The sequence below is a fragment of the Rhinoraja longicauda genome, chromosome 34, assembly GCF_053455715.1.
Source record: "Rhinoraja longicauda isolate Sanriku21f chromosome 34, sRhiLon1.1, whole genome shotgun sequence".
Classification (NCBI taxonomy): domain Eukaryota; kingdom Metazoa; phylum Chordata; class Chondrichthyes; order Rajiformes; family Arhynchobatidae; genus Rhinoraja; species Rhinoraja longicauda.
The window spans coordinates 16,207,182-16,349,144 of record NC_135986.1 but is presented as its reverse complement, the minus strand read 5'-3'; the positions used below and the strand labels follow the sequence as shown (position 1 = coordinate 16,349,144).

Here is a 141,963-nt window from a genome sequence, read left to right as displayed (position 1 = left end):
CCCCTTCCCAGTTCTCGTACTAGTTTTCGTGTCTCCGTCTACATCCTATCTTTGTCCCGCCCCCTCCCCTGACATCAGTCTGAAGAAGGGTCTCACCCGAAATGTCACCCATTCCTTCTCTCCTGAGATGCTGCCTGACACGCTGAGTTACCCCAGCATTTTGTGTCTACCTTCGATTTAGACCAGCATCTGTAGTGTTTTTCCTACACTTGACCTGGAGTGCTGGGGGCGACGGTGCGCGCCGGGTTTGACAGTAACCCCACTTCATGAAGCACCCATCCGGAAGATCATCAGCTGAAGTGACCCTTACATGTTCCGGTGGAATCGTCAGCGGAGTGCGTGGTTATTCTCCAGGACCTCGGGTTTCCCCCTCACTCCGAACAAGACCTCGAGGTTTGCAGCTTAATTAACTTCGGGAATAATTGTAAATTGTCCCTGGTGTGCAGGGTATTGCTAGTGTACGGAGATAACTAGTCAGTTATGATCTCTCGATGTATGTGAGCACATTCTCCACGGCGTTATGGATCGTCATAGCAAACCTTAACTGAATTGTGAATTGTCTCAGCTTAAGGCGAATGTCTTCGCCCTCTGTGAAAATGAGCGTTATCCTGGGAATCATAACAATGTCACTTTTGAATGTTGATTTTTGCAACGATCAGATTCACGTGTACCTGTTCCACGATCATCCTCGTTCCATTGCGTAGACTTGGGAGTTCCATGTTTCTCATTAAAATGATTGGAGATCCTTTTTGCAACTCAAATTTGTGTGGTGATAAACCAGAGATCTCGACTGAATCGAGGAATTCTGTCGGGAAGTGAGTAGCATCGGTTCCCTCAGTCACAGCATTGAAAGAAAAGTATTAATTCATAGTTCCAGGGAAGCGTCTGATATATCTAGAATTGAGCGGAACCAAGATACAATTATCAGAGAAATAATCGGCAGGATTATCGAAGGCGGGATGTATAAAATCAATGCAATCCTCCAGTGATCTTGCTGATAAAACCATGTCTTCTGGGATTTCAATTTCATCATCATCATTTTTTGAAATCCTGTCTTCTCTGACTTTCAAGAAAAATTGAGAATAGTTGTCTTCTCCGTCTCTCAAACGCATATTCCTCGTCAATTGAAACTTGATGAAAGTAGGATTTCTTGAAGCAGGAATTTTCAACGTCAGCATCATTTCCCCTTTTCACAACAGGAAGTTGTCGAAAATCGCCACAACAAATGGTAAAAATGCCGCCAAAAGGCTCATCGTTCTTTTCGCAAAGATCTCGAAGAGTGCTGTCACCCGCTTCAAAGCTCTCCTTGCTAATCATCGGGAACTCATCCCAAACAATCAATCTCACTCACCAGATCAAATCTGCGGTGTTGGAGTTCTTCTCAATGTTGCACATTGTATTATCGTTCACTTCGACGGGTATCTTTAATCGAGAATGTGCAGTTCTTCCACCAGGCATCAATGTAGCTGCTATGCCAGAAGAAAACATATTTCTTTATTTTACAACGTATTTTCCTTCATGGTATTAGTTGGCCGGGCTTCCCAGCTGCTCAAATGCAACCAGGGTAGGATGTTAGCTTTTCACATCTTGCTTAATTGTTGTCGAACCTGTGGAGATGTAACAGGTGAGTGGTACTGACCTTTCGGTATAAGCGTAAATGTTTTCCCCATTTCTTGTACACTGGCTGCACATCATTGCTAACGGGCTTGACTGCTCTGGGAATTAAATCACAGCAGGTGCATGGACACTTTCACCTTCACTGCAGTTTCGTCTTTCCTTGCTGAAGTTTTCCAAATTAGGCTTTAGTTCTTCTTTCAAGCACGAGTTAGATTTAGCTCTTAGGGCTAATGGAATCAAGAGATATGAGGAAAAAACAGGAACGGGGTACTGATTGTGGATGATCAGCCATGATCATATTGGTTTTTGTTGTTGTTGTTGTTTTTTAAATTATTTTTTATTTTTATAATTCTATTTTATTTTGATTTTCCAGTTCCATACATTCCGCAATGATACACATTCTCATTCACCTTAAACCCTCCGTAGTTAACAAATACTGCATATCCCAAAATAAATCATACCACAGGTATTTGAAGCACTACAAGGATGGGTAATGTCTTACTGGACATTTGATCATATCCAAAACTTAACTACACACAAAAACAAAAACAAAAACAACTAAAACCAACATTTGGGGTATACCTCTATAATATTTCATCACTACTTCTGGAGCGGTATGAAATCAAGGAAAATGAGATAGGACACGGAAGTAGGATACAAAGATCCGCTTTAAACAAATGATGGCCGTACGGGCATGATGTACAACATCCATTTTTCCCACCTTTTCAAAAATATTCCCTGTTGCAATCTTAAAGCAAAAGTTATCCTTTCCATTATAAAAATATCATATACAATGTTAATCCAGTCATCCACATTAGGTTTTCCAGGTTTCAACCACTTCCTAGTAATAGCTTTCCTGCTGGCAGCACTTAAGATCTGGAAAAGATACTTATCTTTAATAGAAGCATTTTGTACTGGTAAGGCACCAAAATATAAAAACTCAAATTTAAATGGAATACCCATATAAAAAACTTTTTGTAAAACTTTATGAATCTCCTGCCAAAATGGGATCACTGATACACAAGACCAAAATATGTAAAAATGGTTTGCCTCAAGGCACCCACATTGTCGCCAGCATGAAGAAGAATTTGTGTAATGCCTTTTTTGAACTGGTGTAATAAAAAACCCAATAAGGGTTTCCCGCCAAACATTTGAACTTGAAGTTTTCCATTGTATCTCACATAAGCTCTCCCAGGTTTCTTCTTTTAGAACCAGATTACCTTCCCTTTCCCATTTCTGTTTTACATACAGTGAGTTGCCTTTTCCCTGCCGTAAACCCTTGTATAATTTTGAGATGGTTTTCTGTTTTGAGCCTCCATGGTAAGCAAAATATTATCCCATTTTACTTCTGCACATTCCTTTTGTATTTGATCTATATAATGGCGAATTTAAAGGTATCTATAGAAATCATCATTATTCAAACCAAATTGCCTCTTCAGATTCTCCCCTTATGTAAAAATGTGCAATATGATGTCAAACCTTGAGAACTCCATCTTTTAAAACTAGTGTCCTGTCTTTTTGGTACAAAATCTGGATCAAACGTGCACCATCTCAAAACCTTCACAGCATCCCTCAGATGATTTTGGGTAACGACCTTATTCCATACCTTAAGTGATAATCGAATCCATGAGCTTCCCAAATTAATTAACTTATTTGTTAACACCTTATCTCCGATTGCAGCCTGAATCGGAAATTCCTCTGTTATAGCAATCTCAATCTCCTTCCATCTAGCACAATAGTCGGGGTTGCACCAATAAATTAATGTTCTCAGCTGAGCAGCTGCATAATAGTCTTTCAAGCACGGGAGTGCAACCCCACCTTTATTTTTGGTCAGTTGTAACCCCTGGTATCTGATTATTGGTCTTTGTCCCTGCCAAATATACCTCGAGATTTGTTTATCCCATTCTTGAAATTGTTGGTCTGATATATCTAGTGGAAGTGATTGAAAGAGATACAACAGCCTCGGTAACATAACCATTTTGACCGATTCAATACGAGATCCAAAATTAAGATAAGGTATTAGGTCCCACCTCCTAATGTCTTCCCTGATCTTATTGTTCAATGGGAGGTAGTTAAGCAAGTGCAGTTTAGTCAGATCTATTGGAATGTTTATTCCCAGATATCTCATGGTTTCAGCATCCCACCTCAAATTAAACTTTTCCCTTACTTTTACTGAGGGGCTATATTTGAAACTAAGAATTTGTGTTTTTATAACATTTAACTTATATCCAGAGAAGGATCCATATCGTTCCAAAACATAAAATAACTGTAACAAAGACTGTTCAGGGTCTGACAAATACACCAATACGTCATCGGCAAATAAAGAAATCTTTTGTTCCCCTCCTTTCATTACTATTCCTTTGATATTATTATTCTGGTTCGATAAAAACCGCAAATAAAAGGGGGCTGATTGGACATCCCTGTCTTGTTCCTCTTTCTAGCAAAAATGGTTTTGAAACTACTCCGTTAATTTTAATTCTTGCACTTGGGCTATCATAAAGAGCTTGTATTGTTTTAATAAAAGTATTGTGAAATCCAAATCTATCTAAAGCTCTAAGCAAAAAAGACCAATTTACACAATCAAAAGCTTTTTCAGCATCTAACCCAACTAGGACTGCTTCTAAGTTAAATTTTGTTATGTGGTCAATTATGTGCAATGTCCTTCTAATGTTGTCTTGGGTTTGTCTCCCTCGAACAAACCCTGTCTGATCCAGGCTAATAATTTGTGGTAGCAAACACTCTAATTGTTTGGCTAGTATGTGAGTAAAAATTTTGTAATCCTGGTTGAGTACGCTCACTGGCCTAAAATTACTGCATACAGATTTATCTTTTCCATCTTTCGGAATCAATGAGATTACTGCCTCCTTCCAGGAGGGGGGTATTACGTTCTCTTTGAGAACCCAATTGAAAGTGCGTTGTAACGTAGGGACCAATGAGTCCACCATTACCCGGTACCATTCTGAAGGGAACCCGTCTGGGCCCGGGGCCTTATTTGGTTTAAGATGTACTATAGCAGACCTAACTTCTTTCTCTGTTATTTCAGCTACAAGGGACTTACTCTGTTCACTGGTCAATTTTGGCAAATGAATCTCATTAAAGAAATCCTCCATTTCTCCCCACTGGTTTGAGGTTGTAAATATAATCTTTTGAAATATATATCAAAACAATTTTGTATTTCCTTCAATTTATAGTGTGTAAAATTAGTTACAGGGTGTTTTATTTTATGAATTGTATTCTCTGCCTGTTGTTTTTTTAGTTTATAGGCTAATAATTTACTGGCTTTTCCTCCCCCATCATAATATTTCTGTTTTACAAAAATCAACTTTTTTTCTATATCTTTTGTATAAATATCATTTATTTCATTCTTCTTCTTCACAAGTAGTTCTCGGATTTTTTGATCATTTGTATCCTTATGGTTTTGTTCCAGTTGTTTCAGTTCCACTTGCAGCCGATCTAACTTTTCATGTCTAGCTTTCTTTATGTGAGCACTGTATCCTATTATCTTGCCCCGAAGCACCGCTTTACATGCATCCCACAGTATCAGAGGTGAAACTTCGTCATTGTCATTTAGTTCCAGATACTCTGTAATATCGTTCTTAATCAGTTCTTTCATATGAGTCAGTACATATGTATTTAATCTCCATAAAGTGTCTCTTTGATACCGATCAAGAAGTAGTTTTAAATACACAGGACTATGATCTGAAAGGTCCATGCTCCCCACCTCGCAGTTTACAACCCTATGAAGGTCTTTTCCAAAGGTAAGAAAATAATCAATCCGAGAATATGCCAAATGTGGATTAGAAAAATATGTGTAGTCTCGTTTTGACAAATTTAGTTCTCTCCATACATCAATTAATCCAATATCCTTTATTGCCAAATTAATTTTTTTATTTATCAATTTCGGCTGAGCTATATGAACATTTGAAGAGTCCAGTTTAGGATTTAATCTAACATTAAGATCCCCCCACAGATTAATACTCCCTGGGTTTCAGATATTATCAAATCAAACACTTGTTTAAAAAAATTCCAATCCGAGTTGGGAGGAGCGTAAATATTTAACAGAATAACCAATGAGCCGCCTAAATTACCTCTCATGAAGATATATCTCCCCTCTGGATCTCTCTTTTCAAAGGTGGGATCAAAACTTATATTGCTAGAGATTAATATTGCCACCCCCTCCTATGACCAGCACTATATGATGATGAGTACTGATGTTTAAAGCCCAGTCGTTTTAGTTTGGCATGCTCTGTTTCAGACAGGTGTGTTTCTTGTAGAAAGGCCACCTCGACTCTATCTCTCTTTATTTTGGTTAATATCTTGCTTCTCTTAATAGGATTGATAAGGCCATTCACATTATAAGTTACTATTTTAACTGCTTGCATTTAGTGTCCAATAAGTAGAAGAAATAAAAGTATATAAACCATACCAGCTCCAGTATCCATGCACGAAACAGCCTCCAAAAAACAACTACAGAACAAAAACACAATAATAACACTAAAGTAAATAAACGGACTTCCAACTGTGGGGTCCTGATTTTTACCCTTTTAAAGCCCTGATGGTGAGAGGGCTTTGAGGTGTTGCCTCTCCCCCTGACAGGTGGGAGAGGGCCGTCTTCTAACGGTGGCTCTTCCGTTCCAAAGCTGTCCATCTATCCGGCTACCCGGTTAGAAGAGTCCACCCGACATATACGTAATATCCGTGTTCATAGCCTATACCATGCTCGTTTAATGTAACGAGTAAAAACAAGGCCTTAAAGTCTGTCCTCCGATGGGAGACGGGTCCTGAAACTCCCCAACATCAAAACTCGACTCACCCGCTTCCTTTGGTCACCTCTGCCGTTCGAACCTTTCGGTTCAGTGATTATCCCGAGTCCTGACGTCTAAAAGCCGGTAGCATTTCCTTGAAATCCACTTTCCTGACCGTTCTCTCCCGGTTCCCCGGTCTCCCGGCACTACGCCAATTGAGATGCTGGATCCGCTCCAAAAGGGACTCCGGGTGTTTGATGACCGACACCGGGAGTCCACTCTTCGCCATATCCTCCGTCGCTTCCTCCGCCGATCCATATACCACTGTTCCCTCCTGGTAGAAAACTCTTAACTTGGCCGGAAATGGAGTTTGAAATCTGATTTTCTTCTCCTTCAGGATTCTTTTCGCTTCAGAGTATTCCCTCCGTTTTTTAACACATCTGGCGCATAATCGTGATCCAGGTTAACTCTCTTCTCGAGGTATTGAAATCCTCTATTCTGCCAGGCCAGTCTAAGCAGCTCCTCTTTCATCCTGTAACTTGACAACTTGGCCACCATGGACCTCGGTCGGGCATCCCCGGGCGGCTTCGACATCAGAGCTCGGTGCGCTCTCTCTACCCGTAGTTTAAAGGCGGCCGGGAGCCCCAGTCCTTCCCGCAACAAACTTTCCACAAAATCCACCATTGACGGGGAGTTCTCCTCTGCTCCCTCTTTAACTCCATGAATTCGGATATTTTCACGTCTGGAGCGGCTCTCTATATCCGTCAATTTGGCATCTAGGTATATTTGGAGTTGCAGCAGTTCCGTCACCACGTCCTCTGCCACCTGTAGCCTGTTTTCAGCCGCGTCAATCCTCTCTTCCGCCTCCCCGATTCTGGTGTTCGTCTTAGTAATTTCTTCCCGAATTCCGTTCAGCTGCTCACTATTGTCCTTTCTAAACTCTCTCAACTCTTTCAATATGAGGCTGAGGTCCGCTCTCTCTCGTTCCTTATCTGGGTGCATTTGCTTATCATCGTCCTCCCTTGCACTGCTAGCTGAGGAGGCTCGGCTAGCCCCTTCCCCCTCACCATCGAAAAACTCCATCTGCGTCGACTTTTTACTCTTTCCTCTAGGCATAATCCTGACCCACAATATTTACGAAACTGCAACAAAGTTTTGGAAATATTCGAGTTGTAGTGGGTAAATATTAACTCAAAATGTCGGGAGCTCTTACCCTAATCTGCCATCTCGTGGCTCGTTCAACCGGAAGTCAGCCATGATCATATTGAATGGCGGGACGGTACTATGTTGAAAGACTGGAGCGGCTCGGCTTGTACACACTGGAATTTAGAAGGATGAGAGAGGATCTTATCGAAACACATAAGATTATTATGGGGTTGGACACGTTAGAGGCAGGAAATATGTTCCCAATGTTGGGGGAGTCCAGAACCAGGGGCCACAGTTTAAAAATAAGGGCTACGTCATTTAGAACGGAGATGAGGAAAACCTTTTCAGTCAGAGAGTTGTAAGTCTGTGGAATTCTCTGCCTCAGAAGGCAGTGGAGGCCAATTCTCTGAATGCATTCAAGAGAGAGCTTGATGGAGCTCTTAGGGACAGCGGAGTCGGGCGGTGTGGGGAGAGGGCGGGAACGGGGTGCTGATTGAGAGTGATCAGCCATGATCACATTGAATGGTGGTGCTAGCTCGAGGGGCCGAATGGTCTACTCCTGCACATATTGTTTATTGTCTATTGTCTATGCTACAGCAACCTTGACCTAGAACTTTGGAGAGGATGAAATTAGTGAGAAATGTCTTGCCCGTTCCTGCTGGTGAATCAATATAAAACATTGAAGGAAGATTCATTTCGTACACAGGATCATACATTGCTCTTTGCTTAGCATTCAGCAGAGGCTCTTTCCCTTCAACGAATGGCTGTTTTTCAGGTCTATTGTACTGCAATTCACGCAGCAATTCTGGATTGTCATCATCAAGGTCCTTCCTTCCATGTCATGGTGGTGGCAAATGAAAGTATCCCAGTATCTTGTTGTAATTCGCAAGCTTGTCTTGAATATACAATAGAAACTGATCATGATGTTTCTCATCAATCATGATATTTGGTGCACCAATTGTTCTCTGTTCTCTATGAAGGTAATCTTCAGACATTGAATTCTTGAAGCGATCCCATAATTGTCGAGGAGTGTTGATCTCAGCACTCCTCAGCAAAACAACAAACAAATCTCTTATTGCACAGGGGAGTCTTGTCCTCTCATAATCTTCCATCGTCGTTGCCAATGGTCTTCAGTTTGCAACAAAACTCTTTCTATAGTCACATCTGTGGAGTCATTTGCGTTCATTGGAACCATCATCTCCAGGGACCTTAAATGTGGGTCCATCATCTACCCAACAGTCAAAAAGGCCTAAAAGAAGTTGTACTTCCTGCGGCAATTGAGGAAACATAATTTGCCACAGGCAATGATGGTCCAATTCTATACTGCTATCATTGAGTTCGTCCTCATCTTCTCCATCATGGTCTGGATTGGCTCAGCCACCAAGCACGACATCCGGAGGCTACAACGGATCGTTCGCCAAGCTGAGAAGGTTGTTGGTTCAATCTTCCCCCCATTCACGGATTGTACACTGCAAGGGCCAGGAAACGAGCGGGCAAGATCATCTCTGACCGCTCTCACCCTGGCCACAAACTCTTGCAGTACCTCCCTCTAGAAGACGACTCCGGACTGTCAAAGCAACCACAGCCAGGCATAATTATTTTCCCCATGAGTGGTAGTTCTAGTCAATAACCAAAGTCTGTAGTTTCTTTTTTTGCTCTGGTTTATTTTCACCCATGTGTTTAGACCATAATGTTGTATCCTTATTGTTTTGATGTGTTTATGCTTTATTCTTAATTGTTAACTGTACGTTTGTGTTGTCATTTGTGAGCGGCACAGCAAGGCACATTCCTTGTATACGCACATACTGGGCCATTAAACTTATTCATTCATTCATTCGTTCATTCATTCATTCATTCATTCATTCATTCATTCATTCATTCATTCATTCATTCATTCATTCATTCATTCATTCATTCATTCATTCATTTATTCATTCATTCATTCATTCATACTATGCAGACGTCTTTGAGGGAAGGAAGAATATGTCCGCATTGTATCCTCACTGAATCGAATGACACTGGCCTTTTTACGTGATGGAGAATCAGTCTCAAGTAGAAGAGGTCACCACATCTTGGAGAAACGGTATACACTCGTCCCAGAACGATGGCTTCAAAAATACCTGGAAGATCTTCCACTATCTTCCCAAACTTCCTTCTTTGCCATTTCCTATTGTCCCACGTGTAAAATCGGGGTACATCAGCATAGTACCGTGTTCTTGCAAATTGATCTCGAGAACACAATTCCATGAATTCAGTTCAAGTCGTTCGCGCGATATCCTTATTTCTCACCTGCCGAACAGCATCGACTCCGATAACTGTTCGTTATTCTTGTGGTAGATGTATCTGGAGTCGAATGACTGCCCGACTGCCTCAGAGCTGTGGAACTGCCTTGTCAGCACATGGACACACTATCAAGGCGTAATAGATAGGATCAGAATTAGGCCATTTGGCCCATCAGGCCTACTCTGCCATTTAATCATGTCTGATCAGTCTCTCCCCCCTAACCCCATTCTGCCTTCTCGCCATAAACCCTGACACAAGGACTAATCACGAACCTGTCTTAAAAATATCAATTGACATGGCCTCCACAGGCTTCTGTGGCAATCAAGTCCACAGTTTTACCACCCAGTGACTAAAGACATTCATCCTCATCTGAAAGGAGTCATTGACATTGACTACAGGCCCAGTGCCATCATATGCTCCTGACATGTTAACCATCTCATTGCTGGGATCATTCATGTAAACCTCTTCGGAGCCCTCTCTGGAGACAGCACATTCTTCATATCATATCATATCATATATTTCCAGCCGGAAACAGGCCTTTTCGGCCCACCAAGTCCGTGCCGCCCAGCGATCCCCGTACATTAACACTATCCTACACCCACCAGGGACAATTTTTACATTTACCCAGCCAATTAACCTACATACCTGTACGTCTTTGGAGTACGTCTTCCTCAGACATCACGCCCCAAATTGCTCACAGTACACGAAAAGTGGCCTGATCAACGCCTTATAAAGTCTCAGCCTTCTTCCCGGTGTGCCTCCCGCAGGCGACTTTGGTAAACGACGCACGAGGCCAGATCCCAGGTACCTCTCTTCTCCTACCAGGGTCGCTCCTCGCCAGTTTCGTCCGTTTTTGTCACCGGGTACATCATCCCGGTCTCTATTCTACTGGGGGGGGACGAGCATGGGATGGGTTGGGGGACTCCCCCTTCCATGTTCAGTTCGGTATCTGGCACAGGGTAAGAAATACAACTATCGTCATTATGGTATGAACGTCGACTTCTCCAACCAGATAGCTCCTCTGTCCCTCCCTTCCCCTCCTCCTTCCCAGATCTCCCTCTATCTTCCTGTCTCCACCTATATCCTTCCTTTGTACCACCCCCGACTTCAGTCTGAAGAAGGGTCTCGACCCGAAACGTCACCCATTCCTTCTCTCCCGAGATGCTGCCTGACCTGCTGAGTTACTCCAGCATTTTGTGAATAAATCGTCATTATGTTGTCTCTGTATCTGAGTTAATCGCCTGGTCTCATTGTTAATCTTGCACTCCTGGTCGGAATGTTCCCTCTTCGTTTCCTTCTCTCCAATGTAGTTATCATTAGCAGTTGTTAGTTTATCTCTATGACTGTTTCTCCCCTGTCTTTCAGATCTGAGGATCGATTTCCGTATCTCGCAGGCAGAACGGAATGCACGAGGCCACGCGCAGAGAGCGAAATATGTGCGTGCTGTTAAAACCGGTCGTCTTGCTTCAGTGGGAGTCGCTTCTTTTTCCCACAGAATTACTTTGCGGTGTTAACGTTACCGGAAAGGCTCAGCGAGATCAGTGTTCAGTTGTGTGAGAACGTGTGTAATTGGAGGCGTTGGGGTCGTAAGTGTCTTGTGACGAACAGCGAACTTGCAAAGTTAAATGTGTATGGGTGTGTTCGAACCTGCCCGTGCATCTCTTGCCGAAGGTTTCTGTAGTGTCGGTATACATAAAATACTGGAGCAACTCAGTGGGACAGGCAGCATCTCTGGAGAGAAGGAATGGGTGACATTTCGGGTCCAGGCAGTGAGTCTAAAGAGGTGTCTCGACCCGAAATTTCACGCATTCGTTCTCTCCAGAGATGCTGCCTGTCCCGCTGAGTTACTCCAGCATTTTGTGTCTGCCTTCGATTTAAACCAACATCTGCAGTTCTTACCTACGCGGTTTCTGTAGTGTAGTGGTTATCACGTTCGCCTAACACGCGAAAGGTCCCTGGTTCGAAACCAGGCAGAAACATTCCGTTTTTCGTTGTGTGGACCTAAAGTGAAATAACAGTAAGAAAACGACAAACAACCTCTGCACAAGCCACACGACATAATTTTTCTGTTGCCTTCTCATTCTATGATTCACTCTATACTTCGAAGAGTACAATGCTTCCTCTGCTGCAGCTGCACCTACACGCACTGCAATCATGTGGTTATCCTCTGTTGGCCTTTCATTAACGTTGGGACCGGATTGAATAGATGTAATGAGAACGTGAAAAAGATGCAGCGAGGAGAACTACGGACAGTGACCTGGAAGACACAACATCCTTCCTGAGACATCATGCCCAAAATTGCTCACAGTACACGAAAAGCAGGCTGATTTTCCTTCTCTCCAATGTAGTTATCATTAACAGTTGTTAATTTCTCTCTATGACTGTTTCGCTCCTATCTTTCAGATCTGAAGATCGAGTTTCCTGTCTCTCGGGCAGAAGGGAATGCGCGAGGCCACACGCAGAGTGCAGAGAACGTGCATACGTTTAGACGATGGAGTCGTCAGTGTCCTGTGATTATCAGCAAAATTGCAAACTGAAATGTATATGGCCATGTTGAAATCTGTCCATGCATGAGGATTTCTGCGGTGTAGTGGTTATCACGTTCGCCAAACACAAAGGCAGAAGCATTCCAAACTTTTCGTTTTGTTGACCTGATGTTGTGTAACAGGAACAGAACCAACGAGAGAGCAGGTTATTCTAGACTGGGTATTGAGTAATGAGGAAGGGTTAGTTAGCAGTCTTGATGTGCGTGGCCCCTTGGGCAAGAGTGACCATAATATGGTTGAGTTCTTCATTAGGATGGAGAGTGACATAGTTAATTCAGAAACAACGGTTCTGAACTTAAAGAAAGTTAACTTTGAGGGTATGAGACGTGAATTGGCCAAGATAGACTGGCAATTGATTCTTAAAGGGTTGACGGTGGATATGCAATGGAAGGCATTGAAAGACCGCATGGATGAACTACAACAATTGTTCATCCCAGTTTGGCAAAAGAATAAATCAGGGAAGGTAGTGTATCCGTGGCTAACAAGGGAAATTAGGGATAGTATCAAAACAAAAGATGAAGCAAACAAATTAGCAAGAAAAAGCAGCCTACCAGAGGACTGGGAGAAATTCAGAGTCCAGCAGAGGAGTACAAAGGGCTTAATTAGGAGAGGAAAAATAGATTATGGAAGAAAACTGGCAGGCAGAAACAGGTGAATTGATCATGGGGAACAAGGACATGGCAGGCCAATTGAATAACTACTTTGGTTCTGTCTTCACTAAGGAAGACATAAATAATCTGCCGGAAATAGCAGGGGAGCGGGGGTCAAATGAGATGGAGGAACTGAGTGAAATCCAGGTTAGTCGGGAAGTGGTGTTAGGTAAATTGAATGGATTAAAGGCCGGTAAATCCCCAGGGCCAGATAGGCTGCATCCCAGAGTGCTTAAGGAGGCAGCCCCAGAAATAGTGGATGCATTAGTGATAATTTTTCAAAACTCGTTAGGTTCTGGAGTAGTTCCTGAGGATTGGAGGGTAGCTAATGTAACCCCACTTTTCAAAAAGGGAGGGAGAGAGAAAACGGGGAATTACGGACCAGTTAGTCTAACATCGGTAACGGGGAAAATGCTAGAGTCAGTTATTAAAGATGGGATAGCAGCACATTTGGCAAGTGGAGAAATCATTGGACAAAGTCGGTATGGATTTATGAAAGGTAAATCATGTCTGACGAATCATAAATTTTTTCGAAGATGTAACTAGTAGAGTTGATAAGGGAGAACCAGTGGATATGTTATATCTGGACTTCCAGAAGGCTATCGACAAGGTCCCACATAAGAGATTAGTATGTAAACTTAAAGCATACGGTATTGTGGGTTCAATATTGATGTGGATAGAGAACTGGCTGGCAGACAGGAAGCAAAGGGTAGCAATAAACGGGTCCTTTTCAGAATGGCAGGCAGTGACTTGTGGGGTACCGCAAGGCTCAGTGCTGGGTCCCCAGCTATTTACAATATATATTTATGATTTGGACGAGGGAATTGAATGCAACATCTCCAAGTTTGCGGATGACACGAAGTTGGGGGGGCAGTGTTTGCTGTGAGGAGGATGCTAGGAGGCTGCAAGATGACTTGGATAGGTTAGGTGAGTGGGCAAATGCGTTGCAGATGCAGTATAATGTGGATAAATGTGAGGTTATCCACTTTGGTGGCAAGAACAGGAAAACAGACTATTATCTGAATGGTGGCCGATTAGGAAAAGGGGAGATGCAACGAGACCTGGGTGTCGTGGTACACCAGTCATTGAAAGTGGGTATGTAGGTGCAGCAGGCAGTAAAGAAAGCGAACGGTATGTTAGCATTCATAGCAAAATGATTTGAGTATAGGAGCAGGGAGGTTCTACTGCAGATATACAGGGCATTGGTGAGACCACACCTGGAGTAGTGCGTACAGTTTTGGTCTCCTAATCTGAGGAAAGACATTCTTGCCATAGAGGGAGTACAAAGAAGGTTCACCAGATTGATTCCTGGGATGGCAGGACTTTCATATGAAGAAAGACTGGATAGACTCGGCTTGTACTGGCTGGAATTTAGAAGATTGAGGGGGGATCTTATAGAAACTTACAAAATTCTTAAGGGGTTGGACAGGCTGGATGCGGGAAGATTGTTCCCGATGTTGGGGAAGTCCAGAACAAGGGGTCACAGTTTAAGGATAAGGGGGGAGTCTTTTAGGACCGAGGTGAGAAAGTTTTTTGTCACACAGATAGTGGTGAATCTGTGGCATTCTCTGCAACAGAAGGTAGTTGAGGCCAGTTCATTGGCTATATTTAAGAGGGAGTTAGATGTGGCCCGTGTGGCTAAAGGGATGGAGAGAAGGCAGGAACGGGATACTGAGTTGGATGATCAGCCATGATCATATTGAATGGCGGTGCAGGCTCGAAAGCCCGAATGGCCTACTCCTGCACCTATTTTCTATGTATCTGTGAACCAAACGTTTATTTAACTAAACGTAGGGGTTGATCCGTCCACAACCGCCAGACCTCCCTGCCTTTTTTTCGGCTATTGCGCTGCACGCATTCCGCACCATCTCTGTATCCATGTTACGTTGATCTTCATTCTGCTTCCAATAATCGTTCGATAGAAGAAGGGTAATTCCGGAGATGCCGCTGTCATGTGGAGATTAATAAACATTCCTGCTTAGATATTTCCTCACCAAACAGCGAGGTATAACCATAGGGTATAACTTTGCGAAAATAGATCAACAAATGTTCGGTATGCCAAAGGTTTAGAAATCAAGTAGAGGTGACCGAGAGCGTAAATTGAAGTAAAGTGTAAAATATCGAATTGAAAACATGGAACTCGAGAGAAAGACAATGTAGTTTGTAAAAGTGGTCCCGAATCTTAAGAACGGACGAGGTAGCCGAGCGGTTAAGGCGATGGGCTACTAATTCAATAGACAATAGACAATAGGCAATAGGTGCAGGAGTAGGCCATTCTGCCCTTCGAGCCAGCATCGCCATTCACTGTGATCATGGCTGATCATCCACAATCAGTACCCCGTTACTACCTTCACCCCATATCCCTTGACTACGCTATCATTAAGAGCTATATCTAACTCTCTATTGAAAGCATCCAGAGAATTGGCCTCCACTGTCATATAACATATATAACATATAACATATAACAACTACAGCATGGAAACAGGCCTGTCCGGCCCTACCAGTCCACGCCGACCATTCTCCCTGACCTAGTGTCATCTAACTGCACTCAGACCATAACCCTCCAATCCCCTCCTATCCATATACCTATCCAATTTACTCTTAAATAATAAAATCGAGCCAGCCTCCACCACTTCCACCGGAAGTCCATTCCATACAGCCACAACCCTCTGAGTAAAGAAGTTCCCCCTCATGTTACCCCTAAACCTTTGTCCCTCAATTCTGAAGCTATGTCCCCTTGTTGGAATCTTCCCCACTCTCAAAGGGAAAAGCCTACCCACGTCAACTCTGTCCGTCCCTCTCAAAATTTTAAAAACCTCTATCAAGTCCCCCCTCAACCTTCTACGCTCCAAAGAATAAAGACCCAACCTGTTCAACCTCTCTCTATAGCCTAAGTGCTGAAACCCAGGCAACATTCTAGTAAATCTCCTCTGTACCCTCTCCATTTTGTCGACATCCTTCCTATAATTTGGCGACCAGAACTGCACACCATACTCCAGATTCGGCCTCACCAATGCCCTGTACAATTTCAACATTACATCCCAACTTCTATACTCGATGCTCTGATTTATAAAGGCAAGCATACCAAACGCCTTCTTCACCACCCTATCCACATGAGATTCCACCTTCAGGGAACAATGCACAGTTATTCCCAGATCCCTCTGTTCCACTGCATTCCTCAATTCCCTACCATTTACCCTGTACGTCCTATTTTGATTTGTCCTACCAAAATGCAGCACCTCACACTTATCAGCATTAAACTCCATCTGCCATCTTTCAGCCCACCCTTCCAAAAGGCCCAAGTCTCTCTGTAGACTTTGAAAATCTACCTCACTATCAACTACTCCACCTATCTTAGTATCATCTGCATATTTACTAATCCAATTTGCCACACCATCATCCAGATCATTAATGTAAATGACAAACAACAGTGGACCCAACACAGATCCTTGGGGCACTCCACTAGACACTGGCCTCCAACCTGACATACAATTGTCAACCGTTACCCTCTGGTATCTCCCATTCAGCCATTGTTGAATCCATCTTGCAACCTCACTATTAATACCCAACGATTTAACCTTCTTAATCAACCTTCCATGTGGAACCTTGTCAAATGCCTTACTGAAGTCCATATAGACAACATCCACAGCCTTGCCCTTATCAATTTCCCTGGTAACCTCTTCAAAAAATTCAAGAAGATTAGTCAAACATGACCTTCCAGGCACAAATCCATGTTGACTGTTTCTAATCAGGCCTTGATTATCCAAATAATTATATATATTGTCCCTAAGTATCTTTTCCATTAATTTTCCCACCACAGACGTCAAACTAATAGGTCTATAATTGCTAGGTTTACTTTTAGAACCTTTTTTAAACAACGGCACAACATGCGCAATGCGCCAATCTTCCGGCACCATCCCTGTTTCTAATGACGTTTGAAATATTTCCGTCATAGCCCCTGCTATTTCTGCACTAACTTCCCTCAATGTCCTAGGGAATATCCTATCAGGACCTGGAGACTTATCCACTTTTATATTCTTCAAAAGTGTCCGTACCTCCTCTTCTTTAATCCTCCTAATTTCCATCACTACTCTAATTGTTTCGCTTACCTCACATAATTCAATATCCTTCTCCTCGGTAAATACCGAAGAAAAGAAATTGTTTAATATCTCCCCCATTTCTTCCGGCTCAGCACATAGCTGTCCACTCTGACTCTCTATTGGACCAATTTTATCCCTCACTATCCTTTTGCTATTGACATATCTGTAGAACCCCTTGGGGTTTACTTTTACATTACTTGCCAAAGCAGCCTCATATCTTTTTTTCGCTTTTCTAATTTCCTTCTTAAGATTCCTTTTACATTCTTTATATTCCTCAAGAACCTCATTTACTCCCTGCCGCTTATATTTATTGTATATCTCCCTCTTTTTCCGAACCAAGTGTCCAATTTCCCTGGAAAACCACGGCTCTTTCAAATTATTATTCTTTCCTTTCCACCGAACAGGGACATAAAGACTCTGTACTCTCAAAATTTCACCTTTAAATATCCTCCATTTCTCTATTATATCCTTTTCATAAAACAACAATTTCCATTTCACTCCTTTTAAATCCTTTCTCATCTCCTCAAAATTAGCCTTTCTCCAATCCAAAATCTCAACCCTTGGTCCAGATTGGACCTTCTCCATAATGATATTGAAACTAATGGCATTATGATCACTAGACCCAAAGTGCTCCTCAACACATACCTCCGTCACCTGACCCATCTCATTTCCTAACAGGAGGTCCAACACTGCCCCTTCTCTGGTAGGCACCTCTACGTATTGCTGCAAAAAACTATCCTGCACACATTTTACAAACTCCAAACCATCCAGCCCTTTAACAGAATGTGATTCCCAGTCTATATACGGAAAATTGAAATCACCCACAATCACCACTCTGTGCTTACTACTAATATCTGCTATCTCCTTACATATTTGCTCTTCCAATTCTCGTTCCCTATTTGGCGGTCTATAATACACCCCTATAAGTGTTGCTAAACCTTTCTCATTTCTGAGTTCCACCCAAACAGCCTCCTTAATCGAGCCTTCTAGTCTGTCCTGCCAAAGCACTGCTGTGATATCCTCCCTGACAAGCAATGCAACACCCCCACCTCTTGCCCCTCCGATTCTATCACATCTGAAACAATGAAATCCTGGAATATTTAATTGCCAATCACAACCCTCCTGCAACCATGTTTCACTGATCGCCACAACATCATACTTCCAGATGTCAATCCAGGCTCTAAGCTCATCCACCTTTCTTACAATGCTCCTAGCATTAAAATATACACATTTAAGGGACCCATCATTTCTTATTCTCAGTTTATTTCTTTTCCCTTCTTTCTCTCCTACATATTGGGTCTGAGTGTTTCCCTTTTCTGCCTCCTGCCTCACACACTGCCTATTAGCTATCTGTGTTTGAGTCCCTCCCCCCAACCGTACTAGTTTAAAGTCTCCGCAGTTATTTTAGCAAATCTCCCCGCCAGGATATTGGTTCCCCTCGGGTTCAGATGCAACCCGTCCTTTTTGTACAGGTCATACTTCCCCCAGAAGAGGTCCCAATGATCCAGAAACTTGAAACCCTGCTCCCTGCACCAGTTCCTCAGCCACGTATTTATCCTCCACCTCACTCCATTCCTATTCTCACTATCGCGTGGCACAGGCAGTAAGCCTGAGATTATTACTTTGGAAGTCCTTTTTTTAAACTCTCTTCCTAGCGCCCTGAATTCTCCTTTCAGGACCTCTTCCCTTATCCTACCTATATTGTTGGTACCTATATGTACCACGACCTCTGGCTCCTCTCCCTCCCCTTTCAGGATATCCTGGACACGCTCAGACACATCCCGGACACCGGCACCAGGGAGGCAAACCACCATCCGGGTCTCCCGACTGCGTCCACAGAAACGCCTATCTGACCCCCTCACTATAGAGTCCCCTATTACTACTGCTCTCCTCTTCCTTTCCCTACCCTTCTGAGCAACAGGGCCGGACTCCTTGCCAGAGGCCCGGGCACCGTCGTTGCCCCCAGGTAGGCTGTCCCCCCCAACAGTACTTAAACAGGAGTACTTATTTCCAAGGGGTACAGCCACCGGGGTACTCCCTAGTCCCTGCCTCTGTTCCTTGCCCCCCCCTAACAGTGACCCACTTGTCTACCTCCCGTGGTCTAGGAGTGACCACCTCCCTGTAACTCCTATCTATAACCTCCTCACTCTCCCTGATCAGACGGAGGTCATCAATCTGCCGCTCCAGGTTCCTAATACGGTCCCTTAGGAGCCCCATCTCGTCACACCTGGCACAGATGTGGATGTCTGGAAGACTATCAGACTCCCAGATTCCCCACATCTGACACCCAGAACAAAAAACTGCCCTGGCAGTCATACTCTCCAAACAAAGCCCCGCGCTCGGTTACTAAACCTACCGCCCGGCCGCTACTCCAACCGCTCCAACCGCCCACCCAAAAGAACTGAGTGATCTCCTGGGAGAGGCGAAAAACCGGATAAAAAACCCAGGCCAATTTGGGAAAAAATCCGGGAAATTCCTCTCCGACCCCAAGCTAGGCGATCGAAACTAGTCCGGGAGATCACACAGGTCTTACTCCTTACTATCCCCACACAATCCCCACACACTACTTCCCAAGCAACACAGCTTGGTGCTGCTTGCTGCTACTGCTGCTTGCTGCTGCTGCTACTGCAGTCTTGTCTTCTGAGGCAGAGACTTCCACAGCTTCGTAACTCTCTGAGTGAAAACGTTTTTCCACATCTCCTTTCTAAATGGCCTACCCCTTATTCTCAAACTATGGCCCCTGCTTCGGGACTCCCCCAACATCGGGAACATGTTTCCTGCCTCTAGCGTGTCCAATCCCTTAATAATCTTACATGTTTCAAAAAGATCCCCTCTCATCGTTCTAAATTCCAGAGTATACAAGCCCAATCGCTCCATTCTTTCAACGTACGACAGTCCCGCCATTCCGGGAATTAACCTCGTGAACCTCCGCTGCACTTCCTCAATAGCAAGTTTGGAGACCAGAACTGTACACACTACTCCAGGTGTGGTCTTACTAGGGTCCCGTACAACTGCAGAAGGACCTCTTTGCTCCTATACTCAACTCCTCTTGTTATGAAGGCCAAAATTCCATTAGCTTTCTTCATTGCCTGCTGCACCTGCATGCTTTCTTTCAGTGACTGTTGAAGTAGGACACCCAGATCTCGTTGTACGTCCCCTTTTCCTAACTTGACACCATTCAGATCATAATCTGCCTTCCTGTTCTTACTACCAAAGTGGATAACCTCACATTTATCCACATTAAACTGCATTGGCCATGCATCTGCCCACTCACACAACCTGTCCAAGTCTCTTCCTCGCTGTCCAAGTAGCATCTTCCTTACTGTTCACCCTGCGACCCAGCATTGTGTCATCTACAAATATGCTAATGTTACTTTTAATCCCTTCATCCAAGTCATTGATGTATATTGTAAATAGCTGCGGCCCCAGCACCGATCCTTGCGGTACCCCACTAGTCACTGGCTGCCTTACTGAAAGGGACCCATTTAGCCTTACTCTTTATTTCCTGCCTGCCAACCAATTTTCTGTCCATTTCAGTACCCTATCCCCAATACCATGTGCTCTAATTTTGCCCACTTATCACCAACGGGGATGATACAAACTATAGAGCGGAGGTGCAGAACCTGACGGACTGGTGCTCGGATAACAACCTGTCCCTAAATACCACCAAGACCAAGGAGCTGATCATCAACTTCCGTAGGTCACATAACGGGGAATATGCCCCGATCTCTATCAACGGGGACAGTGTGGAGAGAGTGTCCAGCTTCAAGTTTCTGGGCACTCACATTTTGGAGGACCTAACATTGTCCAATAACACTGCTGCGCTGGTAAAGAAGGCACAACAAAGACTGATCTACCTAAGAACAATGGAACAAGTCTGGTCTACCCCAACAGCTGCTGACGACCTTCTACCGCTGCACCATAGAGAGCATCCTAACGCATGGCATCCCTGTGTGGTACCTCAGCTGCACGGAGGCAGAATGGAAAGCTCTATGGCGGGTAGTCCATAGAGCTCAGAGGGCCATCGGAACACGGCTACCAGACTTGGAGGGCATCTACAACACACGATGCCTCAGAAAAGCCACCAGCATCCACAAAGACTCTTCACACCCCTGCAACAGTCTGTTCGAACTCCTTCCATCGGGCAGACGATACAAGACCTTCTACGCCCGCACCTCCATACTCAGGAACAGCTTCATCCCCAGGGCCATAGCTGCTATGAACCGGTCCTGCTGAGCCGGATGGTCACAACGCATAGATCAACTTGCACTTTACCCTGTCTAAAACTGTTACAATTGTTTCGTTGGGTTGCTGTTGTCTAAATTACTTAAATTATTGCATCGTATGGGAGGCGCATTCCCAATCTCGTTGTATCCCTGGGTACAATGACAATAAAGATATATTGTATTGTATTGTATTGTATTGTTAGGTAATCGGAACCATTTTGCCAAGGTGGAAGCATTAATGGGAAACAAATGTTCATAAAACAATATTCATCACCAGTTCGAGAGAGAGTATTCAAAGTCAGAATTCGCAGCGGAAACCGCACTGGTGATATATTGCAAAAGTCATCGCCTGCTGTTAGAGATATGTTAAAAACCTCTGACGTGTCTACATAGGATTATCGACAGTCAGGTTAATGTTCCCATCGCCGGTATTTCTTGAACAAAAGCGACTGAGTTGGTTGTGGTGGAAGGACAGACAATAACGTTTATGCGAGTGGGATCACAGCGCTTGTATTAAAAAGTAGTACTCAGTCCAAATATAGATCTAAATGACATCCTGTAATATTCGTGTAATGTCTGGCTGGATTCAAGATCAGTGATTGTCATGCGCGAAACGAATATTAATCTGTAAAATATGGCTGAAATTTTTACGAACCATGATCAAATAATATGACGGTAATGATAAAAATATGATAGGTAACAGGGTATTTGTGCCAGAAATGCGCGAAACACCGTTGCGATTGTTCTCCACCATTACCTATAATCAACGAGCTAATCAACTATGCTTTGAATGTTCCCCGCGGATCGCATGGGCACTCATAGGGAAACGGCGCCATTCTTGTTTACTAAACGTAACGAACCCTTATTGTGTAACTATGTTTCCCCCGCCGGGAAACAGGCAGCTGTATAAAAGGCAGCGATCTCAGACCCCACGGGCACGCCACGGTTTGGCACAGTACGTGCGTTGCGCTGAACAATGGTTCTACCAACAATCCGACTTGCAAGGAACATTTTCTACCCGGCTCTCGCAATTTTTGGAGTTCCGGGTAAGTCGCTGTATCTTGTCCGCTGTAACTGTCCAAATGTTGGGGGACAGAGACTGATTATGTGCTGTGTGTTTTGCTATATCACTGCCTGGCGAAACCCCCAACAAAATTTGCTGGCACGCAGGCCCGGCAAAACATTGATAGCGGAAACCCAGCTCTGCTATATACACGAACGAATGCTGACACTCACCGCTGAGGCCCAGATACCCAGATGCTCACAGATTGCAACAAATTGTCCATATAAGTGATTACTTTGCCGCTGCGGTTGGTCGCTGCCCATTTATACTTGGTGACTTTGCGGACTGTTGGCATCTTCAACCAACAAGGTGTTTTGAAATTTAGTGTGCTTTTCATTTGCTCGTAATACTGGCCGTTCCACTAGATACCAACGGGAACACCTTGGCGCCTGTGATTATTATGCTCATATCGTTAAATGTTCTTTCGAGCAAGCGGAGGTTCCGCTTGATTTCCAGTTGCCCTCGTGAATTGCTTTGGATTTCACCCTACCTATCTATCTATCTCTCTATTTGCCTGTGCATCTTAATTTATCTCTCCATTTAACTCTCTATCTTTATCGCGGTGGCTCTCTCTCCATTGGTTATAGGGTGATGGAGTCATAGAGTGATCCAGTGTGGAAACAGACCCTTCGGCCGACCTTGCACACACCGGCCAACATGTCCCAGGTGCACTAGTTTCACCTGCTTGCACTTGGTCCACATCCCTCAAACAATGTCCACACCATGTACCTGCCGAACTGTTCTCCCTCTATATAATCGTAATGGCAACGGCTAATCTCCAGGTGATGATCGTCTGTGTAATTGGATATCATATCGTGATGAACCAATGTTCTGGGAGAAGTGGTTGCTCTGAAACATGCATCTGGCAACTTTCTGTTCTGGCATTGGGGGAGCAATGCTGGAGAGTGATCGATAATACAGCCCCTCTTGGTTACAATTTCCGAAGTGAGCCTGTAAAACTCAGCGCTGCGGCCTCGCCAATGCCGGTGTCAAAGTGTCGCCTGGACCGAGGCTCACTTCAGTGGCTGAGGAAGAAGTTCGTTCATTTGCACAATTGTCCCTGCTAATTACAGACAATGTCTGGGGCAGTACTTCCACCTCATCCTTGCATTCGATTCCGTTACTCACACTCTGTTTATTTTTCAACAGCGAACCTGCTCACAGTGGTCGTCCTACTTCGAGGGAAATGCGGGCTTTCCAAATGTATCTCCCTCTATATGGTCGTAATGGCAACGGCTGATCTCCTGGTGATGATCTTCTGTGTAATTGGGTATCATATCGTGATGTACCAATTCCCTGCGTCCTTCCTGTCCTACACATCCGCCTGTAAGATCGTTCTATATTTCATGTCAACCAGTTTGCATATCGCGGTCTGGTACACAGTCTTGTTCACGGCCGACCGATTTGTCGCGATATGTTGTCACAAGTTTAAGGCGGTGTATTGTACAGTGAGGACCGCTGTTGCTGGCATTACAACCGTGTCGTTGCTTCTGCATTTACAGAGCGTCCCCTATATATTTGAATATAAACATGTTCGTATAGTTAAAGGTGTTCACTGGGGCTGCCAACCCACCGTATGGTTCATTACATCACCCCTGGGCGCCGCCTTCTCATTTCTGCAGAGCATTTTAACCGTAATTATACCTTTTTCTCTGATATCTTTGTTTAACTGTTTGACGGTCAGGCGTATTATAATGGCCAGTAAAGTGCGTAAGAGACTGCGGGCGCAGGGCAGTCAGTTGCAGAAGGATCCGGAGATGGAAGGCCGGAAGAAGTCCATCATATTACTCTTCAGTGTTTCGGGCAGTTTTATCCTCTTGTGGGTGACGGTGGCCGTGAGCTTTCTGACCACTAGACTGGCAGGAACCGCGCATTATACCGGCGATTACTCCGAGCCTGGCTACATCGCCACTGAAGCCGGGTACATGCTCATGTATCTGAGCTCCTGCACTAATACGTGCGTTTATGCAGCTACTCAGACTAAATTCAGATTGGAGCTGGTAACAGTGTTAATATATCCATGGACATTCCTATTAACATTTGTTAAGAAAAAGAACACCGTCGTCTTAAATGTCGAAAGCCGATGAGTGACGGATACCTCCCAACCTTTGCCTTTAGATGACGTTGTATGTGTTTTAGGCTGTGTGTATAAGTACCATGGGGTTCTCGATTAAATGGACGCTGAATAAAATTATGTTTTTTGATGCAAGAGCCTTCTTAAAATCCGTGACCATATCAACAGCGAAAGCATCTCATAAAGTCGTACAGTCAAACAGCAAGGAAATCAGTCTGAATGGTCGCGATGGGAATTATCACCTATGCACATCCTCTGCAAATGCAGCCCGGCCGGATAAACTCCTCCAACACTTTGTGTTAATTTTGCCCGAGCTGGCCCTTCAGCCCCACACTTACATGCCGATCAAGTTTCCCCACCCAAGGTGGACTCAAGTGCCAGCATTTGGTCCATATCCCACCAAATATTTGTTATCCATGTACTTGTCCAAGTGTCTTCCAAATGTTGTCGACGCCCTAGCCCTCGACAACTTTCTTGGTTGCTTCTTCAAACACTCAATAAAATTACTGAGGCACGTTCTCCCTCGTACAAAGCTGTGTTGACTTTCCCAGCTTAGCCACTGTCTATAGACGTGCGCACTAATTTCGGGTCTCAGAATCGTCTTCAGTAAGTTCCACACCGCAGATGTTAGACTCACTGGTCCATAGCTCCCAAACTTTTCCTTGCCGCCCTGCTCAAATAGAGGCACAATATTCACCAGGGGCATTCAGGATGTAGTCAGACTGTTCTTTAGTGTTCTGTTCATGCGCTCCACCATTCTAGAAGTCTATGGATGGTTTTAGATTTAGATTTCGATTTTGAGATACAGCGCAGAAACAGGCCCTTCGGCCCACCGGGTCCGCGCCGCCCAGCGATCCCCGCACACTAACACTATCCTGCACCCCACTAGGGACAATTTCTACATTTGCCCAGCCAACTAACCTACATACCTGTATGTCTTTGGTGTGTGGAGGAAACCGAAGATCTCGCAGAAAACACACGCAGGTCACGGGGAGAAGGTACACACTTCGTACAGACGGCGCCCGTAGTCAGGATCGAACCTGTGTCTCCGGCGCTGCATTCGCTATAAGGCAGCAACTCTACCGCTGCGCCACCGTGCCGCCGTGACATGGTCAAGTCAAGTCAAGTCAATTTTATTTGTATAGCACATTTAAAAACAACCCACGTTGACCAAAGTGCTGTACATCTGATTAGGTACTAAGGACGCAAACAGTTCACAGCGCCTCCTCAATGAGCCTCAAACGCTAGGGAGTAGAAATAGGTTTTGAGCCTGGACTTAAAGGAGTCGATGGAGGGGGCAGTTCTGATGAGGAGAGGGATGCTGTTCCACAGGCTAGGAGCTGCATCCGCAAAAGCGCGGTCACCCCTGAGCTTAAGCCTAGACCGCGGGATAGTGAGTAGCCCCAAGTCGGCCGGCCTGAGGGACCTGGAGTTAGAGAGGGGGGTTAGAAGATTTTTGATGTGGGGGGGGGGGGGAATGTCCATTTAGGGCTTTATACGTGAATAGGAGGAGCTTGAAGTTGATTCTGTACCGTACAGGGAGCCAGTTGAGAGAGGCCAGAATCGGGGTGATGTGGTCCCTTTTACGGGTACCCGTCAGGAGTCTCGCTGCGGCGTTTTGGACCAGTTGCAGGCGGGACAGGGAAGATTGGCTGATCCCAGTGTATAGGGAGTTGCAGTAGTCTAGGCGGGACGAAATGAAAGCGTGAATGATTTTTTCTGTGTCGTCGAATTGGAGGAAAGGTTTGATTTTAGCTATGGTTCGAAGTTGGAAGAAGCTGGCTTTTACCACAGCGTTGACTTGCTTATCAAATTTTAATGCAGAGTCAAATATCATGCCGAGGTTTTTGACATGCGGTTTGACTAGGCAGGATAGACTTCCAAGACTGCCTGTTATTGATTTGATGGAGTCGGGGGGGGGGGGGGGGGGCGAATAGGATGACCTCAGACTTGCTCTCATTTAATTGGAGGAAGTTCTGTGCCATCCAACATTTTATGTCCTCAAGGCAGTGTAAGAGGCTGTTTAAATTTGACTGGTTGTTGGGTTTCAGGGGGAGGTAAAGCTGAGGGTCATCGGCATAGCAGTGGAAAGAAATGCCGTGCCTTTGAATGATTTGGCCAAGGGGAGCATGTATAGAGAGAAGAGAATGGGGCCTAGGATGGAGCCTTGTGGAACTCCGCAGGAGAGGCTAGCTGGAGCAGAGGAATAACTGCCTATGTTAATGGCGAAACTCCTATCTTTGAGGTACGAAGCGAACCAGCTCAGGGCAGTGCCATCAATGCCAACCGCGTACCGGAGACCGTCAATAAGGATGGTGTGGTCCACTGTATCGAACGCTGCGCTGAGGTCGAGAAGGAGCAGGATTGCACAGTCGCCGGTGTCGATGGCGAGAAGCAGGTCGTTGTGTACCTTCAACAAGGCAGACTCTGTGCTGTGGTGGGCTCTGAAACCTGACTGGAAACTTTCCAGGATGGTGTATTGGTGCAGGTAGGGCACTACATGGTTTAGAATGGCCTTTTCAAGGACTTTTGACAGGAATGGCAGTTTGGAAATGGGTCTGTAGTTGCTAGGCAAGGTGGGGTCTAGGTTAGGTTTTTTAGTAAGGGCTGGACCACCGCGTGCTTGAAACTGGTTGGAACAGTGCCAGTGGCCAGAGAACTGTTGATAATAGGGAGGATGCTGGGACCGGCTATTGCAATGACATCCTTCAGAAAGGCAGTGGGGGCAGGATCAAGGGGCAGGTTGCAGGTTTCATAGCGGAGACAAGCTTTGCAAGAGAGGATAGAGTGACGGGTTGGAAGCAGTCCAATTTAGATGAACAGACTAGTAAGACAGCTAGGTCACGGGTGGGAGGGGAAATGTTCATTCTAATGTTCTCAACTTTGTTGGTGAAAAATTTAGCGAATTCTTCGTACTTAGCAGGGGACCCAACTAAGCTGGTACTGGGGGCGGGACATATGACAGAGGCAATTGTTCTAAATAGGACCTTGGAGTTATGAGAGTTTTTGGAAATAAGGTCGGAGAAGTATTGTGCTGTAGCAGACTTTACTGCTTCCTGGTATTTGAGAAGATTGTTTCTCAGAATTTCGAAGGAAATTTGAAGCTTGTCACATTTCCACATCCTTTCTGATTTTCTGCACTCCCTTCTTAGGGCTTCGGTGGTGTCATTGAGCCACGGTCGACCTTTGGGCTTAGGCTTTTTCATTTTAAGGGGAGCGATAGAATCCAGGATGGAAGAGCAAGTGATATTAAATAAAGAGGCGAGATCTTCAGTGCTGAGATGGGGGGGAGAGGCCTCAATAGTGCAGATGTTGGGGCAGCTGTGAGAGCCTCGGAGAATTTACTGGCAGTCAATGAATTTATGTCGCGGGAGTAGCGAACAGGGAGATGAGATTTTGCGGGAGATAAAGGCAGAGATGCGTCAAAAATGATAGCGCTGTGGTCCGATAGACAGGCTTCAGTAGTTTCAATGTTGTTGATTGGGAATCCGGACGATAACACTAGGTCGAGAGTATGGCCTAACGTGTGAGTGGGTCCCGTGGTGTGAAGAGTCAGATTGAAGGACTCAACCAGGTGCATAGATTCACTCACAAGAGGCTTAGTGGGACAGCAAACATGAATATTAAAGTCACCAAGAATCATGATCTGGTCAAATTTTGGCAAAATGCTAGAAATCAGATCAGCAAATTGGGTGATGAAGTCCTTATGCATTTTTGGTGGGCGATACACAAGAACAATTAAGAGGGGATAGGCTAGGCCTACTTTAATTAGTTGCACCTCGAAACTGGAGAAATGATCAGCGTTCAGGAGGCGGCAGTTGAAATGTTTCTTAAACACAGTGGCTAAGCCCCCACCGCGTCCGGAGAGCCTAGACGAGGTGAAGAAGTTACAGTCATCAAGACAGAGTTCCACGAGTGGAGCAAGCTCACCAGGGTTAAGCCAGGATTCTGTGAGCAGTAAGAAGTCCAATCCACGGGTGGTGAAGAAGTCGTTGAGGATGAAGAGCTTGTTCTGTAGGGATCTTGCGTTGATCAGGGCCACTTTAGCAGGGACAGCAGGGACAGCAGGTGACCTTCTGTCTGGTAGCGGCTCCCACGCCAGCGGGCGGAGGTTCAGGGAGACCACGCCGCTGCGCTTCACAGATGGCCTTGCTGGGAGCCCACGGGCCGGCAGTCCAGGGACCGGGATGATCGGTCGAAGAGCGGCATACCTGAGCTCGAGGGAGCGCCGGTGGATGGAGCAGTAAGGTCGATCAGGTCCGACTTCGCAGCGCTGGGCGAGGTAGGCCGCTGTTGGATGAGCGCTTGCGAGGTTTTTTAAATTTCGAATGTTCCCGCGCGTTTACCCCGCCTCCTAGCGCGGTGCGTACGGCGGTGGATGTAAGGCTGGGTCCGCAAATCTACCGGGAGTTGATCGAGGAGCGATCGCTGGAAGAAACTTTGTCCGGGACATGGACTGAAGAAGTCGACGACGGAGGGTCGGATCAACAGGAGGGTTCGGCGGTCGTAAACCAAAGTGGCTCGAAGAACACTACGATCTCCAGGTGAGCGACGACAGGCAGCCAAACACAACGGCGCGGCCATCATGGTGACAATAGACAATATACAATAGGTGCAGGAGTAGGCCATTCGGCCCATCGAGTCAGCACCGCCATTGAATGTGATCATGGCTGCTCATTCACAATCAGTACCCCGTTCCTGCCTTCTCCCCATGCCCCCTGACTCCGCTATCCTTAAGAGCTCTATCTAGCTCTCTCTTGAATGCATTCAGAGAATTGGTCTCCACTGCCTTCTCAGGCAGAGAATTCCACAGATTCACAACTCTCTGACTGAAAAAGTTTTTCCTCATCTCAGTTCTAAATGGCCTACCCCTTACATTGGGAACATGTCCAATCCCTAAATAATCTTATATGTTTCAATAAGATCCCCTCTCATCATTCTAAATTCCACTGTATACATGCCTAGTCGCTCCAGTCCTTCGACATACGACAGTCCCGCCATTCCGGGAATTAACCTAGTAAAGCTACACTGCATTCCCTCAATAGCAAGAATGTCCTTCCTCAAATTTAGAGACCAAAACAGCACACAGTACTGCAGGTGCGGTCTCACTAGGGCTCTGTACAACTGCAAAAAGACCCCTTTGCTCCTATAGTCAACTCCTCTTGTCATAAAGGCCAACATGCCATTAGCTTTCTTCACTGCCTGCTGTACCTGCATGATAACTTTAAGTGACTGATGAATAAGGAAACCCAGATCTGTTTGTACTTTCTCATTTCCTAACTTGACACCATTCAGATAATAATTTGCCTTCCTTTCCTTACCACCAAAGTGGATAATCTCACATTTATCCACATTAAACTGCATCTGCCGTGCATCTGCCCACTCACACAACCTGTCCAAGTCACCCTGCATCCTCACAGCACCCCCCCCCCCCCACAGTTCGCACAACCACCCAGCTTTGTGTCATCCGCAAATTTGCTAATGTTACTTTTAATCCCTTCATCTAAGTCACTAATGTATATTGTAAACAGCAGCGGTCCCAGCACCGAGCCTTGCCTTTACCCCACTAGTCGCTGACTGCCATTCTGAAAGGGACCCATTAATCCCTATTCTGTTTCCTCTCTGCCAACCAATTTCCTATCCATGCCAGCATCCTACCCCCAATACCATGTGCTCTAGCTCTAAAGGCTTTCCGAAAGTCCTGGTACACGACATCCACTGGTTCTCCCTTGTCCATTTCCCTAGTTACATCCTCAAAACATTCCAGAAGATTAGTCAAGCATGATTTCCCCTTCGTAAATTCATGCTGACTCGGAACGATCCTGTTACCGCTATCCAAATGTTCCGCAATTTTTTTCTTTTATAATTGACTCCAGCATCTTCCCCGCCACTAATGTGAGGCTAACTGGTCTATAATTTCCCGTTTTCTCTCTCCCTCCTTTCTTAAAAAGTGGGATAACATTAGCTGCCCACCAATTCACAGGAACTGACCCTGGATCTATAGATTGGAAAATTATCACCAATGCGTCTACGATTTCTTGACCCACTTCCTTAGGTACCCTGGGATGCAGATCATCAGGCCCTAGGGAGTTATCAGCCTTCAGTCCCATCAGTCTACCCAACAACATTTCCTGTCTAGTGTGAATTTCCTTCAGTTCCCCCGTTACCTCTGTCCACTAGTACATCTGGGAGATTGTTTGTCTTCCTTAGTGAAGACAGATCAAAAGTACCTGTTCAACTCGTCTGCCATTTCCTTGTTCCCCATAATAAATTCACCTGCTTTTGTCTTCAAGGGACCTACATTTGTCGTAACTATTTTCTTCCTTTTCACATACCTAAAGAAGCTTTTACTATCCTCCTTTATATTTTTGGCTAGCTTACCTTCGTACCTCATCTTTTCTCCCCGTATTGCTTTTTTTTCGTTATCTTCTATTGCTCTTTAAAAGAGTCTCAATCCCATGGCTTCCCGCTCATCTTTGTTATGTTATTCTTGTCTTATTTTTATACTGTCCTTCGCGTCCCATGTCAGCCACGGTCTTCTCTTACTCCCCACGGAATCTTTCTTCCTCTTTGGAATGAACTGATCCTGCCCCTTCTGTATTATTCCCAGAAATACCTGACATTGTTGTTCCACAGTCATCCTGCTAGGGCCTCTTTCCAGTCAACTACGGCCAGCTCCTTTCTCATGCCTCCAAAGTCCCCCTTGCCCAACTGCAATACTGACATTTCCCATTTTCCCTTCTCCCTCTCAAATTGTAGATTAAAACTGATCATATTATGATCACCATCTCCTAATGGCTCCTATACCTTGAGTTCCCTTATCGAATCGAGTTCATTACACAGCACTAAATCCAGAATTGCGTTCTCCCCGGTAGTCTCCAGTACCAGCTGCTCTAAAAATCTATCTCGGAGGCACTCCACACACTGCCTTTCTTGGGGTCCATTACTAAGCTGATTTCCCCAGTCTAACTGCAGGTTGAAATCTCCCATAAACACTGTAGCATTACCATTGCGACATGCCAAAAATAACTCGTGATCCACGTTGCACCTGTTTGGGGCCCTGTACATAACTTCCTTTAGGGTCTTTTTACCCTTATAATTCCACAGTTCTGCCCATACTGATTCTACATCTCCTGTTTCTATGTCACCCTATGCAGAGGACTGAATATCATTCCTTACCAACAGAGCGAGTCCACCCCCTCTACCCACCTGCATGTCTTTTCGATAGGTCGTATACCCCTGAATGTTCCGTTCCCAGCCCTGCTCCTCTTGCAGCCATGTCTCTGTAATTCCCACAACATCATACTTGCCAATATCTAACTGAGCCTCATGCTCATCCACTTTACTTTTTGTACTTCGCGCATTCAAATACAACACTTTAACTTCGGTATTCACCTCCCCTCTCACACCGGTCGCTATTGGCCCGAACTTATTCTCTTATCCTTTCTCGAAAAATTCTTCCCTTTAATTCGGGAGTTGTTTGCAACTTTTTCTGTAATGACTTCCCCTTTAACTCCACCTTTATATTCCCCATTTGTCAAAACCTCCCCCCCCCCCCACAATTTAGTTTAAACCGACACGTGCAGCACTGGCAAACCTGCCTGCCAGAATGGTGGTCCCGCTTCATTTAAGGTGTAACCCGTCCCTTTTCTGCAGGTCACCCCTACCCCAGTGGGGCGAGATCCGCCGGTGCCCCTTTGTGACCAGACCTGATTGCGAGAGTATTCAATCTCAAAATAAAACTATTCATTGAATACCTCACTGGATCAGATGGCCTCTTTGGAAACTGCATAGCTTTTATCTCGAATGTGGAATATTGGAAGACGGGCCTGCCTCGTTTGCACTCTCTGCTGTGGCGTGACGTAGCGACTAAGCCACGACCACGTGATGTTGACAGATTTGTGCAAGCTGAAATACCAGACCCCCAAGTAGATCCCGAGCTGCATGGATTGGTACTGAAGCACATGATTCATGGACCATAGTGCGACCACACTTCTCCATGTTGGAAGAATGGAAGATGCAGTAAGAGATTCCAGAAGCATTGGGAACATATTTCCTGCCTCTAACGTGTCCAACCCCTTAATAATCTTATATGTTTCGATAAGATCCTCTCTCATCCTTCTTGATTCTAGTGTGTACAAGCCGAGCCGATCCAGTCTTTCAACATAGTACAGTTCCGCCATTCAATATGATCATGGCTAATCATCCACAATCCCCGTTCCTGTTTTTTCCTCATATCTCTTGATTCCATTAGCCCTAAGAGCTAAATCTAACTCGCGCTTGAAAGAAGAATTAAAGCCTAAGTTGGAAAACTTCAGCAAGGAAAGACGAAACTGCAGTGAAGGTGAAAGTGTCCATGCACCTGCTCTCATTTCATTCCCAGAGCAGTCAAGCCCGTTAGCAGTGTTGTTCAGCCAGTGTACAAGAAATGGGAAAAACATTCATGCTTATACCGAAAGGTCAGTAACACTCACTTGTTACATCTCCAAAGGTTCGACAACAATTAAGCAAGGTGTGAAAAGCTAACATCCTACTCTGGTTACATTTGAGCAGCTGGGAAACCTGGCCAACTAATACCATGAAGGAAAATACGTTTTAAAATAAAGAAATATGATTTCCTGGCATAGCAGCTACATTGATGCCTGGTGGAAGAACTGTACATTCTCGATTCAAGATACCCATCGAAGTGATCGATAATACAATGTGCAACATTGAGAAGAAGTCCAACACGGCAGATTTGATCAGGAGAGTGAGATTGATTGTTTGGGATGAGTTTCCAATGATCAGCAGGGAGAGCTTTGAAGCGGGGCACAGCACTCTTCGAGATCTTTGCGAAAAGAACGATGAGCCTCTTGGCGGCATTTTTACCATTTGTTGTGGCGATTTTCGACAACTTCCTGTGGTGAAAAGGGGAAATGATGCTGATGTTGAAAATTCCTGCTTCAAGAAATCCTACTTTCATCAAGTTTCAATTGACGAGGAATATGCGATTGAGAGAAGGAGAAGACAACTATTCTCAATTTTTCTTGAAAGTCAGAGAAGACATGATTTCAAAAAATGATGACGATGAAATTGAAATCCCTGAAGACATGGTTTTTTCAGCAAGATCACTGGAGGATTGCATTGATTTTATACATCCCGCCTTCGATAATCCTGCCGATTATTTCTCTGACAATTGTATCTTGGTTCCGCTCAATACTAGATATATCAGACGCTTCCCTGGAGCCATGAAGGAATACATTTCTTTCAAAACTGTGACTGAGGGAACCGATGCTACTCACTTCCCCACAGAATTCCTCGATTCAGTCGAGATCTCTGGTTTACCACCACACAAATTTGAGTTGAAAAAAGTATCTCCAATCATTTTAATAAGAAATTTGGAACCCCCCAAGTCTACGCAACGGAACGAGGATGATCGTGGAACAGCTACACGATAATCTGATCGTTTCAAAAATCAACATTGGAGCCTTCAAAAGTGACATTGTTATGATTCCCAGGATAACGCTCACTTGTAACATACAGGGGATATTCCGCAGGACGTGCAGCGCTCGTGGGAAGAGAGGTGCGGTGTAAGGTTAATCCCATTTGACTGCAGACGGAACATCAGTCCCGCCAACCGGGACTAGTCTGTTCTGGGTGAGGAGCGGGTACTGGAGGAAGAAAATCCGCCGGCCGCAACGGCTGCAGTCCACACCGATGTGGCTGCCTGGGAATCGATCGCCCTTTGATGCGTCGAAGCAAGCCACTCACATCGATCAGAAATGAGGAAGCAAATCAAACCGGCCCGCTCGCTCAGCCCGGGGCGCCCTGCAGATGTCTCCATCGCCACCACTGACTGGGCTCCGCGTCAGAACCCGAGATCCCACATTCAGTCCCCAATCGCCGCTTCCCATCACAATACAATACAATACAATACAATACAATATATCTTTATTGTCACATGGTGAGTAGCGGTCCTGGAGTCATCTTGTCCAACGGCAGTAACCCACACCTCCACTGTTGATTCTCACATTCATAGATTGAGAGTAACATGTAAAGTCTGTGCTGCTGGGGTGTTGGGGTGAGTAACCTGTCCCGCTCTGAGTGAGAGTCCATCCGTGCAATTGCCCGCATGAAGTTTAGGGTGAAATAACATCGACCTGAACTTAAACGTTGTTTCTCTCTCCGCAGGCGCTGCATGACCTGGTGACATTTAAATTTACTTTTGAGGAACAGTCCCGTTTTTCTCACTCCAGTGTCATCCCTGTCTGTCCTGGGATAATAATCGCCTAAAGTAAAAAGTTGGAAAATTATTGTTGCGACCGCAGTAGTCGTGGCCGAGTGGTTAAGGCGATGGACTAGAAATCCATTGGGGTCTCCCGCGCAGGTTCGAATCCTGTCGACTACGGTTGCAGTACGTCTGCCCGCAATCACCGACGTGTTTCGGCAGCTTTTGATGCACTGCTGATTGTCTGTGTGTGACTCCAAATGTCACTCATTCCCTCCCCAGTGATGCCGCCAGTTCCTCCAGCATTTTGAATCGATCCTAATTTCTTTCCTGCGGTTCCGATGGGACCAGGCTGCTTCACCTTTCCTCACAGGGCAATCCTGGCGAACCTTTTGCGGCGCTCCCCGCGTTCACGGGTACTGGCTTTCTCAGGTAGAGCCCCGACCTGTGCACACGAGAGAGTGAATATTGGAACCCACGGCCTCAAAGGGCAGTGGAAGCAGAATATATTAATATTTTACAGGCAGAAGTACCTAAAAGACTATATTGCAAGGTGCGAAAGGTCACCGAGGTGTTTGGAATGCAATGTGGAGGGGGCAATTAGATCATATAGTTTTGTTTCGTTGTTTATTGACAAGTGTACCGAGGCACAGTGAAACGTTTTTTTGTTGCGTGCTGTCATGTCAACGAAAAGACGCGATTACAATTGGTCAATGCTTCGGTGGTTTCTTTATTGTCACGTAACAGGCCCAGCTAAATACATTTCTTGCATACCAACCAGCAAGGCTCTCCCCCTTACGTAAGCACAATCACTCCCCGGTCAGTAAAGAATGTAAAGAACAGCCCTCTGTGCCCATATGCATGAGCCGCCTTTTTGGCGCCATAATTCCCAGCTGCAGCTTGTTGCAAAGACCCTTTACAGCCGTCGGCTCCATTTTGGTCGTCCCGCGAATCGATATCCAACCCCTTTCCAATTCCATATCACGGGCGAGCAGGGTCCGGGTTTGGCGGTCTTTCATATCGAAAGGATTCGGGCCTGTGGTTAGGATACAACTTCATATGACGTCCTTTTTTTACTTGATACCCATCAGTAGAGTGGCGCAGCGGGAGCGTGCTGGGCCCATACCCCAGAGGTTGATAGATTGAAACTATCCTTTGCTGTTTGCCTCATTATTTATTTTCAATCCACGCATTTCCAACGGTAATTTCCAACTGGATTTCTCCGCGGCAACGCAGAAGGCATCGAGACCGCAGTGCGTCGATAAAGGCCTCGGGCCGCGTTCCCAGTCCCCAGTCGCGGCTCGGCGGGAGGCATTCTGGCAGCGTAGTTCGGCGTGAAGTCTTCTGCCCGGGACATTTTGCTCGATATCGCTGCGGATGACAGGGAGAGTTGATAGAGTTGATAGGAGAAAATCCATCACACATCGTGCCGTGGTTTCCAAAAGGCACTTGCCAAGGTATCGGATGGGAAGCTGGTGGGCAAATTGCCATAGAAGGAGGATGGGCAGGCTATGACTTTATTCATAGAAACACAAGAGCCTGAGAGGTGATATTATAGATGTGTATAAAATCATGGGAGGGATTGATCAGGTGAATGCACGGAGTATTTTAGCCAAGGTATGGGAATAAATAACCAGATCACGTGGGTTTAGGGTGAGAGGGGAACGATTTAATAGAATCCTGACGGGCACTGTGTTCACTCGGAGGGTGATGGGTACATGAAACTAACTGCCAGGGGAATTGTTGAGGCAGGTACAGCACAACGTTTAATGGACGCATCGGCAGATATATAGATGTGAAAGGTTGAGAGAGTTATGGACTAAATACGGGCAAATGCGGGCAAATAGGTGGGATATCTTGTTCGGCATTTGTAAGTGAGGCTGATGGATCGGTTTCCGTACTGCCTGACTCTATGACGCGATGATTTGCGCACATATAGATAACGTAGCTGGGAAGTCATATGGAATGTTCACCTCTTGATTCAACATGCTGGACACAGTTACAATAACAATATAACAATATAACAACTACAGCATGGAAACAGGCCTGACCGGCCCTACCAGTCCACGCCGACCATTCTCCCTGACCTAGTCTCATCTACCTGCACTCAGACCATAACCCTCCAATCCCCTCCTATCCATATACCTATCCAATTTACTCTTAAATAATAATGAACTTAGTTGACGGGGGGGGGGGGTAACTTCAGGTAATTAAACAAATAAAAGAATGCTGACTGCTTCAGGAATTCAACGGGTGTCCACATAAGGTCGACACATGCAGTTTCAAGACACAAATTCATTTTGAATGGTGACGTATTTTCGTGAATTCAACGAGATATATATTTTCCTACAGAAGATTCTTGAGCAGAATAGAAAGGGGTTGTCAAATTTACAAGATTACTATAATACCAGTATAATCTGAACTATATTATGCTCAACTATATCCACTCGCAAACATCGACACACCGCCCAACAGCTGAACTTATCCATCACTCAATAACGTAACGGATGATCGGGCTGTGTGCTTAACTCCATCAGTTCCCAACCTATAATACATCTCCCTGTCTTTTAGTACTTAGTACTTACTACCTACCTGCTTAGCATAGTCCCTAACACATATTTCCTGAACAATAACAACGCCGAGGACACTCTGAGAGTGGGAACGCATCTCTTTCCGTGTTGAGCGAACGACTTAATAATTTCAGACATTGAGATAGATGAGTCGATCCCTCAACATACGGTGAGGCCATTAATCACTCAAACGTCAGGTTGTTTTTGAGTGGTAGCAAAATACCGACTCTGGTGGGACTCGAACCCACAACCTTTGAATTACTTGGTATGCATCAGTAGAAGTCCAACACGCTGTCCTTTGCGCCACAGAGCCGTCACGCGCCAATGCGAGACTACATATGTAAAATTACTGCACAACAAAAAGTGTATTGTCCAACTCAAATCCTTGTCGTGCGCTTTCGTTTGTCCTCTGAATAACCGACGAAAGTAGACCACTCGCTCCCATTCTATTGCAGCACTGAAATCCTCAATGACGTTTGCGAGCAATTGAATGGCATGAATTCTTGATGAAGCACGCAGCTTGTTCGATCTTGTCAACGAGACTCGCACCCGCTTCTCCATTAGTAAAGGACGACGCGCTGAAAGCCTTTTCCCACAGCCGCCTTCCGTGAATGGTCCGCGAGTAGCTGTCCGCTGTCAGCACATTGCTGTGGCGGAAAATACGCGAATTCATTGAAATGCTGCAAGGGGGTCAACAGAAGTCAGGGTAGAACCCAGAACCTACCTAAATGTAATTTCTCGATGCGAAGCCGTGATATCCGTGGGTAACGATCAACGACTCCTCGTTCAATTTTCCATCTCCAACACCAGACTTGCCCACTGCGCAGCAGCAAGGGTTTGGCCTTTCTCTACAGCGTCTCTGTTGCACACATTCACAATGCGCACTAATGTGCTGTTGTGTCTGGAGCAACCTCTGGGAAAACAGCGGAACACTGTTGAAGAGTGTGACATATAAGGCACCCCGCAGAAAAATGACATTCCTATAGTAATGAAGCTCTATCGATACCGAGAAGGCCTCAAAGTTGTCTTCTGTTAGGCAGTCCGTCCGTCCGTATTGTTAAATGACAGAGCGAGTAAATGTAGGCCAGGGATATGAACCCCGTCGCCTTGTTTGTTGAACGAAGGAGAACGTTTCCATTTCGAATAGGTCAGCTACCAACTGTGAACGAGCGCAGACTCAGTCGTTTGAAGTCGTTTGAAGGGGGTTTCACTCAACGTTTAACCAAGGTGAAATGATTAAAAACAACAATAGCTTCGCAACATCAGTCGTGTCAACAAGCTCAAATGTCACGCTGTGTATGTTGCCCGGACTCCGACTGACTTCTCTCGTTTTGTCTCTTCCAATTAAACGACAGTCTGGACCTATTTTTTGGGAGAGTTCTCAAATTTCCCATTAAAGGGGCATTCTGGTGCCACGTTACCGGAGGGGGGGGGGGGGGGTGAGATTGAAAATCTAATGAAGTCAAGAACTGAGAATAACATTCTGTGTAATGGATGGAAATACCGGACTACCGCACAGTAATTTAAACAGACTTGAAGGAAGCAGCATGTTACGTTTTGCTGCTAACGGGTGTGTGAATCGGGATGAGAAAACATGACGTTGATAAAAGAAGAGCAGGTGTTACAAGGGAACATGTTCAAGGATCTGACTAGTAGAACAGAAAAAGTCTCATTCGTTTGTTCAGTTACAGATCAGTTTTATTGGCAAGAGAGAACAAAAACAATGCTTGTCTTGGTATGCGCGGGGTCCGTTTTACAGCAGCACACCCATCTCTCTCTCTCTCTCTGCCTCCGTCCGCGGCGCTGATCGCGACTCAGCCAGTCGGTGAACCCCCCTCGTGCATAAAACGAGCTGATGGCTTCCTGGCGCCAGGTAGGAAATCAGCTGTTGAAATAACAGTCTGGCCAATAGCTCTGCTTGTAAATTTAAACTTTTACCAATGGCAGGCGACTGCATCCGAGCGACCCCCCCCCCCCCTTTGGGAAACAACCCGCTCTCAGCCGCAGTCTGACTGGTAAAGCAATACACACAGCGCTGCAGACTTGGCGCCTGAAGGTAATACACACAGCGCTGCCGATATGGCGCGCAAAGGTTTAACCAGATGTCTGTCGGCGTAGCGCGTGGGATTTTAAACAAAGAGCTGTCGGCTTCAGCGCTCTGGGTTCTAAATATAGCGCTACCGGCCGCAGGGCAATGGGCTTTAAACATAGCGCTATGGGCTCTAAACACTGCGCGATGGCCACAGCGCTGGGAGTCACAGACTGTTCGAGCAAAATTCTCGTATAATAGCAGGGGGAAAGACGGACGATTTGTTCAGCCCTGAGGGAGAAAATCGTTGAAACCTAAGAGGTCGAAGAAATGTTACCAAAGCTCAAGTTTGATGGAGCATTCTCGGACCGCCTGTTTCACTTTCTCGCTACTATGGGATTTTGATCGGTGATTATAATGTGCATCCCTTGGGTCGGCCCGCTGCGGACCGTCCGGCGCGGCTTGCAACCACAACAACCTGACCGCGGGAGAAGACGGCAGGGGAAGGGAAAAGACATTGTGGCCTTCCATCACAGTGAGGAGAGGACTGGAGGAGACTCACTGTGATGGATGTTTCTTTTTTTGTGTGTTTTGGGGTTGTGTAATTTGCCTATTTTAATGCTTTTATTGTGTAATCTGCCTATTTTAATGCTTTTATTGTTGGACTGTGGGTGACTGAATTTCGTCCAAAAAACTTGTTTTTTGGATGACAAATAAAGATATCTTGAATCTTGAATCTTGAATCTTGAATGTGTCAGAGCTTTGCAACACTCGTGACGTAGTTTGGTTCCAAATTAACTGGGCATTATTAGAAATCCACCAGGCTGTCCATTGAGTTGCGGTGTCCCGAATTTGAAGACATTGGTTTAATATTGACCTCTGGTACTATCTGTGTTGTGCTTGCAGTTTCTTCCTCAGACGATCTGGGTTTGTTGTGCGTTCTCCAAGTTCGTCCCGCATCCCAGAGACGTGCGCGTTGATGGTTTAATTGCCTCTATAGTGGGAGTAAAAGCTTTTTTAGGTATGTGAAGAGGAAAAGAATAGTTAAGGCAAATGTGGGTCCCTTGAAGACAGAAGCAGGGGAATTTATTATGGGGAACAAGGAAATGGCAGACGAGTTAGGCCGGTACTTTGCATCTGTTTTCTCTGAGGAAGATACAAACAATCTCCCAGGTGTTCTGGTGGCCAGAGATCCTAGCTTGACGGATGAACCGAAGGAAGTCCATATTAGGCAGGAAATGGTGTTGGGTAGACTGATGGGACTGAAGGCTGATAAATCCCCTGGGCCTGATGGTCTGCATCCCAGGGTACTTCAGGAGGTGGCTCTAGAAATCGTGGACGCGTTGGTGATCAATTTCCAATGTTCTATAGATTCAGGATCAGTTCCTGTGGATTGGAGAGTAGCTAATGTTATCCCACTTTTTAAGAAAGGAGCGAGAGAGAAAACAGGAAATTATAGACCAGTTAGTCTGACATCACTGGTGGGTAAGATGCTGGAGTCAATTATAAAAGTCGAAATTGCAGAGCATTTGCATAGCAGTAACAGGGTCGTTCCGAGTAAGCATGGATTTACGAAGGGGAAATCATACTTGACTACTCTTCTGGAACTTTTTTTGAGGATGTAACTAAGAAAATTGACAGGGGAGAACCGGTGGATGTAGTGTACCTTGACTTTCAGAAAGCCTTTGTCAAGGTCCTACATAGGAGATTAGTGGGCAAAATTAGAGCGCATGGTATTGGGGGTAGGGTACTGACATGAATATAAAATTGGTTAGCAGACAGAAAGCAAAGAGTGGGGATAAATGGGTCCCTTTCAAAATGGCAGGCAGTGGCTAGTGGGGTACCGCAAGGCTCCGCGCTGCGACCGCAATATGCATTAATGACTTGGATGAAGGGAGTAAATGTAACATTAGCAAATTTGCAGATGATACAAAGCTGGGTGGCAGTGTGAACTGTGAGGAAGATGCTATGAGGTTGCAGTGTGACTTGGACAGGTTGTGTTAGTGGGCGGATGCATGGCAGATGCAGTTTAATGTGGATAAGTGTGAGGTTATCCACTTTGGTGGTAAGAATAGGAAGGCAGATTATTATCTCAATGGTGTCAAGTTACGAAAAGGGGAAATACAACGAGGTCTGGGTGTCTTGTTATTGAGGGAGTGCAGCGTAGGTTTACTAGGTTAATTCCCGGAATGGCGGGACTGTCATATGTTGAAAGACTGGAGCTACTAGGCTTGTCTACACTGGAATTTAGAAGGATGGGAGTGGATCTTATTGAAACATAAAAGATTATTAAGGGGTTGGACACGTTAGAGGCAGGAAACATGTTCCCAATGTTGGGGAAGTCCAGAACCAGGGGCCACATTTTAAGAATAAGAGGTAGGCCATTTAGAATGGAGATAAGGAAAAACTTTTTCAGTCAGAGAGTTGTAAATCTGTGGAATTCTCTGCCTCAGAAGGCAGTGGAGGCCATTTCTCTGAATGCATTCAATAGAGAGCTAGATAGAGCTCTTAAGGGTAGCGGAGTCAGTGGGTATGGGGAGAAGGCAGGAACGGGGTACTGATTGAGAATGATCAGCCATGATCACATTGAATGGTGGTGCTGGCTCGAAGGGCCGAATGGCCTACTCCTGCGCTTATTGTCTATTGTCTATAAAGATAAATGACCGGTAATCAAAACAAAAAAGTGCGCGAGGAACTCTGGGTCATGCTGCATCTATATACATATATATGATTGTGTGTGTGTGTGTGTGTGTGTGTGTGTGTGTGTGTGTGTGTGTGTGTGTGTGTGTGTGTGTGTGTGTGTGTGCGTGTGTGTGTTTGAGTGTGTATGCGTGTGGGTGTGTGTGATGATTGTTATATACACTGAACTTTTTAATTTTATGTTTCGTTTATTAAATTGTTTGCAGAGTACTATGTTTACAGAATGTCTGAAGAAGGGTTTCAACCCACAATGTCACCCATTCCTTCTCTCCAGAGATGCTGCTTGTCCCGCTGAGTTACAGCAGCATTTTGTGTCTACTATGTTTACATTATCTGTTTTGCTGTTGCAAGTAAAAAAATCGTTGTTCTATTTAATATTTCACCTACACACACCCACACACACACATACCAACACACACGCGCGCGCGCGCACGCGCGCACACACACACACACACACACACACACACACACACACACACACACACACACACACACACACACACACACATACACTCACAAATAAACTATCAAACAATAATAGTGCAAAACGCCAAAAAGAATGCCTTCAATTGTATGTAGTTCCGAGCTTATTTTGAGGTGGTAGTGTTTAATAATTCGATGGCTGTAGGAAAGATGCTGTTCCTGAACCTTGATATTTCCATTTTCTGACTCGTATGTCTTCTTTCCGATGGCAGGAGTTAAATGAGTGTGTGGCCACGCTGGTGTGGATCTCTGATGATGCTGGTTGCCTCTTCGTCATAGAATATTGCCAGGTAAGGAGAGGTGAGGAGGACTAAAGCCGGAGTTCACAACATGGTTCCTATGGGACAGGAATAGAGAGGTATTAGTCTGTGCGATCGTGGTCTAGCGTGCAGGTACGGGAATATTTTTGAGAGTTGACGAATGTGACCCGTATGTGACCAGTCTGCCCCATTACAACGGCACCTAACTTGCCAACAGGTGTGATGACAATATTGAGATTTATATTAAATGATTGGGGGATTGCGAGTTCGAAGCGGTGAGTTCATATCATATCATATATATATAGCCGGAAACAGGCCTTTTCGGCCCACCAAGTCCGTGCCGCCCAGTGATCCCCGCACATTAACACTATCCTACACCCACTAGGGACAATTTTTACATTTACCCAGCCAATTAACCTACATACCTGTACGTCTTTGGAGTGTGGGAGGAAACCGAAGATCTCGGAGAAAACCCACGCAGGTCACGGGGAGAACGTACAAACTCCTTACAGTGCAGCACCCGTAGTCAGGATCGAACCTGAGTCTCCGGCGCTGCATTCGCTGTAAAGCAGCAACTCTACCGCTGCGCTACCGTGCCGCCCAGTTAGAATGGGCAGGGCGCGTGGAGAGGTCAAGATGGATGATGTCGCGCTAGCAGTTGGAGGCCCATGGGAGAAGGTCGTGCTGCGTGATATGGGAGTGGGGAATATGAGATATGGGGTGGTTAGCATAATGCAAAGGGAGCAGGAAATCGCGGTGTTAATGTTAATGTCCCCGATTTGGAAGTGACCCGGGGAATAGAAGGACCCAGGTGGATCAAATAAGGGGACGATTTTGGAGTTGGTTGTGACGACGCCCCAACATGGGAGCAGTGGGTTGCCGTCGAATCCGGCTACATCGGACCTGCGGGCTGCCGGGTAGGAGGCGAGATCCAGCGCGATCGATGGTTCTGGCCATCGATATTGAAAGATTTTGATATATATTGATGCTCTAGTAAGGAAGAAGGGGATATGCGGTCGGGCCTAAGCATCTAAGTTCAAAAGGCAGCAGATTGAGGTAGGAACTGGATAACGACGGATGGAAATTACTTGGCAGTTCTGGTCAGTGAACACTTCAAGCTGACCAGCCTCCGGCCCAGTGTTCAAAGGAGAGATATGGTGGGCGTGCGTGTATAAACAACACGGGCCAGGGCGACAGACCGGGAGACAGCGCTGTGGCAGGGACTCATAAATCCGCTAATCCGCACAGTAAGACAACGTTCACAGATCACATGTGGTTGGCCGGTCGGTCGGTCTGCACTCAGCAAATAGACAGCGGCAGAATTAGACAGACGTTGGGCGAGACGGACCAACCGGGTACATCAACACAAGAGTATGATTCTGGTGATGTCAGGTCTTCGTAAACAGACATAATGCGATTCCAGTTACCCTGATCTGTGACTGAGAATTCCCTCCCTACTTTGCCGATCTTTGATCACATGCACCCTCATTGATATCCAGTTGCGTCCAGTCCAACCTAAGTCGATTTACATTCCACGGGACTAAACGCTTTATATCAGCGTAATTGAGCAACAGAACGGGATATTAATCGGAAGATACTGATAAATAATAACACCCGGCATTCACTCCGCGAAACTAAGTATAACAGAGCGAGTACGTGAAGAAGCAGGTTCCGAGTGGATGCAACCCCGACGTTGTCTGTTCATGAAGGTCGTCAGCGGCAGCCGGCTCTCGGGGCTCCCCGCCGGCAGCGGTAGGTTCAGAGAGCGGAGATTCGACGTCGTTACCGAGGCATCCCTCTGATTTCGTCTCTTCTACCCGAGCAAACGAAAATTCCCTCGCGTCTGCCGAGATTGTTCGTATCGAAATTCGCCAACTGGTTTCATGTATATTTGCGGGAGAGGGAATGTGTCCGGGAAAAAGTAGGCGACGGGGGAGGAAACTCAAGACTGGCAGTGGCCGAAATTTCAATAAAAGGAGGGAGTTCAGTTCCGCAGAGCAGCTGAACGATAAATCTATGGCCTGCCGTGACTCGGATTCGAACCGAGGTTGCTGCGGCCACAACGCAGAGTACTGACCACTATACGATCACGGCCACACAAATCAGCTGTGCGCTAACTGCACCGCCAACAACTCCGATACTCCTGTAACTCACACACTGACGCTGTGGGGACCAGCATTAAACCAGCGGCTCGCGCTGCCCGGCCACGCTTGCACAGTGAGCCGCCTCCACGTTTGAATCTCTGACCTGACTGTCTCTCTATGGAGCAGGGCAGTGAAAGCAACAGAACAAGGCGCCGTTCATGTTAACTGTGACCGCGAGAGATGAGATTGCATACTTTAGGCACTGACCGCTTTTTAAAATCGCGCCGTGAAGGAAGCTGTCAATGCAACCACTGTTGCAACATTCTCCCTCTCTACTGTTACCTTAGAAGCGCCTTCAACACTGGTGAAAACAGAATCAAATCACGTCTTTCTTACATTATCCATATTCTCCAACGATGCTGCCCAACCCATTGGGTTGCTGCAGCTTATTCTGTTTATCTTTGGCATAAATCAGCATCTACAGTTCCTTTTTATTACGTTCCTTCTTACCTCAACTGCGCCCCAGTGTCGCTGTGCAAGTTCTAACTGTGATTTCTGGACCTCGCTTACCCGAAGAATTAACTATCTGGTACTTATATGGTGCAACCACGTTCATGTTCCCAATTTTCGTGACAATATTCTTATTGAACGTGCATTTCCTCTTAGTTTAATCTTCGTTTCCACTTTGATTCCTGTTCAATGATTTTGATGACCAGAAGAGGAGCTGGGAAACTAAATGTCTTTCCCCAGCTCTCATTTCACCTGTTCCTGCACCTTAACACCAGACTCGGTAGTTCAGAGTGCACTGAGTGAAGACACGGTACATGAAGCCAATGAATAAACAAAGACAGAAATAGATGGACAGGACAATTCCATTTACATAGAACATATAGAACACAGGAAAGTAGAGCAAGAAACAGGACCCTCGGCCTACATTTCCTATGCCGAACATGACACCAAGACCGACTTACATCTGCCTGCACATCATTCAAATCTCTCCATTCCCTGCATACCATGTGCCTATCCAAAAGTCTCTGAAATGTCGTATCTGCTCCAGCATCACCATCGGCAGCGCTTTGCAGGATTCAACCCCCTCTGCGTAAAATGTTGTTCCGCACATCACATTTAGACGTTGTCCCTCTCACCTTAAACCTATGCGACTTTGTCTTTAATATTTCCATCCCAGGAAATGGGTCTTGACTGTCTACCCATCTATGCCTCTCATAACGTTCTGTAATTCTATCAGTTCTCCCCTCAACCTCCAGGAAAACAACCCGTCGGTCCATCCACTCTCCTTGTCTAGGGAGAGGCTGCCTCGTGTACGGCAGGGAGTGTTTTCTGTTTGTGATCAGAAATAGTGGATCAACGGATTCCCTTGTAGCACAGGTGGTGTTTCCAAAGGTCTCGCCACCAGCAGTGTAGGAGAAACTGAAGTGCTCTCTTTCAAGGGGAGTAGGCCAGGCATGTTTTCAGCTCCTGAAGTGGGGAAAGACATACAGATTGTCGGGAAGGGTGACAGGTAAACAATGAAATTAACCGGACGATCCATGAGGATGTGAAAATGATGGGGTGCTTAATGTTCGAACGATGATGATGCAAAGCAAATCTGATCAGCAGTAGTCGAAACCATTTGTTCCAGTGCTTGCCGTTAAAGAACGGAACGCTGGGAGTTGGATAACAATCATAATTTAACAGTAACGCGGTGACAGTATTTTTAACTGAGGTAAACCCCAAAAGATTGCAAAGAGACATAGAGAGGCGGCAGAGCGGTCACTGAAGTGAATGTTTAGAAGAGCGGCATGTTGCACTTAAGCACACGGGCCAAGGTAAAGCAAATTGCCTGGCACCCAAGCAATCTTTGACCGCTAGTTACTTGACAATGTTTCTTGGAACGTGGAGTAGAGATGTCCGCTGGACTGAAGGCTTCAATGACAGGAGAAAGATGGTTGAGTTCAACATTGATTGCAAACGAGGCAAAGAAAACTATTCAAAAAGCGATGCTGCGCTTGTGAAACCACAGTAAATCATATAAAAATAGAAATGTCATTGAGTTTATACCTATATTTTACATTGTACTTCCAAAGCAAAAGTGCAGAGCGAAATGTATTCAAACCATAACGTCTTGGAGTAACTGTAGAACAGACTAAATCGATTAAAATGCGTACAACTTTGAGAGAATAGATCAAAAAACCCAGGGGTGGTAAACGTTTATAATTCTAGAAACGTGAATAGAAATCAAATGTAGAATATGAAAATGAACACACGGGACAATGAAAGCCGTAAACAATGAATACTGTAAAACAAGTCACAGGAGTTAAGAATAGACGTATTGGTCGAGGGTTTAAGGCGATGAACTTCTAAGCCAGAGTGCTTTCCACACGTGGGTTCGAACCCATCCTTGTCCAGAGCAATTGGTTTGGATAACGGAGTGTTGTCAGCGATTTTTCATAACTAATTCAAAAACTCCACCTTCTATCTTTGTCACGCAAGCCCGAAGTCCTTTGTATTTAATAAAAAGGTATATTTTGTCGCTAAATGTGGTGGAGGGAGCGTGGAATAAACTAGGAATACGATGGGATGACGCGCTTTTAACTTCCCTCTCTTTAGAAAACACCGAACGGACGTGGCACATGAAAATCTCTAGAGTGAGCGAGGCCGCATTGGGGGGCAGGAAGGAAAATTGAAATCTCCTTGTAGAGCTGATGTAACGGATGAGGGCGAGGGGCGCAGTGACAGATGAATGTGCGAGGCCAACGACATTGGACCTAAAATGGAGCAATCCTAGAATACCACTCTCATGAGATATCGGGGACTGTGAAAATGCGGAGCAGTAACGGACCAATGATCAGAAATGAACAAACGATGCAGATAGGCACAAAATTAACATGGAAAACTCCGTCTGCAGAAATGTTCTGCCCACTTCATTACTGATGTGTGCGACATTCATCAAACTGACCGTTCTCGTGTTTATTTCTTCAGTAGTCATCTACAAGATCGAGTCCTTACCCTCTCTTTCAGTCCGTTAATATATTGGGATTCCTGGTGGTCTGGTTGCATTTCGTCAGCAAGTTATTTTGCATACTTCGTCGTGGGAATGTGTATTTCATTGTGAAGTGATGATCACAACACACATAAAAATAGGAGGAGGAGTCGGCCACTAGGACACTGTGCGCCCATCGGTGTGATATGGGCTGGTCAACATTAACCTAAAAACTTATCCTGTACCGGTTCCCCTTCACGCTGGATTTTTCGATCTTTCAAATATTTATTGATCTATACTTTCAAAGCATATAATGATTTGGCCTCTTCAACCACCGTGAATAGACAATTGAAGAGATTTACTAAGTTTTCATTTATTGTAATTTTCAAACTGTATCGACAGTTCGATGAAATCCTCACAATGGGTAACAGTTCTCGCCATCTCCTCCGCATCAGCCTAAACACGTCAACATGTCTCTGAACAATCGTTTCACGGGTTCAACCCACCTCCACATGGACTCTGTGAAACAGTTTAGTTTAGTTTATTAATGTCACATGTACATGTTTATTAATGTCACAATAAATGAAAAGCTTTTTTGTTATGTGCTTTCCATTAATCGGCAACTTTTAGTGCAAGATAACGTCCAGTAAAGTTGGCTTAAAGAAAGTTCGAAGGTCCCCAATTTGAGCCAGATGGTTGGTCAGGACCGCTCTTTAATTGGTGAGAATGTCGGTTCATTTGTTTGAAACTGCCCCTGAATCTGGAGGTATGCGTTTCCAAACCTTCATCTCGTGCCCGATGAGACAGGGGAATAAAGGGAGGGACCGGAGTGAGACTCGTGGTGGAAAATATTGCTGGGCTTGGCGAGGCAGCGTGAAGTTTAGATTGAGGATTGAGTCAATGGAAGGGAGGTTGGATTGCGAAATTGTCTGGCCCAGGTCAACAACCCTCTGCAATGATTGCGGTCCAGGATGGAACTGTTCTCAGACCATGCTGTGACGCACCCCAATAAAATGCTTTCTACGGCGCAACTATAGAAGCTGGTGAGAGTTGCTGGGGATATACTCAACGTCCTGAGCCTTCTACGAAAGTAGAGTTGTTGGTGTGCAATTTTACGATACGATACGAGAGAGCTTTACCGTATTTATCCGAGCAGGGAAAATTAATCTGGCAAGAGTAAAAAAACACAAGACACATGAAACATGAAATTAAAGTGACGAGTTGAAAGGATTGGCGATGTGCAAAGATTGGGAGGGCGAGGGGGGGGAGGGGTGTCGAACATAGAAACATAGAAAATAGGTGCAGGAGGAGGCCACTCGGCCCTTCGAGTCATCAACGCCATTCATTGTGATCATGGCTGATCGTCCCCAATCAATACACCGTGCCTGCCTTGTCCCCATATCCCTTGATTCCACTAGCCCATAGAGCCCTATCTAACTCTTTCTTAAATCCATCCAGTGATTTGGCTTCCACTGCCCTCTTTGGCAGAGAATTCCACAAATTCACAACTCTCTGGGTGAAAACGTTTTTTCTCACCTCAGTTTTAAATGGCTTCCCCTTTATTCTAAGACTGTGGCCCCTGGTTCTTGACTCGCCCGACATTGGGAACGTTTTCCTTCTTCTAGCTTGTCCAGTCCCTTTATAATTTTATATGTTTCTATAAGATCCCCTCTCATCCTTCTAAACTCCAGTGAATATAAGCCTAGTATTTTCAATCTTTCTTCATATTTCAGTCCCGCCATCCCATGGATCAATCTCGTGAACCTACGCTGCACTGCCTCAATTACAAGGATGTCCTTCCTCAAATTAGGAAACCAATACTGTACACAACACTCCAGAGGTGGTCTTATCAAGGCCCTTTAGAACTGCAGAAGAACCTCTTTACTCCTATACTGAAATCCTTTTGTTGTGAAGGCCAACATTCCATTAGCTTTCCCCACTGCCTGCTGTACCTGGATGCGTGTCTGTCTACCCCACTACAGAAAGGCGGGGGGGAGTTTTACAGTTTGATAGCAACAGGCAACAAGAATTTCCTGTGGCGTTCTGTATTACATCTTGTTGGGACCAGTCTGTTGCTGAAGGTACTCCTCAGGTTAACCAGTATGTCAAGGAGCAGGTGAGCTGTATTGTCGATGATGCACCGCAGTTTGAGTACCATACTCCCATCGAAGACCACCTCCCAGGAATCTACCTCCGCCGCCAGAACGAGATGAGCCTTCCTGGTGAGCTCCTTAATTCATTTGGCGTCCGCGGCCTTCGCCCTGCTGCCCCATCACACGCCAGCGAAGAAGATGGCACTGGCTACCACTGATTGTTAGAACATCTGCAGCATCTTACTGCGGAGCCTTCTCCAAGAGTACAGCCTACTATGTCCCTTCTTGTATTCCATGTTACTGTCTAGTTAAAATCCAGTGTATTTGTAAACCCTGGTAAACTGCACATCCACACCATTGATGGAGACAGGGGACAGGGGTGTTCCTCGCCTCCTAAATTCCACCACTAATCCCTTAGTCTTGTCGCTGTTGAGCTGCAGGTGATTCAGGCCACACCACTCATCAAAATCGTTGACTACACATCTGTGTTCAGCTTCCCTCCCCTCACTGATGCAGCCCACGATTGCAGAATCATCCAAGAATTTCTGCAGATGGCACGAGTCCGAGTTACATCTGAAGTCCGAGGTGTAGATGGTGAACAGAAAGGGACAGAGGACCATGCCCTGTGGGGCCCCTGTGCTGCTCAATACAATGCCGGAGACACCGTTCTGTAACCTGACATACTGTGGTCGTCCAGTCAGGTAGTTGGTGATCCAGGACACCAACCCGCATCTTCGTCAGTTTGCTCCTCAGCAGTGCAGGCCGGACGTGTTAAAAGCACGGAGAAGCAAAAAATATGACTCTCACAGTGCTTCCGGCTTATCCTGGTGAGCATTGGAAGGATGGAGCAAGTGGATGATGGCGTCTTCAACCCCCACCTTTGTTGGGCAAGCGAACTTCAGAGTGTCCAAGTAGGATTTAACCAGCGGTCGCAGGTGAGTGCGCACCAGCCTCTCCAGGAACTTCATGATTTGTGAAGTAAGCGTCACCGGTCTGTAGTCATTGGACGAGCTGGGACGGGTCCTCTTTGGTACAGGAACCAGACAGGATGTCTAACACATCACAGAAACCCTCTCCAGGCTCAGGGTGAAGATATGCTGGAGTACAACATGCTGGCACACGCCTTGAGTAGACAATAGACAATAGACAATAGACAATAGACAATAGGTGCAGGAGTAGGCCATTCAGCCCTTCGAGCCAGCACCGCCATTCAATGCGATCATGGCTGATCACTCTCAATCAGTACCCCGTTCCTGCCTTCTCCCCATACCCCCTCACTCCGCTATCCTTAAGAGCTCTATCCAGCTCTCTCTTGAAAGCATCCAACGAACTGGCCTCCACTGCCTTCTGAGGCAGAGAATTCCACACCTTCACCACTCTCTGACTGAAAAAGTTCTTCCTCATCTCCGTTCTAAATGGCCTACCCCTTATTCTTAAACTGTAGCCCCTGTTCTGGACTCCCCCAACATTGTGAACATGCTGCCTGCCTCTATTGTGTCCAATCCCCTAATTATCTTATATGTTTCAATAAGATCCCCCCTCATCCTTCTAAATTCCAGTGTATACAAGCCTAATTGCTCCAGCCTTTCAACATACGACAGTCCCGCCATTCCGGGAATTAACCTAGAGAACCTACGCTGCACGCCCTCAATAGCAAGAATATCCTTCCTCAAATTTGGAGACGAAAACTGCACACAGTACTCCAGGTGCGGTCTCACCAGGGCCCGGTACAACTGTAGAAGGACCCCTTTGCTCCTATACTCAACTCCTCTTGTTATGAAGGCCAACATTCCATTGGCTTTCTTCACTGCTTGCTGTACCTGCATGCTTCCTTTCAGTGACTGATGCACTAGGACACCCAGATCTCATTGAACATCCCCTCTTCATAACTTGACACCATTCAGATAATAATCTGCCTTTCTATTCTTACTTCGAAAGTGAATAACCTCACACTTATCTACATTAAACTGCATCTGCCATGTATCCGCCCACTCACACAACCTGTCCAAGTCATCCTGCAGCCTTATTGCATCTTCCACACAATTCACATTACCCCCCAGCTTAGTATCATCTTCAAATTTGATAATGGTACTTTTAATCCCTTCATCTAAGTCATTAATGTATATCGTAAATAGCTGGGGTCCCAGCACCGAACCTTGTGGTACCCCACTGGTCACTGCCTGCCATTCCGAAAGGGACCCATTTATCCCCACTCTTTGCTTTCTGTCTGTCAACCAATTTTCTATCCATGTCAGTACCCTACCCCAATACCATGTGCTCTAATTTTGCCCACTAATCTCCTATGTGGGACCTTGTCGAAGGCTTTCTGAAAGTCGAGGTACACCACATCCACTGACTCTCCCCTGTAAATTTTCCTAGTTACATTCTCAAAAAATTCCAGTAGATTTGTCAAGCATGATTTCCCCTTCGTAAATCCATGCTGACTCGGAATGATCCTGTTACTGCTATCCAAATGCTCAGCAATTTCGTCTTTTATAATTGACTCCAGCATCTTCCCCACCACTGATGTCAGACTAACTGGTCTATAATTAACCGTTTTCTCTCTCCCTCCTTTCTTAAAAAGTGGGATAACATTTGCTATGTTCCAATCCACAGGAACTGATCCTGAATCTATAGAACATTATAAAATGATCTCCAATGCTTCCAGGGGCTGACACCATCGGAACCCATGGGTTTGCCTGGGCGGAGTCTGTTTAGTTATTTCCTCACCTGCTCAGCCTTGATGGCCAGGTGTGACAAGGAAAGGACAGAGCAAGTAGACCAGGGGGATTGATGGGGAGAGTCTGTGGGCGGCCAGATGCACCAGTATCAAATCTATTTTAAAAACAGGTTCAGCTCGTTGGCCTGGTCCTGATTGCTATCCCTCCACAGGCCATTGTTCAACTTGTCGCCTTTGTCCATTGGTTCGATATGGCTGGTCGAGGACAAATTGCTGGTGATATTTATTCCTAAGATCGGCGTCGGCGTCGCCGTTACATCGGCGTCGTCGGTGTCAAAGCTTCGCTTTCCGAAGACCATTACAATTTCCTTTGTCCTGCTGACATTAAGGCAAAGATTTTTGTCGTAGCATCAGTTTAGGAGGCACTCAATATTCCTCCTGCGCTCGGCCTTGTCACTGTTTTATATCCGGCCGACATGGGTGGTGCCATCTGCGAATATTTAAATTGATTAGATTGGTTTTTGGCTGTGCAGTGCTGGGCGTGTAAGGAGTAAAGAAGGGGGTAGAAAACGCATCCTTGTGGGGGACCAGTTTTGAAGATAAACGTAGATGATGATTTCTCACCTAACATCATTGATTATGGTCTGTTGGTCAGGAAGCCGATGACCCAGTTACAGAGTTGAGCGCTAATTCCAAGTTCCATGTGTTTGGAGATTAGCTTAGGATTATTGTATTGAAAGTAGAGCTTAGTCGAAGAATATGTCTTACATAGGTATCTCTCTTATCCAGGGGTAGGGGCACGGAGATGGCATCAGCTTTGGATGTGTTTTGGCGGTAGGCGAACTGCATTGCATGAAGGTTGGTTGGCAGTTGGTATTTAATGGTTTCGATAACCAGCCTCTCGAACGATGTCATTATGGAGGATGTCAAGGGCACTGGACATTAGCCGTTAAGGCATGAGGTCTTGCTTTTATTCGGTATCGGGATGATAGTGGTCTTCTTGAAGCAGGTGGTTAGCTCAGGACGGAGTAGGAAGAGATTAAAGATGTCCGTGAACACTCCCGTTAGTTGGCTCTGAGCAATTCCTTCTGTGGAGGCCAAGGACTCCGTGCGAAACAATTGCTCTCCGTGGGTTTACCCCCAGGATTGCCGATCTATCTTTTCCCACAGTGACTCTGGGGGAAAAAAAGGCACACTCCGTCTAATGGGACAGATGTTCGCCTTCTGCTCAAATCGAGCAAGGAATTTGCTAATGTTCACCAGGGAGCGCCACACTGATCACCAACGATGTTGCCTGATCGCGCTTTGCAGCAATGACAAAACAAGAAAAAAAACCACTTTGCAACAGAAGCTGGGAGCTAATCAGAGTGGAAATGCCCATGCAGCGTGGAAACCATTCCACCACACACAATATATTATAAGAAAGTAATTGCAGATGTAGGTAAAAATCGAAGGTATTTATTCACAAAATGCTGGAGTAACTCAGCAGGTCAGGCAGCATCTCGGGAGAGAAGGAATGGGTGACGTTTCAGGTCGAGACTCTTCTTCAGACTGATGTCAGGGGCGGGACAAAGGAAGTATATAGGTGGAGACAGGAAGATAGAGGGAGATCTGGGAAGGAGGAGGGGAAGAGAGGGACAGAGGAACTACCTAAAGTTGGAGAAGTCGATGTTCATACCACTGGGCTGCAAGCTGGCCAGGCGAAATATGAGGTGATATTCCTCCAATTTCCGGTGGGCCTCACTATGGCACTGGAGGAAGGCCTTGACAGAAAGGTCAGACTGGGAATGGGAGGGGGAGTTGAAGTGCTCGGCCACCGGGAGATCAGCTTGGTCAATGCGGACCGAGCGCAGGTGTTGAGCGAAGCGATCGCCGAGCCTGCGCTTGGTTTCCCCGATGTAAATAAGTTGACATCTAGAGCAGCGGATGCAATAGATGAGGTTGGAGGAGGTGCAGGTGAACCTTTGTCTCACCTGGAAAGACTGTTTGGGTCCGTGGATGGAGTTGAGGGGGGAGGTAAAGGGACAGGTGTTGCATCTTGTGCGGTTGCAGGGGAAAGTGCCCTGGGTTGGGGTGGTTTGGGTAGGAAGGGACGAGTGCACCAGGGAGTTACGGAGAGAACGGTCTCTGCGGAACGCAGAGAGGGGAGGGGATGGGAAGATATGGCCGGTGGTGGGGTCCCGTTGTAGGTGACGGAAATGTTGGCGGATGATTTGTTGGATCCGTTGGCTGGTGGCTTGGAAGGTGAGAACGAGGGGGATTCTGTCCTTGTTGCGAGTGGGGAGAGGGGGAGCAATAGCGGAGCTGCAGGATGTAGAAGAGACCCTAGTGAGAGCCTCATCTATAATGGAGGAGGGGAAGCCCCGTTTCCTGAAGAATTAGGACATCTCTGACGCCCTAGTGTGGAACAGCTCATCCCGGGCGCAGATGCGGCGTAGACAGAGGAATTGGGAGTAGGGGATATACTTTTTGCGGGGGACCAGGTGGGAAGAAGTGTAGTCCAGATAGCTGTGTGAGTCAGTGGGTTTATAGTAAATGTCCGTCACTAGTCTGTCTCCTGTGATGGAGAAGGTAAGGTCCAGACATGGGAGGGAGATGTCGGAGATAGTCCAGGTATATTTAAGGGCAGGATGGAAATTGGAAGTGAAGTGTACGAAGTCAGTGAGTTCTGCATGGGTACAAGAGGTAGCACCAATGCAGTCGTCGATGTAGCGGAGGTAGATTTCGGGGATGGGGCCGGTGTACGCCCGGAACAGGGATTGTTCGACGTACCCGACAAAGAGGCAGGCGTAGCTAGGGCCCATGCGAGTGCCCATAGCTACGCCTCTGGTTTGGAGGAAGTGGGAGGAGTCAAAGGAGAAGTTGTTGAGGGTAAGAACCAGCTCTGCTAGGCGGACGGGTGTGTTGGCAGAAGGGGATTGGCTGGTTCTACGGTCGAGGAAGAAACGGAGGGCTTCGAGACCATCCTTGTGGGGGATGGAAGTGGAGAGTGGCTGGATATCCATGGTAAAGATAAGGGAGTAGGGGTCTGGGAACCGGAAGTTATCGAGGAGATGGAGAGCATGTGAGGTGTCTTGGACGTAGGTGGGGAGGGATTTAACCAGGGGGGATAAGATGGAGTCGAGGTAGGTGGAAATATGTTCGGTGGGACATGAGCAGGCAGAGACAATGGGTCTGCCGGGACAGTTCTGTTTATGGACTTTGGGTAGGAGGTAGAATCGGGCCGTGCATGGCTGGGGAAGTATGAGTTTGGAGGCATTGGGGGGTAGATCGCCGGAGATGATGAGGTCCGTGATGGTGTTGACGATAAAGGTCTGGTGTTTGTCGATGGGGTCATGGTCCAGGGATAGGTAGGAAGAGGTGTCTGAGAGTTGTCGTCTGGCCTCGGTCCTGTAGAGGTCAGCACGCCAGACTACCACAGCACCTCACTTGTCAGTGGGTTTGATGATAAAGTCCGGGATGTTGCGGAGTGAGTGGAGGGCTGCACATTCAGGACAGGAGAGGTTAGAGTTAGTCTGGGGAGTGTAGAATTTGAGGCGGTTCATGTCACGACGGCAGTTGGAGATAAAAAGTTCTAGTGAGGGTAGTTGGCCAACCGGGGGAGGGGGGAGTCCAGGTGGAGGGGGTCCGTTGGAGATGGGAGAAGGGGTCATCAGTGGTGGGTGAGGACTCTTTCCCATGAAAAAAGGCTCGGAGGCGGAGGCGGCGGAAGAAGAGCTCCACGTCATGGCGGACGCGGAACACGTTGATGTGGGGACGGAGGGGAACAAAGGTAAGACCTCTGCTGAGGACCGACCGTTCGGTGTCTGAAAGGGGGAGGTCAGGGGGGATGGTGATCACCTGGCAATGGTGGCGGTTGGGGTCGGATGGAGGCAGGGGTCAGGTGGAGGTGATGTATGGTGAGGGGGTGGTGGGTTAGCAGGGCAGAGGGGGGCATGAGGACCGATGTGGGGAGTAAGAGTCGCCTAGCTAGAGGGGGAAGGGGGAGACCCAGTGGAGAACTGGCTGCGATTACCTGTAGTAGGGGGTGGGCAGAAGGACCCAACGGTGCTGTGGGACTCTGCCTGGTGGGGACTGTGGGCCCAGCGCGGTGTCTGTGGGCCGGGTGGAGCTGCGGCCTGTTGTATATCCTGGGAGCCGGGTACAGCGACGGCTGCGACCTGCTGCTGGGCGGTGGAGCGGCGCGGGTCGAAACGGTCGCTGGGGGAGGCCCGGGGGGAACTGGACCCCGGGTAAGTGACGGTCGGCCCGGTCAGCGGATGGCCGGGGAGGGCGTGGGCGACGGTGAAGAGGTCGGGAAGGTCGGCGGCAGCGGCTGTGAAGAGGTCGGGAAAGTCGGCGGCGGTGAAGAGGTCGGGAAGGTCGGCGGCGGTGAAGAGGTCGGGAATGTCGGCGGCGGCAGCGGCGTTGAAGGCAAGGGACCGTGTGGCCTAATGGATAAGGCGTCTGACTTCGGCGTTTGTTACGATGTCATCAGAAGATTGCAGGTTCGAGTCCTGTCACGGTCGTTTTACCAGAGTGAACTTTTGGGTACCATTCTATACACAATATATTCCTTTGCACGGCGCTGGGGACGTAACCATAACACTGTGACTTGCATGAGGGAACCTGTTTTATGATTCAGATGGCCAACAGAGATGGAAATCTTTGTCTGCCTCAAGAGTAAGTTTTGACCTTGAAACAGTTCACTCCATACATCCCACCACAGACAGGATGGCCGCAATATACCGCCGAGGGGTGATGCAAGAAAAGGGGCGCTTGTAAATTCCAAGCGTCCTAAAACTCCATTTCATTGAGAATTCTCCTAGTGCCGCCACAGGCTCATTCTGCATGGCGCAACTCTTCAACCACTGTAAATATCTGTGCTGATGAAACCTCATGTTGACACACAACAATCTGTGTTGTTACCTAATTTCCTTGTCCACACGTTGCGCATCACACCCGCCGCACATTTTTCCCGGAGGCTTTCCCCAGGATCTTTAAACACCATCTTTCAACGGCAAAGGACCGTGTGGCCTAATGGATAAGGCGTCTGACTTCGGTGTTTGTTACGATGTCATCAGAAGATTGCAGGTTCGAGTCCTGTCACGGTCGTTTTACCAGCCTGAACTTTTGGGTTCCATTCTATCAACCATTCTATTCACCGCATCTCTCCAATCTATTTCAAACACAAGCCACAATTAAATTAATATGTATACATATTAGTACAGGCTGCACAGCTTGGGGGGGGGGGGGGGGGGGGGGGGGCAGTTATTCTCATGCAACGGCGGCTGTAAAGCATCAGGAAGTTATTTATCTGAGCGGAGAGGCGCAGAGTCAGGGAGTTATAGGTAGGAACGTTAGGTTTCAGCTTCCAATCCCGGAAGTCAGGTCTGATTAACAAGTTGGATGTCCGCAGATCATCTGCTTGGGATTCAGTCCCAATCTTTACGATTATATGGTTTCAATTGACCAACTCACGTTTCGGGCTAATTTGTTGTCGGGAGGATCTGCTGTTGATAAGCCGGACTAATGTTGGTGGAGTGTGCTGCACATTCAGCATATCAGGTCACAGTGGAGAACACCGAAGCAATTAAACTTCAGAGGATGTGCGGAAGAACGGTAAACACCGTGCTTCCTTTATTCCAAAAGTCCCGATTGACATGTCATGTGAGGCCAAAGGCAGTTGTGCTGTTTCTGGAGACACCGCACTTTTAGTGTTAATTTTAAAACTGTAATATCTTAATATTTTTATGCAATGTTTTGTCTCTCGTGGAACTGTCAACGTTTCACTGGTTTGTTCTTTCCCGGCAAAAACTCCACAGATCAAAACTGCATGGAGGTGCTGTTCGTAACTGTTTCATCAAACAAGCATTATGTCGAAACATTTCTCGGTGCAAGAGAAATGCACTGGGAGCGAGAGGTGGGTGAGGAGAAGCGACAGACATAGGGGGGAGGGGAAATGGGAGGCATAAAATGACATTAGGGAGAGGGAGATGCCAGAGAATATTGAATTTGAGAACTTGAAACAGATCAAAAAACATGAACCGTAGCAACAGGTACGTCCAAAGACGTACAGGTATGTAGGTTAATTGGCTGGGTAAATGTAAAAATTGTCCCTAGTGGGTGTAGGATAGTGTTAATGTACGGGGATCACTGGGCGGCACGGACTTGGAGGGCCGAAAAGGCCTGTTTCCGGCTGTATATATATGATATGATATGATATGATAACAGTGTGTAATATGAGAGGAACGAGTAACGGAAAAAAAGAGTAACTTGCTCGGTATTTCCAGCATTGCTTTTGTTCGTCTGTTTGCTTGTCCAAGCCCAACAGGGACATGTGTAGTATAAGAAAATAACTGCAGATGTTGGTACAAATCGAAGGTATTTATTCAAAAAATGCTGGAGTAACTCAGCAGGTCAGGCAGCATCTCAGGAGAAAGGGAATGGGTGACGTTTCGGGTCGAGACCCTAATAGGGACATGTGCAGTATCAGCTGTAAATGGATGCAGCAAGAAATATTTGGAAGCGTTTGGAATCGTTCACTGCCAGACACATCGCGTCCGCCCAGGATTGAACTGGGGACATTTCGCGTGTAAAGCGAACGTGATAACCGCTACACCACAGAAACTACATCTTCAATCCACTATTTCGTCCCCTCTGGCATGCCTCTGAGCATTGACAGAGGGCTGTTGTATCAACGGCAATTATAACCTCTTCTATACCCAGCAATTAGCACAAACTCTGACCCATCATTCATCTCCTATCTCGGTCCAGGTGGGTGCATAATGCTGTATAAAGAAAGCAAGCAAGTGCGAACTGTATCATTCTGGCTAATAACGGTTTGTTCTGGCTAAGCATGCACAATTTCTGGATCACTCAAGAGTTTCGTTGAAATTTCTCTCCACAGTCTCCGATAGTCTCCGAAAGTCTGTTCCACTCTCACATCGGCCGCGAAGTTCAGTGAGGCAAGTAATATATGCTGTAAATATATGTGTACGCTACATGGATAGCAGTAAAAAGAGCTTCGCGCGAGTTTTTACGATATCTTTCGGACTCGCGCAGTCCTGGATCAGGGAATCAGGCTCTTCGGCCCACCAAGTCTTCGAACCATCAAGCGCATAATCACAATAATACTTCATTAATCCCATTATTTCCCATATTCCAACCATTCCTCCCAGACATATCCACTTAGCTAAACATCATAATATAAATATGGTGACCATTAAGGTGCTCGTGGGATAACATGCCATAGGAAACGACACACTTCATTAAGTGTTTTCATAAAGCATTTGCTCGTATGAAAGAAAGGCGTGCATGTTGTGCCAGTACCGACTCTGACACATCGGAAACCACCGTGTATTAATCAAACCCTGTAAATTGAAACAATTTGCCACGCTTAGCATGTCAGAGAGGTTGCTGGTGATGGTGGGGTGGGGGTGGGGGGTCCTTTGTGTAGGAAGGAACTGCAGATGCTGGTGTAAACCGAAGATAAACAAAAAAAGCTGGAGTCACTCAACGGGACAGGTGTTGTAATCAGAAACGCGCAGCGGGGATGTGATCATGGGATCAAGACCCAGACAACCGGCTTCAGGGAGCCAGCGCTCGCGACCACAGCCTCTGCTGGCACCGCCATCCCCAGGATGCGTAGGGGTGAAGAGGAGCCAGGTTTGTGTGGAATGAGAGTGAGTTGTGTAGCGCCCATGTCTCCTCTGGACGGCGGCACAAATGACATTCCCTGGGGTGGCAGGGAGCTCTGTAACCCGCAATGAAGCACCAAGCGTGGGGATTTTTTTAACGTGTAAGAAAGAGCTGTAGACGTTGGTTTGCACCGAGAAGTAATGGCTGACGTTTCAGGTCGAGACTCTTCCGGTAGGGTCTCGACCTGAAACGTCAGCCAATCCTTCTCTCCAGCGTTGCTGCCTGTCCCAGTAAGTTACTCCAGCATTTTGTGTCAACCGGAGTACAAATTGACCATAAATACAGATAAGTAATGTTTTTAAAGCACTATTTTCTTACCTCTACGAAGCAAAATTGGAAACTACGCATGAAACGCAGGCCTGTATACACACCACAGATCAGCCGGCGAGAATGCATCGCCCTTCCGACCTATGACAGATGCATGCTGAATCGAAATACCGAACTCGCTTATTCAAAACTCACGTATAATTTTGTAGGCCCTAAGTTCAATTATGTAAAAGATATGCGATTTTTTTCTGAGAAATTACCCTTCAGAAGCGTTGTGTTTTTGTAGGTAAGCAAGTACCACGAGAACCATGGTAAACAAATCATCCGAACAAAGTGAATCGCCATCAATAAATTTAACCTCATCCCTCCCATGATCCGGCGTGACCTGCGATTGAAAGCATAACAGGGCAAGTGGCAGCAGCACTACGACTGTGCTTTTCAATAATACCCACATGAATTTGAACCACCTTATCGCATGTGAAAAGACACGGGTCAGTATACGGGTCAATGAACGGCGAGTCTGTATTGAGTTACTGCATGGACATTGCGTGGTAATGATTTGCGACTGATTCAATGTTTTATCGAGGGGGAGAATTGATTCTAAGAAATTGTTACTTTACAGCCATATTTGTTACTTTTTTAGATACCAAAGGAATCAAGAAAAAAACACAAAGAATGCCTTACTGTTGATGAAATGCAATGAGCAAACGCGATAATTCTCGATCTCTTCCATCTTGATTTCTGCACGGCCAATGTTCGCCAACCGCTTTAGCTGTTGTCTCTTCAACTCTCGCTTCTCTCTGCCATAATTTCTTCTCAACTTTGGAATTCTGAAGTTCGATAATTGGCTCTCACGGTTAGCCCTATTCCCACAAGTCTTAAGAGCACAAAACCCGACAATTTTGACGGTAATTTCCAGGTAGGAACGTACGTGTTGCGTGTGTGACGATTGTATGCCGCAGGCATGCTTGTTCTCCAGTACGCTTGAGCGATTCCGTGACGTTTTGACCTACCATGCAATCGCCAGAAAGACCGGGCTGTACACATAATTCTGCACGGTCTTGTATTCCTGCGCGTTGGAAATGCTGCACCAGCCCACAATGCAACAGGACAGGAAACATTCTACAGTGCATCTGTCGAAGTTTGCTGGAGTGTTCGGAGTCATGTCAGATTGATTTAAACTTCGGAGAAAGAAAGCCGCTGGCGCACCTTCTTCATGGTGGTATCTACGTGCTGAGCGCTGGACAAGTCATCCGAGATGTTAACGCCCAGGAATTTGAAGCTGTTAACTCCCATCACCACCGACCCTCAACTAAAACTGGGGCGTGGTCTCGCCACTTCCCCACATTGTGCACAGAAGGCTACAGACCAATGGGATCACTGTAAAATGGTGGTTGGTAGTGGTTACTATATGCGCTGGGCCGATGTGCCTGATTCTCTCTAAATTGACTTTGATTATTTAATCAAACAATGAGTTGAATGTTATACCCGCGGTGCCTTTAAGAGGGGATTTTTCTGAGCGTTTGAGACAGAAGCGCCTTCACTGGTTGATTGGAATCAGGCCCATCCACGAGATTCCCGCGGGAATACGCGAGGCGGTTGGCGGCGGACTCGGGGCCTGCGGCTGATTGGGTGGCGGTTTAGCAGCGCTGGGAGAAAAGGGAGGAGTCGCCTCTACTGCGACAATGATGAGTCGGCCTATAGGGAGGAGGTCCAGCTGCTTGCAACGTGGTGCGCTGACAACAACTTGGTCCTTAACACCAAGAAGACCAAGGACCTCTTTGTGGACTACAGAAGGGCTAGGGGTGGTACGCACACCCCCATCCATATTAACGGGACGGAGGTAGAGCGTGTTTCCAGTTTCAGGTTCTTGGGTGTCAACATTTCTGATGACCTCTCTTGGACCCACAATACCTCAACACTGATCAAGAAGGCTCACCTGCGTCTCTTCTCCCCGAGGAGACTAAAGAAGGTCCATCTGTCTCCTCAGATTCTGGTGAACTTCTACTGCTGCACTATCGAGAGCATCCTTACTAACTGTATCACAGAATGGTATGGCAACTGCTCTGTCTCTGACCGGAAAGCACTGCAGAGGGTGGTGAAAACTGCCCAACGCATCACCGGTTCCTCACTCCCCTCCATTCAGTCTATCCAGAGTAGGCGATGTCTGCGAAGGGCGCGCTGCATCGTCAAGGACAGCTCTCACCCCAACCATAGATTGTTTACCCTCCTCCCATCTGGGAGGCGCTACAGGTCTCTCCGTTCCCGGACCTGCAGGTTCAGGAACAGCTTCTTTCCTGCGGTCGTTACCTTACTTAACTCTGCGGTTCGGTGATTGCTGCCACCCCACTCCCCCACCCCCACCCTCCCTCGGGCACTCCTCCCATCAGTGACTGATCTCGCTCTCCGGAATTTCCACTACCGCTACTGTGCATATATGTATATATTATATGTTTTACTATTCCATCACATGCACTCTGGTTAAGATGCTAACTGCATTTCGTTCTCTCTGTACTTGTACACTGCACAATGACAATAAAGTTTGTATTGTACTGTACTCCATCACTCACCCGGGAGACTTGGCGCGTTGAGATGGACGGCCTGTGGGCACTTTGTTTTGGTCTTTGCTGTGATCGGTTCAGCGCAACCGCCTTCTCTGCATCGACCAGCCGATAAATGTCGGCTGTGTCCCCAGTTCCGCAAAGGTTGCGGGTTTGTGGGAATTTCTGGCCAGGACTGTGTGCGGAGAGGCTGCTGCTTTAATGCTACAAGTGCGGATATTCCGCCGTGTATCCATTCACTTGACAACCTGCCTGGTGTGTATCTTCCCGGCCACTGTGTTCCGGAGATTAGCCGGTTGACCTCCATCCGGATACATGCCGGTATTCTGGTCCCAAACGAGTTAATCTAAACTCTTCCGGTCTGGAACTGGTTACATTGGTCACCGCTGCAACGTGCAATTCTGAGCATATTTTGTCATTGTGTGCCGGCGCTTTCCCGCTGATTGCTATTAGTCCCTTTAATAGGGAGATGAGCGGAGAAGTGGGGCTGAGCGTCCCTTTGTTGGTGCACGCCAGCCCCCATCGCCAAATCATTGGGCACCGGCAAATCAGCCGCATTTGTGTGGGGCAGGGAGAAAAGGGAGGCGTCGCCTCTATTCCACCACTCACCCGGGAATGTGGGGCAGGGTTTGTGTGTGACGATAGATTGGGGAGGCTGTGGGCTGGAAATGGTTTATGACCTGTTGTCCCGGGTCTCGACTCTACCGTGCATTATCTAACAGCCTTTCATTGTCCATTCCACAGTGTGCACAAAGGACGGGTGGGTTCTAGTTGCTATCGCCAAGGATTTGACGCTGCCCCCTGTAAACCTGAGCACGGTGTACGTGAAGAATGGGTCCGGAGCCGAGTGCCGTCCCACCGCCGTCTCTGCGGTGCTCTGCCAGTATACGCTCACCAAGTGCGGTACCACGCAACGGGTAGGTATTGGAGTGGGGATCATGACTGGCGCTCACTGATGGCCTTCCGTATCCTGTAGATGGACGGAGATAAGGTGGTTTATGAGACGGACGTGTTGGGGAAGTTTGAGGTCTTGCATGGCGCTCTGGGCTCGGTGGGCCGAGTTAGTCCATTCAGGTGAGTTTGGGAACATCTTAAGCATTGTGTGGTGGTGCCCAGTGGGGTCGGCAAGTGTCCAATCTCTTACAGGCTCCATGTGCAGTGCAGTTATGAGGGAAGCCAGGAATCCGAGCTGCAGGTGACGCCCTGTGTGGACACGCTTACTCCGCCCCGTCCTGCCACTGAAACCGGTCAGCTACTTCTGGGGCTAAGAATAGCTAGAGGTATTTGCGTGCTCATTTACCTCGTGTTCATTTATGGTTTCCCTGCAAATGCATACTGGCCGCCATTCATCTTTCTGTCTGCAGATGGCAGCTACCGGAACTGGTACAAGGCCAGTGACTACCCGATCGTTAGTGTGCTGCGGGACCCCGTGTTTGTGGAGGTTCGTGTTTTGAACCGCAACGACCCGAACCTTGTCCTGGTTCTTGATGACTGTTGGACGACACCCAGGCCCGAGCCATATTCGGGGCTTCGCTGGGACCTCTTGGTGGACAGGTGAGAGGAAGGAACCATTAGCCAGATTGGTGATGATTGCTGAGGGTGGGAACCGCTGAGCATCCTCTCAATTAAATCCACTATTCCTCTATTGCAGGTGCCCATTTGCTGGTGACAATGGCGGCCAGTATGCATTTGCAGGGAAACCATAAATGAACACGAGGTAAATGAGCAGTACAAAACCCGCATGGACCCAGTAGCCGCCGCTTCCAATCAGCGCTTCCCAACGCACCATCAGCGGTTTGTGGTCAGAACTTTCACTTTCTAGGGTCATGTTTCGGCCTGGGCTCTAAGCGGAGAGGCGAGTTTCCGGCGGTTTTACTCGAGCGCTCACTTATCTGAGCTGCTTCCCTAAGTATTGGGAGCCATGCGAAGCCCCTGTTCCCCATTGACTGCAGAAGCATTGACCTTGGGCCGCAGCACTAACTATCCCGCACTCCTCTGCTCCAGGTTTACTTCCAATGCAGAGCTGATGTTTGCTTTCTTTCCGCCCGAGAAAACTGCGCGGCTCCCTGCAGCACCAGTAAGTATTCGCCTTCAAACACGGCGAGAGTGGCCGCTGACCAGGTTGCGTTCACGGCCAGCCCATATTCGTCCATGAAGGTGGTAAACAGCCGTGGTTCGTCCGCTGGCAGTACGTGTTAGGATGGACATGCAAGGTTTAATCTCGGCCATGGGGTACAGCGATCTTAGTGTAGATGGAGCGCGACCGGAGCTGGAACCGGCTCCTTGACTTTTATTCGCGTGCCCGGTGTCAGTAACTGCGTCGTAGCCGATCCACAATGTGACCAGTGTGCGCATTGGTTGGGGGAGTGTCTGAGGTCCACGGTCAGTTGTCGGAGATGTTGCCAATTACTAATTACCCCGAGTAATTATCTCGTAAAGTACCATTAGCAAATTTGCAGATGATACAAAGCTGGGTGGTAATGTGAACTATGAGGAAGATGCTATGAGGTTGCAGGGTGACTTGGACAGGTTGTGTGAGTGGGCGGATGCATGGCAGATGCAGTTTAATGTGAATAAATGTGAGGTTATCCACTTTGGTAGTAAGAACAGGAAGGCAGAGTATTATCTGAATGGTGTCAAGTTAGGAAAAGGGGACGTACAACGAGATCTGGGTGTCCTAGTGCATCAGTCACTGAAAGGAAGCATGCTGGTACAGCAGGCAGTGAAGAAAGCCAATGGAATGTTGGCCTTCATAACAAGGGGAGTTGAGTATAGGAGCAAAGAGGTCCTTCTGTAGTTGTACAGGGCCCTAGTGAGACCGCACCTGGAGTACTGTGTGCAGTTTTAGTCTCCAAATTGGAGGAAGGATATTCTTGCTATTGAGGGCGTGCAGCGTAGCTTTACTAGGTTAATTCCCGGAATGGCGGGACTGTCATATGTTGAAAGACTGGAGCGAATAGGCTTGTATACGCAGAAATTTAGAAGGATGAGAGGGGATCTTATCGAAACATATAAGATTATTAAGGGGTTGGACACGTTAGAGGCAGGAAACATGTTCCCAATGTTGGGGGAGTCCAAAACTCTCATTCTTTCTCTGCCCTGGAGGTGAAGGCTTTCTGCACATTTGCCTTTTACATTCTGACATTGAGTTTAGAAATCGGGACGTTATGTTGGCTCTGTGCGTTGTTGATACCGCACTTAGAACATTGTGTTCACGTTAGCTAATCCTGCTCTACAAAATAAAACGGCATGTTTGAAAGAGTGCAAAAAAGATTTGCCAGGGCTCGAGGGCCTGAGCCATTGGGAGAGGATAGATTGACTAATACTCTCACTGGAGCACAGGAAGCTGATCTTTAGAGTCGAATTACATCACGAAGCGAACAGTTGGTTAGTGCCGTCTTTATTTGCCGTTACATGCATGTGATCACACGCAAGAACGTCTTGGTTCTCCAACACGATGGGTTGTTTCATTGAACTTGATGAATTGGGGCTGCACCGTGCCTGAATGAAGGGGAGGGTGATGTTCCGTGAGCTTCCCCCCTTGCACAGTGGTCTAGCCCATGCGCTTCTGAGATGAGAATGGTCAGCAGAGGTGTAGGTGCTACCAGCAAACCTTCGTCCGTAGTCCACAGGCCCTCTACATTCTGTTTGGCTCCCCTCTGTCTCCACATTGTTTGTTCAGCTAAAGTAGCCCTACCTTGCATCGCAACTATATCCTCCTGCGTGGGTTGCGGGTCCAAATTTACCTGCGGGGCAATAATGGCTGATTGGCATCCAGACGCTTTTCTGGCTGCTTCGTCTGCGGCATGATTGCCCTTTGTGATCATGTCGTTTCCCTTTTTATGTGCCTGGCATTTAACGATAGCTAGTGCCTTAGGTTTAGTCAGTGCCTTTATTAGGTCTGAAATTTGCTGAAAATGCTGTATGGGGTCCCCATTGCTTTTCTTGAAGCCACGCTGCTTCCATACTGCCCCAAACAGGTGACAGACCCCATGTGCATATGCTGAATCTGTGTAAATGTCAGCTTTCTCACCCTCCATCATTTCACACGCTGTTGTTAAAGCCTTAATCTCTGCTAACTGGGCTGAACAAGGTTGTGGGCAAGCTTCTAATCTGATTGTTTGAAAACCTGATTGGTCCTGCTGCACTACTGCACATCCTGCATGATTGCCATCATAATCCCTATAGCATGAACCATCCACAAACAAAACTTTCTTGTCCTCATCATTCAATGGTTCTGATTGTAAGTCTGTCCTTAACTTAGAAAAGACCATCGTTTCCCCAACGCAATCATGGGGTTCCCCCTCATAGTCAAGCGGAACATAATCGGCTATGTTACTTGTGGTGCATTTTTGTATTGTAATGTCTGGGAATGTCAACAGCATTTGAAATGCTATTATTCTGGCTGGTGTTAATATAAACTTCCCCTTCTCCAACAGCTCTACTACTTTATGGTGTGTATATATAGTTACAGGATAGCCCATGGTTATAGATGAGGCTTTGTTGTACGCATAGTGCAACGCAGCCAGTCCCTGATAGCAGGGTGGGTAACCCTGCGCCACCTCATCCAATTTTGTACTGTAGTATGCCACAGGCTGCTTAGCTTTACCTGTGCCTGTTTCCTGCGTCAGTACTGCTGCAGCGTAGCCCTCCTGCCTGTTGGAAACGTACAAGTGAAAGATTCTCTCATAATTTGGCAGGGCTGGGGCTGACTGTAACTCTCGCTTAATGGTGTTAAAAGCTGTCTCAGCCTCCTCATTCCATTGTAAAACATTCCTCAAATTTGTGTGTCCCGCTTCCTTCAGTATTTTTCTCAATGGCATCACAATTTCAGCATATTCTCCAATCCAGTCTGAGCTATATCCAGACATTCCCAAAAATGTCATCATTTGCTTTACTGTCCGAGGCTTGGGAGCTTTAATTATTGCCTCAATTTGATCTGGTGCTATAGCCTTTACTCCTTTGGAGATCAACCGTCCTAAATATTCCACCTGTTGCTTACAAAACTGCAACTTCTTCCTGGACACTTTATGGCCACCGTACGCCAGCCTTTCTAAAAGAGTCAGGGTGTCTTGCTCACATTGCTCCTCACTTTCAGAGCAGACCAACAAATCATCCACATATTGTATTAATGTACTACGTAGGGATATACCTTCCAAATCTGCCTTCAGTACCTGATTGAAAACATGAGGCAAGTGTTTAAATCCTTGCGGCATCCTAGTATAAGTATATTGAATGCCCCTGTAAGTAAACGCAAACAAAAACTGGCATCTTTCCGCTAAAGGCACACTAAAGAATGCTGAACAGAGATCAATCACTGAAAAGTACGTTGCCTCCGGTGCCTCCGGTGCATCCCCAACATATTCTATCAACTACCTGTCTGCCTACTGGCCTTCCTCTTCCCCTTCCTTGTGCTCCCCCTTGAGGGCCCCAATCCTGTCGGGGCTGATTCCCTGATCTGATTTGCCCCTGATAGGACATTTGAGGAGAAGCTCCCCCAAAGACATTTATTATTGGCATGGGATTATCCAGCCCCCGTCTGGCTCTGTCATAGGACTCACTCTGCATCGGCGTATCGTTTACTTCTGCTGTTTCAGCCTGGTCTGCTGTTACTGCCAGCATTTTCTTTCCTTTTTTACGCTTTTTCTTTTTTAGTTCTTCTTGTTGCATTTGCATCAACTTTCTCTGCACCTCTTCTTGTTGGTTCACCATTTTTTGTCTCTCCTTATGATATTTGTCGACTGTATGAACCAGGTGGTCCCTGAACTGGGAGTGGGATGTGGTTGACAATTCCACCACCTCCTCTAGTCTGGACTTAACTCGAGGGGACATGGCGTCCACTATAGCGGTCCGAAACAAAGCGGTCATCAACTCGTTACCGTCTATTTTTTGTTCGGTTTCGAGTCTCCACTTTTTCAGTTGATCCTCCAGATAAGCCGCTGGGTTCTCCGTGTCCCCCAGCGGGTCTCCTTTCAATGTCTTTAGGTCCACCTTGAGTGGGTAACAGTCTCTGAGGGCCTGCCATACCCTCTGCCCGACTCGATCAAATGGCGTGCCATCAATCATCGGGTTATTTGCCACGTTTTTTATCCCAGCCATTTCAAATAGTTCTGCTAATTTCGTGGTTCCTATTACTTTCACCAGTAGTGCCTTCAAATCTCCCATAGCCAATAATCGTCCTGTAGTTTCCTCCTCAAAGGCCCTAATCCATTTTCCTGCCCCGTTATATATGTTGGGCAAGGCGTTTTTCAGCCCTTCTAGGTCTCGGGTTGCCCAAGGAATATACTGGGTTTGTCCTGCCTTTTTCAAAAGTAACGGCATCATTCCATCCCTCAGCTCCTGTCTCTCGTTCACCATCTCTTGTTGTGGCTCTACCTGTATTCTTTCCCACCTCATTCCTTCCTGGGCGTACCCCTTGCTTTCCTTTCTTTCTCTTTCTATAGTTTTTTCCAACTCCCTCATCTCCCTCTCTAAGTGCTTCATGGATGCCTCTATTTCCCTTCTACACCCCCTTGTTGTTTCCCCATCACTTTCTAATTCTGCTTCATTCTCACAGTTTTGCCCTCTCTGATGCCTGTTGATTACTCGCCTGTGTTTCTGCATTGCAGTCTCCCTCATACTCCTCATTTGCTGCCTGACGGATCTCACAAATCTTTCTGTCCCTGAGGACCTGCAACCTTTTAATGTCTCCTTCTAGTTCCTGTTCTTCTTGCCTTATCCTTTCCTTTTCTCGCTGCCCCCTTCTTTGTCTATATTCCTTTATGTCTTGCCCATTCCTCCAAACTTCGACTTCTCCCTCTATCTCCACTATCCCTTTCACCAAAGGGCACTGCTTTATTCCATCCTGGCCGGAATAGGGAGGGGGATACCCAAGGTCCTTTAGGCTGGGATACAGAGTTGATTTTTTCTCCTGAAGCTCCTGACTTTCATGCTGTTTTTCAGGTTTTTCCCCTGTGTTTGGGGTGATATTCTTTTCCTGGTATGCTTTCCTCAGCCTTTCTCCTTCTATTCTAAACAATTTAAGCACGTCTAGTTCTTTTTCCTTTTTCGTTAATCGGGTTTCTGATTTATCCTTAGGCTTATAGTTCTTAATCAGCACTTCCATTTCGTCACACATATTTATATCAAATGTGCCTTCCCTGGGCCATTTTGTGACTAATTTCCCCGTCCTTTTTCCCCATTTTTCCGAGTGTTTTTTAATATCCTCTTTGGATACGGGGAATTTCTTACTTAGTAGTTCAACTGCAGTTATTTTATTCATTGTACTTGTCTTATTTTAGTGCACTTGGTCAGTCAGTTTAAATGCAGTCCTTGTTCTTACTTCGTTCCGTCGCTATAGTCACTATGCTACCTACTACGCTATTTCTATCTTCTACAGTTCTATATTCCTTTAATATTTTGCAATTTTATTTTTTATGTTATCCAATTATTCAAATTCTTGTTCTGCCCGTACGGACCCCTACTTACTTAGGGCGGTATCCACAGATCATCTGATCCTGCCCTTACAGACCCCTAGCTAACCAGAGTGATCCCTAGTTAACTAGAGCGGTATCCACAGGACGTTTTATCCTGCCCGTACAGACCCCTAGCTAACCAGAGTGATCCCTAGTTAACTAGAGCGGTATCCACATGATGTTTTATCCTGCCCGTACAGACCCCTAGCTAACCAGAGTGATCCCTAGTTAACTAGAGCGGTATCCACAGGACGCCTCGTCTATTCAGTCCCCTATCCCCTTAGGGCGGTATCCACGAGGTCTTAGTGACGTCACAAAATCTTACTCAACTATTATCTACTTTCTTAACTTATCTATTTTCTACTTACCCCACTGCGCAGCCTTCTTGAGCAATCCTCCGGGTCTCTTTTTAGAATAGTTTAGACAGATTCTTTGGATCGGAGAGGCCCTTGGACTGCCTGGGCGCTCCTGTGCCACGAGTGGTCCCCCGTTTTCAACAGGCTATTAGTCCAAATAAAGCGGAAAACCGCGTACTTTTTTGCGGGTGGCCACCCTTTAGCTGTTGAACCGGGGAGCCCCTGATGGGCTTGGAAGCGCCTTTAGTTTGTCGTCCGTTATCGAACTGGCCTCTTTCCGATCCTGCCGACTACGCCAATTTTGTCGTGGTTACCTGTGTTCAAAATGAAGCAGATGACACGGAGAATTCTTCAAGAAGTTAAAAGCCTTTATTTGCAAACAACGGCTGGAACAGTCAGGATGTCAACCATCTGACTGCCCACTTAGTACATCGGGCAGCCTCTTTTTATAAGATCCTTCCAGCCTTATCTTCGTTACCTTATCTCATACTCCTTTTTTACAGTCATTCATCTTTTTGCAGTCACCCTGTCTACCTGGCCACCATTAAACTCCCAAGTACCACCCCGTACCACCCCACTCATTGATGAATGTCTGTATCCCTTCACATTTCACCTTTTACCCCGCCACCATTAAACTCCCAAGTACCACCCCGTACCACCCCACTCATTCCAACTCGTATGTTTCTTCTCCGCGCTCCACCATTATCTTTTGACAGGGGCAGGGGTAAGTAAAGGCTAAGGGGTAGGTAAAGGCTAAAAGCAAAGGAATCTTGTCGAGTGCCGCTCTCCTCGCTCCACCATTACTTATCTTTTAACAGGGGGCAGGGGTAAGTAAAGGCTAAGGGGTAGGTAAAGGATTAAAGCAAAGGAATCTCGCCGCCTGAGCAGTTACAGACACGTGTCAAGGGTAAGGAATGTCTAGAGCGCCTTAATTAGTTACAGAGAGGCGCCTAATGCCCAAGTAGTAACAATGTATAAAATAATACCGTAACAAAGTCTAATGTATAAAATAATATCGTATTATCTCCCATAATAGGTGCTATCGTAGACAGTGAATATTTTTTATCAATAGTTAGAGCACGATTTGAGGGTAGAGTGTTTACATGGATAGAGAATTGGTTGGCAGACAGGAAGCAAAGAGTAGGAGTAAATGGGTCCTTTTCAGAATGGCAGGCAGTGGCGAGAGGAGTGCCGCAAGGCTAGGTGTTGGGGCCGCAACTATTTACCATATATATTAATGATTTGGATGAGGGAATTAGAAGTTGTTGTTCGTCCTTCAGGTTCAAAGATGACCATGACTTCACTTTCAGTTGGAGGATTGGTGACTGTGGGTGCGGAAGTGACTGGTGAGGCCAATCCGGGCCCGGAAGGCACTCCCACACGTAGGACACAAGTGGATGGGTGCTGCAGTGGAAATGGAGGTTGCCCGGGCCTTGCACGCGGTGCGTTTCCTCTGGGCCTCTGCAGTGCATCTGTTCTCTGCTGCACGGGCTCCTGTGGTGAGCTTGCTACGCTAAGTTGGACGGTTCAGAACAAGAGACTCCCAAGTGCTGAGGTTGATGTCCAAGTCTTTGAGGGACACTTTGAGGCAGTCCTTAAACCGTTTCTTCTGTCCCCCTACTGAGCGTTGCCCTAAAACAGTTCTCCATACAGAAGCTGTTTTGGCAGTCGACTCTCAGGCATTCTGACGACATGGGCTGCCCATCTGGATTGGGCATTCCGTAGGAGGGTGTGGACGCTGGGTATTCCGGCCCGTTCCAAGACCTCTGTGTCGGGAATTTTGTCCTGCCACCTGATGTGAAGGAGTCTGCGTAGGCAGCTCAAGTGAAAGTGGTTGAGCTGATTGGCATGTCTGCTATAGTTAGTCCAGGTCTCACTGGCATAGAGAAGAGTGGTGAGTACCACTGCATGGTAGACCTTCAGCTTGGTGGTAAGGCCGAGTCCTCTCCGCTCCCAAACATTATCACTGAGTCGCCCAAAGGCAACGCTGGCCTTGGCAATCCTGTTGTTGACCTCAGAGTCAATGTTCACCACTCGCGAGAGTGTACATAGAAACATAGAAAATAGGTGCAGGAGTAGGCCATTCGGCCCTTGGAGCCTGCACCGCCATTCAATATGATCATGGCTGATCATTCAGCTCAGTAGCCTGTACCTGCCTTCTCTCCATACCCCCTGATCCCTTTAGCAAAAAGGGCCCCATCTAACTCCCTCTTAAATATAGCCAATGAACTGGCCTCAACTACCTTCTGTGGCAGAGAATTCCACAGACTCACCACTCTCTGTGAAGAAATGTTTTCTCATCTCGGTCCTAAAAGACTTCCCCCTTATCCTTAAGCTGTGACCCCTGGTTCTGGACTCCCCCAACATCGGGAACAATCTTCCCGCATCTAGCCTCTCCAACCCCTTAAGAATTTTATATGTTTCTATAAGATCCCCCCTCAGTCTTCTAAATTCCAGCGAGTACAAGCCCAGTCTATCTAGTCTTTCCTCATTTGTAAGTCCCGCCATCCCAGGGATCAATCTGGTGAACCTTCTCTGTACTCCCTCTAAGGCAAGAACGTCTTTCCTCAGGTTAGGAGACCAAAACTGCACACAATACTCCAGGTGCGGTCTCACCAAGGCCCTGTACAACTGCAGCAGAACCTCCCAGCTCCTAAACTCAAATCCTCTTGCTATGAATGCCAACATACCATTCGCTTTCTTCACTGCCTGCTTCACCTGCATGCTTGCTTTCAATGACTGGTGCACCATGACACCCAGGTCACGTTGCATCTCCCCTTCTCCCAATCGGTCACCATTCAGGTAATACTCTGCTTTCCTGTTCTTGCCGCCAAAGTGGATAACCTCACATTTATCCACATTATATTGCATCTGCCATGCATTTGCCCACTCGCCTAATCTATCCAAGTCACTCTGCAGCCTCCTAGCATCCTCCTCGCAGCTAACACTGCCACCCAGCTTCGTGTCATCCGCAAACTTAGAGATGTTGCATTCAATTCCCTCGTCCAAATCATTAATATACACTGTAAATAACTGGGGTCCCAGCACTGAGCCTTGCAGTACCCCACTAGTCACTGCCTGCCATTCTGAAAAGGACCCGTTTATTCCTACTCTTTGCTTCCTGTCAGTCAACCAATTTTCTATCCACCTCAACACTGAACCCTCAATACCGTGTGCTTTAAGTTTGTACACCAATCTCCTATGTGGGACCTTGTCGAAGGCCTTCTGAAAGTCCAGATATAACACATCGACTGGTTCTCCCTTATCCACTCTTCTAGTTACATCCTCGAAAAATTCTATAAGATTCGTCAGACATGATTTGCCTTTGGTAAATCCATGCTGACTTTGTCCGATGATTTCACCACTTTCCAAATGTAATGCTATCACATCTTTAATAACTGACTCTAGCATTTTCCCCACTACCAATGTTAGGCTAACTGGTCTATAATTCCCCGTTTTCTCTCTCCCTCCCTTTTTAAAAAGTGGGATTACATTAGCTACCCTCCAGTCCTCAGGAACTACTCCAGAATCTAAAGAGTGTTGAAAAATTATCACTAATGCATCCACTATTTCTGAGGCTACTTCCTTAAGCACTCTGGGATGCAGCCTATCTGGCCCTGGGGATTTATCTGCCTTTAATCCATTTAATTTACCTAACACCACTTCCCGACTAACCTGGATTTCCCTCAGTTCCTCCATCTCTTTAGACCCCCGGTCCCCCGCTATTTCCGGCAGACGGTTTATGTCTTCCTTAGTGAAGACAGAACCAAAGTATTTGTTCAATTGGTCTGCCATCTCCTTGTTCCCTATGATCAATTCACCTGTTTCCGACTGCAAGGGACCTACATTTGCCTTAACTAATATTTTTCTCTTGACATATCTATAAAAGCTTTTGCAGTCTGTTTTTATGTTCCTTGCCAGTTTTCCCTCTTAATCTATTTTCCCTTTCCTAATTAAGCCCTTTGTCCTCCTCTGCTGGACTCTGAATTTCTCCCAGTCCTCTGGTATGCTACTTTTTCTGGCTAATCTGTATGCTTCATCTTTTGTTTTAATACTATCCTTGATTTCCCTTGTTAGCCACGGATGCACTACCTTTCCTGGTTTGTTCTTTTGCCAAACTGGGATGAACACTTGTTGTAGTTCATCCATGCGACCTTTAAATGCCTTCCATTGCATGTCCACCGTCAACCCTTTCAGCATCAATCGCCAGTCTATCTTGGACAATTCACGCCTCATACCCTCAAAGTTACCTTTCTTTAAGTTCAGAACACTTGTTTCTGTATCGACTTTGTCACTCTCCATCCTAATAAAGAACTCTACCATATTATGATCACTCTTGCCCAAGGGGCCTCGCACAACAAGACTGCTAACTAACCCTTCCTCATTACTCAATACCCAGTCTAGAATGGCCTGTTCTCTCGTTGGTTCCTCGACATGTTGGTTTAGAAAACCATCTCTCAAACATTCCAAGAAATCCTCTTCCTCAGCACCCCTGCCAGTTTGGTTCACCCAATCTATATGTAGATTGAAGTCACCCATTATAACTGCTGCATCTTTAGTGCATGCATTTCTAATTTCCTGCTTGATGCCATCCCCAACCTCCCTACTGCTGTTAGGTGGCCTGTACACAACTCCCACTAGCGTTTTCTTCCCCTTAGTGTTTCGTAGCTCTACCCATATCGATTCCACTTCCTCCAAGCTAATGTCCTTCCTTTCCACTGCTTTAATCTCCTCTCTAACCAGTAACACTACCCCACCTCCTTTTCCTTTCTGTCTATCCCGCCTGAATATAGAATATCCCTGGATGTTGAGCTCCCAGCCTTGGTCACCCTGGAGCCATGTCTCCGTAATCCCAACTATATCATAATCATTAATAACTATCTCCACATTTAATTCATCCACCTTATTACGTATACTCCTTGCATTGAGACACAAAGCCTTCAGGCTTGTTTTTACAACTCTCTTACCCCTTGTACGATTATGTTGAAAAGTGGCCCTTTTTGATTTTTGCCCTGGATTTGTCTGCCTGCCACTTTTACTTTTCACCTTGCTACCTGTTGCTTCTACCCTCATTTTACACCCCTCTGTCTCTCTGCTCCAGCTGCCATCCCCCTGCCACATTAGTTTAAATCCTCCCCGACAGCACTAGCAAACACTCCCCCAGATAGGTAAAGCTGTCGATTGCCTGTAGATTCTGCCTCTTCACTGTGATGTGTGGTTCCTGGTAGGACTTTCCAGGCTGGTACATAACATCAGACTTTTTGGTGCTAATGGAGAGACCAAAGTTGTCACAGGCCTGTGAGAAGCAGTCCATTTCATGCTGCATCTTCTGCTCTGTGCTGGCGTTGAGGGCGCAGCCATCAGCAACTATTTACCATATATATTAATGATTTGGATGAGGGAATTAGAAGTAACACTAGCAAGTTTGCAGATGACACAAAGCTGGGTGGTAGTGTGAACAGCGAAGAGGATGTTAGGAGGTTGCAGAGTGACCTAGACAGGTTGAGTATGTGGGCAGATGCATGACAGATGCAGTATAATGTAGATAAATGTGAGGTTATCCACTTTGGTGTCAAAAACAAGGAGGCAGATTATTATCTCAATGGTGTCAGGTTAGGTAAGGGGGAAATGCAGCGAGATCTAGGTGTCCTTGTACACCAGTCACTGAAAATTGGCGTGCAGGTGCAGCACACTGTGAAGAAAGCTAATGGCATGTTGGCCTTCATAACGAGAGGATTTCAGTATAGGAATAAAGAGGTTCTTCTGCAGTTGTATCAGCCCCTGGTGAGATTGCATCTGGAGTATTGTGTACAGTTTTGGTCTCCTAATTTGAGGAAGGACATCCTTCTAATTGAGGCAGTGCAGCGTAGGTTCACAAGACTGATCCCTGGGATGGCCGGACTGTCATATGAGGAAAGATTGAAAAGACTAGGCTTGTATTCACTGGAGTTTAGAAGGATGAGAAGGGATCTTATAGAGACATATAAAATTATAAAAGGGCTGGACAAGCTAGATGCAGGAAAACGCTTTGCAATGTTGGGGGAGTCCAGAACCAGGGGCCACAGACTTAGAATAAAGGGGAGACCATTTAAAACTGAGGTGAGAAGGAACTTTTTCACCCAGAGAGTTGTTGTGAATTTATGGAATTCTCTGCCACAGAGTGCAGTGGAGGCCAAATCACTGGATGAATTTAGGAGAGAGTTGGATAGCGCTCTAGGGGCTAGTGGAATCATGGGATATGGGGAGAAGGCAGGCATGGGTTACTGAGTGTGGATGATCAGCCATGATCTCAATGAATGGCGGTGCTGGCTCAAGTCAAGTTTATTTGTCACATACACATACAAGATGTGCAGTGAAATGAAAGATCACCCACAGGCTCAAAGGGCTGAATGGCTTCCTCCTGCACCTATTTTCTATGTAACTGTTTAACCTGGGATGAGAATAGTAAATGTAATTTAATTGAGAGAAATGCAAGTTTGCCCATTTTGGGAAGTAAAACTAGGTCAGGACCGTCACAGTAAATGATGGAGTCCAGAGTAGAACAGAAGGATCCAGGAGAACAAGTGCATAGTTCATACAAAGTGGCATCACATGTAGATAGAGTGATGAAGAAGTCTTTTGGCATGGTGGCATTTATCCATGTGTGTGATGTTGCTGAGGTATTAATTGGAGTATTGTGTTCAGTTTTGTTCATCCTGCTAAAGAAATGGTGCAATTAAGCTGGAATAGTGCAAAACAAAAGGTTTACAAAGACGTTGCCAGTACTTGAGGGTCTGAGTCACAAGGAGAGCATTTTCAAGTTAGGGCTTTATTCCTTGGAACATGGAAAATTGAGGAGTGATCATATTGTGGTGTATAAAATCATGCGGAGGCACAGATGGTGTGATTGCACATAGTAGTTTTCCAAGGGTCGGAGAATCAAGAACTAGAGGAATAGGTGTAAGCTGAGAGGTGGAAAAAAAGAAGAAGCCGATGGACAACATTTACACAGAGGTGGTGGATGTACAGAATGAGCTGTCATAGGAAGTGCTTTAGGCAGAACGGAGAAATTGTCGCAGTTGCACAAGCCATTGTTAAGGCTAACGTGTGACTATTGTGTTCAGCTTTCATCACCCTGTTATTAGAAAGATGATGTTCAGCTGGAAGGGGAGCACTGAAGATTTATGAGGATGTTGCCAGGACTCAAGGGCCTGAGCTGTAGGCAGAGGTTGAGCAGGCTAGGACTTTATCCTTGGAGCACGGGAGGATGAGGGGTGATCTTATGGAGTTGTATAAGATCATTAAGAGGAGTGGATTGGGTAAATGCACAGAGTCTTTTACCAAGAGTAGGTAAATCAGGAACTAGGGGACGCAGGTTTAAGGTGAGCGGGGGAATGATTTAATAGGAGCGGCTGCTCGACTGGAAATCATGATCTAATGTGTGGGAAGTCTGTCAGGGTGGATAGTACCCAGGCCTAATGGAACGTCCCAGGGTGATGAGGAGAAATGGAGGATATTGATGGGGCTTCGGTGGAGATGTTTGCATCTTTCTGAGCCACAGTTGAGGCATCTGAAGAGTGGAGGAGAGCTAATGTTTGCCACTTGTTCAAGGGGGAATGTAGGTAGAAGCCTGGAAAGTACGACCTCAATGCATCAGTCGTAGGAAAGTTGTTGCAGAAGCATCTGAGGGACAGGATTTGTGTTCTCTTCGACAGACCAGGATGGATGAGAATGAGACGGTGCGGTTTGTGCTGGGGAGATCATGTCTCACAAAATTGAACTTTTGTGAGCTTGTAACTGAGAAGACTAACGAAGGCAGAATGGTGGACATGGTTTACAGGGACTTTAACTAAGCATTTGATGAGAACCTGCACAGTAAGCTGGGGCGTAGGGTACAAGAGATCAAAGAGGTGTTGAGAATTGGATGCAAACTGGACATGGTGGCAGGAGGCAACGGGTCGCGATGAATTTTTCTAACTGGAAGTCTGTAACCAGAGGAATACAATAGGAATCCATGCTGAGACCTTGGTCTGGTTCTATGTGAGTAATAGTACATATGTAAATGTTGGATTAGAATGTAGTTGGTCTTATTAGCCAGCTTGTTTGTGGCAAGAATGTTGTTGGAGTTGCAGATATGCAGTTGCAGATGAGTATGTTTTCTGTGGATTCAGTGGGGCCTGTCAGCTAGAAAGTCATGTGAAATGGTGGCAGATGGAATTTAATACAGCCATGTGTCTGGTAACACACTTTAGGAAATGAAATTCTAATCAAATATGTAGAGGAATTGGCAGGGATCTGAAGCACATTGATGGACAGAGGAACATATGATGCAAATACATAGCTCAAGAGTGGATGGGCAATGTAGAAAGTATTTGGTGTGCTTGCTTTTATCGGCACAACCATTGAGTTTTAGAGTTAAAAAGGGATATTGTAGTTGTACAAAACATTGGTTGGACTGCACTTGGGAGTATTATGTACATTTGGTCAGCAGACTACAGCGAGGAATAAGGTTGCAGTGGGGAGAATGGAGAAGAGTTTTTTTTTTGGTGGGCTTATTTTGCAGTTTTGGTGTTTTAAAATGAGTATCTTAAATCTTCTCTCCTCTTGCCTTAAAGCCAAGGTCTCTAGTTTTGGAAACCTCCACCATTGGATAAAGACGGCATTCACTTTATTTATGGCCTTATGGTTATGTACACTTCAGTAAGCCTCCTAAAGTTTAAAAATTCCATCCTCTCCTTATAACTTAAGCCTACAGGTCCTGAAAACATCCTGACGAATTTATTCTGCTCACTTTCTAGTTTAATGATATGCTTCTTACAGCTGATTGACCAGAACTGCACATGGTTCTCCATCAACGACTTGTACCGCTGAATCTTGATGTCTCAATATTCTTCCCAATGCCAAAGTCTTCTTGCCCACACTGTCCACCTAACTTGGCACTTTCTGGGAACCATGAGCCAGTATTCCTGAAACTCTCTGTTCTGCAACATACTCCAGCGATCTCCCATTTAATGTACAAGTCCTGCCCTGGTTTGACACACCGAGGTACAATACCTTACACTTGTCAGAATTAAATTGCATTTTGAATTCCTTTGCTCACCTTTTAACAGCACCATCTGATCTAAATCTTATTTTAAACTTGGATATTCTTACTCACAGCCTACTATATCATCAATTCTGTTCTCATCTGGAAATTCATTAACAATATTAACTACAATGTCATCCAAATCATTAATGTAGATAACAAACAAAAGGGAACACTGCATGATCCCTGCAGCCACCACTGCCCACCGTTTACACTTTCAATAAGCCAATGTGATGAGGGTCCCAATGTGAGGAGGATTGTTTTTAAAAATTTCTGTACTGGACTTTTGACTCCACATTGGTAACTGCCCGCCTGTCATAAAATTATCTGAGATCTCTCTCACCGCGGTGAATCAATTCTGGATCTAATTTGCCGCTCTGCCTTGGATTGCTGTTATGGCATCTGGGACCTACTCAAAGATATTGCTGCAGTCCCTGCCACCATCTTTGTACCACCTCAATAAATCCAACATGACCCAAAATTATCTCAGTCTAAGGAAGGGTCCTGACCACAATGGTCATGTGATAATTTTCCTTCACAGATGCTGCCTGACTGCCGAGTTCTTCCAGCACTTTACATTTCACTCAAGAGTTCAGCACCTGCAGTTCCTTGTATCTCCAGATTAATCTCTGAATTTTTAAATGCAGGTTTGCAATATCCCTCATTTTCCCACTAACAGTTACAGTAACAGACCTGAAATTGTTTGGTGTTTTTTCTTCTAATTTTAACCCACGGTACGTGGTCTTTCCTGCACTCACTACCTGTAGTTGGGGAGGAGGACAAATGAGAGCCAGGACCTCACACCTTCAACAGTCTGGAGTATATTTCATCCAAAGCTGTGATTGATCCATTGTTGCAAAACTAAATGCACCAACATTCACTAACTTGCCATTTTTAAATTCGATCCAACAATTGGGGGGAGGGATTCAAACACAGATAGCTGATAGGCAGTGTGTGAGGCAGGAGGCAGAAAAGGGAAACACTCAGACCCAATATGTAGGAGAGAAAGAAGTGAAAAGAAATAAACTGAGAATAAGAAATGATGGGTCCCTTAAATGTATATATTTTAATGCTAGGAGCATTGTAAGAAAGGTGGATGAGCTTAGAGCCTGGATTGACATCTGGAAGTATGATGTTGTGGCGATCAGTGAAACATGGTTGCAGGAGGGTTGCCATTGGCAATTAAATATTCCAGGTGGGGGTGTTGCATTGCTTGTCAGGGAGGATATCACCAGCAGTGCTTTGGCAGGACAGACTAGAAGGCTCGATTAGGGAGGCTGTTTGGGTGGAACTCAGAAATGAGAAAGGTTTAGCAACACTTATAGGGGTGTATTATAGACCGCCAAATAGGGAACGAGAATTGGAAGAGCAAATATGTAAGGAGATAGCAGATATTAGTAGTAAGCACAGAGTAGTGATTGTGGGTGATTTCAATTTTCCGTACATAGACTGGGAATCACATTCTGTGAAAGGGCTGGATGGTTTGGAGTTTGTAAAATGTGTGCAGGATAGTTTTTTGCTGCAATACGTAGAGGTACCTACCAGAGAAGGGGCAGTGTTGGACCTCCTGTTAGGAAATGAGACGGGTCAGGTGACGGAGGTATGTGTTGAGGAGCACTTTGGGTCTAGTGATCACAATGCCATTAGTTTCAATATAATTATGGAGAAGGTTAAATCTGGACCAAGGGTTGAGATTTTGGATTGGAGAAAGGCTAATTTTGAGGAGATGAGAAAGGATTTAAAAGGAGTGAAATGGGACATTTTGTTTTATGAAAAGGATATAATAGAGAAATGGAGGATATTTAAAGGTGAAATTTTGAGAGTACAGAGTCTTTATGTCCCTGTTCGGTGGAAAGGAAAGAATAATAATTTGAAAGAGCCGTGGTTTTCCAGGGAAATTGGACACTTGGTTCGGAAAAAGAGGGAGATATACAATAAATATAAGCGGCAGGGAGTAAATGAGGTTCTTGAGGAATATAAAGAATGTAAAAGGAATCTTAAGAAGGAAATTAGAAAAGCGAAAAAAAGACATGAGGTTGCTTTGGCAAGTAATGTAAAAGTAAACCCCAAGGGGTTCTACAGATATGTCAATAGCAAAAGGATAGCGAGAGATAAAATTGGTCCATTAGAGAGTCAGAGTCAGAGTGTGCTGAGCCGGAAGAAATGGGGGAGATATTAAACAATTTCTTTTCTTCGGTATTCACCGAGGAGAAGGATATTGAATTATGTGAGGTAAGCGAAACAAGTAGAGTAGTAATGGAAATTATGAGGATCAAAGAAGAGGAGGTACGGACACTTTTGAAAAATATAAAAGTGGATAAGTCTCCAGGTCCTGATAGGATATTCCCTAGGACATTGAGGGAAGTTAGTGCAGAAATAGCAGGGGCTATGACGGAAATATTTCAAACGTCATTAGAAACAGGGATGGTGCCGGAAGATTGGCGCATTGCGCATTGCGCATGTTGTGCCTTTGTTTAAAAAAGGTTCTAAAAGTAAACCTAGCAATTATAGACCTGTTAGTTTGACGTCTGTGGTGGGAAAATTAATGGAAAAGATACTTGGGGACAATATATATAATCACATGGATAAACAAGGCCTGATTAGAAACAGTCAACATGGATTTGTGCCTGGAAGGTCATGTTTGACTAATCTTCTTTAATTTTTTGAAGAGGTTACCAGGGTAATTGATAAGGGCAAGGCTGTGAATGTTGTCTATATGGACTTCAGTAAGGCATTTGACAAGGTTCCAAATGGAAGGTTGATTAAGAAGGTTAAATCGTTGGGTATTAATAGTGAGGTTGCAAGATGGATTCAACAATGGCTGAATGGGAGATACCAGAGGGTAATGGTTGACAACTGTATGTCAGGTTGGAGGCCAGTGTCTAGTGGAGTACCCCAAGGATCTGTGTTGGGTCCACTGTTGTTTGTCATTTACATTAATGATCTGGATGATGGTGTGGCAAATTGGATTAGTAAGTATGCAGATGATACTAAGATAGGTGGTGTAGTTAATAATGAAGTAGATTTTCAAAGTCTACAGAGAGACTTGGGCCTTTTGGAAGGGTGGGCTGAAAGATGGCAGATGGAGTTTAATGCTGATAAGTGTGAGGTGCTGCATTTTGGTAGGACAAATCAAAGTAGGACGTACAGGGTAAATGGTAGGGAATTGAGGAATGCAGTGGAAAAGAGGGATCTGGGAATAACTGTGCATTGTTCCCTGAAGGTGGAATCTCATGTGGATAGGGTGGTGAAGAAGGTGTTTGGTATGCTTGCCTTTATAAATCAGAGAATCGAATATAGAAGTTGGGATGTAATGTTGAAATTGTACAGGGCATTGGGAGGCCGAATCTGGAGTATGGTGTGCAGTTCTGGTCGCCAAATTATAGGAAGGATGTCGACAAAAATGGAGAGGGTACAGAGGAGATTTACTAGAATGTTGCCTGGGTTTCAGCACTTAAGCTACAGAGAGAGGTTGAACAGGTTGGATCTTTATTCTTTGGAGCGTAGAAGGTTGAGGGGGGACTTGATAGAGGTTTTTAAAATTTTAAGAGGGACGGACAGAGTTGACATGGGTAGGCTTTTCCCTTTGAGAGTGGGGAAGATTCCAACAAGGGGACATAACTTCAGAATTAAGGGACAAAAGTTTAGGGGTAACATGAGGGGTAACTTCTTTACTCAGAGGATGGTGGCTGTGTGGAATGAAGTGGTGGAGGCAGGCTCGATTTTATTATTTAAGAGTAAATTGGATAGGTAGATGGATGGGAGGGGATTGGAGGGTTATGGTCTGAGAGCAGGTAGATGAGACTAGGTCAGAGAAAGTGGTCGGCGTGGACTGGTAGGGCCGAACGTGCCTGTTTCCGTGCTGTAATTGTTATATGGTTATATGGTTAATCCACACCTTAATTATGTTACCTGTCCGAGCCCCTCTTCTGTGAAAACAGCCAGTTTGTGGAGAGCAGGCTCATGCACACGATCTGTTTATGAACAGAAATTGACCTCACAGGACAGCTCTCTCTCTCTCTCTCTCTCTCTCTCTCTCTCTCTCTCAGTCTCCCATTGGCCTTGACAAGGCACTGGAGTAACTCAGCAGGTCAGGCAGCATCTCTGGAAGACATTGACGGGTAATGTTTTGGATCATGACATAATTCTGAAGAATGGTCTTGATGCGCAACATCACCCGTTCCTTCCAACCAGAGATGCTTCCCGTCCCGCTGCGTTACTCCAGCATTTTTTGCCTATCTTCGATTTAAACCAGCATCTGCAGTTCTTTTTTTTGACATAATTCAGACTGGAAACATCACTTATGCCTGACTTCCAGAACGCTGCCTAACAGGCTGTGCAACTACAGCACATCGTGTTTTTTTTTGTAAACCAACCTAGCAGTTTGTTTTATCTGTAGGGAGAAACTGCAGGTGATGTTTTAAACATAAGACAGCTATAGAAGTCTGCAGGGACTTAGCGGGCCTGGCAGCATCTCTGGGGAAAAGGAATAGATGATGTTTCAGTTTACAGTCCGAAGAAGGGTCTCGAATGTAAGCATGCAGGTACAGCAGGCAGTGAAGAAAGCTAATGGAATGTTGGCCTTCATAACAAAAATGGCGGCGCTGCCCTAGCAGCTGCGGCTACACCTGCGGTCCATTTGTCTTGTGTTTTTGTTGTTTTTTTGTCTTAATTGTAGTTGTGATGTGGTGTTTTTGTGTTTGTGTACTATGTGTGTATGTGGGGGGGAGGGGGGGAACTGTAACATTGTAAATATGTATCCCTTCCGAACGGAGACCCGACCTTTGTGTTCTGGGCCGTGTCTCCGTTCCTGCTGCGGCCTACCATCGGCCCAACTCCTGGAGCTGGCGGCCTCCAGGGCTCTGGTTCGCAGAGCCCGCGGATCGGACTTACCACCACCGGAGCCGGCCGTCTTCGGAGGCTGCGGGAGCGGCTGCGACTCGCCTTAGGCTCGGGCCGCGTGGATGCCGACATCGGGAGCTCCGGCAGCAGCAGTGTGTTCGCCCGCCCCGGATCACGGGGCTTGGGTCACGGACATTTCACCGTCCGGCGCGGCCTAAGATATGCCGTGGGATATTTCTCTGCTGGGCGGGGGCTTCAATGTCGGGAGCCACGACCGCCCCGACGTGCAGCGGAAGCGGCAGCAGCGTGTTCGCCCGCCCCGGATCGGACTTATCATCGGCGGAGCCGGCCGTTTTCGGAGGCTGCGGGAGCGGCTGCGGGCGAGGACAGCAGGAGAAGGGAAAGACATTGTGGCCTTCCATCAGTGAGGAGAGGACTGGAGGAGACTCACTGTGATGGATGTTTCTTTGATGGATGTTTCTTTTTTTGTGTGTTTTTGGGGTTGGGTAATTTTAATGCCTATTTAATGCTTTTATTGTTGGACTGTGTTTTGGGGGTTTTGGGGTTGTGTAATTTGAATGCCTATTTAATGCTTTTATTGTTGGACTGTGGGTGACCGAATTTCGTCCAATATTGGATGACAAAGAAAGCTATCTTGATCTATCTTGATCTTGATCTTGAGTTGAGTATAGGAGCAAAGAAGTCCTTCTGTAGTTGCACAGGACCCTAGTGAGACCGCACCTGGAGTATTGTGTGCAGTTTTGGTCTCCAAATTTGAGGAAGGACATTTTTAGTATTGAGGGGGTGCAGCGTAGGTTCACAAGGTTAATTCCCGGAATGGCGGGACTGTCGTATTTTGAAAAACTGGACCGACTGAGCTTGTATTCTCTGGAATTTAGAAGGATGAGAGGGGATCTTATTGAAACATATCAGATTATTGAGGGATTGGACACACTAGCGGCAGGGAACATGTTCCCAATGTTGGGAGAGTCCTGAACCAGAGGCCACAGTTTAAGAATAAGGGGTAGGCCATTTACAACGGAGATGAGGAAAAACTTTTTCACTCAGAGAGTTGTGAAGCTGTGGAACTCTCTGCCTCAGAAGGCAGTGGAGGCCAATTCTCTGGATGCTTTCAGGAGAGAGTTAGATAGAGCTCTTTAGTGATAGCAGAGTCAAGGGATATGGGGAGAAGGCAGGAACGGGGTACTGATTGTGGATGATCAGCCACGATCATGGTGAATGGGGGTGCTGGCTCGAAGGGCCGAATGGCCTGCTCCTGCTTCTCTTGTCTATTATCTATTGACTAGATGAATTTAAAAGAGCGTTAGATCGAACTCTTGGGGTAGCGGAATCAAGGGTTATGGGGTGAAGGCAGGCATGGTTTACTGATTGTGGATGATCGGCCATGATCACAATGAATGGTGGTCGCGCGTCCGGTCTGGGGATCTTGCTGCAGGGAGGGGGCTTCACCATCACTGAGGTAAGAGAGGTGGTGGGGGGGCGTCTCCTGGTGGTGGATGTAATGTACCGTGGTTCTCCGCTCTTGTAGTCTACATTGTTGAATGTAGACTACAAGATCCTGTCTAAGGCCATCGCCAACCGGGTCAAGTCTGCTCTGGGACAGGTGATCCAAACCTGTGCTGTACCTGGCAGGAAAATCTCAGACAGCCTGGTGCTGCTGAGAGATACCATTGCCTACATGCAGGACAGACGGGTGGATGCCTGCCTGGTCAGCTTGGACCAGGAGAAGGCCTTCGACAGGATATCGCACACGTACATGAGGGACGTGCTCTCCAAAATGGGCTTTGGGGAGGGAATCAGGAAGTGGATACACCTGCTCTCCACCGATATCTGTAGTGCAGTCCAAATTAATGGGTGGGAATCAGACAGCTTCCCCGTCAGGTCTGGTGTCAGGCAGGGTTGCCCTCTCTCCCCTGTCTTGTTCGTCTGTTGCATTGAGCCCTTTGCCGAATCCATCAGGAAGGATGCGAGCATAAGAGGAGTGACATTGCCAGGCAGTGGGGGCACTCAGGTCAAGGCCTCCCTGTACATGGACGATGTCGCCGTCTTCTGCTCGGATCCAGGGTCGGTCCACAGACTGATCAGCGTCTGCGACCAGTTTGAGTTGGCCACGGGGGCCAGGGTAAACCGCAGGAAGAGCGAGGCCATGCTCTTTGGCAACTGGCCCGACCGATCTTCCATCCCCTTCACCATCAAGCCTGACTTCCTGAAGGTGCTGGGGATCTGGTTCGGGAAGGTTGGAGTGGATAGCCAGGGTGGGGAAGAAGCTGGAGCTGTGGAAGCAGCGCTCCCTCTCCATCACGGGGACAAATCTGGTCATCAGGTGTGAGGTGCTCTCGGGGCTGCTGTACTTGGCGCAAGTGTGGCCCGTCCCTCCCTCCTACGCCAAGGGGATCACCCGGGCCGTCTTCCACTTCATCTGGGGGTCGGCGATGGACCGGGTGCGACGAGCCACAATGCACAAGTCGGCAGAAAACGGGGGTAAAAGCGTGCCGAACGTCGCCCTCATCCTGATGGCCACCTTCGTGTGTGGCTGCATCAGGCGGAGCGTAAAGCCAAGGCGCGTGGGCACCAAATGCCACTACCTGCTGAGGTTCTACCTGTCCCCGGTGTTGCGAAGGATGGGCCTGGCGCAGATGCCACGCAATGTGCCAGTCAGCTGGACATTGCCGAACCATCTGTCATTGGTGGAAAGGTTCTTCTGGACCAACACCTTTGACCACAAGTCCATCGGGCAGTGGTCAGCATGGAACGTCCTGCAGGCACTGCAGGGGAATGACTCCATGGATCCTGTGGCGTGGTTCCCAGAGCAGACAGCCCAGCTTGTCTGGCAGAATGCCTCATCGCCAGAACTCACCAACAAGCACCAATAGCTGACTTGGCTGGCGGTGAGGGGAGCCCACTCAGTCAGATCCTTCCTGCACCGCCGGAACCTCACTACCGGCGCACGCTGCCTTCGGGACGGCTGCTACGGAGAGGAGACGGTGGCCCACCTCTTCACAGAGTGTGGATTTGCAAAGAGAGTCTGGAGAAGTCTGCAGGGGTCCCTGTCACGATTCATTCCGAGCAGCTCCGTCACAGAGGACTCTGTGATCTACGGACTGTTCCCAGGGACGCATTCGGAGACTGACATCGAGTGCTGCTGGAAGGTCATCAACTCGGTGAAAGACGCTCTTTGGTCTGTCCGAGCTTTGTTGGCCTCCCAGCGGAGCGAGATGTCCGTCAAGGAATGTTGCCGACTGGCCCGCTGCAGACTGCAGGAGTACGTGCTGACGGACACACTGAAGCTTGGTGCAGCCAACGCCAAGGCCCTGTGGGGGAGGACCACAGTCTAGGGTCCTTCCGCTGCTGGACATGGGGGGCAGGGTGTGGTGGAGAGAGACATCCCTCCAAATAAGGGATACTGGGTTAATGTCTGTAAATGTAAGTAAATGTATGTAAATTTGGAAGTAAATGCCTGTATTGATTGTATAACCTCCGGAAATGTCGGATGGGCTTGTTAAAAAAGATGTTTTGTAAATGATATTTATTACTTGAATAAAATATTTTTTGATATTAAAAAAAAAAAAAAAAGGTAAAACCAGCGGCAAAGCCAAGGCCAAGGCCAAGTCTCGCTCCTCCCGGGCCGGATTGCAGTTCCCAGTTGACCGTGTACACAGGCTCCTGAGAAAGGGCAACTATGCTGAGCGTGTTGGTGCCGGAGCCCCGGTCTATCTGGATGCTGTGCTCGAGTATCTGGCGGCTGAAATCCTCGAGCTGGCCGGCAATGCGGCCCGGGACAACAAGAAGAGCCGCATCATCCCCAGACATCTGCAGCTGGCTGTCCGCAACGACGAGGAGCTCACCAAGTTGCTGGGAGGGGTGCTGCCTAATATCCAGGCCGTGCTGTTACCCAAGAAAACTGGCGGAGCGAGCAAGTAAGCGAGAGAAACTGAACATAGTAACCCAAAGGCTCTTTTCAGAGCCACTCACCATGTCTGTGGAAGGTCTAATCTTTCGCCACTATGCTTCGTGCGGGAAAAGTGTTCCTTGTCGTTGTCGAAAACCGACCCTGCACATTGAGTTGTCTAAGGTGACGCAGCTGTAGACCAACTGCCTTGCAGCGCCATAGACCCGGTTTCGATCCTGACTAGGTGTGCTTGCCTCTACGCAGTTTGTACGATCTCCCCATTTCCTCCCACACTCAAAAGACGTTAATTGGCATAATGTAAATGTACCAAAAAATCCCTTGTGTGTGTAGGATCGTGTTCATGTGTGGGGATTGCTGTTCGGTGCTGACTCGCTGGCCCGAAGGGCCTGTTTCCACGCTGTACCTCCAAACTAAACATGAAACAGCGGTTGACTGATGCGGAAAGGTAAGTTTTGGCAGATATTCTTACAACAATAATGTCCCCCAATTTATATAGTTCAAAAAATATTTGGAGGTTGTTGTGTACGGAAGGGTGCTGCGTATAAAAGGAAACAGCAACAGTGAGATTGTCACTGAGCAGCGACTATGTGCTTCGCGATAACATCCAGGGCATCCGCCGCCTGGCTCGGCGTGGCGGGGTCAAGCGAATCTCGGGTCTGAACTACGAGGAGACCCGCGGGGTGCTGAAGGTTTTCCTGGAGAATGTGATCAGGGACGCGGTCACCTGCACCGAGCACGCCAAGCGCAAGACAGTCAATGCCATGGATGTGGTGTATGCTCTGAAACGCCAGGGCCGCACTCTCTACGGGTTCGGCGGCTAAATAACTACCCCTTTATTCGAACACAAAACAAAGGCTCTTCTAAGAGCCGCCCACAGCCTCACAGAGAGCAGTGACCACCCGATTTGGTTAATTATAATTTGTGAAAGGTTAACTGGGGCCGATGTGATTTTCAACTAATTATATTGTATCCTGCAGCAGTCAACGTGTTCCCGTAATTGAACATTTTGTCACATTGGTTATCGGTTGTACTGTTGAAACAGTTTAAAAAGAAACAGGTCACACAATGGTTGCCTGCTTCATCTTGCACGTTGTAAATTGCTTAGCTGAGCAGAAAGAGGTAAGCTGTGTCTAACCTTGAGAAGTACATGTACTACAAAATAAACAACTGACCTTTAGTTTGCTTTGCTAAAAAAAAATAAGAATCAGCTGAGATTGCTTTATTTCGAAAAATGACCTACTGAGGACTTCTTAATACCTTATATGGACATGGTCTTATTCTTTCACTACCTTGTTTGGGCATGATGTGAGTGGTGCCACCTCATTCACTGATAAGAAAAAGATATAACTATATTGTGTTTCGGTGAGTGGGACACGAGGTGAGCTTGGTTATCTGAAGATACCCGGTGCTGATCTCCCCACTCCCGCCTGGCGTAATAAAGACTTTACTGTTTTACCCCTAACTTTGTTGCATTGTTGTCTGTCTAGAGAAAACGAACGTTAACACTGTTGCAGAGTAGTGTCCCCGCCTGTTTAAAACAAGTCCGGTGTCGGAAAGATCTGGGCGGCATTAGGTCATGAAGAGAGGCTTTGCTACATGGAAACACAAAGATTCGTGTCAATGTCACCCATTCTCTTTTTTTTATATCAAAAAATACTTTATTCAGGTAATAAATATCATTTACAAAACATCTTTTTAAAACAAACCCATCCGACATTTCCGGAGGTTACATATTCAATACAGGCATTTACTTAGACATTTACATACATATCCCTTATTTGGAGGGGCGTCTCTCTCCACCACACCCTGCCTCCCATGTCCAACAGCGGAAGGACCCTAGACTGTGGTCCTCCCCCACAGGGCCTTGGCGTTGGCTGCACCGAGCTTCAGAGCGTCCCTCAGCACGTACTCCTGCAGTCTGCAGTGGGCCAGTCGGCAACATTCCTTGACGGACAGCTCGCTCCGCTGGGAGGTCAACAAGGATCGGGCAGGATTCATTCCCTTCACAGATGCTGTGATCGGTTGTTATTCTAATTCTCCCGCACTCGCCCTTCTTGTAGCTTCTGGAGGAATGCGGTGGGACGCTTACCATTGGTGGCGCAGCGCTTCATCTCATTGGTGGTGAAATAGGCCAATCGTAGAGCTGCCTCTTCCTCCAATGACCAGGCGCCAACAGGAGAAGCGCGGAAAATAACCGCCAGTCCCCAAAAGAACTGAAATTTGAAAAGCCCGCCCAAAAAGAAAAAATATATCTTCAGCAATACCCTAGACTTAATTAATTACACATCTGTGATAATGGATCCTCGCATCCTAGGTTATTCTATGATGACCCATCTACAAGACACACCGAGTGTGAATTCGTTACATGGTGAGTGATTCCTGGGAATGCTCACTTACTATTTTAAACCGCAAACCTGTCGGAACAAACGCGGTTCACAGAACATGTTAGACATCGCTCTGTGCACAAAGGACATTAGACTATTGATGACCAATGGTCTAATGATTCACGGAGCCGTCGCAGCACTTAATATGTTTGCTTCTCGAATAGCAGACTGCAGTCACTAAAGGTCAGTCACTTCACAATTAAAACAGCAGCACCAACAAACACACCAACATCTTGTTCAAGTTAATGCAATCTGAATGGATAGATCATTGAGAGAAGTGTATGAAGATTAAGACAAACTAACGGGGAAGCAGAGGGTGACGTTTCCGTTTCATTGCAGTTGGCATGAATGCAGAGCGATACCTGGATTATACCGTGGTCTGGACGGCTAATTTGATCAAATTAAACAGAATGAGAATCATCGCCTGAAAATGAAATATCGAACCAGTTGGAGCAATGAGGTGTCGAAATATCGGCACAACACTTTCAGCGAGACCGTGCGTGGGTCTGAACAGAGCCTTTAGGATTTTCGTTAGCTGCGTGGGTCGTTACTTGGAGCTGGTGTATCTGGTCGCTGCCTTTGTCCCTCCAACCGGCCTCATCACTTTGTAGATGCAGTAACTCAGTGACTGTGGAAGGGCTGATCAGCGACTGAGGTCCGCGCGGGGAAAGTGCGTAATAAAGGTGTTTGTTGTCCTTGAACCCAGAGCGCGAGAAAATGGGGCGCGCGCGGCGTGTACATGAGCAGCTTTGACGTTTACATCGTAACCAGTTACACTTGAATCACTGGAGTAAAACTCCGCTCAGCAGCCGTCTATGGCATTAATTCAGATAAAAACCCCGCGGATAGAACAGAACATTAAGACAAAGGCGCAGCACTTTCTTCTGCCGGGTTAGTGGCTCTTAAAAGAGCCGTTTGTTGTCCTTGGTGGAGGTGGGGTTCAGGCGCGCTCCCCGCGAATGCGGCGGGCCAGCTGGATGTCTTTGGGCATGATGGTGACTCGCTTGGCGTGGATGGCGCACAGGTTGGTGTCCTCAAAGAGCCCCACCAGGTAAGCCTCGCTGGCCTCCTGCAGGGCCATGATGGCCGAGCTCTGGAAGCGCAGGTCTGTCTTGAAGTCCTGAGCGATCTCCCGCACCAGGCGCTGGAAGGGCAGTTTGCGTATGAGCAACTCGGTGGATTTCTGGTAGCGTCGGATCTCCCTCAGAGCCACGGTGCCGGGCCTGTAGCGATGAGGCTTCTTCACTCCGCCCGTGGCTGGAGCGCTCTTCCGCGCCGCTTTGGTCGCCAGCTGCTTGCGAGGAGCTTTCCCTCCGGTCGATTTGCGCGCTGTCTGCTTGGTCCGGGCCATTCTCCTTCAACAGTCAGAGCACAGCGTTAAACACAGGCACTGGAATGACGGAGCTGTCTCTGGGACCGGCTTTTAAAGCGTTGGTGAAGCGCCGGCCCACAGCCTCTGAATGGCTGGAGCAGAGATGTCACTCACGGTGTCCCATGCCTGCGAGTGGCTGCAGGTCTGTCAGCACCAGGCGGCGGTTTCAGAAGGTCTGAGGCCGGGAGGGGGGGGATACAGAGATTTGTGACCGGCGGGTGGGGTAGGGGAAGCTCAGCCAACCAGAGAGCACGGACTGCAGTATCATTGGCTGCGGGTTGAATTTTAAATTGCTGCCAATTTCATTTCACCGGGAAACCAAGGACAGTATTTTATTGATATTTTGAATGAATTCAGTTTCTGTCAACTTAATATCAAATCCATTTTAATTTCTCGCTTAAATCATTGACTGAATATGCGGCGCGGATTTCCAGACCGGATCCCGGTGCAGACGGAATTCAGCTCTGCTCGTGACTGGAAATAAGCGACGGTTTCGAGTCGACCCTCCTGTTGTTGCAGTAATCATGAGGTATAAAGGTAAAAGGGAAACTGACATCGCCTTGTGTTACTGTCGGCTAAGATCAAGTGTCGGACGGGATCGGCATTGCTGTACGCTGAGAGGATACTTTTAAGGATCATTTCTATAGTATCTGCCACACAGCACAATCTAATGTTCTTATAAGAACAGGGTAAGTATAAGAGCAGTATTTGCATTAGATCATCGACGAGGAGCGGAGGTCAGGAGCACGTGTCTGGTTTAGGGGTGGATCCATGCTGGTTGGGTAACCAACCTAACACCCTTATCCAGGTGGGATGGCAGCAGCAAGTGGAGCTGGAGGGCAGGGTATCCGGAATACCCTGCGAGTATCGGTGAAGGACCTCAAGGAGGGGAACCCTTTCTCAAGGGATCTCTTCATCAAGAAGGTGCTGCTGGAGGCTTGTGGATTCAAGGCCGGGGACATCTTCTGCCTCCAGGACTTCCCAGGTAACGGATACTTCGACGTTACCTTCCAGAACCCGGCGGGATGGCAGAAGTTGCTGCAGGACTTCCGGGAGAAGGGGGATGAAGCCCCGCTGTCGCTCCTGAAGGTGCAGCCGCTCTTCACCCTCCCCACCCAGAGGGAACGGATGATCACGGTGCACATGTTTAACCCACATGTGCCCGTCGTGGATGTCCTCACCTTCCTTGCGCGCTACGTCGAAGGGGCCGGGAACTGCGTGGACATCAAGGACTTGTTCGGGATCTGGACGAGCAAGAGGCAGGTAAAGGTGAAGCTGAGGGTGGACGGGAAGGGATTCATTGTCCACCCTCCCTCGGTGTTCGCTATCGGAGGGAACCGGGGCTACATGACGTACGCGGGGCAGCCCAGGGTGTGCAGGAAATGCAACAAACCTGGGCACGTGGCGGCAGAATGCAGGACAGTCGTCTGCAGAAACTGCAAGTTAGAAGGCCACGAGACAAGGGATTGTAAAGAGAGTAAGAGCTGCAACCTGTGTGGGGAGGCAGGCCACCTTTACAGGGCCTGCCCTAAAAGAGCAAGCACTTATGCACAGGCGATAAGAGGGGCCGCTGCCAGCACCCCCAGGGTGGACGAGACGCCTCCTACCACGGAAAAAGCCCAAAAAGGAAAGGAGAGCAGGGGCGAGGACAACGCGACCACCAGGAGCCCCCAACCGCAGGACAGAGCACCCCAGGCCCCTCCCCACGAGGGTGAGTCGATGGAAGAGGGGGAACAGGAAGAGGAGGAATGGAAGGTGGTACAGTCGAGGAAAACATTGAAGGCTGTGCGCACGGAGAAAAAGGCGGAGGGGGCAAGCAAGTCCCAAAAAAGAGTCCTCTCCCAGGACGAGGCCAGCAGCCTCTCCGCATCGGAGGATGAGACGACCGGGAGGAGCCGACAACGGAGGCAGAGGCAGAGGAAGGAAACGGGGGAGGAGGAAGGTAAGAGAAAGAACGTGTCTGTTGCCCCCCAGCCCCAGGAGACTGGGAGCAGTGCCAATGGGCCCCAGCCCCAGGAGACCGTGAGCGGCACAACGGCCAATGGGCCCCTGCTCCGGGAGACCGTGAGCGGCACAACGGCCAATGGGCCCCTGCTCCGGGAGACCGGGAGCGGCACAATGGCCAATGGGCCCCAGCTCCGGGAGACCGGGAGCAGTGCAGTGGCCAATGGGCCCCAGCTCCGGGAGACCGGGAGCAGTGCAGTGGCCAATGGGCCCCAGCTCCAGGACACTGGGAGCAGCGCAGTGGCTTCGCCAGAAAATACACCCTGTGCTGAGGAAGCCACCAACCTGTACCACTACCTGTGCGACAAAAATGTGCAGGAACTGAGCCAGATGATTGGCATGCGGGAGGATCGCCTGGGACAATAAAGGACAATGGAGCTGAAACTGGCATCCTTAAACGTGCGCAGTGTGAAGAGCACTGTGCGATGTGTAACCGCCTTGCAGTACCTGGCCAAGGTAAAGGCGGATGTGACTTTTTTACAGGAGTGCGGGCTGCCACACCTTCGCTGCTATCGGAGGTGGTCGCGATGGTGGCCCCACGGACTGTCTGTATGGTCGGGGGGCAATGATTGTCGTGCGTCCGGTCTGGGGATCTTGCTGCGGGGAGGGGGCTTCACCATCACTGAGGTAAGGGAGGTGGTGGGGGGTCGTCTCTTGGTGGTGGATGTAATGTACCGTGGTTCTCCGCTCCGGCTGATAAATGTGTATGCCTCACCCAGGTGGAGCGAGCGGGTGGCCGTCCTCCAGCAGCTCCCACCGCTGCTGGCCACGTCTAGACCGCTCGTTCTGGCCGGTGACTTCAACTGCATCATCGATGCGGCTGGACGATCCGGCAGTGCCAACCACAGACTGGACGGCACCTCCAAACTCCTGGTGGAAACGGTCAAAGATGCAAAGCTGCGCGACGCCTTCAGTGACCCTGCAGGCGGAGTCCAGCCACGGTTCACCTGGTCAGGACCAAACGGTTCAGCCCAGTCCCGGATAGACTTCCTCTTCACATCGAGGGCCGTCACGGTCAGACACACCGACCTCGCCCCGGTGTTCTTCTCTGACCACTGCCTCCTTCAGGCCACCTGTCACCTACAGGAGGACCGGAAGGCGGGCAGAGGGACGTGGAAGCTAAACGTGGAGCTGTTGACCCCGGAGAACGTTAAGGAGCTAAAGAGGGACTACGCATGTTGGAGAACTGTGAGGCCCCTCTTTGACTCCCAGACACTCTGGTGGGAGGCAACAAAGGAGAACATCAAGAAGTTCTTCGTCTCAAAAGGTGTTCAGAGAGCAAGACAGGGTAAGAGGGAACTGTGTCAACTCCAGACAGATTTGCAGCAGCTACTCCTTCTGCAGAGGAGAGGGGTGGATGTGAGGGAGGAACTGAGAGAGTTGAAGGACCGGCAAGCTCGGCTCTTTACCTCTGAATCCTCCAAGATCATCTTCCGGTCCAGGGTCCGCCATGTTGAGCAGGATGAGACGTGCTCACGTTACTTCTTCCATAAGGTTCACAGGGGGAGCTCTGTGATCAAAAGCCTTAGGGAGGAGGACGGCTCGGTAACATCCTCGCAGACAGACATGCTCAAGATCTGCAGATCCTTTTATAAGGATCTGTACGATGTAAAGACCACAGACAGCACCGCCTCCCAGAACTTCCTGTCCTCCATCACGGAAGTCTTGGACGACAGCAAGCGGGAGAGTCTGGACCAACCACTGACCCTGGAGGAGCTGACTGGCTCCATCCGTTCCTTTGACTCGAGTAAAACTCCCGGAGGCGATGGCTTACCGGCAGAGTTGTACTCGGCTCTGTGGGACTGGGTGGGCCCGGACCTGCTGGAAGTGTACAACGATATACTCCTAGCAGGCGGCATGTCAGACTCTATGAGGAAGGGCAACATCACCCTGATCTACAAGCAGAAGGGGGAGATGAATGACTTAAGGAATTGGAGACCCATCACATTGTTGAATGTAGACTACAAGATCCTGTCTAAGGCCATCGCCAACCGGGTCAAGTCTGCTCTGGGACAGGTGATCCACCCGGACCAAACCTGTGCTGTACCTGGCAGGAAAATCTCAGACAGCCTGGTGCTGCTGAGAGATACCATTGCCTACGTGCAGGACAGACGGGTGGATGCCTGCCTGGTCAGCTTGGACCAGGAGAAGGCCTTCGACAGGATATCGCACACGTACATGAGGGACGTGCTCTCCAAAATGGGCTTTGGGGAGGGAATCAGGAAGTGGATACAACTGCTCTACTCTGATATCTGTAGTGCAGTCCAAATTAATGGGTGGGAATCAGACAGCTTCCCCGTCAGGTCTGGAGTCAGGCAGGGTTGCCCTTTTTCCCCTGTCTTGTTCGTCTGTTGCATTGAACCCTTTGCCGAATCCATCAGGAAGGATGCGAGCATAAGAGGAGTGACACTGCCAGGCAGTGGGGGCACTCAGGTCAAGGCCTCCCTGTACATGGACGATGTCGCCGTCTTCTGCTCGGATCCAGGGTCGGTCCGCAGACTGATCAGCGTCTGCGACCAGTTTGAGTTGGCCACGGGGGCCAGGGTAAACCGCAGGAAGAGCGAGGCCATGCTCTTTGGCAACTGGCCCGACCGATCTTCCATCCCCTTCACCATCAAGCCTGACTTCCTGCAGGTGCTGGGGATCTGGTTCGGGAAGGCTGAGGCATGTAACAAAAATTGGCTGGAGTGGATAGCCAAGGTGGGGAAGAAGCTGGAGCTGTGGAAGCAGCGCTCCCTCTCCATCACGGGGAAAAACCTGGTCATCAGGTGTGAGGTGCTCTCGGGGCTGCTGTACTTGGCGCAAGTGTGGCCCGTCCCTCCCTCCTACGCCACGGGGATCACCCGGGCCGTCTTCCGTTTCATCTGGGGGTCGGCGATGGACCGGGTGCGACGAGCCACAATGCACAAGTCGGCAGACAGCGGGGGTAAAAGCGTGCCCAACGTCGCCCTCATTCTGATGGCCACCTTCGTGTGTGGCTGCATCAGGCGGAGCATAGAGCCAAGGCACGTGGGCACCAAATGCCACTACCTGCTGAGGTTCTACCTGTCCCCGGTGTTGCGAAGGATGGGCCTGGCGCAGATGCCACGCAATGTGCCAGTCAGCTGGACATTGCCGAACCATCTGTCGTTTGTGGACAGGTTCTTCCGGACCAACACCTTTGACCACAAGTCCATCGGGCAGTGGTCAGCACGGAACGTCCTGCAGGCACTGCAGGGGAATGACTCCATGGATCCTGTGGCGTGGTTCCCAGAACAGACAGCCCAGCTTGTCTGGCAAAATGCCTCATCGCCAGTACTCACCAACAAGCACCAAGACCTGGCTTGGCTGGCGGTGAGGGGAGCCCTCCCAGTCAGATCCTTCCTGCACCGCCGGAACCTCACTACCAGCGCACGCTGCCCTCGGGACGGCTGCTACGGAGAGGAAACGGTGGCCCACCTCTTCAAAGAGTGTGGATTTGCCAGGAGAGTCTGGAGAGGTCTGCAGGGGTCCCTGTCACGATTCATTCCGAGCAGCTCCGTCACAGAGGACTCTGTGCTCTACGGACTGTTCCCAGGGACGCATTCCGAGACTGACATCGAGTGCTGCTGGAAGGTCATCAACTCGGTGAAAGACGCTCTTTGGTCTGCCCGATCCTTGTTGACCTCCCAGCGGAGCGAGCTGTCCGTCAAGGAATGTTGCCGACTGGCCCACTGCAGACTGCAGGAGTACGTGCTGAGGGACGCTCTGAAGCTCGGTGCAGCCAACGCCAAGGCCCTGTGGGGGAGGACCACAGTCTAGGGTCCTTCCGCTGCTGGACATGGGGGGCAGGGTGTGGTGGAGAGAGACGCCCCTCCAAATAAATGTAAATGTCTAAGTAAATGTAAATGTCTAAGTAAATGCCTGTATTGAATATGTAACCTCCGGAAATGTCGGATGGGTTTGTTTAAAAAAGATGTTTTGTAAATGATATTTATTACTTGAATAAAGTATTTTTTGAATAAAAAAAAAAAAAATTTCTAATGACCGCGGTGATCAAGCCAAACACTCTTTTATTCAGTGGTCGAATAAGTAGTTTCATAAAGCACATTACAATCTGCATCAACGTTCAATCCCTCGTTACTGCTCTCTGCTCTCTGTGGACGGCTCTTAGAAGAGCCTTTGATTTGTGTTCGAATAAAAGGGGTAGTTATTTAGCCGCCGAACCCGTAGAGAGTGCGGCCCTGGCGTTTCAGAGCGTAAACCACATCCATGGCAGTGACCGTCTTGCGCTTGGCGTGCTCGGTGTAGGTGACCGCGTCCCTGATCACATTCTCCAGGAAAACCTTCAGCACCCCGCGGGTCTCCTCGTAGATCAGACCCGAGATCCGCTTGACCCCGCCACGCCGAGCCAGGCGGCGGATGGCTGGCTTGGTGATGCCCTGGATATTATCGCGAAGCACTTTTCGGTGCCGCTTTGCTCCGCCTTTGCCCAGACCTTTGCCTCCTTTCCCTCGGCCAGACATGATACTGCTTCACTCGAGTCGCTGCTCAATGACAAACTGACTGCTGTTGTCTCCTTTTATACACAGCGCCCCGACCTGCCCGAGATATGCAGAGAGAGAGCGCGAGAAAGAGGCGGAGAGAGGAGGAGACAACGTGACAGACAGCAACCTCTCATATTCCAGCTCCACGCCCCAGATTCCTGAAACCAATTTCCAACGGTTAGTCCCCAATCGATGCGAAAATTAGCGCTCCGGACAAACTGTCAGAGACAGGCATTCCGCGGTAAGTCACTCAGTGATATTATCGCTGTGTCAAATTAATTTGTCTCCTTCCTGTTCATTCTCGGAGTCCGTTCCCTCTGCCCATATCGCCCACCCCACGCGGTTCAGCAGTTTACAGTCGCATTAAAGGATGATTTTGGAAACATACCGAGTTGGTGCTTGGGCTGAGACGGGGATTCTGTCAGTGTTATCGTCTCACTGACAATGAAAGGCTTTAAAAATTCAGCTCGAAGCCAAACGTCTGCCCAGTCCGAGTGATGCTGAGCCGGGTCACGCCATTTAGTTGCATTCCGGACACTGGATACCGGGGGGAGGGGTGGGGAATGCAGCGAATGTCAGCGAGTTACGTGGGACCCCCGGTGATATAAATGATTCCCTCTGGCACTGAGCTTGTCCCGGGACAGGGATCGCTCGAGTCTGGATCAGCTATTTCCTGAGAGATGTGTGTGGCTCTGAGAAGAGCCGTTGGGTTCAGGTCTTTACAATGTGCGCTTTTCAATTCACCTTTTGGTCGCTGCCTTCTTGGGTTTCGCCGATTTCGGCTTCGCCGGACGTTTTACCGGCTTGTTTGCTGCCTTTTTCGCTGCGACCTTTTGGTTTTTTTTCGGCGATGCCTTCTTGGGCGATACTTTCTTCGCCGCAGTTTTTTTAGCCGCTGGTTTCTTGGCCCCAACTTTCTTGGCGGGAGGTTTCTTCACCGTTGGTTTCTTGGTGGTAGCTTTTGCCAGTGATTTCTTGATCGGGGTTTTCTTGGCCGTCGGTTTCTTGCTCTTGGGTGTCTTGGCTGCAGGAACCTTCGCTTTCTTTATCGGTTTCACGGCGGCTTCTCCCTTACCGGTCTTGAAGGAGCCCTTGTTCTGAACCAGGACACCGTTTGCTACTCTCTTCCTGATGCACAACAGGATCAGGCGGCGGGACTTCATCAGATCGACGCCGTCGGCGGCCAGACCCTTCTTTATCGCAACTAAAGACATCCCTTGGCGATCGTGGCAATCCGCCACAAGCTGGTCGATCCGGCCGCCCAGATTGGGACCGGCTGTCTTGCTCCGGGCGGCCGCCGTCTTCTTCTTGGGAGCCTTACTTTTGGCGGCGGGGACGGCTGGAGGAGCCGCTTCGGCGGCTGCGGTCTCGGTCATATCGGCGACTCTGCACAAGCTCTCTCCAACACTCAGGACTGAGTGAGAAATGAAGCGAGTGGCGGCGGCACAGAGCCATTTAAAGGCAGCGAGCGGACGGGGCGGAGACATCCTGCTGTCAGCTCCCGGCCCTTCCGCCTCGCTGTGTTTCTCTGTCTTCAAAAACCCTCAAATTCCAATTAAAATCTGACACCTCGGAGACACAGACTGACCTCGGTACATCTCTGAGACCGGAATGTTTATTGTAGAGTAAGTCTGATACGAATTAAAGGCAGCGCTTTCCATTTAAACCCGTTTCACTGATGCACTGAGCACGTTCTCTGTCCCGATCGCTGACATGTTCGCTGCTTTTCGGCAGAAATATCGAAACCAACGTAAACTTTGAGGTTAATTCCCACTTCAGGACTGAGCTGGGAAGTGGGGCGATCCCGTGCCACTGATACCTTTACATTTTTCACCAGAGGGACTGGGAAATCCGGCGAAGTGTTCGGACTCACAAACACAGTGACATCAATCTGAGCCGCCCACCCCTTTAACACACTCTCTGACACAATGTTCACATCTACACATTCACAGCTCGGACAGTTAGCCCGTTGCACAGTTCCCAGGGTGGGATAACCTCTCTGCTATGGATTCTCGGGGGTTACGTGTAGTTTCTCAGCTGTTAAACTGACGCCGCCGCTCATCAGAGTCTCTGATCCCTGGATTCGGATTCGTCTCGTCTCTTTCTTGCATGAGCGGCCCTGTATTTTTAAACAGTCCAACACCTGACACCGACTCCAGTTGTGGTATCAACAGCTCACTGTATGTCTGAAATATAATTTATATACTTGTTATTTTTACCGGATAGTATTATGGTCACTGGCTTCCCACTGACACTTCAGTCACTTGCTCCGCCTGATTTCCCAATAGGAGGCCCAGTATCGCCTCCTCTCTGTCAGGCCCTTCCACATATTGTTTGAGAAATCTTTCATGGACGCATTTAACAAATTCCATCCCTTTCATAGCCTCGAATCTGTGGCAGTCCCAGTCAACATGACGGAAGTTGAAATCACCTACCAGTATAATCCTGTTGCACTTACAGTTCTGCATCAGGTATCCTAATTCACTCATTCTTTCAGTGTCTGCATGCGAGTTGTTGCAAATCAGGCAGCAGGACCCTAAGATCTCTGTGAACCTCAGTCCTTTGTCATCTCAGTATTTGGAGTTGGTATATTATTGTCACGTAGCAATATACTGTGACAACGTTTATTTTGCATGTAAGGCAGGGAAATCGTACACTCACACAATACATGAGTACAAAAAGGAAACAAAGTGCAAGGAGCAACAACGAGGTGGATTGGAAGATTGGAAACATATCAAAGGTCTGTTCAAGAGTCTGCTAAGAGCGGGCAAATAGCTAATCTTGAATCTGGTGACAGGCGCTTTCAAACTGTCATATTTTCCGCCTGACAGCAGAGGAGAGGAGATACAATGACCAGGTTGTGAGTGGTGTAAGAAGGAACTGCAGATGCTGGTTTAAACCAAAGATAGACACAAAAAGCTGGAGTAACTCAGCGGGACAGTCGAGACCCTTTTTAAGACCTGTGAGTGGTCCTTGGATTATGTTGGTTGCTTTCCCGTGGCAGGATGAAGTGTGGATTGTGTTGATGGAGTAGCCTGGTTTGTGTTGGACTGGGCTGTTTCCACAACTCTCTGCAATTTATTGAAATCATGGACAGACCAGGACAGACCAGCAATCTATAATGCTTCTGGATAAATGATTTCCTTGGTGGTGCATCAGCAGAAATTGATAGTCATTGGAGAGCCGCTAGATTTCTTTGGTATTCTGAAGAAGTGGAGGTGTTGGTGTGGTGCCTTATCAATGTAGTTGTACCAGAACAAATAGTTGGTGATATGTTTGGAGACATGCTTCTTTTTTTCCCCAAATGTGATAATTCTGTATTCAGACAGAATAATACAGCCAACAAACAGAGCCTTTGTCCCACCACATCAATTTGCCCATCTGTATTAATCCCATTTGCTGGCATAGGGACTTCATAGAAACATAGAAAATAGGTGCAGGAGTAGGCCATTCGGCCCTTTGAGCCAGCACCGCCATTCAATAAGATCATGGCTGATCATCCAAAATAATTACCCCATTATGGCTTTTTCCCCATATCCCTTCATTCCCTTAGCCCCAAGAGCTAAATCTAACTATCACTTGAAAACATCTATGCCTTGCCTATTTATCCGTCTGTCTACTTGTCTCTTAAACATGTTGACTGTATCCAATTCTACCACCTTCTCTGTCTTATGATTCAGATATCAACCAATCCCTGTGTAAAAAAATACCCCTCCCATTCCCTTTAAAACTCCTTGTGCTTTACCTCAACCCTATCCCCTCATGTTTTTGAAAAACTGACCATGAGAAAACAATATTGATTATTTATCGTAACCTCATATACTTCCAACAGGTTGTTCCTCAGTTTCCTTCAATGCAAGGAAAACAAGAAAATCTTTTTCAAGAAAATCTTTCAACAAGAAAATCAGTTTCTCCCCATGACTAAAGTCCTTCAGTTCAAGCAATATTCTGCTGAACGTAGACACAAAATGCTGGAGTAAATCAGCGGGACAGGCAGCATCTCTGGAGAGAAGAAATGGGTGACATTCTGGTCGAGACCCTTCTTCTTACTGATCTGAAGAAGGGTCTCGACCCAAAACGGCACCCATTTCTTCTCTCCAGAGATGCTGCCTGTCCCGCTGAGTTACTCCAGCATTTTGTGTCTACCTTCGATTTAAACCAGCATCTGCAGTTCTTTCCTAAACATTCTGCTGAATGTCCTTTGCACTCTCTACAGCAAAACCACAATCTGGTGCCGTTTACTGTTCAGCCAAAATGCAACACTGTGCAGTTGTGTGATTAAGTTCCATCTGCCATTTCTTGGGCCTCTATCCCAGCTGATTTAGATCCAGCGTCAATCTTAGATAACCTTATTCACTCTCCACTCTACCACTATTTTATTATCTGTAAACATACTAATCAAGACAATCGCATAAGCACCCAAATGATGGACATAGATGATAAATAACAATGGACCCAGCACTGATCTCTGCAACACACCAATGGTCATTGGTTTCCAAACTGTAAAACAGACCTGCAGAATCACCTCTACCAAACCAGTTTTGTATCAATTGGTATCAACACAATCTAGTCAAGTCAAGTTTATTTGTCACATACACATACACGATGTGCAGTGAAATGGAAGTGGCAATGCCTGCGGATTGTGCACAAAAAAGAATTACAGTTACAGCATATAAATAAAGTTAATAAAGTTAATATAGAGAAGACAAAATTTAGTCCCTGGCGTTATAAAAGTTGACAGTGCCGATGGCCTGTGGGAAGAAACTCCGTCTCATCCTCTCCATTTTCACAGCGTGACAGCGGAGGCGTTTGCCTGACCGTAGCACCTGGAACAGTCCGTTGCTGGGGTGGCAGGGGTCCCTCATAATCTTGCTTGCTCTGGATCTGCACCTCCTGATGTATAGGTCCTGCAGGGGGGCGAGCACTACTCTCTGCAGGGCCATCCTGTCCTGGGCAATGTATGTTTCATTTGTATGTTTTGTATTTGTATGAAAATGTATGTTTCATTTTTTTTTCCATTGGAACCTAATCAGATGTACAGCACTTCGGTCAACGTGGGTTGTTTTAAAATGTGCTATAAAATTAAATTGACTTGACTTGACTTGACTTGGGCAGAGCTGTTCCCAAACCAGACTGTAATGTTGCCAGACAGGATGCTCTCTACAGCCCCAGAGTAGAAGCAATGAAGGATCCTCAGAGACACTCTGAATTTCCTCAGCTGTCTAAGGTGGTAAAGGCACTGCTTTGCCTTACCCACCAGTGTGGCAGTGTGCATTGCCCATATCAGATCCTCTGTGATCTGGACTCCCAAGTATTTAAAACTGCTCATCCTATCCACAGTAGACCCATTTATCTCCAGTGGCATGTACATCCTTGGATGTTGAGCCCTTCTAAAGTCCACAATCAGCTCCTGAGTTTTAGTGACATTCCAGAGGAGGCTATTGTCCTGACACCAGAGTGCCAGTTCAGCCACCTCCTCCTGGTAGGCCTTCTCATCATTGTCGGAGATCCGGCCTACCACCACAGTGTCATCAGCAAACTTGATGATGGAGTTTGAGCTGAACCTGGCCACACAGTCATGTGTGTACAGGGAGTACAGTAGGGGGCTAAGGACGCAACCCTGGGGGGATCCTATGTTCAGGGTGAGGGGGCTAGATGTGTGTTCCCCCATCCTGACCACTTGGGGCCTGTCGGTGAGAAAGTCCAGGACCCAGGCACACAGAGGGGTGCTAAGCCCCAGTTCCAGCAGCTTCTCAGCCAGTCTGCTGGGGACTATTGTGTTGAAAGCTGAACTAAAATCGATGAACAGCATCCTCACATAGCCCCCCTGGCTGTCCAGATGAGAGAGAGCGGTGTGCAGAACCTGGGAGACCGCATCATCCGTGGACCTATTCGGACGGTATGCGAACTATAGTAGGTCCATGTTGCGAGGAAAGAGGGCACAGATGTGCTTCTTGATTAGCCTCTCGAAGCACTTCATGACAACCGAGGTGAGGGCCACTGGTCGGTAGTCATTTAAACACGCTGGAGAGGCATTCTTTGGCACCGGTACAATGATGGATCATTTGAAGCATGCAGGGACCACGGACTTTGCCAAGGAGAGGTTGAATATTGTGGTGAGCACTGAAGCAAGCTGAGTAGCACAAGACTTTTGTACTCGCCCAGATATACCATCTGGCCCTCCAGCTTTCCTCGTGTTCACACACATCAGAGCCCTCCTCACGTCGTGATCGGACACCGAGAATGTGTGCACATCCCCGGCGGTGGATCCCCCTCCAGCCTTGCTAGCCAGGCCCCGGCGGTGTTGTTTTTAGACGGCGAGCTAGGGGTGATGTTACACGTCTCGAACCGTGCATCGCCAGAACTCGCCAACAAGCACCAAGACCTGTCTTGGCTGGCGGTGAGGGGAGCCCTCCCAGTCAGATCCTTCCTGCACCGCCGGAACCTCACTACCAGTGGTCAGCACGGAACGTCCTGCAGGCACTGCAGGGGAATGACTCCATGGATCCTGTGGCGTGGTTTCCAGAGCAGACTGCCCAGCTTGTCTGGCAAAATGCCTCATCGCCAGAACTCACCAACAAGCACCAAGACCTGGCTTGGCTGGCGGTGAGGGGAGCCCTCCCAGTCAGATCCTTCCTGCACCGCCGGAACCTCACTACCAGCGCACGCTGCCTCCGGGACGGCTGCTACGGAGAGGAGACGGTGGCCCACCTCTTCACAGAGTGTGGATTTGCCAGGAGAGTCTGGAGAGGTCTGCAGGGGTCCCTGTCACGATTCATTCCGAGCAGCTCCGTCACAGAGGACTCTGTGCTCTACGGACTGTTCCCAGGGACGCATTCCGAGACTGACATCGAGTGCTGCTGGAAGGTCATCAACTCGGTGAAAGACGCTCTTTGGTCTGCCCGTCTTGTTGGCCTCCCAGCGGAGCGAGATGTCCGTCAAGGAATGTTGCCGACTGGCCCGCTGCAGACTGCAGGAGTACGTGCTGACGGACGCACTGAAGCTTGGTGCAGCCAACGCCAAGGCCCTGTGGGGGAGGAGCACAGTCTAGGGTCCTTCCGCTGCTGGACATGGGGGGCAGGGTGTGGTGGAGAGAGACTCCCCTCCAAATAATGGATACTGGGTAAATGTAAATAAATGTCTAAGTGAATGCCTGTAACGAATGTAACCTCCGGAAATGTCGGATGGGCTTGGTAAAAAAGATGTTTTGTAAATGATATTTATTACTTGAATAAAGTTTTTTTAGATATTAAAAAAAAAAAAAAGAGAATGCTCAAACTGAGGCAGGGAGTAAGACACTAACACACTCACTGTTCGCTGCCCGGCAGGCAGGAAGACAAGACCCCGATGTCCACAGTGGAGGAGCAGTCAGACCCACAAGACTCCATCAGTCAGGCCCCAGATCCACACGGGAATGGCAGAGAGCAAGGACCAGCTCGTCTGATACAATCGCCGCCTTCTCCATCTCTCCAAACCAGTCTGCAAACCACAAGAGCATCCGTGAGATCACCTCTCATTCTTCTCAAGTCCAGCAAGTACAGACCGACCCCACTTCAGTCCAGTCCTTTACCTCAGGCTCCACCCCCGGGCCCAGGCCCCTCCCCCTCCGTGGGCTTCGCTGCCTCCCACCGCCGCGACCGGCCGGTTGCCAGGGGAACGACGTCAGTAACGCTGCACGGCCTCTGTGACGTCATGGCGCAAATGGCTCGCCGACGTTTTCACGCATCTCGTGCCATGGGCAGCCGCAGCCCGGGGGGAGGGGCAGAGTGAGCTGTCAATCAGAGGAGCCGCGGCGGGCAGTCACTTTTCCCAGGAGGGAAACTGATCTGCCAACATCCCGCCCCCTGACATCAGTCTGAAGAAGGGTCTCGTCCCTTAACCAACCTGATCTCCCGGTGGCTGAGGGCTTCAACTACCCCTCCCACTCCCAGTCTGACCTTTCTGTCAGGGGCCTCCTCCAGTGCCATAGTGAGGCCCACCGGAAATTGGAGGAACAGTACCTCATATTTCGCTTGGGCAGCTTGCAGCCACGAACATTGACTTCTCCAACTTTAGATAGTACCTATGTCCCTCTCTTTCCCTCCCCCTTCCCAGTTCTCCCTCTATCTTCCTGTCTCCACCTATATCCTTCCTTTGTCCCGCCCACTGACATCAGTCTGAAGAAGGGTCTCGACCCGAAACGTCACCCATTCATTCTCTCCCAAGACGCTGCCTGACCTGCTGAGTTACTCCAGCATTTTGTCATAAAACACAAGATACATGATATTTGATATTGAGTTGACAGAAACTGAATATATTAATAATTGTAAAAATAATTCAATTCAATTTTTCAATTTAAAATACTTTATTGGCATGATAAGATACATCATTATATTGCCAAAGTACAGAACATAACATACATATTTAAAATGCATGAATATAAAAACAAGTATACAATGCATAGGTTGATATGCCCCTGTATACGCAATACATTTATAGCCTTTTATCGATTGCTACTGGTTCTTGCAGTTGTAAACAGTACCACATGTTAGCATGTTTAGCAGGTCGATATTAATTTATGAGTGTATGTGTACATGTTGGTCATTCACTGTCCCTCAGGTTGTGGCATGCTGTTACGTATTGTGCGCCAAGATGTGCCATATTTCCTTCGCCAAGGATTATTCTTAGTTTTGATATATCGTCTAGTTCTTTAAAATCTGGGGTTGCCAGACTGAGTTTTTCAAAATATATATTTCATATTTTATCAATTTTTTTACATTTTAAGAGGAAATGCACCTCTGTTTCAACCACATCTGTCAAGCAGTGACCGCATATTCTATTTTCTCTTGGTTGCCAAGATCTCCTCTGTCTTCCTTTTTCAACTGCCAAATGATGGGCACTTAACCTGTACTTGGTGAGGGTCTGTCTCTGCTTTATGTCTCTAACAGTTGAGAGATAATCTGCCAATTTATAATCTCTTTTTAGGGCACAGTATCACTCTGTTCTGCTTTGGCTTTTAGTTACTTTATCCCAATGTTCCAAATAGATTTCTTTGCATTGTTTAATAATTTGGTTCTGGTGATTGGAAAGCAGTGTTGATCTGAGACTGGTCAAGGTTTAACTGAGTTGGGGTAGTTAGTCTCAGTACCAACTGACACAGGGGGCTCTTTTCTGGATTCCCTCTTGGGTTTGGAGGGCTTTGAACTGGAGGGTGTCTGGGGGACTAGATTTAAGGTGATTCCAAAAATGTAGTGCTCAACTAAATAATAAATATCTCACTCCCAAATGCGGGACAAGATGGCGTCCAGAGTGTTTGGAGCTAAAATGTTGAAAACCTAGATTGTCTGGACCTAAACTGTCCGGACCTACAACGTCGGGGCCTGCAGCGTCCAGGGTTACATCACCCTTACCCCCCCCCCCCCCCCATCCCGGGCCTAATACGGGACAAACCAATTTAGCCCAAAATACGGGATATCCCGGCTAATACGGGACCGTTGGCAAAACTCCTGCCAACAGTCATAAAACACTAGATACATGAAATTAAAGTGATGAATGGAGAGGATTGGGGATGTGCAAGATTTGAGGGTGGGGGGAGGTTAGTCAGTCTACCCCACGACAGAAAGGGGAGGAGTTGCACAGTTTGATAACCACAGGGAAGAGGGATATCCTGTGGTGGTCTGTACTGCATCATGGTGGAACTGTTACATAATGTGTAATTGAGTCTCATCCTCCCCTCCAAGGCCACCTCCTATCAATCCACTTCCGCTCCCAGGATGGAGACAGATGAGTTTGTGAATTCTGATGGTGTCTGCAGCCTTTGCCCTGCTGCTCCAGCACACAACAGCGAAGGAGGTGGCACTGGCTACAACTGTTTGGTACAACATCAGGTATTTCAACACACACCACTGAACAAAGTCTTTGACCACACCTCTGCATTCAGCTTCCCTCCCATCATTGATGCAGCCCACAATTGCAGAGTCATCCAAAAACTTCTGGAAATGGCAGGAGTCTGAGTTATATCTGGTCCAGTAGATGTTGAACAGGAAGGGAGAGTACCGTCCCCTGTGGGCCCCCCGTATTGCTCACTACCATGTCCGAGACACAGTTCTGTTGCCTGACATTGTGGTCGTCCAGTCAGGTAGTTGGTGATCCAGGACACCAATGGTGCATCCACCCGCATCTTCGTCAGTTTGCTGCCTAGCAATGCAGGCTGGAGGTGTTAAGCACTGCAGAAGTTAAAAAAGATGACTCTCACAGTGCTTCCCGGCTTCCGGAGACATTTTGGTGTCAAATGTGCAACTGGGGAAGTGAAATACAAACTGTTTTCTCAAGACAGAAACTTGAACAAAATAAATTGGTTCCAAGGCAGAAGCAAATCAGAAAAAGATCAGAAAAAATTTAATGAAAGAGATCAAGAGCAAAGTAAGAGGCGAGAGATGCAGCCAGTCAGAATTGTGTAAAGAGTAAGCATTTCTGGTGAGATAAAATAAAATAGAAATTTATTGAGAAAGTGAGCGGCGATTCTGTGCAAAGTGAGTCTGAGGGGCAATGGTGGTAAATTGTTGACAGCAGAGTGAGTGGGAATCACTGCCAGGTAAGGAAGGCGAGAATTAGACAGGGCCTGAGTGTTGTATTACACTCAGAACGTGGTTGCAATGTGGGACATGGTGCCTGAGAATGTGGTGGATGCAAGAACACTCACACAAGTGAACAAGTATCTGGAAGGGCACTTGAAGCATTGCAGTGTGGAAGGTTATGGAGCAAGTGCTGATAAACTGGACTGGTACAGGGGGGCTCTTGTTCGTCAGTATGGGGGGCCACATGGGTTGTCTCTGTACTGCACAATCCCATGAATCTGTCAGAGTCATTACAGAGGATACAATGAACCTCGAAGAAATAGCTGTAAATCAGGAATTGAAAGTTAGGGGAATCCCTGAAAAATTGCAATCAAAATTGTTATCTAGACAGCTGTTGGAGCTGAAGGCAGACAAGTCTCTGGGTCATCTTATCATCATTCCAGAGTTATAAAAAAAGTTGCTGTTGAGCTGGCATTTAATTTTTTTCTCCCAAATATCCCTAGATTAGGGGCAGTATCGTTCCGACAACAACAAAGAGAACAATTCCATACCAACAAATGTGGAGGGGGTGGGGGAAAGGAGGAAACACCAGGCAAATGATCTCAACCACCTGTCACAGGAAAATGTGTCGGAAAGAACTGCAGGTTTAGATCGAAGATAGATGTTTCTCGTTCCGAAACGTCACCCATTCCTTCTCTCCAGTGATGCTGCCTGTCCCGCTGAGTTACTCCAGCATTTTGTGTCACAGGAAAATGTCAGCTGCTATTATTAAAGAGATAACATGACACTCGAGTAAAAATCAAGGCATTTGGGCAAAGTTAACAAGATGCTGAAAGGGAATCCAGTTTTGACCATTTTGACCAATATATCAGAGTTCACTGAAAGTGACCATCAGGATGAGGGAACCTGGGTCCACAAGAGATATTTGGGCTCTCAAGAGTCAAGGACGTTTAATTGTCACTAGACCAAGTGGACCCGTTGGGCCCAAACATCTCCTGCATTGGTGCAGCACCCTCTCCTCCCCACTCCCCCCCATCCTTCTCACCTCTGCCCCCCCTCTCCCCCCACTCTCCCCTCTCCCCCTCCCCCCCTCTCCCCCCTCCTACCCTCACACCTCCCTCCCCCTCCCCCAACCCAATCCCACTTCCCCCTTCCTACCCTTTCCTCCCCTCGCTCCCCCCTAATCCCCCTCCCCCCTTCTCCTCCCACCCACTCAACCCCTCTTATCCTCCCTCCTTCCCCCCTCCCACCCTAGGAGATAGATTTAAACTTTTAAAATGTGAATAACTTTAAAAATATAACACCTATTTCAATTAAACATCTTCCATTAGCACCAGATGTTGAGTAAGGTAGGCCTAAAATTGCCGCGCTATCGTGTACCGTTTTGGCTGTAGTTCAGTAACAAACAAACAAACGAGAGTTTTAGTATATAGATATGTACCCACAATACAACAATGACATGCACACTTGCTGCAGTTTCAAATTAACAATTAAACATACATTAAATTTGTAACCACATTACTTGGTAACCAAAATTGTGCAACAACTGAAATCCATAATGCAGCAAAAAACATGGTGCACAGCAGATCATAGCTGAGGTTAGTATAGTGTCCTGTTCAAAAGCACAATAATTACTGGGAAGGAGCTGTTATTGAACCTGATGACCATGATTTTCAGACTCCTGTACCTTCTTTCTGATGGTAGGAGGGAATTGTGAGCACAGCCAGGGTGGAGTGGTTTTATTATATTAGCTGCCTTTAAAGCAGTGCTTTCTCTGGATCCCTCTGATGGTGGAGAGGTCAGCACATGTGAGTGACCTGGTAGTGTCTACCTCCCTCTGTAGTCTCCTTCGTACATGGGCCTTTGAGTTGCCAAACCAGACCGTGATGCAACAGTACGCTTCTGTGCACCTGTAAAAGTTCAATAAAGTATTTGTCAACAACCTGAATTGCTCAATATTTTTAGGAAGTAGAGGAAGGAAAAAAAGAAGTATATATCATGTGTAGATAGCTGGGATGAAGCAAATCTCTTGGGGAGTGCAAGTGATGTAGAAATACTCTTACGTCGTAAAGCAGAAGAGCAAAAAGAGGACACGAGATATCTTTGGCAGAGAAGGTTATGGAGATAACCTGGGAATTATTTAAGCATATTGAAAGGCAACGAAGGAGAGATTAGGGTCCCTGAAGGATCAATGTGGAATGCTATATTGGCAGCCATTGAGAAAGTGACATAAACTGGGGAATTCGGGGACGAGAACTGTGATGTCTGCAAACATGTCCCATGTTTAGAGGCATAGATAAGGTCGACAGTCAAAACTTTTTTCCCAGGTTGCAAATGAACAGTACTCGCGGGAATAGCTGTAAGTTGAGAGGGGGGAAGTATAAAGGAGATATGCGGGGCAAGTGTTTTTACACAGTGGTGGGGGCCTTGATCGCATTGTCTGGGGAGGTGGTGGAGGCAGATACAATAGTGGTGTACAAGAGGCTTTTAGATAGGCACAACAATGTGCAAGGAATAGAGAGATATGGATCATGTACAGGCAGATGAGATTAAGGGCTTTGTGGCCAAGTTTGCAGATGATACGTAAATAGGTGGAAAGGCGGGTAGTGTAGCTTAGAACACATCAGTATAATATGGCTAGGGAGGAACTGCAGATGCTGTTTTAAATCGAAGATAGACACAAAATGCTGGACTAACTCAGGTGGACAGGCAGGATCTCTGACTAAAGTTCATTTGGAAGAAGGGTTTCGAACCAAAACATCACCCATTCCTTCTCTCCAAAGATGCTGCCTGTCCTGCTGAGTGACTCCGACATTTTGTGTCTATCTTACTGCAATATGGCACCAGTTTCAGACAGCCAAGCTGAGGAAGGATGTGCTGACTCTGGAGAGGGTCCAGAGGAAATTTACAAGAATGATCCCAGGAAGGAGTAGGTTAACCTACGATGAGTGTTTGTAGGCACTGGGCCTGTACTCGCAGGAGTTTAGATGAACGAGGAGGGACCTCATTGAAACATACAAATAGTGGAAGGCTTGTGTGGAGTGGATGTGGAGAAGATGGTTCCGTTCGTGGGAGAGTCTTGCACTAGAGGAGCCTCAGAATTAAAGGACGTTCCTTTAGGAACGAGACGAGGAGAAATTTCTTTAGTCAGAGATAGATAGATTCTTGATTTGTACAGGTCACAGACGTTATGGGGAGAAGGCAGGAGAACGGGGTTAGGAGGGAGAGATAGATCAGCCATAATAGAATAGCGGAGTAGACTTGATGGGCCAAATGGCCTAATTCTACTGCTCTCACTTCTGACCATATGACCTAATTAGGCATCATGTTTGGCACAAACATTGTGGGGTGAGGGACCCACACTGTTCTTTGCACCACTACGAAAGAGTGGTCTTAAAGTGCATGAAGTGGAAATCCTTGGTGCCTGATCAAGGGTATCCGAGGACAGTGTGGGAAACCAAGGAAGAAAATGCAGGGGCTCTGCAGAGTTATTTGCATCACTGTTAGCCATGGATGAGGTACTGGAAGACTGCGGGGTGGCTATAGTGGTGCCTTTACTTAAGGACTGCAAGGAAAAGGCAGGGAACTACAGGCCAGTGAGCCTAAAGTCAATTGTGCGAAAGTTACTGGGGGGGAATTCTGAGAGACAAGTTCTGCCTGCAATTGTAAAGGCAAGGACTGAGTAGGAACAGTCACGGTGGTTCTGTGAATGGGAAATTGTGACACGAATTTAACTGAGTTTTTCAGACAGGAACCATGAAAATAGGTGAGGGGCAGGCAGTAGATGTTGCTACATGGACTTTAGCAAGGCCTTTGACATGGTGTTGTATGGTATGCAGGTCCAGAAGTTAGATCACAAGGGATACAGAGTGAGCTAGCCAATTGCTACAAAACTGGTTTGGTAGAGGTGATTCTGTAGGTCTGTTTTACAGTTTGGAGACCTATGACCAGTGGTGTGCTGCAGAGATCAGTGCTGGCTCCACTGTTGTTTATCAACTATGTCGAACATTTGGATGATTATGCGATTGTCTTGGTTAGTAAATTTACAGATAATAAATAAGTGGTAGAGTGGACAGTGAATAAGGTTATCTAAGATTGACGCTGGATCTAAATCAGTTGGGACAGAGGTCCAAGGAATGGCAGAAGGAACTTAACTCACACAACTGCACAGTGTTGCATTTTGGCTGAACAGTAAACGGCACCAGATTGTAGGAAGGATGTGGTTTTAACATAGAAACAGAAAATAGGTGCAGGAGGAGGCCATGCGGCCCTTTGAGCCAGCACCGCCATTCATTGTGATCATGGCTGATTGTCCCCAATCAATAATCGTGCCTGCCTTCTCTCCATATCCCTCGATTCTACTAGCCCCTAGTGCTCTATCCAACTCTCTCTGAAATCCATCCAGTGATTTGGCTTCTACTGCCCTCTGTGGCAGAGATTTCCACAAATTCACAACTCTCTGGGTGAATTTTTTTTTCTCACCTCAGTTTTAAATGGCCTCCCTTTTATTCGAAGACTGTGTCCCCTGGTTCTGGACTCGCCCAACATTGGGAACAATTTTCTTGCATCTAGCATCCTGCATCCTGCAACAGCAACTTTTAAAATAATTTTATATGTTTCTATAAGATCCCCTCTCATCCCCTCTCATCCTTCTAAACTCCAGTGAATACAAGCCTAGTCTTTTCAATCTTTCCTCGTATGACAGTCCCACCATCCCAGGGATAAATCTCGTGATCCTACGCTGCACTGCCTCAATTACAAGGATGTCCTTCCTCAAATTAGGAGACCAAAACTGTGCACAATACTCCAGATGTGGTCTTACCAGGGCCCTATAAAACTGCAGAAGAACCTCTTTACTCCAATACAGAAATCCTCTTGTTATGAAGGCCAACATTCCATTAGTTTTCTTCAATGCCTGCTGTACCTGCACGCCAACTTTCAGTGACTGGTGTACAAGGACACCCAGGTCTCGCTGCACCTCCCCCTTACCTAACCTAACTCAGTTGAGAAAATAATCTGCCTCCATGTTTTTTCCGCCAAAGTGGATAACCTCACATTTATCTATATTATACTGCATCTGCCATGCATCTGCCCACTCACTCAACCTGTCCAGGTCACCCTGCAGCCTCCTAACATCCTCTTCACAGTTTACACTGCCACCCAGCTTTGTGTCATCCGCAAACTTGCTAGTGTTGTTTCTAATTCCCTCTTCCAAATCATTAATATATATGGTAAACAGTTGCGGCCCCAACACCGAGCCTTGTGGCACTCACTCGCCATTACCTGCCATTCTGAAAAGGACCTGTTTACTCCTACTCTATGCTTCCTGTCTGCCAACCAATTATCCATGTCAACACCCTACCCCTAATACCATGCGCTCTAATTTTAGTCACCAATCTCCCGTGCGGGACCTTATCAAAGGCTTTCTGAAAGTCTAGATACACTACATCCACTGGCTCCCCTTCATCCATTTTACCTATCACATCCTCAAAAAATTCCAGAAGGTTAGTTAAGCATGATTTCCCTTTCATAAATCCATGCTGACTTGGACTTATCCTTTTACTGCTATTCAAATGCACTGTTATTACCTCTTTAATAATTGACTCCAGCATCTTTCCCACCACCGAAGTCAGGCTAACTTGTCTGTAATTCTCTCTCGCTCCTTTCTTGAAAAGTGGGATAACATTAGCTATCCTCCAATCCACAGGAACTGATCCTGAATCTATTGAACATTGGAAAATGATCACCAATGCGTCCACTATTTCTAGAGCCACCTCCCTGAGGACCCTGGGATGCAGAACATCAGGCCCAGGGGATTTATCATCCTTCAGTCCCATTAGTCTACCCAATACTATTTCTCGCCTAATGAAAATTTATTTCAGTTCCTCTACCCCCCTAGGTCCTCTGTCCTCCAATACATCTGGGAGATTGTTTGTGTCTTCCTTAGTTTTGCTGGAGAGAGCGCAAAGGAGATTCAGCAGAATATTTAGGAAAGAACTGCAGATGCTGGTTTAAATCGAAGGTCGACACAAAATGCTGGAGTAACTCAGCATCTCTGGAGAGAAGGAATGGGTGACATTTTGGGTCGAGATCCTTCTTCAGATCAGTATGAAGAAGGGTCTCGACCCGAAAAGTCACCCATTCCTTCTCTGCAGAGATGCTGTATGTCCCGCAGATTTACTCCAGCATTTTGTGTTTACCTTCAGCAGAATATTGCTTGGACTGGAGGACTTTATCCATGGGGAGAACCTGGAGAGGATTTTCTTGTTTTCCTTGCAGTGAAGGAAACTGAGGAATGACCTGTTGGCAGTATATGAGGTTAGGATAAATAATCAATATTGTTTTCTCATGGTCAGTATTTCAAAAACATGAGGGGATAGGGTTGAGGTAAAGCACAAGGCGTTTTAAAGGGAATGTGAGGGGTATTTTTTTTACACAGGGTTGGTTGATATCTGAATCATGTGACAGAGAAGGTGGTGGAAATGGATGCAGTCACCATGTTAAAGAAACATGGACAGATGAATAGGCAAGGCGTAGAAGATTTCAAGAGAGAGTTAGATTTAGCTCTGAGTGCTAAGGGAATCAAGGGATATGGGGAAAAAGCCGGCACGGGGTACTGATTTTGGATGATCAGCCATGATCTTATTGTATGGCGGTGCTGGCTCAAAGGGCCGAATGCCCTACTCTTGCACCTATGTTCTATGTTTCTATAAAGTCCCTATGCCTGCAAATGGGACTAATACAGATGGGCAAATTGATGTGGTGGGCCAAAGGTTCTGTTTATTGGCTGTATTACTCTGTCCTTCTGAATACAAACTTATCAAATTTTGGGGAAAAAAGAAGCATGTCTAAACATTTCACCAACTATTTGTTCTGGTACAACTACATTGATTCTACGATAAGGCACCACACCAACACCTACACTTCTTCAGGATACAAAGGAAATCTAGCGGCTCTCTAATGACTATCAATTTCTGCTGATCCTCCTCTCTCCGCCTCTCTCTCTCTCTCTCTCTCTCTCTCTCTCTCTCTCTCTCTCTCTCTCTCTCTCTCTCTCTCTCTCTGCGTATCTCGGTCAGGTCGGGGCGCTGTGTATAAAAGGAGACAACAGCAGTCAATTTATCATTGAGCAGCGACTCGAGTGAAGCAGCATCATGCCTGGCCGAGGGAAAGGAGGCAAAGGTCTGGGCAAAGGCGGAGCAAAGCGGCACCGAAAAGTGCTTCGCGATAACATCCAGGGTATCACCAAGCCAGCCATCCGCCGCCTGGCTCGGCGTGGCGGGGTCAAGCGGATCTCGGGTCTGATCTACGAGGAGACCCGCGGGGTGCTGAAGGTTTTCCTGGAGAATGTGATCAGGGACGTGGTCACCTACACCGAGCACGCCAAACGCAAGACGATCACTGCCATGGATGTGGTGTACGCTCTGAAACGCCAGGGCCGCACTCTCTACGGGTTCGGCGGCTAAATAACTACCCCTTTATTCGAACACAAAACAAAGGCTCTTCTAAGAGCCGCCCACAGCCTCACAGAGAGAGCAGTGACACGGGAGTGAGAGTAGATGCAGATTGTAATGTGCTTTATGAAACGAGTTATTCGACCACTGAACACAAGAGTGACTTGATCACCGCGGTCATTAGAAATGCAAAGAACATCGGCAGCTGACGGTAAAAGATCATAGACAAAATCACACACTTTTACCTTTATACCTCATGATGTGGATAAATGTGAGGTTATCCACTTTGGCGGCAAGATCAGGAAAGCAGAGTATTACCTGAATGGTGACCGATTGGGAGAAGGGGAGATGCAACGTGACCTGGGTGTCATGGTGCACCAGTCATTGAATGCAAGCATGCAGGTGCAGCAGGCAGTGAAGAAAGCGAATGGTATGTTGTCATTCATAGCAAGAGGATTTGAGTTTAGGAGCAGGGAGGTTCTGCTGCAGTTGTACAGGGCCTTGGTGAGACCGCACCTGAAGTATTGTGTGCAGTTTTGGTCTCCTAACCTGAGGAAAGACGTTCTTGCCTTAGAGGGAGTACAGAGAAGGTTCACCAGATTGATCCCTGGGTTGGCGGGACTTTCATATGAGGAAAGAATGGATAGACTTGGCTTGTACTCGCTGGAATTTAGAAGACTGAGGGGGGATCTTATAGAAACATATAAAATTCTTAAGGGGTTGGAGAGGCTAGATGCGGGAAGATTGTTCCCGATGTTGGGGGAGTCCAGAACCAGGGGTCACAGCTTAAGGACCAGGGGGAAGTCTTTTAGGACTGAGATGAGCAAACATTTCTTCACACAGAGAGTGGTGAGTCTAGGGAATTCTCTGCCACAGAAGGTAGTTGAGGCCAGTTCATTGGCTATATTTAAGAGGGAGTTAGATGTGGCCCTTTTTGCTAAACGGACCAGGGGGTATGGAGAGAAGGCAGGCTACTGAGCTGGATGGTCAGCCATGATCATATTGAATGGCGGTGCAGGCTCGAAGGGCCGAATGGCCTACTCCTGCACCTATTTTCTATGTTTCTATGATTACTGCAGCAACAGGAGGGTCGACTCGAAACCGTTCTCTGGGTAACCGTCGCTTATTTCCAGTCACGAGCAGAGCTGAATTCTGTCTGCACCGGGATCCGGTATGTAAATCCGCGCCGCGTATTCGGTCAATGATTTAAGCGAGAAGTTAAAGTGGATTTAACAGTGGATTTGGTGATAAGTTGACAAAAACTGGATTCATTCAGAAATATCAATAAAATACTGCCCTTGGTTCCCGACTGCTGTGAAATTGGCGGGCAATTTAAAATTTAACCCGCAACCAATGATACTGCAGTCCGTGCTCTCTGGTTGGCAGAGCTTCCCCCTCCCCACCCGCCGGTCTCAAATCTGGTGCTTTACACGCCTCAGCCTTCCCGAACCAGATCCCCAGCACCTTCAGGAAGTCAGGCTTGATGGTGAAGGAGATGGAAGATCGGTCGGGCCAGTTGCCAAAGAGCATGGCCTCGCTCTTCCTGCGGTTTACCCTGGCCCCCGTGGCCAACTCAAACTGGTCGCAGACGCTGATCAGTCTGCGGACCAACCCTGGATCCGAGCAGAAGATGGTGACATCGTCCATGTACAGGGAGGCCTTAACCTGAGTGTCCCCACTGCCTGGCAATGTCACTCCTCTTATGCTCGCATCCTTCCTGATGGATTCGGCAAAGGGTTCAATGCAACAAACGAACAAGACAGGGGAGAGAGGGCAACCCTGCCTGACTCCAGACCTGACGGGGAAGCTGTCTGATTCCCACCCATTAATTTGGACTGCACTACAGATATCGGTGTAGAGCAGTTGTATCCACTTCCTAATTCCCTCCCCAAAGCCCATTTTGGAGAGCACGTCCCTCATGTACGTGTGCGATATCCTGTCGAAGGCCTTCTCCTGGTCCAAGCTGACCAGGCAGGCATCCACCCGTCTGTCCTGCACGTAGGCAATGGTGTCTCTCAGCAGCACCAGGCTCTGTGAGATTTTCCTGCCAGGTACAGCACAGGTTTAGTCCGGGTGGATCACCTGTCCCAGAGCAGACTTGACCCGGTTGGCGATGGCCTTAGACAGGATCTTGTAGTCTACATTCAACAATGTGATGGGTCTCCAATTCCTTATGTCATTCATCTCCCCCTTCTGCTTGTAGATCAGGGTGATGCTGCCCTTCCTCATAGAGTCTGACATGCTGCCGGCTAGAAGTATATCGTTGTACACTTCCAGCATGTCCGGGCCCACCCAGTCCCACAGAGCCGAGTACAACTCTGCCGGTAAGCCATCGCCTCCGGGAGTTTTACTCGAGTCAAAGGAACGGATGGAGCCAGTCAGCCCCTCCAGGGTCAGTGGTTGGTCCAGACTCTCCCGCTTGCTGTCGTCCAAGACTTCCGTGATGGAGGACAGGAAGTTCTGGGAGGCGGTGCTGTCTGTGGTCTTTTTATCGTACAGATCCTTATAAAAGGATCTGCAGATCTTTAGCATGTCTGTCTGCGAGGATGTTACCGAGCCGTCCTTCTCCCTAAGGCTTTTGATCACAGAGCTCCCCCTGTGAACCTTATGAAGAAGAAACGTGAGCACGTCTCATCCTGAAGGGCCGGCAAGCTCGGCTCTTTACCTCTGAATCCTCCAAGATCATCTTCCGGTCCAGGGTCCGGTGCCGGGCCTGTAGCGATGAGGCTTCTTCACTCCGCCCGTGGCTGGAGCGGAGCCGGCTCTGAATGGCTGGAGCAGAGATGTCACTCACGGTGTCCCATGCCTGCGAGTGGCTGCAGGTCTGTCAGCACCAGGCGGCGGTTTCAGAAGGCCTGAGGCCTGGTGGGGGGGGGGGGGGATACAGAGATTTGTGACCGGCGGTATAAGAAAATAACTGCAGATGCTGGTACAAATCGATTTATTCACAAAATGCTGGAGTAACTCAGCAGGTCAGGCAGCATCTCGGGAGAGAAGGAATGGGTGACGTTTCTGGTCGAGACCCTTCTTTGTGACCGGCGGGTTGTGTGGGGGAAGCTCAGCCACCCAGAGAGCACGGACTGCAGTATCATTGGTTGCGGGTTGAATTTCAAATTGCCCGCCAATTTCACAGCAGTCGGGAACTGACGGCCGTATTATCATATCATATCATATCATATATATACAGCCGGAAACAGGCCTTTTCGGCCCTCCAAGTCCGTGCCGCCCAGCGATCCACGTACATTAACACTATCCTACACCCACTAGGGACAATTTTTACATTTACCCAGCCAATTAACCATTACAAATAATATTCCGTTTCTGTCAACTTAATATCAAATCCACTTTAACTTCTGCTTTAAATCACCGAGTCCGAATATGCGGCGCGGACTTACAGACCGGATCCCGTTGCAGAGGGTATAGAACAACTGCAGATGTTTGGTTTAAATCGAAGATAGACACAAAATGATGGAGTAACTCAGCGCGTCAGTCAGCATTTCGGGAGAGAAGGAATGTGTGACGTTTCCGGCGAGACCCTTCTTCAGACTGAGGGAACGGTTTCGAGTCGACTCCTGTTGCTGCATTAATCATGTACATCGCAATCTGCATCCACTCTCACTCCCAGGTCACTGCTCCCACTGTGGGTGGCTCTCTGAAGAGATACAAGAGCGTCTGAAGAAGTGTCTCGACCCGAAACGTCACCGATCCCTTCTCTCAAGAGAAGCTGCCTGTCCTGCTGAGTTACTCCAGGGTTTTATGGCTATCTTCGGCTTTTAGAAGAACCTTTGTTTTGTGTTCGAATAAAGGGAATGGTTCAGCCTCCGAACAGAGCGCGACCCTGGCGTTTCAGGGCGTACACGTCCATGGCAGTGACTGCTTTACGCTTGGCGTGCTCGTGTAGGTGACCGCATCCCTAATCACATAGAGAGAGGGGGGTGGGAGACAGCGAGTTAGGATGATGAACCCCCGGGTCATTGAAATGATTTCCGCCTTGCACTGAGCCTGGTCCCGGGACAGGGAACGTTTAAGTTTGGATCTGTTCTTTCCTGATAGAGTGGGTGGCTCTGAAAAGAGCCGTTGGGTTCAGGTCTTTACAGACAGCGCTTTTTATTTCACTTTTTGGTCGCTGCCTTCTTGGGTTTCGCCGATTTCGGCTTTGTCTGGCGTTTTGCCGGCTTCTTTGCTGCCCTTTTCACTGCGACCTTCTTGGGTTTTTTCGGCGATGCCTTCTTCGGTGATGATTTCTTCGCCGCCGGTTTTTTAGCTGCTGGTTTCTTGGCCACAACTTTCTTAACGGTAGTTTTCTTGGTGGTAGATCTTTTTGCCAGTGAGTCCTTGGTCGTAGTTTTCCTGGCCGTCGGTTTTTTGCTCTTGGATGTCTTGGCTGCTGGAACCTTTGCTTTCTTTACCGATTTCACGGCAGCTTCTCCCTTACCGGTCTTGAAGGAGCCCTTGTTCTGATCCAGGAAACTGTTCGCTACTCTCCTCTTGATGCGCCTCAGTATCACTTGGCGGATAGACAATAGAAAATAGGTGCAGGAGGAGGCCATTCGGCCCTTCGAGCCAGCACCGCCATTCAATGTGATCTTGGCTGATCATTCTCAATCAGTACCCCATTCCTGCCTTCTCCCCATACCTCGTGACTCCATTATCCTTAAGAGCTCTATCTAGCTCTCTCTTGGATGCATTCAGAGAATTGGCCTCCACTGCCTTCTGAGGCAGAGAATTCCACAGATTCACAACTCTCTCACTGAAAAAGTTTTTCCTCATCTCAGTTCTAAATGGCCTACCCCTTATTCTTAAACTGTGGCCCCTTTTTCTGGATGCCCCCAACATTGGGAACATGTTTCCTGCCTCTAACGTGTCCAACCCCTTAATAATCTTATATGTTTCGATAAGATCTCCTCTCATCCTTCTAAATTCCAGTGTATACAAGCCTAGTCGCTCCAGTCTTTCAACATATAACAGTCCCGCCATTCCGGGAATTAACCTAGTAAACCTACGCTGCACGCCCTCAATAACAAGAATATCCTTCCTCAAATTTGGAGTCCAAAACTGCACACAGTACTCCAGGTGCAGTCTCACTGGGGCCCTGTACAACTGCAGAAGGACCTCTTTGCTGCTATACTCAACTCCTCTTGTTATGAAGGCCAACATTTCATTGGCTTTCTTCACTGCCTGCTGTACGTGCATGCTTCCTTTCAGTGACTGATGCACTAGAACACCCAGATCTCGTTGTACGTCCCATGTTCCTAACTTGACACCATTCAGAGAATACTCTGCCTTCCTATTCTTACCACCAAAGTGGATAACCTCACACTTAACCACATTAAACTGCATCTGCCATGCATCCGCCCACTCACACAACCTGTCCACGTCACCCTGCAACCTCATAGCATCTTCCTCACAGTTCACACTACCACCCAGCTTTGTATCATCTGCAAATTTGCTAATGGTACTTTTAATCCCTTCATCCAAGTCATGGCTGATCATCCAAAATCAGTACCCCGTGTCGGCTTTTCCCCCATATCCCTTAATTCCCTTAGCGCTCAGAGCTAAATCTAACTCTCTCTTGAAATCTTCTATGCCTTGCCTATTCATCTGTCTATATGTCTCTTAAACATGGTGACTGCATCCATTTCCACCACCTTCTCTGTCACATGATTCAAATATCAACCAACCCTGTGTAAAAAAAATACCCCTCACATTCCCTTTAAAACTCCTTGTGCTTTATCTCAACCCTATCCCCTCATGTTTTTGAAATACTGACCATGAGAAAACAATATTGATTATTTATCCTAACCTCATATACTGCCAACAGGTCATTCCTCAGTTTCCTTCACTGCAAGGAAAACAAGAAAATCCTCTCCAGGTTCTCCCCATGGATAAAGTCCTCCAGTCCAAGCAATATTCTGCTGAAGGTAAACACAAAATACTGGAGTAAATCTGCGGGACATACACCATCTCTGGAGAGAAGGAATGGGTGACTTTTCGGGTCGAGACCCTTCTTCATACTGATCTGAAGAAGGATCTCGACCCAAAACATCAACCATTCTTTCTCTCCAGAGATGCTGAGTTACTCCAGCATTTTGTGTCGACCTTCGATTTAAACCAGCATCTGCAGTTCTTTCCTAAACATTCTGCTGAATCTCCTTTGCACTCTCTCCAGCAAAACTAAACAATCTCCCAGATGTATTGGATGACAGAGGATCTAGGGGGGTAGACTAATGGGACTGAAGGATGATAAATCCCCTGGGCCTGATGGTCTGCATCCCAGGGTCCTCAGGGAGGTGGCTCTAGAAATAGTGGACGCATTGGTGATCATTTTCCAATGTTCAATAGATTCAGGATCAGTTCCTGTGGATTGGAGGATAGCTAATGTTATCTCACTTTTCAAGAAAGGAGCGAGAGAGAAAACGGGGAATTACAGACCAGTTAGCCTGACTTCGGTGGTGGGAAAGATGCTGGAGTCAATTATTAAAGAGGTAATAACAGTGCATTTGAATCGCAGTAAAAGGATAAGTCCAAGTCAGCATGGATTTATGAAAGGGAAATCATCTTCTGGACTAACCTTCTGGAATTTTTTGAGGATGTGATAGGTAAAATGGATGAAGGGGAGCCAGTGGATGTAGTGTATCTCGACTTTCAGAAAGCCTTTGATAAGGTCCCGCACGGGAGATTGGTGACTAAAATTAGAGCGCAAGGTATTGGGGGTAGGGTGTTGACATGGATAGAAAATTGGTTGGCAGACAGGAAACAAAGAGGTTATTTTCAGAATGGCAGGTAATGGCGTGTGGAGTGCCGCAAGGCTCGGTGTTGGGGCCGCAACTGTTTACCATATATATTAATGATTTGGAAGAGGGAATTAGAAACAACACTAGCAAGTTTGCGGATGACACAAAGCTGGTTGACAGTGTAAACTGTGAAGAGGATGTTAGGAGTTTGCATGGTGACCTGGACAGGTTGAGTGAGTGGGCACATGCATGGTAGATGCAGTATAATATAGATAAATGTGAGGTTATCCACTTTGGCGGAAAAAACATGGAGGCAAACTATTTTCTCAATTGAGTTAGGTTCATTTTGGCGTGCAGGTACAGCAGGCATTGAAGAAAGCTAATGGAATGTTGGCCTTCATAACAAGAGGATTTCTGTTTCGGAGTAAAGAGGTTCTTCTGCAGTTTTATAGGGCCCTGGTAAGACCACATCTGGAGTATTGTGCACAGTTTTGGTCTCCTAATTTGAGGAGGGACATCCTTGTAATTGAGCCAGTGCAGCATAGGTTCACAAGATTGATCCCTGGGCTGGCAGGACTGTCATATTAGGAAAGATTGAAAATATTAGGCTTGTATTCACTGGAGTTTAGAAGGATGAGAGGGGATCTTATAGAAACATATAAAATTATAAAAGGCTGGACAAGCTAGATGCAGGAAAAATGTCCAGAACCAGGGGACACAGTCTTAGAATAAAGGATAGGCCATTTAAAACAGAGGTGAGAAAAAACTTTTTCACCAAGAGAGTTGTGAATTTGTGGAATTCTCTGCCACAGAGGGCAGTGGAGGCCAAATCACTGGATGGATTTCAGAGAGAGTTGGATAAAGCTATAGGGGCTAGTGGAATCGAGGGATATGGAGAGAAGGCAGGCACGATTATTGATTGGGGATGATCTCGAAGGGCCGAATGGCCTCCTCCTGCACCTATTTTCTATGTTTCTATGTTAAAACCACATCCTTCCTACAATCTGGTGCCGTTTACTGTTCAGCCAAAATGCAACACTGTGCAGTTGTGTGAGTTAAGTTCCTTCTGCCATTCCTTGGGCCTCTGTCCCAACTAATTTAGATCTAACATCAATCTTCGATAACCTTATTCACTGTCCACTCTACCACTAATTTATTATCTGTAAATTTACTAACCCAGGCAATCGAATAATCATCCAAATGTTCGACATAGATGATAAACAACAGTGGTCATAGGCCTCCAAACTGTAAAACAGACCTACAGAATCACCTCTACCAAACCAGTTTTGTATCAATTGGCTAGCTCACTCTGCATCCCTTGTGATCTAACTTCTGGACCTGCATACCATACAACACCATGTCAAAGGCCTTGCTAAAGTTTATGTAGCAACATCTACTGCCTGTCCCTCACCAATTTTCATGGTTTATTTTTGAAAAAGTCAGTTTAATTCGTGAGTCACAATTTCCCATTCACAGAACCACCGTGACTGTTCCTACTCAGAGAGTGGTGAAGGTGTGGAATTCTCTGCCTCAGAAGGCAGTGGAGGCCAGTTCGTTGGATGCTTTCAAGAGAGAGCTGGATAGAGCTCTTAAGGATAGCGGAGTGAGGGGGTATGGGGAGAAGGCAGGAACGGGGTACTGATTGAAAGTGATCAGCCATGATCGCATTGAATGGCGGTGCTGGCTCGAAGGGCTGAATGGCCTACTCCTGCACCTATTGTCTATTGTCTACTCAGTCCTTGCCTTTACAATTGCAAGCAGAACTTGTCTCTGAGAATTCCCCCCCAGTACCTTTCGCACAATTGATTTTATGCTCACTGGGCTGCAGTTCCCTGCCTTTTCCTTGCAATCCTTAAGTAAAGGCACCACTATAGCCACCCCGCAGTCTTCCAGTACCTCATCCATGGCTAACAGTGATGCAAATAACTCTGCAGAGCCCCTGCATTTTCTTCCTTGGTTTCCCACACTGTCCTCGGATACCCTTGATCAGGCTCCAAGGATTTACACTTTATGCACTTTAAGACCACTCTTTCGTAATGGTGAAAAGAACAGTGTGGGTCCCTCACCCCACAATGTTTGTGCCAAACATGATGCCTAATTAGGTCATATGGTCAGAAGTGTGAGCAGTGGAATTAGGCCATTTGGCACATCAAGTCTACTCTGCTATTCTATTATGGCTGATCTATCTCTCCCTCCTAACCCCGTTCTCCTGCCTTCTCCCCATAATGTCTGAGACCTGTACAAATCAAGAATCTATCTCTGCCTTAAAAATATCGACTGACTTGGATTCCACAGCCTTCTGTGGCAAAGAGTTCCACATATTCACCACCCTCGGACTAAAGAAATTTCTCCTCGTCTCGTTCCTAAAGGAACGTCCTTTAATTCTGAGGCTCCTACAGTGCAAGTCTCTCCCACGAACGGAAACATCTTCTCCACATCCACTCCACACAAGCCGTCCACTATTTGTATGTTTCAATGAGGTCCCTCCTCATTCTTCTAAACTCCAGCAAGTGCATGCCCAGTGCCGACAAACACTCATCGTAGGTTAACCTACTCATTCCTGGGATCATTCTTGTAAATCTCCTCTAGACCCTCTCCAGAGTCAGCACATCCTTCCTCAGCTTGGCTGTCTGAAAATTGTGCCATATTGCAGTAAGATAGACACAAAACATTTGAGTCACTCAGCAGGACAGGCAGCATCTTTGGAGAGAAGGAATGGGTGATATTTTGGTTCGAAACCCTTCTTCCAAATGATCTTTAGACAGAGATCCTGCCTGTCTGCCTGAGTTACTCCAGCATTTTGTGTCTATCTTCAATTTAAAACAGCATCTGCAGTTCCTCCCGAGCCATATTATACTGATGTGTTCTAAGCTACACTACCCGCCTTTCCACCTATTTCCGTTTCATCCACAAACTTGGCCACAAAGCCCTTAATCTCATCTGCCTGTACATGATCCATACCTCTCTATTCCCTGCACATTTGTGTGCCTATCTAAAAGCCTCATGTACACCACTATTGTATCTGCCTCCACCACCTCCCCAGACAATGCAATCAAGGCCCCACCACTCTGTGTAAAAACACTTGCCCCGCATATCTCCTTTATACTTCCCCCCTCTCAATTTACAGCTATTCCCACGAGTACTGTTCATTTGCAACCTGGGAAAAAAGTTTTGACTGTCGACCTTATCTATGCCTCTAAACATGGGACATGTTTGCAGACATCACAGTTCTGATCCCCGAATTCCCCAGTTTATGTGACTTTCTCAATGGTTGCCAATATAGCATTCCACATTGATCCTTCAGGGACCCTAATCTCTCCTTCGTTGCCTTTCAATATGCTTAAATATTCCTCAGGTTATCTCCATAACCTTCTCTACCAAAGATATCTTGTGTCCTCTTTTTGCTCTTCAGCTTTTCAACGTAAGTGTACTTCACATCACGTACACTCCCTGAGAGATTTGCTTCATCCCAGCTATCTACACATGATATATACTTCTTTTTTTCCTTCCTCTACTTCCTAAAAATAGTGAGCAATTCAGTTTGTTGACAAATACTTTATTGAACTCTTACAGGTGTACAGAAGCGTACTGTTGCATCACCATCTGGTTTGGCAACTCAAAGGCCCATGTACGAAGGAGACTACAGAGAGAGGTAGACACTACCAGGTCACTCACATGTGCTGACCTCTCCACCATCAGAGGGATCCAGAGAAAGCACTGCTTTAAAGGCAGCTAATATAATAAAACCACTCCACCCTGGCTGTGCTCACAATTCACTCCTACCATCAGAAAGAAGTTACAGAAGTCTGAAAATCATGGTCATGAAGAACAGCTCCTTCCCAGTAATTATCGTGCCTTTGAACATGACACAATACTAACCTCAGCTATGATCTGCTGTGCACCATGTTTTTAGCTGCATTATGGTTTTCAGTTGTTGCACGATTTTGGTTACCTAGTAATGTGGTGACAAATTTAATGTATGTTTAATTGTTAATTATGATCTATGTGCTACTGTGTTAACTGACATGTGAAGCTGCAGCAAGTCTGAATGCCATTGTTCTATTGCTACATATCTATATAGTAAAACTCTCGTTTGATGTTTGTTCCTGAACTACAGCCAAAACGGTACACGATAGCGTGGCAATTTTAGGCCTACCTTAAAATTGGTGCTCGTGGAAGAAGTTTCATTGAAATCGGTGTTATATTTTTTGAAGTTATTTACATTTTAAAGTTTAAATCTATCTCCTAGGGAGGGAGGGGGGAAGGAGGGAGGATAAGGGGGGTTGAGTGGGCGGGAGGGGAAGGGGGAGCGGGAGGGGGGAGCGAGGGGAGGGGGAGCGCGGGGAGGGGGATTGGGGGAGGAGGAAGGGAGGGGGTAGGAGGGGGAGAGGGAGGGGGTAGGAGGTGGGAGAGGGGGGAGGGGAGGGTAGGGGGAGCAGAGGTGAGGGGGAAGGGGGGGAGTGTGCAGGAGAGGGGAGGGGGAGGAGAGGGTGCTGCATCAATGCAGGAGTGGTTCGGGCCCAACGGGTCCTCTTGGTCTTGACAAATAAACGTCCTTGAGTCTTGAGAGCCCAAATATCTCTTGTGGAACCAGGTTCGCTCATCCGGATTGTCACCTTCAGTGAACTTGGTCAAAATGGTCAAAACTGGATTCCCTTTCAGCATCTTGTTAACTTTGTTAACACTTGAGTTTTACTCGAGTGTCATGTTATCTCTTTAATAATAGCAGCTGACATCTTTCTGTGACACAAAATGCTGGAGTAACTTAGCGGGACAGGCAGCATCACTGGAGAGAAGGAATGGGTGACGTTTCGCATTGAGAAATATCTATCTTCGATTTAATCCTGCAGTTCTTTCCGACACATTTTCCTGTGACAGGTGGTTGAGATCACTTGCCTGGTGTTTCCTGCTCCCCCCACCCCCTCCACATTTGTTTGTATGGAATTGTTCCCTTTGTTGTTGTCGGAAGGATCCTGCCCCTAATCTGGGGGTATTTGGAAAAAAATTAAAAATGCATCAGCCAGCACAACAGCTACTTTTTTTTATAACTCTGGAATGATGAGAAGATAACCTAGAGACTTGTCTGCCCTCAGCTCCAACAGCTGTCTAGATAACAATTTTGATTGCAATTTTTCAGGGATTCCCCTAACTTCCAGTTCCTGATTTAGAGCCATTTCTGCGAGGTCCTCTGTAGTGACTCTGACAGACTCATGGGATTGTGCAGCACAGAGACAGCCCATGTGGCCCTCCATACTGACGATCAAGAGCCCCACTGTACCAGTCCAATTTTTCACACTTGCTCCATAACCTTCAACACTGCAACGCTTTAAGTGCTCTCCCAGATACTTGTTCACTTGTGTGATTGTTCTTGCATCCACCACATTCTCAGGCACCATGTCCCACATTGCAACCACGTTCTGAGTGTAATATAACCCTCAGATTAACCCTAATTCTCACCTTCCTTACCTGGCAGTGATTCCCACTCACTCTGCTGTCAACAATTTACCACCATTGCCCCTCAGACTCACTTTGCACAGAATCACCGCTCACTTTCTCAATAAATTTCTATTTTATTTTATCTCATCAGAAATGCTTACTCTTTACACGAATCTGACTGGCTGCATCTCTCGCCTCTTTCTTTGGCCTTTATCTCTTTCATTATTTTTTCGCTGATCTTTTTCACTGCTTCTGCGTTGGAAACAACATATTTTGTTCAAGTTTCTGTCTTGAGAAAACAGTTTCTATTTCGCTTCCCCTGTTGCACATTTGACACCAAAATGTCTCCGGAAGCCGGGAAGCACTGTAGAGTCATCTTTTTTTAACTTCTCCAGTGCTTAACACCACTTCTGCACTTCTAGGCAGCAAACTGACGAAGGAGGAGCCAGCGCTGCCCTCGCAGCTGCGACTTGCCTGCAGTCCGTTTGTCTTTTTTGTTGTTTTTTGTCTGAATTGTAGTTTTAATATGGTGTAGTGTTTGTATGTTGTGGGGGGATGGGAGGGAACGGGAACTGTAACATTGTCTCTCCCGAACGGAGACGCGACCTTTGTTTCTGTGTCGAGTTGTTTGGTGTTAGTTTATGATTGTATGTGTTATTGCATTTTTATTGATTATTCTTATTGGTCTTATAGTTGAACTGCGGGTAATGTTTCATTTCACTACACATTTATGTGTATGTGACAAATAAATGACTATTGAAGATGCGGGTGGATGCACCATTGGTTTCCTGGATCACCAACTACCTGACTGGACGACCACAATGTCAGGCAACAGAACTGTGTCTCGGACATGGTAGTGAGAAACATGGGGGCCCCACAGGGGACGATACTCTCTCCCTTCCTGTTCAACATCTACACCTCAGACTTCAGATATAACTCGGACTCCTGCCACCTGCAGAAGTTTTTGGATAACTCTGCAATTGTGGGCTGCATCATTGATGGGAGAGAAGCTGAATGCAGAGGTGTAGTCAAAGACTTTGTTGAGTGGTGTGGGTTTAATCACCTGATGTTGTACCAAACGGTGGTAGTCAGTGCCAGCTTCTTCGCTGTTGTGTGCTGGGGCAGCAGGGCAAAGGCCACGAACACCATCAGAATTCACAAACTCATCTGGCTCCACCCTGGGAGCCGAAGTGGATTCATAGGCGGTGGTCTTGGAGGGGAGGATGCTACTCAATGACACACTATGGAACAGACTGGTTCCACCATGATGCAGTACAGAACGCCACAGGATATCCCTCTTACCTGAGGCTATCAAACTGTGCAACTCCTCCCCTTTCTGTTGTGGGGTAGACTGACTCACCTCCCCCCACCCTCAAATCTTTGCACATCCCCAACCCTTTCCACTCGTTACTTTAATTTCATGTATCTAGTGTTTTATGACTGTTGGCAGTAGGGTTGCTAATTGTCCCATATTAGCCGGGACATCCCGTATTTTGGGCTAAATTGGTTTGTCCCATATTAGTCCCGGGGTGGGGGGGTTTGGGGATGGGGGTGATGTAAGCCTGGACGTTGCAGGCCCCGACGTTGTTGGTCCGGACAATTTAGGTCCAGACAATCGAGTTTTCCGACATTTTAGCTCCAAACACTCTGGACGTCATCTGTCCCGCATTTGGGAGTGAGATAGTTGGCACCCCTACCGACGACAGTATTATTTTTACAATTATTAATATATTCAGTTTCTGTCAACTAAATATCAAATATCATGTACCTTGTGTTTTATGACTGTTGGCAGATCAGTTTCCCTCCTCCAAAAAGTGACTGCCCGCAGCGGCTCCTCTGATTGACAGCTCACTCTGCCCCTCCCCCCGGGCTGCGGCCGCCCCTGTCACGTGATGCTGGTAAACGTCTGGGCCTGACTGCTCCTCCACTGTGGACATCGGGGTCTTCTCTTCCTGCCTGCCGGGCAGTGAACAGTGAGTAACGATGAGGGCAGCATGGTAGCGCAGCGGTAGAGTTGCTGCTTTACAGCGAATGCAGCGCCGGAGACTCAGGTTCGATCCTGACTACGGGTGCTGTACTGTAAGGAGTTTGTACGTTCTCCCCGTGACCTGCGTGGGTTTTCTCCGAGATCTTCGGTTTCCTCCCACACTCCAAAGACGTACAGGTATGTAGGTTAATTGGCTGGGCAAATGTAAAAATTGTCCCTAGTGGGTGTAGGATAGTGTTAATGTACGGGGATCGCTGGGCGGCGCGGACTTGGTGGGCCAAAAAGGCCTGTTTCCGCGCTGTATATATATGATATGATATATGATATGATAAAGGAAACAGGCCATTGTTAGCTGTTTGTTGGGTGAAAACGAGAAGCTGGTGCGACTTGGGTGAGGGAGGGATAGAGAGAGAGGGAATGCCAGGGTTAGTTGAAATTAGAGAAATCAATATACCTCTGGGCTGTGAGCTGCTCAAGCGAAATATGAGATGCTGTTCCTCCAATTTGTGTTTGGCCTCACTCTGACAGTGGAGGGGACCTAGGACAGAAAGGGCAGTGTCGGAATGGGAAGGAGAATTAAAGTATTTAGGAACCGGAAGATCAGTTAGGTTCAGGTGGTACCTGGGGAGGGGGTGGTTTGGGTGGGAAGAGATGAGTTCACCAGGGAGTTGTGGAGGGAACGGTTTCTGCGGAAGGCGGAAAGGGAAGGAGATGGGAAGATGTGACTAGTGTTAGGATCCCGTTGGAAATGGAGCATTATGTCGGAACATTATGTATTGTATACGATAATAGACAATAGCTGCAGGAGTTGGCCATTCGGCCCTTCAAGCCAACACTGCCATTCAATGTGATCATAGCTGACCATCCACAATCAGTACCCCATTCCTGCCCTCTCCCCATACCCCTTGACTCCGATATAATTAAGAGCTCTATCGAACTCTCTCTTGAAAGCATCCAGAGAATTGGCCTCCACTGCCTTCTGAGGCAGAGAATTACACAGATTTACAATTCTCTGAGTGAAAAAGTTTTTCCTCATCTCCATTCTAAATGGCCTACCCCTTATTCTTAAACTGTGGCCCCTGGTTCTGGACTTCCCCAACATTGGGAACATGTTTCCTGCCTCTAGCGTGTCCAATCCCTCAATAATTTTATATGTTTCCATAAGATCCCCTCGCATCCTTCGAAATTCCAGTGTATCCAAGCCCAGTCGCTCCAGTCTTTCAACATACGACAGTCCCACCATTCCGGGAATTAATCTAGTGAACCTATGCTGCACTCCCTGAATAGCCGGAATGCCCTTCCTCAAATTTGGAGACCAAAACTGCACACAGTACTCCAGGTGTGGTATCACTAGGGCCCTGTACAACTGTAGAAGGACCTCTTTGCTTCTATATTCAACTCCTCTTGTCATGAAAGCTGACATGCCACTAGCTTTCTTCACTGCCTGCTGTACCTGCATGCTTACTTTCAGTGACTGATGAACAAGGACACACAGATCTTTTTGTACTTCCTCTTTTCCTACCTTTGGGACAGGTATTGGCTGATGGGGTGAAATTTAAGGACTAGGGGAAGTCTATCTCTGTTGCGACTACAGTGGTTTGCAGGGATCGGTGATGAATAAGGTTATCTTACAAGTTTACAACTGAATATATATCAACTGGAAAAGTAGCCAACGGAATAGCAGATGAAGTTTAATTCAGATAAGATAACGGAGATAAATCCACATAAGACAAGAACTTGTTTTTTGGATGACAAATAAAGATATCTTGAATCTTAAAGTTGAACCAGTGCAGAACATTCATAATAGAGTTCAATTTGAGTTTATTGTCACATGCACGAGTACAATCAGCTGTTGGAACAATAAAAAATCTTGCTTACAGCAGCATCAAAGGCATGTTGGCTTAGATAAATGCACAAAACAAAATACATATAAATTGTACATTAAAATAAATAAAATTCTGAAAGAAAGATGACTGCAAAACCAAAACAAAGTACAACTACAAAAGTCTATAACAGTGCAAGAGTTGTGCCATAGTGTTCCATTCTCGAGGTACGATTAGGATTGTGTAGGTCAATCCTGTTCAAGAACCTGAGAGTTGTATGAAAGGAACTGTTCCTGAACCTGGTGGTGTGAAACCTCAGGCTTTAGTGCCTCCTGCCCAGGCAGGAGAATAGATTTGAGAGAGAAAGATGAATCAGCAATTATTGAATCGCTGAATAGACTTGGTGGGCCGAATGGCCTAATTCTGCTCCTGTGACATGAAATTAACCATTAATCTATGACTTTACCGAGACCCTTTGCCCCTCCGCATTGGTTGCCACTTTGGTACCTCACAGCTTCACTCTTTGTCTACCCTCTTGTTTTCAAAATATCTCGGGCTCTGTGAGGTTTTCCCTAAGCTGAGCTGCCACTAATATTTCAAAACAGTTTGCTCTCCTAAATTCATGCTACAGAACCCCACCCTCTATGTAACCTTAAAGGACCTCCCCAGTCGCTAATCCTCTTAAATCTACCGTGCACTTCCGTTTATTAATATTTTTTTCTTTCTTTTCTCTCTCGTTTGTCATATTGTTTATGGTGTACTATGTTTACATATTGTGTTGTGCTGCAGCAATTAAGAATTTCATTGTTCCATCTGGGACTTGTATAGGCTTGTAAACACTGGAATTTAGAAGGATGAGGGGGGATCTTATTGAAACATATAAGATAATTAGGGGATTGGACACATTAGAGGCAGGAAACATGTTCCCAATGTTGGGGAGTCCAGAACAAGGGGCCACAGTTTAAGAATAAGGGGTAGGCCATTTAGGACGGAGATGACGAAGAACTTTTTCAGTCAGAGAGTGGTGAAGGTGTGGAATTATCTGCCTCAGAAGGCAGTGGAGGCCAGTTCGTTGGATGGTTTCAAGAGAGAGCTGGATAGAGCTCTTAAAGATAGCGGAGTGAGGGGGTATGGGGAGAAGGCAGGAATGGGGTACTGATTGAGAGTGATCAGCCATGATCGCATTGAATGGCGGTGCTGGCTCGAAGGGCTGAATGGCCTACTCCTGCACCTATTGTCTATTGTCTATTGGGACATATGACAATAAAACACTTTTGACACTTGACTATTGTTTTAATCAACCCCTCAATATCCCTCAAAATCCACGGTTCCCAGGACTGCATCTGCTTGCCCAACTTCAATCCTTAGGATTAGGTCCAGCACTCCCCCATCAAACTCAGACTATCTATGGACTATCTCCTGCACTTCAAAAGTCTCACTCCTTATCCTTTCACACTTAGGTGATCTTAATCGCATCAGCCTTTGTCCTCAGCTTATAGTTGTCTGATGATGCCATTTATATCTACACTTTGCAGAGATCTGCAAAGCCCTGTGTCCTCCAGTGCAATGGTTCAATATGATATAGTTGTTCCAGGGATGGGAACAAGAGCAGAGAGACAGAGGGGTATAAAGTGAGGGTAGAAACAATAGGTAGCAAGGTGAAAAGTAAAAGTGGCAGGCAGTCAAATCCAGGGCAAAAATCAAAAAGAACCACCTTGCAACATAATTATATAAGGGGCAAGAGTGTTATTAAAACAAGCCTGAAGGCTTTGTGTCTCAATGCAAGGAGTATTCGGAATAAGGTGGATGAATTAAATGTGGAGGTAGTTATTGATGATTATGATATAGTTGGGATTACGGAGACATGGCTCCAGGGTGACCAAGGCTGGGAGCTCAACATCCAGGGGTATTCTATATTCAGGCGGGACAGACAGAAAGGAAAAGGAGGTGGGGTAGCGTTGCTGGTTAGACAGGAGATTAACGCAATGGAAAGGAAGGACGTTAGCTCGGAGGATGTGGAATCGATATGGGTAGAGCTGCGAAACACTAAGGGGCAGAAAACGCTAATGGGGAGTTTTGTACAGGCCACCTAACAGCAGTAGTGAGGTTGGGGATGGCATCAAGCAGGAAATTAGAAATGCATGCACCAAAGGTGCAGCAGTTATAATGGGTGACTTCAATCTACATATAGATTGGGTGAACCAAACTGTCAGGGGTGCTGAGGAAGAGGATTTCTTGGAATGTTTGCGAGATGGTTTTCTAAACCAACATGTCGAGGAACCAACGAGAGAGCAGGCCATTCTAGACTGGGTATTGAGTAATGAGGAAGGGTTAGTTAGCAATCTTGTTGTGCGAGGCCCCTTGGGCAAGAGTGATCATAATATGGTGGAGTTCTTCATTAGGATGGAGAGTGACAAAGTCAATACAGAAACAAGTGTTCTGAACTTAAAGAAAGGTAACTTTGAAGCTATGAGGCGTGAATTGTCCAAGATAGACTGGCAATTGATGCTGAAAGGGTTGACGGTGGACATGCAATGGAAGGCATTTAAAGGTCGCATGGATGAACTACAACAAGTGTTCATCCCAGTTTGGCAAAAGAACAAACCAGGAAAGGTAGTGCATCCGTGGCTAACAAGGGAAATCAAGGATAGTATTAAAACAAAAGATGAAGCATACAGATTAGCCAGAAAAAAGTAGCATACCAGAGGACTGGGAGAAATTCAGAGTCCAGCAGAGGAGGACAAAGGGCTTAATTAGGAAAGGGAAAATAGATTATGAGGGAAAACAGGCAAGGAACATAAAAACTGACTGCAAAAGCTTTTATAGATATGTGAAGAGAAAAAGATTAGTTAAGACAAATGTAGGTCACTTGCAGTCGGAAACAGGTGAATTGATCATCGGGAACAAGGAGATGGCAGACCAATTGAACAAATACTTTGGTTCTGACTTCATTAAGGAAGACATAAACCGTCTGCCGGAAATAGCAGGGGACCGGGGGTCAAATGAGATGGAGGAACTGAGGGAAATCCAGGTTAGTCGGGAAGTGGTGTTAGGTAAAGTAAATGAATTAAAGGCAGATAAATCCCCAGGGCCAGATAGGCTCCATCCCAGAGTGCTTAAGGAAGTAGCTTCAGAAATAATGGATGCATTAGTGATAATTTTTCAAAACTCCTTAGATTCTGGAGTAGTTCCTGAGGACTGGAGGGTAGCTAATGTAAGCCCACTTTTTAAAAAGGGAGGGTGAGAGAAAACAGGGAATTATAGACCAGTTAGCCTAACATCGGTAGTGGGGAAAATGCTAGAGTCAGTTATTAAAGATGTGATAGCATCACATTTGGAAAGTGGTGAAATCATCGGACAAAGTCAGCATGGATTTACAAAAGGCAAATCATGTCTGACGAATCTTATAGAATTTTTCGAGGATGTAACTAGTAGAGTGGATAAGGGAGAACCAGTCGATGTGTTATATCTGGACTTTCAGAAGGCCTTCGACAAGGTCCCACATAGGAGATTGGTGTACAAACTTAAAGCACATGGTATTGAGGGTTCAGTGTTGAGGTGGATAGAAAATTGGTTGGCTGATAGGAAGCAAAGAGTAGGAATAAACGGGTCCTTTTCGGAATGGCAGGCAGTGACTAGTGGGGTACCGCAAGGCTCAGTGCTGGGACCCCAGTTATTTACAGTGTATATTAATGATTTGGACGAGGGAATTGAATGCAACATCTCTAAGTTCGCAGATGACACGAAGCTGGGTGGCAGTGTTAGCTGCGAGGAGGATGCTAGGAGGCTGCAGAGTGACTTGGATAGATTAGGCGAGTGGGCAAATGCATGGCAGATGCAATATAATGTGGATAAATGTGAGGTTATCCACTTTGGCGGCAAGAACAGGAAAGCAGAGTATTACCTGAATGGTGAACGATTAGGAGAAGGGGAGATGCAACGTGACCTGGGTGTCATGGAAAGCAAGCGTGCAGGTGCAGCAGGCAGTGAAGAAAGCGAATGGGAGGTTGGCATTCATAGCAAGAGGATTTGAGTGTAGGAGCAGGGAGGTTCTACTGCAGTTGTACAGGGCCTTGGTGAGACCGCACCTGGAGTATTGTGTGCAGTTTTGGTCTCCTAATCTGAGGAAAGACGTTCTTGCCTTAGAGGGAGTACAGAGAAGGTTCACTAGCTTGATCCCTGGGATGGCGGGACTTTCATATGAAGAGAGACTGGATAGACTAGGCTTGTACTCGCTGGAATTTAGAAGACTGAGGGGGGATCTTATAGAAACATATAAAATTCTTAAGGGGTTGGAGAGGCTAGATGCGGGAAGATTGTTCCCGATGTTGGGGGAGTCCAGAACCAGGGGTCACAGCTTAAGGACCAGGGGGAAGTCTTTTAGGACTGAGATGAGCAAACATTTCTTCACACAGAGAGTGGTGAGTCTGTGGAATTCTCTGCCACAGAAGGTAGTTGAGGCCAGTTCATTGGCTATATTTAAGAGGGAGTTAGATGTGGCCCTTTTTGTTAAACCAGGGGGTATGGAGAGAAGGCAGGTACAGGTTACTGAGCTGGATGATCAGCCATGATCATATTGAATGGCGGTGCAGGCTCGAAGGGCCGAATGGCCTACTCCTGCACCTATTTTCTATGTTTCTATGTTTGTCGTTTAAGAGCCTGTTTCCTCACAGTGCAACGCCCCGGGTTGTAAAGGCCTATGTCCTCACAGTGTGACGCTCTGTGTTGTAAAAGCCTGTGTCATCACAGTGCAATGCCCCATGTTGCAACATGCAACACTTAACACGCAACAAAAGGTTTTCAATGTACCTCTTTACATGTGACAATAAACTAAACTAAAGTAAAGGTCTGTGTCATCACAATGCGGCGCCCTGTGTTGTAAAGGCCTGTGTCCGTTCATTACCACAAAGCAAGGAGCAGGAGCTGGCCATCTGTTTGTGATCATGGCTGATGTGTACCAGGCCTCAACTCCTCTTCTGTGCTCGTTCTTTCACCCAGAGCAGAGGAATCAAGAACCAGAGGACGTGAGGACGTGAGGGCGTGCAGCGTAGGTTCACTAGGTTGATTCCCGGAATGGCGGGACTGTCGTATGTTGAAAGGCTGGAGCAATTAGGCTTGTATACAATACAATACAATACAATACAATACAATATATCTTTATTGTCATTGTACCCAGGGGTACAACGAGATTGGGAATGCGCCTCCCATACGATGCAATAATTTAAGTAATTTAGACAGCAGCAACCCAACGAAACGAAACAGTTGTAACAGTTTTGGACAGGGTAAAGTGCAAGTTGATCTATGCGTTGTGGCCATCCGGCTCAGCAGGACCGGTTCATAGCAGCTATGGCCCTGGGGATGAAGCTGTTCCTGAGTCTGGAGGTGCGGGCGTAGAAGGCCTTGTATCGTCTGCCCGATGGAAGGAGTTCGAACAGACTGTTGCAGGGGTGTGAAGAGTCTTTGTGGATGCTGGTGGCTTTTTTGAGGCATCGTGTGTTGTACACTGGAATTTAGAAGGATGAGGGGGGATCTTATTGAAACGTATAAGATAATTGGGGGATTGGACACATTAGAGGCAGGAAACATGTTCCCAATGTTGGGGGAGTCCAGAACAAGGGGCCACAGTTTAAGAATAAGGGGTAGGCCATTTAGAACGGAGATGAGGAAGAACTTTTTCAGTCAGAGAGTGGTGAAGGTGTGGAATTCTCTGCCTCAGAAGGCAGTGGAGGCCAGTTCGTTGGATGCTTTCAAGAGAGAGCTGGATAGAGCTCTTAAGGATAGCGGAGTGAGGGGGTATGGGGAGAAGGCAGGAACGGGGTACTGATTGAGAGTGATCAGCTGGCTCGAAGGGCTGAATGGCATACTCCTGCACCTATTGTCTATTGTCTATTGACATAGCTTTCTAGTGAGAAGGGAAAGAATAGGAATCTAAGAAGCAACTTTTTCACTGGAGGATGGTGGGTCTTTGGAAAGAGCTGCTGGAGGAGGCAGAAACTATAACATTTAAAAGACTTTCAGACAGGTACATGGGTAAGAAACATTTAGAGGGATCTGGGTTAAATATTGGCAAGTGGGAATAACGTGCATGAGCAAGCTGGGGTGACAGGCTTGTTTCCGTGCTGTTTGGCCCTATGACTCAATGAGTTCCAAATTACGTTAGTACTGAACTTCCACAACAACGTATCCCCCCTCTCTTCAAATATCTCCAGTGATCCAGTCTCCACAACCCATTTGTGTCAAAGTTCCAGAGATTCACCTCCCCCTCCCGTGCTGAGGTTGCACCAGTCGGTGTCCCTGCAGGACTGTGGTTGTTTTTTCCTTGTCCATCGCCCTGCTGTCAGTGCTGGAACTGTACTGGGCAGTCTCTTTGCAGTCCAGAGCTGGTTTGTACGAGTCTGTGTCTTTCCAGTGTTGCTGTGGTTGGTGCAAAGCTCTCTGTTCCCACTGGGCTAGGTATGGTCTGTACTGGGCTGTGATTTCACAGTGTTGTGCAGGGGTGTTACTGTCATTATCTGTCCAGCAGAGCAGTTGGTGCTGGGAATCTGTGGCCCCACAGGCAGTGCTGGGTTGTTGGGGTTTGTGTCACTAATTACTGTCCTGTGTTGCATGTAGTCATAAGTTCATAAATCATTGGAGCAGATTTAGACCATTTGGTCAATCAAGGCTACTCCACCATTCAATCATTGCTGATCTTTCTTTCCCTCTCAACCCCATTCTCCTACCTTATTCACATAACCCCTGACATCCGTGCTGGTCAAGAATCTGTCAATTTTTGCTTTAAAAATAATAATTGACGGCTTCTGCAGCCTTTTGTGGCAATGAATTCCACAGATTCACTGCACCCTGTCTAAAGAAATTCCTCCTCATCTCCTTTTTAAAAGCCTTTTTTTCTAAAGTTGTGGCTTCCAGTCCTAGACTTTCCCACGAGTGCAAACATCCTCTCCACATCCACTCTATCCAGGCCTTTCATAGTCATAGAGTGATACAGTGTGGAAACAGTGCCCTTCGGCCCAACTTTCCCACACCGGCCAATATGTCCCAGCTACACGAACCACGAGCCCACATTTGGTCTATATCCCTCCAAATCTGTCCTATCCATGTACCTGTCTAACTGTTTCTTAAATGTTGGGATAGTCCCTGCCTCAACTACCTCCTCTGGCAGCTTGTTTCATACATCTACCACCCTTGGGTGAAAAAGTTACCCTTCAGATTCCTATTAAATCTTTTCCCCTTCATCTTAAACCTATGTCCTCTGGACAGCGATTCATCTACTCTGAGCAAGAGACTGTGCATCTACCTGATCTATTCGTCTCATGATCTTGCACACCTCTATAAGTCTTACACGCCAGTCTGAAGAAGGGTCTCGACCCGAAATGTCACCCATTCCCTCTCTCCGAGATGCTGCCTGACCTGCTGAGTTACTCCAGCACTTTGTGATACCTTCGATTTGTACCAGCATTTGCAGTTATTTTCCTACACCTCTATAAGATCATCCCTCATCCTGCGCTCCAAGGAATACAGTACCAGCCTACTCAACCTCTGCCTATAGCTCAGACCCTCTAGTCCTGGCAACATCCACGTAAATCTTCTCTACACCCTTTCCAGCTTGACAACATCTTTCCTATAACACGGTGCCCAGAACTGAACACAATAATCTAAATGTGGCCTCACTAACGACTTATACCACTGCAACTTGACCTCCCAACTTCTATACTCAATACTCTGGCTGATGAAGGCCAATGTGCAAAAAGCCTTTTTTGACCACCTGATCTACCTGCAACTCCACCTTCAAGAAACCATGCACCTGCACGACTAGATCCCTATATTCTACAACACTGCCCAGAGCCCTACCAATCACTGTGGGTCCTGCTCATGTTAGACTTCCGAAAATGCAACACCTCACATTTATCTGTATTAAACTCTATCAGCCATTTTTCAGCCCATCTGGCCAAACGATCAAGATCCTGCTGCAATTTTTGACAATCATCTTCACAATCTGCAAATCCACCCACTTCTGTATCATCTGCAAACTTGCTAGTCAATATCTTCACCATTCTGTAAGTTTCATTGAGGTCCCCCTCATCCTTCTAAACTGCAGCAAGTACAGGCCCAGACCATCAAAAGCTCATCATATCTTAACCCAATCTCTGTGGCCCTGACATGCAGTGCTGTGTATGTTATGGGTCAACACCCTTACAATACAATGCCTGCTGATGTAAAGGTCTGTGCCCTGACAGTACATTGCCAACTATTATCTATTGTGTTGCTCTGCATTCTTGCCCACTCCATTGAAACGGAAACTTCATCCTCTCCTTCCCCGTTAGTTTGTTTCTATCTTCATACACTTCTCTTGGTGATCTATCCCTTCAGAGTGGATTAACGTGAACAAGATGTTTGTGACTGCAGTCTGTTGTTTTGAAAGCAGGCATCCCATTATCTATTCTAGAAAACAACATAGTGCCAGCTTCCTACCCATCCCTGGACCATGATCCCACACACCAGGTCATAATTTCACAGACCATTTCTAATTTTATCACTTCTGGCTGTCTGCCTTCCACAGTCTCCAACCTCATTGTTTCCCATCCCCGCTCAGCCTGGTTTTACCTTCTCCCCAAAGTCTATCATCACAACTGCCCTGGCAGACACATTGTTTCTGCCTGCTCCTGTCCCACTGAAATATTTTCCACATATCTCAACTCCATCCTATCCTCCCAGGTGCAATCTCTCCTGACCAATGTCCAATATATCTCACACGCCCTTCTTCTCTTTACTGACTTCCAATTTCCTAGCCCCCACTCCCTCACCTTCACTATGGACGTTCAGTCACTCTACACCTCCATCCTCCACAAGAAAGGCCAGCAGCAATCAGCAGTAGCAGCAGCAGCAATCAGCAGTAGCAGCAGCAGCAATCAGCAGTAGCAGCAGCAGCAATCAGCAGTAGCAGCACCAGCAATCAGCAGTAGCAGCAGCAGCAGCAGCAGCAGCAGTAGCAGCAGTAGCAAGCAGCACCTAGCTGT

At 47.0% G+C, this 141,963-nt stretch overlaps 6 protein-coding genes and 6 non-coding genes across 12 annotated transcripts; 7 read left to right on the top strand and 5 right to left on the bottom strand.

Moving 5' to 3' along the window:
• Positions 1 to 11,697: 11,697 nt before the first annotated feature.
• trnav-aac (transfer RNA valine (anticodon AAC)) lies at positions 11,698 to 11,770 on the top strand. Its single transcript has one exon. It is a non-coding gene; the product is annotated as a tRNA-Val (tRNA).
• Positions 11,771 to 23,602: 11,832 nt separating this feature from the next.
• LOC144609607 (allatostatin-A receptor-like) lies at positions 23,603 to 24,463 on the top strand. The gene has a single exon (XM_078428107.1). It carries the CDS (start codon positions 23,603 to 23,605, stop codon positions 24,461 to 24,463), a length of 861 nt encoding a protein of 286 aa, XP_078284233.1.
• Positions 24,464 to 34,756: 10,293 nt separating this feature from the next.
• trnas-aga (transfer RNA serine (anticodon AGA)) lies at positions 34,757 to 34,837 on the top strand. Its single transcript has one exon. It is a non-coding gene; the product is annotated as a tRNA-Ser (tRNA).
• Positions 34,838 to 37,450: 2,613 nt separating this feature from the next.
• Positions 37,451 to 37,540, bottom strand: trnar-ucu (transfer RNA arginine (anticodon UCU)). The gene is given in 2 exon segments: positions 37,451 to 37,486; positions 37,504 to 37,540. It is a non-coding gene; the product is annotated as a tRNA-Arg (tRNA).
• Positions 37,541 to 44,721: 7,181 nt separating this feature from the next.
• Positions 44,722 to 44,793, bottom strand: trnah-gug (transfer RNA histidin (anticodon GUG)). Its single transcript has one exon. It is a non-coding gene; the product is annotated as a tRNA-His (tRNA).
• A 12,162-nt stretch (positions 44,794 to 56,955) lies between these two features.
• On the top strand, positions 56,956 to 57,044 carry trnar-ucg (transfer RNA arginine (anticodon UCG)). The gene is given in 2 exon segments: positions 56,956 to 56,992; positions 57,009 to 57,044. It is a non-coding gene; the product is annotated as a tRNA-Arg (tRNA).
• A 497-nt stretch (positions 57,045 to 57,541) lies between these two features.
• trnar-ucg (transfer RNA arginine (anticodon UCG)) lies at positions 57,542 to 57,630 on the top strand. The gene is given in 2 exon segments: positions 57,542 to 57,578; positions 57,595 to 57,630. It is a non-coding gene; the product is annotated as a tRNA-Arg (tRNA).
• A 7,155-nt stretch (positions 57,631 to 64,785) lies between these two features.
• Positions 64,786 to 88,702, top strand: LOC144609606 (histone H2A-like). The gene is made up of 3 exons (XM_078428106.1): positions 64,786 to 64,845; positions 65,049 to 65,232; positions 88,356 to 88,702. The coding sequence occupies exons 1-3, from the start codon at positions 64,786 to 64,788 to the stop codon at positions 88,700 to 88,702; spliced, it is 591 nt and encodes a 196-aa protein (XP_078284232.1).
• A 3,313-nt stretch (positions 88,703 to 92,015) lies between these two features.
• On the bottom strand, positions 92,016 to 92,426 carry LOC144609236 (histone H3-like). The gene has a single exon (XM_078427659.1). It carries the CDS (start codon positions 92,424 to 92,426, stop codon positions 92,016 to 92,018), a length of 411 nt encoding a protein of 136 aa, XP_078283785.1.
• A 5,950-nt stretch (positions 92,427 to 98,376) lies between these two features.
• Positions 98,377 to 99,675, bottom strand: LOC144609237 (histone H4). The gene has a single exon (XM_078427661.1). It carries the CDS (start codon positions 98,933 to 98,935, stop codon positions 98,624 to 98,626), a length of 312 nt encoding a protein of 103 aa, XP_078283787.1. The 5' UTR covers positions 98,936 to 99,675; the 3' UTR covers positions 98,377 to 98,623.
• Positions 99,676 to 99,693: 18 nt separating this feature from the next.
• LOC144609235 (uncharacterized) lies at positions 99,694 to 100,443 on the bottom strand. The gene has a single exon (XM_078427658.1). The coding sequence runs from the start codon at positions 100,441 to 100,443 to the stop codon at positions 99,697 to 99,699; it is 747 nt and encodes a 248-aa protein (XP_078283784.1). The 3' UTR covers positions 99,694 to 99,696.
• Positions 100,444 to 116,666: 16,223 nt separating this feature from the next.
• LOC144609238 (histone H4-like) lies at positions 116,667 to 116,978 on the top strand. The gene has a single exon (XM_078427662.1). The coding sequence runs from the start codon at positions 116,667 to 116,669 to the stop codon at positions 116,976 to 116,978; it is 312 nt and encodes a 103-aa protein (XP_078283788.1).
• Positions 116,979 to 141,963: the final 24,985 nt, after the last annotated feature.

Excerpts from the sequence above, each read along its gene's own strand:
- LOC144609607 (XM_078428107.1), top strand. The coding sequence starts at position 23,603 with ATGGCAACGGCTGATCTCCTGGTGATGATCTTCTGTGTAATTGGGTAT.
- LOC144609606 (XM_078428106.1), top strand. The coding sequence starts at position 64,786 with ATGGACCCAGTAGCCGCCGCTTCCAATCAGCGCTTCCCAACGCACCAT. Across the intron at positions 64,846-65,048 it reads CGCACCATCAGCGGTTTGTG|GTTTACTTCCAATGCAGAGC; the intron begins GTCAGAACTTTC and ends CCTCTGCTCCAG. Across the intron at positions 65,233-88,355 it reads CCGTGGTTCGTCCGCTGGCA|GTAAAACCAGCGGCAAAGCC; the intron begins GTACGTGTTAGG and ends AAAAAAAAAAAG.
- LOC144609236 (XM_078427659.1), bottom strand. The coding sequence starts at position 92,426 with ATGGCCCGGACCAAGCAGACAGCGCGCAAATCGACCGGAGGGAAAGCT.
- LOC144609237 (XM_078427661.1), bottom strand. The coding sequence starts at position 98,935 with ATGTCTGGCCGAGGGAAAGGAGGCAAAGGTCTGGGCAAAGGCGGAGCA.
- LOC144609235 (XM_078427658.1), bottom strand. The coding sequence starts at position 100,443 with ATGTCTCCGCCCCGTCCGCTCGCTGCCTTTAAATGGCTCTGTGCCGCC.
- LOC144609238 (XM_078427662.1), top strand. The coding sequence starts at position 116,667 with ATGCCTGGCCGAGGGAAAGGAGGCAAAGGTCTGGGCAAAGGCGGAGCA.